At 38.8% G+C, this 117,117-nt stretch overlaps 1 protein-coding gene across 1 annotated transcript; it reads right to left on the minus strand.

Moving 5' to 3' along the window:
- Nucleotides 1-36,989: 36,989 nt before the first annotated feature.
- On the minus strand, nt 36,990-116,271 carry LOC140241546 (uncharacterized). Its single transcript, XM_072321281.1, has 10 exons — nt 116,148-116,271; nt 103,303-103,393; nt 86,851-87,013; nt 76,954-77,082; nt 75,234-75,287; nt 70,406-70,565; nt 67,250-67,308; nt 63,887-63,946; nt 37,957-38,011; nt 36,990-37,075 (listed from the first exon to the last, which is right to left on the minus strand). The coding sequence occupies exons 1-10, from the start codon at nt 116,245-116,247 to the stop codon at nt 36,990-36,992; spliced, it is 957 nt and encodes a 318-aa protein (XP_072177382.1). The 5' UTR covers nt 116,248-116,271.
- Nucleotides 116,272-117,117: the final 846 nt, after the last annotated feature.

Raw genomic sequence — 117,117 nt, forward strand, 5'->3', positions numbered from 1 at the left:
GGAACCGGTCTCTTTTTACCTAATTTGAGTATGCTGAATCCGAAAAATCCGGTTCCCAAGCGAAATTCACCGATCTTGACCATCTACTGTACGAGCTGAAATTTTCGCGAATTGCTACTTGGAGGACATTTTTGCGTGTTGTTAATTTCGCGGTTGCGAGGGTCTAACTGAACTTAGCTATTAGCGCGTTGTTATTTTCGCGGTTCAAAGGCGATTCGCGAAATTCGCGAAAATAAAACCACCGCGAAAATTTCAGCTCGTACAGTAATTTCCATAAACAAAATGGCTGCCCAGCCACAGAAATTGTCAGATTTCAGACACGCATTTTCTAGAAATTCTTTGCAAACGAGCTGGAAAAAAGTGATTTGAAATCTTTGTACAGAGAATGGAATCAGCAATGTTAGGGATAAACGTTTCTCAGGTGGTAAATAGTAATTTTTTTTTCATTATTATGCAAATCAGTACTGAAATATGCAGATAAATACAGTATATATATATATATATATATATATATATATATATTAACACTGGAAGAGTAATTTTTACTTTTTCTTTTCTTGAGAGGCAAGTTAAACACTAAATATGTACACTTTAAGGTTTTAAGGGTAGGAAAATCCGGTTTCCAAGCGAAATTCACCGATCTTGACCGATCTAATTGCATAAACAAATGGCTGCCCAGCGAGAGAAATTTTCAGTTTCAGACACTTATTTTCTAGAAATTCTTTGCAAACAAGCTGGAAAAAAAAGTGATTTGAAATCTTTGTACAGAGAATGGAATTAGCTATTTGAGGGATAAACATTTCTCAGGTGGTAAATAGTGTATATATTTTTTTCATAATCATGCAAATTAATACTGAAATATGCAGAAAAATATATATATTAACACTGAAAGAGTAATTCTTACATTTTTTTTCTTGAGAGGCAACTAAATATAATAAATGTAGACTTTAAGGTTTTGAGGTTTAGGAAAAATCCGTTCCCAAGCGAAATTCGTCGATCTTGACCACCTAATTTGCATAAACAAAATGGCTGCCCAGCCACAGAAATTGTCAGTTTCAGACACGCATTTTCTAGAAATTCTTTGCAAATGAGCTGGAAAAAGTGGTTTGAAATCTTTGTACATAAAATGGAATGAGCAATTTGAGGGTTAAACGTTTCTCAGGTGGTAAATAGTATATTTTTTTCATTATTATGCAAATTAGTACTGAAATATGCAGATAAACTAACACTGGAAGAGTAATTTTTCTTGAGAGGGAAGTTAAAAAACACTAAATATGGAGACTTTAAGGTTTTGAAGGTTAGATAAAAACCAGAATCCCTTCTCAGTGGTATCAAACTAAATGCAAATATTGTAGTTGGTATGCAAATCATATATGTAGGCTTTATGAGTTTTAATGTGCATGCGGTCCATTCAATAGCCTATATACCCCGGTGGTTTTTTTTTTAGCTCACCTGAGCCAAAGGCTCAAGTGAGCTATTGCAATCGCCCTTCGTCCGGCCTCCGTCGTGCGTCGTGCGTCGTGCGTCGTCCGTCGTCCATCGTGCGTAAACTTTTTACATTTTCATCTTCATCTTGAAAACCCCAAAACCGATTTTCATCAAACTTGGCAGGTAGCATCCCTAGGGGGTTAGGAACTCAATTTGTTAAAATGGGCACCATGCCCCACCCAGGGGGCCCCCAGGGGGGCCCAAACCCCCCAAAATTAAGGAATCTGTAAAAATCTTCTTCTCTAGAACCAGAAGTGATAGAGCTAAGTTAATACTATGATTTAGTACATTGATGACTGTAGTTTCAAGTTTGTTCATGGCAGAATCAGGGGTGCCCCCCTTGGGACCCAGGGGAGGGGGGGGGGGGTGGGGAGGGGTCCTAATGGGGCCTAAATTATACATTTTCATTTTCTTCTTGAGAACCCCATGACCAATTTTCACCAAACTTGGCAGGTAGCATCCCCAGGGGGTTAGGATCTCAATTTGTTAAAATGGGCACCATGCCCCACCCAGGGGCCCCAGGGGGGCCCAAATCCCCCAAAATGAAGGAATCTTTAAAAATCCTCTCTAGAATCAGAAGTTATAGACTGACTGACGACCCGAAAACATAATGCCTCCGGCCACTTCGTTGGCGGAGGCATAAAAAAAAGTAAAACAGTACAAAAATGCAGCAGATGTGAGGGAATGACAAAGGCCCTTGGCCTGTCAGAGGTCAAACCCTTGGTCGACTGCATCTTACAAGCTTGCATTAAAAAAAAAAAAATGCATGTAAAATGAACAAGAACGGAGAAAAGGAGAAAGAAAAGCAGGAAAATGAAAATTAAAGACATTTGTGGGAAGACAACACTGACATGGCAAGAATCAAGTGGTAGCCAAAACAAAGAATTACATTAAAATAACACAGTCATTCAAAGCTTTGTGATACTGATGACTGCTACAACAAAGATCTAGGGCCTAGTACCACAACAACATAATAAGAAAACAAAATGTAGCCAAGCAGGGTTAGGGGGAGGGGGGTAGAGGAGAGGGGTGGGGGGGGGGAGGAAGAGATCTGACACAATAGATCAACATAAACCAGCAGAGCTTGTATGGGATGAATACTTCCCATAGACTTGTGTGCATTGCCTGCATCCTCTATAGTGGAGGTCATATTTCTCATTTGACTTTTTAACATCATAAATGTGTTTTTGATGATATTTGCCCCTACATCATAATTATGGGAAATTAAACATTCAAGGGTTATAAAGCTTCTCAATGGGACACTTTTGGAAATCATACCCTTTGGGGTTTAAAAAAAAATAAATCTTGCAGTGTTGATCAGTTCTTCATAAGATGAATACATAGATGCAGGCAGTAATCCTTGATTATGGGGGTGTCATCATCACCTTATTGCCTACAAAGTACTTTAAAAGACTTTGTTTTGTCAAACAGACTATAACTTTATGAATTTTGACCTGTTTCAGTGGTAGCCAAAACAAAGAAATACATTAAAATAACACAGTCATTCAAAGTTGTGTGATACTGATGACTGCTATATACAAAGATCTATACCACAACAACATAATAAGAAAACAAATTGTAGCCAAGCAGAGGTTTGGGGGGGGGGGGGTAGAGGAGAGGGGTGGGGTAGGAAGGAGAAGGGGGGAGGGAGAATGAGATCTGACACAATAGATCAACATAAACCAGCAGAGCTTGTATGGGATGAATACTTCCGATAGACTTGTGTGCATTGCATGCATCCTCTATAGGGCTCACACCCATAAATATTTCCCCATAGGGATGTGTGTTAAAAATCAAATTTCAAAAAATTCTGTAAAATAGCTGGGAGAAATGAGGTATTTCAGCTTCACTTACCTGGATAAGTGAGATATACCCTTTCATCCATCAAATTCTCAGGGTGGATAATTCAGTTCAAATTCTGTCCAGGGGTCCGCAAAGCCAGACTACGAGTTCTTGTCACTCAAAAAATCACCTATTTTCCGTACACGTACCCAATGAAATATAGTCCCCTCAAATTCCACCAGAAAAGCTTTCATCTTCCAACCAAAATGCAGTTTGTAGAGGAATTCATACTCAATATCTACAGCTATTCAGTTTTTTGCCAAACTACATCATTGATTTTTAATCAATTTTTTCCTTCATTTATTTTGGTATCTTTGGTACGAATTTGTGAAGGGGTCTGGGACATTCCATTGTATTTACGGGTGTGAGCCCTATAAATTGATATATTATTATTATTATTGAGGACCGCCCCCAACGGCCACTTTATTTCGACACATAAATCAGTGGCAGCGGTTCGGTATTATTCAGTGCCTAGAAGAAGGAGACTATACCTTGGCTACGCTATGCTACGACCTCCTTGGTAAAACTATCCAGCAGGCACTGCTCTGCTGCGAATCGACAAGTTTCTAGAGACCTCCGACCGTAATTACGCGATATTTCCACTGATGGAAAACCTTTTTCTTCTCCGACTTTCTTCTCCGAAACTGAGTTGAACTAAGAAATATTATCAGATGAAATCCTCAAATTTCAACAACTTCACCAATCATAATGTTGGTGAAAACCGTGAGAAAGGAGTTGCGTTTCCCTTGTCACTGTGCTAGGACAACAGGAAGAATATAGTACCAATGACAGCTTTTCGTGTTAGTGACTGTTCTTATAGTTGAGGCCCTACTCATTTCCAAACCTATTCAGCAATTCTACATTATACAAACTCTGATTTGAGTTTGTGATTATTATTTATGACCAGACCATTGCGCTACATTATACTTTGACTTTGCTTAAAATAAATGTGTCAAGTTAACTGTATGTCAGTGTGTTAAGGGTCGGGTGCTCTGCTTTCTGCTCTCATTTGGAGAGGATTTTACCGACTATTTTCAGGTCCCTTACAAGAGTGTCACCAGAATACTGCCACTCAACTAATTTCAATCTCTGGAAGATGCAGGACTTGTCTTATGGACGATTATGGAGGATTCACCCTTGATTTTACTAGATAGTTGTGATTTTGTTTTTGCTGTTACTCTTCATGACACACACAAATATTTGGGGGGGGGGGGGAACGAACAACATTCACCACAGTGGTACTTTCAGTTCGTATATGAATTGAATTTAAGATTATTTTCTTTTTCGATTTATGATTGATTGATATCAAGTTTTGCTTGCAATCCAATCTTTTTGTCTCTGGGTGTCAGATTTTATGCGTAGGACATATATAACTGATCCAGTATTTCACTGTTTTTGTTTTTGTTTTTGGTTGGTTTTTTTTTTAGTCATTCTTCACAAAACTCAATAGTATTGATGAATTTCGGTGCATATAATACTATATTGTAAATTGCACAGTGGTGTATGTTTTACCACGTAAGGATTTTTAAGAGAAAGCGTTGGGTCATGGAGTCTCAGAGGTTAACGATGAGCTAAAGTTTTGAAATCATTTTTATTTTCATTGTGTATCGAAGATGGTTGGGGGGGGAGCAGAGGTTTTGGGTCATCGGATAGGATTTGGGTGCTAAGAATACATTATTGATTAGCAGTGCAGTTGTTTTTTTTTTTGTATACTGGACTTTTTTTATGGGGGAGGGACGAATACCATTCACCACAATATAGTTTGTATATACAATAATTTACCTGGTGTACATGCTCAATTTGAAATTATTTGTATTATTATTGTTATTCATTCTTCTTCTTCTTATTATTATTATTATTATTATTATTATTATCATTATTATTATTATTATTATTATCATTATTATCATTTTATGTGTGTGTTCAACTACTCCCTGAGGTGCTTCCGTAAGTTGGTTGGAGAGGCCCAAGGGTCATAGTGATTTTGATTGCTTTTTTTCCAACCCGGCAACTTAGGGAAGCTCACCATCAGGGAAAACCTGACATCTTGTATCCTTGTATTTTGTTTGTTTTGTTTGTTTATCTGTTATCACTTAAATTGTCTTGCAAAATAATGTCGAATAAATAATAATGATAACAATGACATGGTAATAATAACTTTGTGTTATGTTCACCTGTATTTTTCCTTATTATTTATTATGCAAACATCTAAGATTATAGATTAACAAATTTATGATACACAAAATATACACCAAATTAAATCCTCTGTTGGTTATGATTCACCTCTTTTCTCACCATTATGTTTCTTCAGCTGCCCCTTCTTTTCTTGCTTTTTCAAGTGATCATTTCATCTCAATTTCATGTGATCGTGCATGTCCAGAAGTGACCACCAGGTGGACCATGAGACTACATTCTATTTTGTTTTATGGACTGCCCACTATAATAGGCATATATACCACCTGGCTGGTCATGACAGAAAATTCAATCTTAACATACCGTTCGTATAATATAGGCACCTTTTGTAGAACAATTATTAACTGATTCAATCAAAGATACATGTCCAAATATGAATTCAAGACAACTCACAAGCGTTCATACATAATCAAACAAAGACAGTTTTTCTCTTTATTATTTTTATTCTATTTATTCGTTCTCTACTCGTGGGAAGAAATTGTCCTTTCAGCCAAAGTTAGGGCTGATTTTCAAAGGGATCCTTGCCGTAAAAAACAAACAAACATGTACATTCAATTTGTTTCACTGAAAACAGAATAACTTGCTTATACACACACACACACACACACGAAAAATAAATACAATGATAATATTAATAAACAAAATCAAAATAAAACCTATACCATATTGCGAAAACGGAGCCTAGTAGGCCTACTGTACGAAAAAATCCCAATCATACACTTAACAAAAAGAAGCATGAAAAGAAGGGGCAGCTAAAGAAACATACGGTGATAAAAGAGGTGAATCATCAGAGGATTTAATTTGGTGTATACTTTGTGTAGAATATGATTATACATTTTGTTAATCTAATCTTAGATGTTTGCATAATAAGAAAAAAATACAGGTAAACTTAAAACGAAGTGTAATGTAGCGCAATGGTCTGGTCATAATAATACACAAACTCAAAACAGTCTGTGTAATTATGTAGAATTGCTGAATAGGTTTGGAAATGAGTAGGGCCTACATTGAATGATTTACCAGTTCCATCCCCCCCCCCATTACCACCGTGGGTTTTGACAAAAGTCACTACCACGAAAAGCTATGATTGGATGTACATTGTACTATTCCCCCTGTTGTCCTGGTACTGTACAGTGACAAGAGAAACGCAACTCCTTTCTCACGGTTTTCACGGACATTCACGGACCAATCATAATATGATTGGTGAAGTTGTTGAAATTCGAGGGTTTCATCCGAAACTATTTTCTTGGTTCAACTCAGTTTCAGTCGGAGAAGAAAAAGGTTTCCCGCAGATGGAAATATCACACAATTACGGTCGGAAGTCTCGACAAACTTGTCGTTTCGCAACAGAGCACATCGCCACAGAAACAATATCCCAATGTCTGCTTCATGAGGGATAGTTTATTGACATGACCAGCGTGTACACGTGTACATGAGGTGCGTAGCGAAGCCAAGGTACTTAGTATACAAATCAATTATCCTGCGCGTGTTCCATTTTCAGTTGAAAATAGGATATTGAGATTTTATTCATTTTCCCGTTAGAATAGGCGACGGGAAACGGGATTTCCAAGCAATATTCGATTTTTCGTCACCAGTTTTAGACCGGTCACTGAATGGTACTTTAATACCCTGATTTATAACGTTTCTTTTTTGCAAGCACTTTTCTTGTCGCTTGTGAATTAATGTCGACTCGCCGTGATATGGAGATGTGGTCTGATCGCTGCGAATGCGAGTGAAATGTCCGCGAATATACACCCAAAAAAGATCCCACACACTAACTGGAGAAATCCGATTATATTACAATTTGTTGTCAAATGTTTCAGTTACCACAGTTCTGTCCATATTCAGGATATTTATGCAATCTATCCTCGAGCAGCAGCCACAGTCGTGCATCAGTGAATTAACTATAATGTATAGTAAGGGTACTAGGTCTCGCGCAGGGACCTAATGATCGCGCATAGCGTAACTGCGTATAGCAAGCGATATTACGCGTAGGACTAAGCGCAAAATTTGCCGATACGCCCATGGAATAAACATACCTGACTTACCGCTCAACATGAGAAGGAAGCAGGTAAGAAATTTTGATTTCCAACAAATTTTCCACTAAATTTCCAATTTTTTACCTTGTACAAACCTACCTTCCCTTAAAATCAGTTCTAAGGATGTTGTAGCCTAGACGTGTCGTCTCGCTTGTCTCGTTCGTAGTCGATAGAATTCGTAATTTATTCGATCGATCGTTTACCACGTGACGTCATCATACACAAGAACAATGTATGCTGCCAGCTAAGCTGAAATACTGTTAATAAATGTTGTTTTAAGTCAAATCTTAACACAACGATTATGATATTACAAAGGAATAAATATTTCAGTCTATCGAAGTTGAAGTGTGATTTCAATTTGAATTTGCTTGCGATTTCTTGCGCTAACTTGTGATATATTTGTGACAGGGGAGGGCCATAATGATACTGAAGAAAACAAATTAGATGAGAGTGTGACAAATGGGTGACAAAAATGAGAGGGTGACGAATGGGTAAGCACACACAAACACACACACACACACACACACAAAATATATGTTCATATTTTACTTTTTTCCATTTTATATTACGTGTATATTATTGCCTAAAGTGATTAGAAATATTGTAAGAAAACTTTATAAATGAAAATCATTAACGATTATGAAAATATCAGTGATAAAAATAATGATAATAAGAATGATAAAATGATGATGGTGGTGGAAGTGAGATAATAATAATAATGAAAATGATAATGATGATGATGATTATGATGATCGATGATGGCGGTGGTGATAATAGTAATAATGATAATAATAATAATAATAATAATAATAATAATAATAATAATAATAATAATAATAACACGTATAATAATAATAACAATAATATACACAAGTTAGGTAAAACTGCTGTTGCTTAACAGGGACAAATTTAATATCAAGTGAAAAAATATTCTATGAAAGCCGGCGGAGCACGTTACAGCTACAGCCGCAGAGGGGCAGACACTTTCACGCATGAAACTACAGAGGGCAGCTGCGCGATCTTTACATACCCCGAGAAATTGAGCGCATTAAAAAAAAGTCCGACATACAAACGGCGACAGCGCACTACTCCGTCATCGTATCATCAGGAGATTCTGGGAGGTGATTTTTCTGCATTTTCGTGATATTCATTGAGAAATTCAGGTACGATGATGGAATAACTTCTATTATAAGAGCATTTCAAATTTTCGTGCGCGATATCTAGACCCCTCAACCATACATGCATGAACGTATATATGCGTATGAAAGTTGTTGCTTCAGATGACGATTCGTCGAGGAATGAGAAAGTTCAGTGTTACAGTCAAAGGTCCCATTTCAAAGTGCTTAAGTTTGCATTATTTGTTCAAACAGATGAGCTGCTTCAAAGAACATAAGCAGTAACGAAAACACTGCCTTAATAAATGCTGTATAATTATGTTTGCCTTTTCGCGAATTCGAATTCCGCTCATCACGACGGTGCTGATGAGAATTTGAATGCGTTTCTCATGCATGCATCCTTAATTTGAACATGCTTTTAACACATTCATGTGAGAAAATCATGAAAAAAAAAGGCTGATGAAATTAGATTGAATGCAGGTATAACAATTACAAGTTAGTCTTTTGAATGCTGATCTCGATGATCATTCTGTAGAGATCTTGTTCTAATCTCCAACTCTTGGACATACAGATGACCAATACAGAAGTAATGTTGAGTTACTCATGCTGTGGCATAGCTGTTTATTCTGTAGCATTGTGCTACACGTCTGCTCATGTCTGCAGTCTGCTTGCAACTGAGTGGTCATGGTGTGTGTGTCTACACACTGCATGCATTACTACATAAGTGATGGCAATACATTAATAAGCACATGTATGCATTGATCACAATGTACTAGGTTGCTGTAGTCTTACAAATTCAGACCTACATCACTACATCTCCCTTTCCACCAAAGAAGTAGCATTGATTGATCATTGTCTACTGATCTAAAAACTTTTCTTTGTATCCGTTATTACAGTACAACTGCTTCACCATGTTCATACTGTCGCACGTGGGTAATGAGTTTTGTTGTTGCCATGCCTCATATTGTCGATAACCCTTTGTATAATTCAAAACTCTATGGAAACTTTCCAACCTCAACTAACATAACAGTAGCCAACGCATGCAACTTGGCTTGGCTTATTATGAGCCATGTTTAAATTCAACTTATCTTGTTACACTGTCAGTTCAATCAATACAAACATGCCCTTTTAAAACTGTACTCACATTAACCTTCAAAACTTCTTACACACTGTCGCTCAACTCCACAAAACTACAAAATCATAACTGATTGAACGAAATGTGCACTTGTCTATATTGATATACCGGTACAATATACACATTATGTCTGTGAAACTGCTACTTGATGTGTTTCAATTTGTACCATATCAGTAATGCTATCCAATTCTTGTCCCCCATTCACCATATACACAATACTTGCATAAAACTCCAAAAATTTGCAAACCACTGTAAAAGGCTGTGTTGTTACACTTTGTAGGCCCCTGCCTTTCCTAATAATTCAAGATAATCTACGACAGAAGTATCCGTGTACCAAAAGGAATAACACGATACAAATTAATCATGAGCTATCTCTCTGATTTACTGTTACTTTATATCATACCCATTTTTTTTTTTTAATCAAACTGTTGCCATCATAGTGTCTTTATAAAGGGGCGTAATGCTTACCATTCATACAAAACTGGCAAGTATAACAATAAACGTTTCAAAACCAAGCAAACATGCATGCATCTGCCGTATACACAGAGTACATATCTGCATGTTGACCAGATAAAAAAGAACATTCATCACTATTTTGCAAAAGACCATGAACACATCTTTCTTGTCTTCTTTTTTTTTTTTTAACACACACAAACAAACAAAAAATCAACAAAATCTCTGAAACTCTTTTCATTGTTCATTGAGTCTCATAAGATTCATAACTGTGAGTCTTTGCAGTTCATCATCATAACAGCTCAAATAAGAGGGGAGAGGTTCCAGAACATACACCCTCATCCTAGGTCTTTACCACCTAGGTTCCCTATTCTATAGCTGGTGTCATCCACCCTCAACTGGCTGGCCTTCGTGGAATAGTGCTGTATTGAATGTGTTGTCGCGAAGTCCGCTCCAGGATTGCTGGCGGTTGAATGATGTGACGTGCTCAATACAGATGAAGCATATTTCATGCTCCTTCGTCATTCACATATTATGGTACCATGTCAAATACGCTCAATACATGTATGTCACGTACATGTCACATAATCATGTAACATACACATCATGTCAAATGTTAGATTGATCTATAAAGACTCATTTGTGTACATATGCACATATCAAACGCAACTGGCTTTCTATCCAAATAATGATCCCTCAACTCTAATCATGCGACCATATTATACAAAAACATTTCCCAGACTCCTCACAATTATTGTTTCTTTCACGAAAAAACTTTCTTATTCATTTGGAACATGTCTGAAAATAAAATTCCTGTGTTAACAATTTGGGTGATGCATATCGACTCACTTCTGCACATCTTCATAAAAAAATGAAAAAACTACTCAGGAATCCATGTGTGACTTAACACATGTGGAAACACCATGTTACACATAATGCTTTGATTTCTGAATTCTGCATAGATCACCATTTCCAATCATGACATGGTTACATCATAATATGGATCACCTAGCTTAGATCCTCGCGTGAATTTTACATTTTGTAATCCTTGAACCTGGCTGGTAGACGGGTTTCACGCTGTGGGCGGGTTTGCTGTTGCCATGACGATGGTTTGTCAGCTCCTGGGGTCACAGCTGCTGGGCTGGTTGCACCATGGCGATGAGATGATGCTGCATGGCCAACTTCTGGTTGACGTTGTCTCCTCGGACTGCGAGCTGCACTCGCAGGGATCTGGTTGCCAGGCAACGGGGTACTTGCTTCTGCGCTGGGTCTGCTTATGGTCACAGGCCTGCTGTCAGTCTGGTTAGTGTAGTCTGGCCTGATATGCTGCCTGTTACGTCTGAATAATCTTCCGTTGGGACTCTGGAGAACATATGAGCGTGGTTCTTCTGCTCTGGAATGCACTGTTGCTGGCTCCCAGCATTTGTTTACTGGATGCTGTACCCTCACTGGTTGACCATTGTACAGCGGTGGGAGTCCCACTGGCCTGGCATGCTGATCGAACTGCTGTTTCTGCTCTTTCTGGCGTTGCTGGAGATGCTGCCGTATGTTGTCAGCATTGGGGTTACTGTTCACAGCTCTGGTAGGAAGGTCACATTGGAGCTTGCGACCCATTAGCAGCTCTGCTGGGCTAGGCAGGTTTTCGTTGATCGGCGTCATTCTCCAGTGTAGGAGGGCTAGAGGTAGATTGGTTGTTTTTTTCATCATGTTTTTCACTGTTCGTATCTGCCTTTCGATGAAGCCATTTCCTTGGGGGCGTCGTGGAGAAGATGTTTTGTGGTTGAAATTCCACGTCCTGGCAAACTCCTGGAACTGGTGGCTGGCATAGTGTGGTCCATTATCGCTCACTACCACACGTGGAACGCCATGTTCTGAGAATATTCCTTTCATCTTTGTTACAACCGCACTGCTTGGGGCTGGTTCAGGTAGTGTCCTGATGATAGGAAATTTGCTGTAGTAGTCTGCTACGATAAGGTACTGGGTGTTGTTGAACTCAAACAAATCAGTCGCCACGATTTCCCATGGCTTGGAGGGGATTTCATGCTGCATCAGAGGCTCAGATGTCTGCGATGCTTGATGATACTGACACTTTTCACATGACTGGACCAGTTTATCAATGTCCCTGTTGATGTTGACCCAATACACACTGTTTCTCGCGAGTAATTTAGTCTTCTGCTGACCTAGGTGACTGATGTGCAGTTTCGCTAAGATGTATGGCTGCATGTGCTTGGGAATAAGCACGCGGTTGTCCTTGAAGATAAGGCCGTCTCCCACGGTGAGATCATTACGGATGTTCCAGTACGGTCTCAGGTCCGTTGGCAGGTCCTGGATGGTGTTCGGCCATCCAGTGATGATCACTTCCATCAGGCTGCTTAGGATTAGATCCTGTCGTGTTGCTTGTTTCAGCTCGTCTGCTCTCTCTGTGGAGAATTGAACCAGGTCCACCCGCACATCTAGGTTGATGGTTTCTGCGTTCTGTTCGTTTGGCATACGTGAAAGCCCATCTGCGAGGGTGTTGTCCTGTCCTGGTTGGTATGTTACATCAAAGTTGTAGCCCTGAAGACGAATAAGCATTCGTTGGAGACGTGCTGGTGCCACTGTTAGTGGTTTCTGTGTCACTTGGATCAAGGGCTTGTGATCTGTTATGATGTGGAATCCTCGTCCATACAGGTAAGTATGAAACCTTTCCACACCGAACACTATGGCTAGCAGCTCTCTCTCAATACAGGAGTACCTTTGCTCAGTTGGTGAGAGTGTCTTGCTTGCAAAGGCAATTGGTCGTAGGTGCTGTTGATCATCGCGTTGTAGGAGTGCTGCCCCTAGACCACGCATACTAGCATCACACTGCAGATATACTGGGGCTTGGGTATCATAATACTGCAGAACTGAAGTCGTTGATACTTCATCCTTCAGGCTCTCGAAGGCTCGTTGGTGGTGAACTTCCCACAGAAAGTCTGCGTTCTTCTTCAGCAGGTCTCTTAGCTCGGCTGACTTGGTGCTGAAGTCCTTGATGAACGGCGACAGATACGTCATCATGCCTAGGAAGTGCTGGAGTTCAGTCTTGCACGTCGGTGCTGGCACGGACTGAAGATCAGAGACCTTTTCCGGGTCTGGTTTGATGCCATCCGTGGTGTACACATTACCAAAGAAGGTGACCCTATTTTGCTTGATGTTGCACTTCGACGAGTTGAATGTCAGGCCATGCTTCTTGGCTGCGTTCATGAGGTGTAGCAGGTTGCGATCATGTTCTGCTTCAGTGGCTCCGTATACCACAATGTCGTCTGCAATACACACAGTACCAGGACATCCTTCTAGGACACGGTCCATCTCAAGCTGGAAGATGTCTTGGCTTACATTGAGTCCAAATGGTAGTCTCATGAATGCATATCGTCCGAATGGTGTTTGAAAGGTCGTCAGTTTTTGACTTTCAACGTCCAACTTCACCGACCAGTACCCTGACTTCGCATCAAGTTTTGAGAATGTCTGTGCTCCGTGGAATTTGTGGTTCAGCTCCTCTAATGTTGCGTGAGGATAGTTCGGTCTGATCAGCGCCTTGTTTAGGTGTCGTGGATCAAGGCATATCCGGATTGACCCATCTTTCTTCGTCACATACGTCAAGGAGTTGACCCACTCTGTTGGCTCGGTGATCTTTCTGATTACACTTTGTGCCACCATTCTGTCGAGTTCATGCTTGACCTTGTCTGCTAGTGCGATAGGCATCTTTCTCGGAGCATCTTTATGGCTTGGGATGTTAGGGTCGACGACTAAATGTTGCTCTCCTTCGAATTCTCCTATACGGTCAAATTGCTCTGGGTAGGCTGTTTTCAATGAGTTGACATCTGCTACAGGCATATCAATGCTCACTGGGCAGTGGAGCGTGATAAGACCAAAGTGCAGTGAGGTGTGAAGGCCAAAAATCACAGGTCCGTCTGATTCTACGACATAAAATGTTGTCTCCACCCACGGTCCATTCGCATGTTGGCATGGAATTGTTGTTGTTCCATACTGTTTGATTGGGGTGCCATTGTAGGCCGTCAAATTTGATGTGCATGTGTTGAGGCATCCTAAATCTGGTGTTCCTGCAGCTGTCATTTTCTCAGGAAACATCCTGCTGAAGGTTCGTAGTGGCAAGGTGTTGACTTGTGCGCCAGTGTCAACTTTACCGTTTAGTGTGCAGCAAACTCCAGGGCGGTTGTGGAGTCTAATATTCAAGCTTGTGATGACTTCATCTCGCTTAGATGCATTTGAATTCGTCTTTGGTTTGTTGATCACGTCAAACGTCTTGTCATCAAGCTGTCGAGTATCCTGAGCAGAAGCAAATTCATCATATTCACTCATGTTATGTACTGCTTGTCCACGGCGATCATCTCGACGATCATCACGACGCACGTTGTTAGCTCCACCACGTGATGAACTACGCTTGTAATTGCCTCTGAATTTCACTTTGTTTGCAGTAGGTTTCTTTGACGACAGGCACATTTTGGCGTAATGCCCCACTTTTCCACAGCTATAACAGGTGATGTGTGCCGCTGGACAGTGTTGTTTGTCTTTAATGTGGCTACCTCCACAGTTCTTGCATGTGGTAGCTGGGACTGTTTCCCTCTGAACCTGCTTGTGTTTCAGGCCCATCGACGCAATGTTTCCTGCTGTCAGTGTTGAAGAGGCTTCAGCTTCCAGTGACTGCAATGCTTGAATATGCGCTTGTGATGCCTCATACGTGCGCCCAAGCTGCAATGCCTGGTGCAATGTGAACTGCTTGCTCTTAGTCAATAGCTCTTTTTGATATTCTGGGATTGGCGTGCTGTTAATAATCAGTTCAATCAAGCGCTCATTCATTTCAGGCTCAGCAAAGTCACACTTCGACGCAACAACTCTGCATCTATTCACAAAGTCATCCAGCTTTTCGTTCAGATTTTGCTTCAATTTCGATAATTTCAGTCTACACACACGAAAGTTCTCTTGTGGCTCAAGTTGCTCCTCAAACTTACCAAGTATGGTGTTGATGTCAGCTTGCTGCTGTTCGGATAAATTCCAGCAATTGAAGCGTTTCAAACCTTGCTCGCCAACTGATAACAGCAATGTGGGCACTCTGTCCCTTTCAGGAGTGTGTTTCACTTGAAAGTACAGTTGCAGCCTTTGTTTGAACAGTCTAAAGTTCTCTGCTACATTTGGGCCTTCCCAATCCATCCTGGGCATTTGATCAGCCATGTTTGTTAGTTGAGATCCCACTTGTTGCCACCATGTAGAGATCTTGTTCTAATCTCCAACTCTTGGACATACAGATGACCAATACAGAAGTAATGTTGAGTTACTCATGCTGTGGCATAGCTGTTTATTCTGTAGCATTGTGCTACACGTCTGCTCATGTCTGCAGTCTGCTTGCAACTGAGTGGTCATGGTGTGTGTGTCTACACACTGCATGCATTACTACATAAGTGATGGCAATACATTAATAAGCACATGTATGCATTGATCACAATGTACTAGGTTGCTGTAGTCTTACAAATTCAGACCTACATCACTACACATTCAACTTCGCTCGAACTTGAATGATCGCATCGTTAAATCGAATGCAAATCTGAAGAAATTGGGCGGGAAAACCAATGGTACATAAAGTTAAAATGCTGGTTTTTCTCTGAAAATGTTCATGGACAACGTCTACAGAGTGCATGTGAATTTTCGTTCACGCACTTTAACCCTGTTTCATACCATGTACTGTATACATAGAGACAATGAAGACGCAACACGGAGGTTCAGTAGTTTAATCTTAAGTCACGTTTTATTTCGTATAAATGTCAAGTCATTGATTTTGTAAAAGTGAATAGGATTATTTCAGAGGCATAACATGAACTTGATTGGGCACTATCACTGCGTAAGACAATTACCCTGTTAAGATATTCCATATGAAATCGATTGCCCGACAACAACAGTCATGTATTATCGTCCGCACGTATACATGTATTAACAAATGTCGCAGGGAAACAAACCGTTTGATATATCGAGACAGTTTCTGAGCTCTGAAACGGTGGCTTATTCACACGTAAATACTTAACAGGGCGCAAGTTGCAACATCCAAGGTCGTATACCCAAGCATAAATTGACTCGATACTCACAGAAAGTGGCATGTAGATGAGAAAGTCCTCACTACTATTCATGAAATATTTGTTTTACAGTATTGCTATTATACTCCCCAAAAGATCAACTTACCGAGATCCTACAGTGTTTGGATGAATATGTTACAAAAGTTGAATTAACGAGTTGCTCTATTAAAGGAAATATAGTTGCCCCGTACCGTACATGTAACTTTCAGGAACACTTTTACTCATGTACAGTTCTGTGACTGCTGTAACAAGGATTAAAGAAATGTTTAAAAGTCAAGGAAACAGACAAACAAACAAACAACACAAACTTACACAACTGCCCCGTGGGGCCTGCGCTCAACCAAACCCCAAAATTCATGGACTTGATAAAGCATTTTCTGTGGTTCTCCTCGACGGTTTGTCATGGGACTGCAATGTTATTGTACTACCATTTCAATAGACCTAATCATAGGCAAGGGGGGGGGGGGGGGGGGGACTTGCTTCCCCGTGATTTCTTCTTGGGGACCCCCCCCCCCCTTTTATAACTTAATATTCTTATTTTACTATGTATTTTGTTAGCATAGATAATGTATAGATTTTGTTGCCCCGTTTTAATTGAAAATTTTCCTAATTGTCCACTAAGTGTGTAGATCGTTAAATTTCGGTTCTAAAAATGCATGTTCCGATGTTTTGTGTGTGTGTGTTTGTGTGTGCGAGCGCGTGTGTAAGTGTATGTGCCCCCCAAAACATCCTACCCATTCGGTTCACCTTTAGGTAATAATCTCACATCGAAGATCTTTATATACAAAATACACATACACGTACCTATGTATGTACACTGTTATGTACAGGGGAAACTCGATATAACGAGAAGGTTGGGACCGAGTCGTTTTCCTCGTTATAGCCGATAGCTCGTGATATCAGTAGGCATGAAAAAAATCATAATATAACGACATTAATTAGCGCATGTGGGACTACATTTTTTTTTTCGCCAGTGAAATGAAATACATTGTATAATATACAAATGATGCACAGGATAGAGTGTGTTAGTGTAGGCGTGGTGCACTCGAGGGTATTTACAATATTGTGAAACATGCACGAGGCGAAGCCGAGTGCATGTTGCACTACATTGTAAATACCCGAGTGATCTACGCCTCCACTAACGCCACGAAATAATCCTGGGCATCATTTGTTTTATAAAATGGGTCGAAAATTCGAAAACTAACATCATTTTTCAGCGTTTTTCACGTACCTTTGTGGGTCAAGACGTCTGAAGATGTTCGTCCCAAACATTTACGCACGTCGCACTCGCGGAAGTCCCGCACATACAGTATAAGTATAATGGGGGGTTGGGTTTCAGGACACTTAAGTTCCCGCATGAAAACTTACTTATTTTACACAGAATATGCACCCTTTACCTTAAAGACTTGATATAGACTCCTCATATAGGCCTACTAGACAACATACTCTGAAAACGGCGTGAGAATTAACCTGCTAAATCGTTGGATTTGCTCTTCAAAGTGACTCCATGTACGCGTCCGGTCCCATAACGCTTGGTCTACTGTACTGTACAAAGTGTACGTATAGTAGAGTATACGTACGTACGCCACACATGTTATGCACAAGGGAAGACAGGCCGGCCCGGCCGGCCGGCAGCCCGAACTAGAAGTTGTTCACAGGATTGACAGCGCGTATGCATGCAATTCATTAAAGGAGCCGCCGCGCGCACAGACGATCGGCAATCTACCATAGGATTACAGGCAGTGCAATTGTACTGAAGTAAAGGAAGGAGGTGTGTCTCATTTCAGCGCTTCCTATTTGCTACATTCTTGAACCCATTTTATAACAGTGATTATATCAAAAATGCGCTTCTTAATGGATGTTGGAATTTGTAAATGTTTTGCGTGTAATCGTGTCGAGATCGTCTGTTGATTGGTATTGTGTGGGTATGGCAAGCGTGTGTTGTGTGTGGAAAGCTCGAACATGTTCCGCATAATGCTGTGTGTGAATGTGACACATTCTGTATTCATGTACGTTATGCCTGCGTGAGTGAAGATGGGGAATTCCCTCGTAGAAAGCCAATCACAGCATCAGATTGCCTCACACCTGCTATACGCCATGATGCATAATCATGGGCCGTACATACTCCTTGCACACTCTCTGCATGTACACTTTAATGTGATAATGTGCACACACAAACACACACACACACACGTACAACATGCTGTGCTAGGTGGAGTGCTCCAAAGAAAATACATGTGTACAAGACAGTTTTCGCCCCGTCGCATTGAGCTTTAACCTTCGAACATGATCGCACAGGCGAAGTAAAGCTTTACCAGAACAGATTTCGCATAGCAGTGTTCGTTATATCGAGTTACCATGAATCATATATCTATGTATATATACATACAATGTATACTTCTTTTTTTTGGGGGGGGGGGGGGGGGAGGGAGGATTCCTCGGCGCTCATGTCACTTGAACCATTTGAAAAAAAGTTGTATCCCGTGCCCTTGAGCATGACTCCCGCCAAGGTTGGAGAAAATCTGAACACGTCTTCTGCAAAGGGAGGAATATTTGTTCTAACCACCTTCCGGTTGCCCCCTTAGATCTCAAATCGGTCAACGACTGCCACCATCACAACCCATGGCCGGCGGAACCGGGGGGGGGGGGGGGGGGGGGGGGGGGGGGGGTGTGTGAAGCTCGGGGGCTCAGAGCGGTATATAGTGCTGAAGACCCCTTTTTTTTTTTTTTTTTTTTTGCTTTTCAGCTGAAGAATTAAACCCGGAAGTGGAAGGAGAAAGATGAGCTGAAGACCTATTTTTTTTTTTTGCTTGTTAGCTCATGAAACCCGGAAGTGCCCCCCCCCCCCCACTTTTGAAAAAGCTCCGCCGGCCCTGCAACCAACTTATTCTTTGCGTCTTAAAGTATTCAAAGGCAATAAGACTTCATCCATATCTCAACCTTAATAGATTACAATGCATTTCTTCTTCTTCTTATCTGTGCTTGAAGATCTTTAACATTAATACAGATTTGTGCGGGGTCCACTGAACCATTTACGTAATTTTTAATCCCGTGCCCTTAAGAAATTCCTCTCATCGAGGTTAGTGAAATCCTGATTATGTCTTTTGCGGGAGAGTGATGTATAGGCCTACATGCATTTTGACATTACAGGAACCACCCCATCTTGCCCACCCCCTTTGTTCTCACCACTACCACTCTCATGACCAACTTATTCTTTGTATCTGTAAGAGTCCACATGTATAAGATTCATGTTGTTTCTGGATCTGAACAAGTTTGTGTCCCTGTCCCAAAGAATTATTCTTTCTCAGTTATAGGTTGACCACGGGTTTAAAATAAGAAGGCGAAATGTGCAAAGATTACATGCAAAACTCACTTGAGCCTTGGGCTCAGGTGAGCTAAAACGAAGAGCACATATTGAAACCTGGCAGCTTGATATACCTACGGCAAGTACGATGTTAAACATGTTTCTACAGGAAAAAGACCTCAAGAAAATGTACATGCTCCAGCCTTCGAACTTACATCAACGCATGATGGTGAATGATCATTTCACATTGTAAATACGCAAATAAATTAGGCGTAACTCAAGAGATAAGACAATTTAGTGACATAAATGCTCTTCAGTTAAACCATCTGGTTGTCGTTTGTACCACCCTGTTGTTACAATAAGTGCATATTGACAAGTTGGTTATTGCAGTGGAAGACAATTAAGATCGTGGGAAAGTTCTAATCATTTTAGGCATATCCGTCTTAATAGACTGCCTTTCTAACTCGATACTCTATGACTGAGGCTACAAAATGTCAAGAAATAAACCAAATTGTTTATTGAAAGTTGTAGTAAAGTTGTAGAAATATGCTTTGACAAAATGCTAGCTCACAATTAATGTTACTAAACTAGTAAATTCTATACTGGCTCAGGGATTCCATGAAAAAGAAAAAACATCTGAATGAAAATGGCAAAATGCATTGTGACACAGCAGCAATATGGCAACTTCTGAGATGCTAGTTCATAGGTCATCCTTGGATAGTCTACCTTGGCATTCCATGGGGACCTAAAATCTCCTTTAGGCCCACTGGTCTTAATCATACAAGCATATCATGATATTTCCGCAGACCTCGGGTAAAAACATAGACAAAAGAAAAGAAAGACTATGACAGGACTGTATTAAAAAAAAAAAAATTGTCAGGAATTGACTAATTTTTAGCTGGGAAGACACTAAAACACATGAAATTCCAACGGAGGTACATCAGAACCAAAGGAATTATCACATAAAGCAGCAACACAATCCTTGAAACAGGATTACAAAAATGTTATTACCCCAATATCCGATAGAGTGTTTATTCCACTGCATTTACATACAATAAAAGCTCTTAGGGCACAGTCTCCGTTTAAGAGCATTGAATTTAATACTTAACAAAGGGAACGAGAGACAAAATGCATGACATATCACAAGAAATGTCTATGGCTGACATACGCACAGTTCAAGGGCTGCAATTGACTGGCAAGACTGAATTTATTAGCCCTACACACATGGACAAAACTAAAACTTAAACAGAGGTATGGGCAAGAAACAATCATGTGCATTTAGTAGAGGCATTAGCTATTCCTGACTTCATGTGCCCCTACGATTGGAAAGCTTCTGTTTGAACATTCCTGACCTATTTCCCCGAAATCAATGAAAGAAAAAAACAGTACATATAAGAATGGCTGATTAGACTAAAATATTCTTCACATTGTGAACGAACGACAGCATTGTGCATTGTCATGATGCACCTTCAGAAAGCACACATTTACTGTTATAAAACACCTACAAAAATTCTTGCTATTTCATTTCGTCAATTGATCGTGTGACATGCGGTAAAAAGTACACAGAACAGGTTGAGAGATCTGTGAGTTGTTTTAAAATTAATTGAGATCACTGATGATAGTCACTGTAAATTATATTGTAATGAAGCATACACATACAGGGCTCGACCCTACCTTTACTCTTTGGTGGCTCTAAACAAAATCAAACGTATCGATCCATGCTGAATCTTTGTTGCCCAATCGGGCCACCCAACGGATAACCCTTTTGAATGTCGAGCCCTCTATACATTGTCCCTATACCATTTTTAATTGAATGGCTATAGCCATGCATCCAAAGCATGCTTGTTACAAATGTCATGCGTAGTATCTTACCGTATGCACGACTGGTCTAGAATTGTCGCTATGGCGACTGGTATGCCTCCGCCATATCGCATGGTTCTCCCAATAGGTCTACAGTACGTTTTGACAATGTGAGATGACAGTTTCACATAATTGCAGATAAATTGAAATGACATGTTTGTTACAAATGCACCTAAAATTGGGTGTCTATCCTTGAGCTGTTTTTCATTTGGATGGATGGCTAAATATTGTTTAAGAGAGCAAGTGTTCAGGATTTTGAGCATTTTCACTCGACCTTTGCTCAGACCCCATGGCCCCAAATTCTTCAAATATTTACTAAGTGGTAACATCCACTTTCATGACAAAACTTTGAGCTATCTTAAAAATGTGGGGGAAAATGTACTGCAATTTTCACATTTTTACTCGACCTTTGACACTATGGCCCAAATCTTTCCCTACAAAATCAGTAGTGTAAGGCATGCATACATCTCCCGGTAATTTGTTTAAGTTTATGCACTGAGTAATCTCCAAAGTATGGAGAAAAAGTGTAACTTCAGCATTAAATAGTAGAATTTTAGCATTTAAACCTGACCTTTGACCCCCCCCCAAAAAAAAAAAAAAAAATCCCAAGATAATCATTGTCAGGCAGTATATGCTTATGTACAATGTACTAAGTTTCATGAATATACCTTCAGCCATTTCCAAGATAAGGAGAAACAAAATGAGAGTGAAATTTCAGCCTTTTCATTTGACCTTTGACCCTCATGGCCCAAATCCTTCCCTACAGAATCTTTATCTGGGTATACATGCATACACTAACAGGGTGTTCAGACGGAAAAATATATATATATCATACTAGAAAGGTATAGCTATACGTCTGAACGATAACTACCGAAACGACGTAGGCCTATATATACGGTTAGAGCATCGTTTCAAACTAGAACTCGATAACGTAATCAGCATTCCATCATGTCCATTATGCGTTTGAACGTATGGCGACCATAGAACGGTAAAACTGGGAGGGGTTTAATGGAGCGCACACGAAAGGTGACTCCATAGCTGTCACTCATGACCGTAACAGCATGCGCAGTGGGAAACTGCACAATATATACCACGTTTTCCAGAATGGTCGAGATTAGCGTCTGAACTGTCTGTATAGGTTATACGATGATTCTTTATACGTACGTCATTTCTTTATTGAGTTTTGGTATGAACTGGCTTGCGTCTGAACAGGGTTCAGTTTCAAGAAAATACCTTCGGGTATTGCAGAGAAAGGAAAAATAGCGAAATTGTAAGAAATTGACCTTGATCACTGGCACCTAAAAGTTGATTTCGTCCACTCACACATACTAGGCCAAGTTTCATTAGGATGCCTCAAATACTGTAAGATACGCTGTCCACAAATGATTAGGGCTGACGTTCACTAGAGCCCCGACAAGAGGGTTGCGGAAGCAAATTCTGTCATTTCAGCATTCTTCCCGCTTCAAAGGCGGAAAAAAACTAGAAATGTCGCTACAGCGACTGGTTATACCCCCGCCAAACAACATTTCATAAGCTTTGCTCAAAATAACATTTCATAAGCTTTGGTCAAAAAACTGAGGAAGTAGTTAAATCCGCAAGATCTTTCCTTGATCTTCTGCCGTTAATATGCCGTTACCATGGCAACGTACTTTCGGGTACTGTCGAAAAATGCGTCTTGCACATCTACAACCAAAGGCACACATCTGTACCAAGTTTCATGGAAATTGGGCAAAAACTGAGGAAGTAGTTTGCAACACAAAATTTTCCATCATTTTGGCTCATAATATGTGAGCTGTTACCATGGCAACATACTTTTTGTCACTGTCAAGAAATGTGTCATGCTGACCTATATCCTAAGACAAACATTCAATATGAATTCCATGAGAATTGGAAGAACACTGATGAAGCAGTTTTGCCATGAAGCATTTTGCCCTATATTTTACCAATAACATGCCGTTACCATGGCAACGCACTTTTTGCCACTGCGGAAATATGTGTCTTGCACATTAACATATTCAGATGAACATCTGTACCTAATTTCATAAAAATTGATCAAAAACTGTGGGAGGAGTTCGCGACGCAAGATTTGTACCCATTTTTGCCCATAATATGCCGTTACCATGGCAACGTACTTTTGGGTACTGTCAAAAAATACGTCTTGCACATCTACAACCCAAGGCACACATCTGAGCCAAGTTTTATGGGAATCGGTTGAAAACTGAGGAAGTAGTTCGCGACGCAAAATTTGCAACGGACCGACCGCCCGACTGCCCGACCGACCGCCCGACCGTCCGCTGATTCCTATATACCCCCTTCAAACTTCGTTTGGCGGGGGTATAAAAAAGTGTGCGGATCGGCCTGTCCTGGGACATTCCTCAGGAACCTCTGCGGGCTGACTGTATATTCCTATAGGGGTGTCCTAGGAATCACTCAGGAAGGGCGCGAAATGCCTCGGAATATGCCGATCGTTGCCGAACAGCACGGACACATCTACGATCACACCAGGAGTGGTAAAATCATGAACTAGGACAATCAAGATGACTTTCCGACAACATAATTTAGATATGCGGACAAAAATTATGAGAAAACTAGAAATGTCGCTTTGGCGACTGGTATGCCTCCGCCATAATGCATGATTTTCCCAATAGGTCTAGATAGTACATGTGGACACTGTGTGATTACATTTTCACAAAATTGGCAAAATATTGGAATGACAAGTTTGTCACAAATGTGTTGAATGTTCACCTTCCTCGACGTAGGTTTAATTGGATGAATAGGAGAGCATGTATCTAGGAATTTAAGGACTTTAACTTGACTTTGAACCATTCATACATTTAGGCATTGAGTAATTTTCAAGGTACAGGTGTGGAGAAAAAGTGCAATTTCTGAATTGAATAGTAAATTGTTACCATTTTCATCTGGCCCTTGACCCTAAAATTCATGAGATAATTACTTTCAGGTAGAACATGCATAATATGTACTAAGTTTCAAGGTAACTTGAGCCACTTCCGAGATATGGAGGAAAAAGTTAGTTCAGCACTTTCAATTAATCTTTGACCTTTTGACCTTTGAGGCAAAAAGAGAAAAAAAAAACTTTCCAGAGAATTTCTATTAGGTTACACACGCATACACCAAGTGTAAAAAAAATAACCCTGCTGGCATTGCATAAATATGAGGGTAATAGAAAATTTTGAAGTCTTGCACTTGACCTTTGACCCCTGACCTTTGACCCCATGAACCCTACATTCTCTAGATAATCACTTCCAGTCAGTACATGTATATACTATGTTCCATGAAGATACCTTGAACAATTTTCCAAGGTACAGAGAAAAAAAGAAGTTTTAATATTTCTACTTGACCTTTTGACCTTTGACCTTTGACCTCATGACCCAAACTTTCACCAGAGAATCTTAATTGGGTAATACATGTATACACTAAGTTCCAAGAAAATATCTTCAGGCATTCAATAGATATGGTGGAAATAGTGAAATTTTATGTATTTGACCCTGACCTTTTGACCTTTGACCTCATGACCCAAACTTTCACCAGAGAATCTTAATTGGGTAAAACATGTATACACTAAGTTTCAAGAAAATATCTTCAGGCATTCAATAGATATGGTGGAAATAGTGACATTTTATGTATTTGACCCTGACCTTTTGACCTTTGACCTTTGACCTCATGACCCAAACTTTCACCAGAGAATCTTAATTGGGTAATACATGTATACACTAAGTTTCAAGAAAATATCTTCAGGCATTCAATAGATATGGTGGAAATAGTGAAATTTTATGTATTTGACCTTGACCTTTTGACCTTTGACCTTGAGCATGTGCACCCAAAAGTTGATAGGCACAACTTCACCCCCTAATACACATACATGCCAAGTTTCATTAGGATACCTCAACAGGTTTCGATAGTTACCTTGTCCACAAAATTCATTACGGACGGACGGAAGGACGGACGGACGGACGGACGGACGGACGGACGGACGGACGGACAACCCGAAAACATAATGCCTCCGGCACCACTTCGTGGCGGAGGCATAAAAATCAAGGCTATAAATTCGGCGCCGACTTTCGATTTTCCCCATGACAGCTGGCCGTCATGGAGGACACACCATCCCAAATTCACCTTGTCTTATTGCTTCAAATACACTCATGAGAGAGATGCTCAGCTAGCACTGGTCCTGGCCCTCAATGGACCAAACTCTATCATTTTGGGTGATGGCTCAAATTTTCTACGTTTGTCGTATCTGGGAGACTAATCTTTTCTCTACCTATACTGTTAAAATCGAAACAAAACTGAAATTGAGATGTAAGTGGAATTTCTAGACAATTTATATGCATGTTTACAATATATATATTGTATATACATATACATATACATATATATATATATATTTTTTTTTTTAAAGCAAGAGATTATCAAGCACAGTAGTAAAGGTTATGAAGAGAGTTTTCTTCAATTTGTCTCCCTCTACAAATACAATTTTAAAGGTCAAGTTTACATTTGGGAGCAGTGATTGTAAAAATGTTCAAGATATCACATTTGATGCGTACGTGTAGGTCTGTTGTATCACAAAACGTCCTACCATATTATTTTTTTTGCAAGAAAGCCCAAAATATAAGGAGATATCAGTATTTTTCTCAATAAACCATAACTGTGGACGGTTTAGTCTGGATGCATTCTTATTATAAATATTAACATTTTGTGTAGTTAACAATACTTAACATCGATCAAACGGAATCCAATTTTTACTGTGGCTGTTTCTATCCCCGACTCACATCTCAGAACTATTTTAAAGTGCTAATGCTGGGTTTTAGTTTCATCTGCAAATGGTAAATTATGCCTTTAAGATCGCAACTGCTGATCTATAATTATATATCAGCAGTTGCAATCTTACAAATTTCATTTGCAGAGGGAGACAAATGGAAGAAAACTCACACCAAAATATTTTTGTTTTGATATGCGCTTCTTTCACCGTGAAATACATGTTTTCTTCGATGCTTCTGCAACATTCCAGGTGTCTTCCGCTTTCATTCGCGAAGCTGCCCGCACCGCATGCTAGGATTCTTTCAGGAGTGTTTGTGGAGGGGGGAAGGGGGGGGGGGAGGGGGAGTGTTACGGAGAGGCGGGATATCCTGACGATATCCTCACGACAAGTTGCCGAAGGTGTCAGAAAGTTCATTTCCGCGTCCAAATTTAAATCGAGATCAAAATTTGGACGCAGGATTTTTTTCTTTCTCCCGAAGGTGCAGAAATGCCCGAACATGAACGGACAGTGAATGGAAAATTCAAGAACATTCGGAGAGGTTGCCTAAAGGATGCAAAATTCGCTTTCCACTTCTTGTCCGCGCCCTAGTAGACGCCAGGTCTTAAGGGCGTGTCACATTTTTCTGGGCAAGCCTTGCGTGCGACTTGCGAAGAACAATTTTTACTACCCGGAGGTTCCCGCAGGTGACCCGCAGGTGACCCGCAGATGACAGTACCTAGCATGCATCTACACCCGTAGTCGTCCAAGGTGCGCACGCAAATCTTTTTACCTGCAACCATGTTTACGCCCTGTCACACCTTTCCGGGTAAGCTACGCGGGCTTGTTGCATGTGGGGATTTTCCAGCATACTGGACAATTTCTGAGGGCGGACAAGGATTTCGGCGAGTCAGTGCATGTGTCTTACTTGCTGGACACGTTCTACTTAAGTTCTACTTGTGGGCATACTGTGTGACCTGTGTGCCAGGAGCGTGGGGTAGCTCAGTGAAGGAATTCCTCTGAAGGAAAGGCAGAGTCTCACAGAATGCCATTATCTTGGCCGCATACGGGGACTGCAAAGTACCTGCGTGGAAGTTGCCTGCGAGGTGCTGCCGCTAAGGGCCTCCTACTGGCGTTCTGCGTGGACCTCTGCTGGCAATCCCCACGACTCACCCGGAAAAAGTTTTGGTCATGCTCAAAACTTGGCTGTGGGTAAATCGGATTTGCGTGGGCACCTCTGGGCAACTACAGGCGAGATACACGCTAGGTTCTGTCAGGTGCAGAGCAACTGCGGAGAGCTCCAGGTAGCAAATTTGTTTCCCCACAAGTCAACCCGCAAAACTACCCCAGATACGGTATGACAAGGCCTTGAGCATGCTCAAAACTTGTTCCGAACAAGTCGTGGGGGTTCGCTCGCAGAGGTACATGCAGAACACCAGTAGGAGACCCTTACCAGCAGCACCTCGCAGGTCACTCCAACCCAGGTACTTCGCAGCACCCGTAGGTTGCTCGTAACAGAAAACGGATCGGTTTCAAAGCTCTCACGCAGGTCACACAGAATACACACAAGTAGAAGGTAAGTAGCACGCGTGTAGCAAGTAAGACACAAGTGCGAAACTCGCAAACATTCTTGTCCGCCCGCGGAAAATTCTCCAGCGTGCTGGAAAATCCCTACTCGCAACAAGCCCGTGTAGCTTGCCCAGAAAGGTGTGACACGGCCTTTACGGATGGATGGACGGACGGCCCGAAAACATAACGCCTCCAGCGAAAACATAAAGGAAAAAAAAAATGCGGTTACTATGGAAACTAGTCTCAACATATTACAGTTATCTAATGCACACAGTTCCTACCGACACATTCTGTCCTGTGCCTCATTTGCATATCATGGTACGCTGTCACTGTCGAGTGTGCAATTGTTGGTGAGTAGTTTTGGATTAAGCACTCTGATGTCATCCGTAATTTACATTTACTCCTACGACAGGCTTTTTAAATCAACGCAAGGTTTTGCAGTGCATTCAAGCCCATACACTATATACTATATCCTACTTATACTGTTTAAGACACACATAGCTGTGTTTCCATGTGGCTGTGTTGCCACGCAGAAATATGCAATGACTGACATTCAGGCTGCCTTAGTCCTCCAGATATTTAGAATCGTGTGCTCAACCTTATTCTCTGGAGGATATCGAAAGATATCATTAAACCTCGGGTTTTCCACATTAAGGCAATATGACAAACACAGTTCATGATTTGTATTACTGTGGATTTACATGATATCTACAACACAAGATGAAGACATTAATATAGTGGGAGTGGAATTTGGCTGCTGTGGGAACATGACATGAAGTTAATCTAATCTTGATTTGGCTTTGAGTTACCATGAAGGTCTTCTCAACCTTCTGCAGCTTCAGTGTGAACTCTGACCACGCCTGGCCTAGACAGATGCACACTTTTACACCCCTAAGCCTGGCCATACCAAGACTGATAAGGTTGAGGCGCGGCAAGACAGTGTGGCAATATCTTATATAAGGTGCTGGCAACACTTTACCAGTGGAGATCAGGGGCTTAAAGAGTAAAAACCTAGATTAGGGGGAATCCCTAGATACACTAGATATGGCACATGAAGAATGCATCGTGGGAAAGAGCAAACACACTCTTTACATTTGACAGTAATATCACAATAGACGCACTGGAAATTATAGAATGTGTTAACTGATAAAAGCAGTCTAGTCATTTGATACTATCTAAAATAATAATTTTCAATAACTCATAGACAAAACATATGTGGCCCTGCATAACAAAAACAAACAAAAATAAACAAAAAAGAAAAGACAGACATGGATTTTTAGTTTGATTTACATGTAGATTCCGAAAGAGCAGACTCTAGGTTTCAAGTCATGTATGCCTCAATACAAATGGACTTTACTGACCTATCTAACTAATGGACAGAAAGTACATACTCTGGAAAAGTGTTTAGTGAGGGAAAAAGGTTTGGAGTTCAGGGTGTATTCAAGTGCTTAATCTCACCAAGCTGTGCTCTGTGTAATAAAATGGGACTCAAAAATAAAAGGAAAGATGCGAAACTCCACAACCACAATAAAGGGATTACACCACATATCGGGTTCGGCTGAAATTTGCACAGGCCTACTCTCTAAACACATTTCATTCATGACTAATACTAACTTTCAAAGCAGAAACATCATCTTTTCAAAAGTTCTGAGACTTGAAAGTGAAGAGTGTAAAATGTTTTCAAGAAATAAGGGGTCCCTAAAACAAACATACACTATTCTACCCCCACCTAAAAAAAAAATGTTCCAGAAAAATTGCAACATCCTCTCCCCACAAAAACACAATTAGCCATTAGTTTCTATGATCCCACATTTTAGAATTTAGTAGAATTGCTCTTTCAGAAAATACAGAAAACTATAGGTTGAAGCAATTCATTAGTTTTGAGTTTTCACATGAAATTGGGGCATGCAACTTTCTGGTTCAAATGCAAAACAATGCAATTTGGTTTTGTGATGCACGGTCACATATACTGTTGTGTTTCTGTGATTAACCTGCTATGACCTAATATCACATATAAATTGTTTACAAAGTAACAATGATACTTTGTGAGACCTGGATAAATAATTTTCATGCATGCCTAGGGGCACAGAATGTGAGTATTTTTTTCTGCATAGACATATGTAGACACAGCAAAAAAAAAAATCCCTGCAAGAATATTCCATAATAAGTGAGACTCAATCTATAGCTGATTCCCTGAAGTTGCAAGACTGAAGTAACTTCAAATGCAGTGCACCTATCTTGCTCGGGTATATCATGTGTGTCAAAATCTGGGCTGGGAGCTGTAAGCCAATAGCCAAAAGACTGTCGTGCTCTAAGACCGAGTGGAAAACAACAAATGTTGGCATAATACTGATTGAAGCATGCAGGTGAGAACATGGTCAAATGATATTCAATGGGATTAGTGAAAACTGATTACTGGCTATGCCAGATAGGTAGCAGATGCTACAGTCATATTTTCAATGTTTATCTTATCATTAGTAGCTATATAAAACATGCATGTATTACAGCAGACTGATGAAACATTTTAGCCTCTGTTTCATACTGGATTTGCAATTTTTTTTCAACATTTATTGAATTTTCTACGAACATCAGGCAAAAAGTTCTTTGTTTTGCTATGTACAATTGCATGACAGTTGAATTTCTTTCCTCAGGATCACCCAGGTGCAACAGCAGTATCACAGCAGAGGTAGATGTGAAAGGATGTATTTTTTGCACCTACATAACTTAGTCATTAAAATCCTTCCTCATTTACAAACTACACCACAAAAACATAAAAACAACACAACAAAACAAAAACAAAACAGAAAAAGCAACAACACAAAGGTAAACGATGGGCAGGTCATAACAGAACATTACCTGAACTGAACTTCAAAGGGGTGGCAATACAATAATAATAATAATAATAATAATAATAATAATAATAATAATAATAATAATAATAATAATAATAATAATAATAATAATAATAATAATAATAATAATAATAATAGTGTTCTGCCTAGACTAGACCAACACTAATGCAGTACATTGCAGTACTTCTAAAACAAATGTGGGAAGATTAAGCAGCAGAAGTAAGTGTCAGCAACTGGTTTTGTGTATCATCTCCTCCATTTCCATTGTAGCTGAGTACATGTAGAGGAACACTGCAGGCACTTTATGAATCTCTGAAGAGAGATGTGATATAAAAATACAACCTTACTCTTGTTATCTTCAGCTTGTTCATAAATTCTCACTTATACACTATAAAACTGTAATGCTGATAAGGTACAATATGAGATTGAATTCTTAAATTACTACATATACCATATCATTCAGTCTTACAAAAACTTTTCAGTGTGGAACTACTGAGCTAAGCATCAGTTTGCTTTACTTCCTTTCACACATTCTAAGGGACACCCACAGATCAATGAAACAGATGCCAATCTTCTCCACTAGTAAAAAGAACAAGAGACCCGCGGGTCTAGCGCTCACCTGAGTATCGCAAGTTCACCTTTCACGCAGTCACTAATCTAAATTATTCACAGCTCTACTAAAATTTGACCAGGCATTCTCAAGTGGAAGATGAAGATGTACAATAAGGGCCCAAATTTTTTAAGATTCCTTAATTTGGGGGGATTGGGGCCCCCTGGGGCCCTCTGGGTGGGGCATGGTGCCCATTTTGATAAATTGAGATCCTGACCCCCTAGGGATGCTACCTACCAAATTTGACGAAAATCCATAATGAGGTTTTCAGGAAGATGAAAATGTACAATTCAGGCCCCCATTTGGACCTTCCCAACCCCCCCCCCCCCTGCCCCCAAGAGGGGCACCCTTGGATCTGCTATTAACAAACTTGAAACTACAGTCATTAATGTACTCACTCATAGTATTATCTTAGCTCTATAACTTCTGATTCTAGAGAAGATTTTTAAAGATTCCTTCATTTTGGGGGTTTGGGCCCCCCTGGGGGCCCCCTGGGTGGGGCATGGTGCCCATTTTAACAAATTGAGATCCTAACCCCCTAGGGATGCTACCTGCCAAGTTTGGTGAAAATGGGTCACGGGGTTCTCAAGAAGAAGATGAAAATGTACAATTTAGGCCCCATTAGGACCCCTCCCCTGGGTCCCAAGGGGGGCACCCCTGATTCTGCCATGAACAAAATTGAAATTACAGTCATCAATGTACTAACTCATAGTATTAACTTAGCTCTATCACTTCTGGTTCTAGAGAAGAAGATTTTTACAGATTCCTTAATTTTGGGGGGTTTGGGCCCCCCTGGGGGCCCCCTGGGTGGGGCATAGTGCCCATTTAAAAAAAAAATGAGTTCCTAACCACCTAGGGATGCTACCTGCCAAGTTTGTTGAAAATCGGTCTTGGGGATTTCAAGAAGAAGATGAAAATGTAAAAAGTTTACGCACAACGGATGACGCACGACGCACGCCGGACGCCGGACGAAGGGCGATCGCAATAGCTCACTTGAGCCTTTGGCTCAGGTGAGCTAAAAAAAGAGCAAAACCTCCCATCCCCTTCCCCCCTCAAAAAAAAAACAAAACAAAACAAAAAACCCACAACAAACAAACACCTTCCTTCAAAACAACATGATTAATGACATTCAATAGATATATCCCCACTTCTAAAAACTACAAGCTACAGTCTATACAATGATATATTCACTAGAAAGCATAAGCCTCAACTGCATTTACACTCACTGGCATCAGATTATCAAATTTCTTGGAAGGTACTAGCCCTAATAGGCGAAGCACTGCAGGGGCTCTGAACAAAAAAATGTTAGAGCTGAAGCTTGCAATTGAGGCTACTTTTCCAGTCCCAATTTTCACTGAAGCAGTGTATAATCTACACCAGAACTGAAGTCTACATCTGGCTGGGACAAGAAATGGAAAATTTTGTTTTTTCTCTCATTAAAATAAAGGACAGTTTGAGAAAGAAGGCTGATACCCTGACTGAAGTACATCAAGCAATTCAAGAGTGAGACTTGGTGCAGAATACACAGGAATCCTGTTGTGACATAGAATATAGTCAGGTCCTCCCTTTTAAAGTGTAATGAGGATCCTCATGGTGTGATATCCACATCTTCTGTAACTACTGTGTCAAGAAAACAGTGAAGGTAAGTCATGAATACACCATCAGTATAGGGGTGTCATATTACTACTATACACTGTGGTTTAGGAAAACATGGAGCATGCACTCAGGTCCCTGATGGTAAAAACAATTTAAAGGGACTGTACAGTTCTGGTTGAAGTGAGGATTTAGCTTTTAACGTTTTGCGAGATATTCAGAAACCACTCTATGAGATGTCAAAGAGCATGCAATTCTAATGGGTATCAAAAGTTTATTTGATGAAAATCAGTTTTAAAATGGCTGAGATATCCCAAAACAAGGTGAAACAAAGAGATCCTAATAAAAGGCGTGGCCTGTCTCCTTTTATTATTATCACTTTTTTGGATATCTCAGCCATTTGAAAACCAATTTTCCTCAAATAAACGTTGAATCCTTCTTAAAATTACATGCTCTTTCATTTTTCATAAGAGGTTTCTCATTATCTCACTTAGGAATGTTATAAACCTGAATCCCCACCTCAACCAGTACTGTACAGTCGCTTTAACTTGTGTACCTGGAAACATACTTCATTCAAAATTGCCTATGCACAAGATTGCAAGAGACATACCAAGAAGGTAGACAGAAAAATTTTGACATGGATCAATTGTTACTGAACTCAGCTCTATTACACGTAATAATCCATGCAACATCACAAAATGAAACCAAAGTCACCCATGTCTTCAATGTGCATTGCTAGAGGATACCATTTACACAAGCACAAATGAGACATGTACACTTTCATGTACACAAGCACATATACATGTTACACCACTACAAGCCTGAACACATGCTAAGTACATGTTTATTGGATGCCTGTAACCCCAATAGGTTGGTGACCTGCAGCTTTGCTTTGACCTTTGACATGACCTGTGAGTTTTCCATTATGTTTCTCTGATTTACAAAGTTGCACTGTAACATGAAAACTAAAGTTTTCATCTCTTTAGGGGAGGGGACTGAAAAATCATGTAATGCCACAGGTAAAGGGAAAGTCTCACCTGAAATTTTATTTGTGTCAGTTGAAGCAGAAAAAGTTAAAATGAGAGGTACAGGACAGTGCACAAAAGTAAACTATGATCAAAGCTAAGAAAGTTACTTTAAATGTGATGTTATATCTGAGCTGACCTTTCATTTGTCCTCTACATGAAATTCCATGAAATCTCTCTTTTGTTCATTAATGATGACTGAATATACATTTTTCATGCAAAGGTAGTAAAGAAAAATATTTACAATGATGGCATGACAATGCATGTATGAGTGGATATTTACTTGATAGGAAAATGAAAATGTCTTCTTCTATAATACATAGCAACTGAGCAAATGATTTTCAGGGTATTTTTCCCCTTTTACACATGAAAAATATCAGTACCTACATATTCTCATCTTTAATTCTCAGCATCACCAATACCTAGGTACCATGCACAGATCAGTGTTTTAGATATATTACGGGATAGCCCAGGAGACAAACTTGCTTCGGGTTTGGCTGCATATGCACTCAGGTCACATTCCGTCTTTATCCAAGGGTATTTTTTGTTAAAGATTTCTTTGCTTTCCATCATGTGATCAGCACGCTGAAGCCTTGCAGTAGTGAACCATGACTCTAGTGACTGCAAATCAGTAAAATTTTGAAATTTAAAACTCTTTTTTAGTTAAATCCTACAGTTGTATGTGAAGAAAAAAAAGCAGCAACGAAAGTAAAGCAGACGCAAATTGTATTGAATTGCGTGGGAACTCAAGACACGAGCAAGACAACCAGAAGCAACAATGGCAACGAGGAATCCCACAGTGCATCCGTGACAGGGCATTTTAGCATGCACAGAAGTTTTCTGTGCATTGGCGATACCGAAAATTAATGCTGCGTTTACACCATGTTCCTTGCAGCCACGGCAGTCACGTTTCAGGCCACCATGGACAAAATGGGATGGACGTGAGACAACGCAGGGGGATGGGATGGGCAAATGTGACAGGCTGTGATTGCCGTGGATGCCGCGTTAGATTTTTAAACTGTCAAAAAATTTTCCATGGTAATCCTGGTGCTATTGAGAAACCTTGTAGGCCGTAATAAAATGGGGTAAATGCAACAAAACATGGCAGCACCTAAGCTGCAACAAATCTTGGAGGCTGTCCATACTGGGATGCGACAGGCAATATCATGTAGTCTACCCTAACCACATGCCATAAGAATGGCACCTGATAGCTACATGTTCATCTAAGTGAGGACTGGAACGAACAAGACTACAATACAGAGGGGGAAAATAGAAGAATATCTCGTCTATCCACAGTACAGTGCATCACGCTTTGGGCAAACGGGGCTGCCGTGGCTACCGGGAACATGTGTAAACATAGCATAAGAGAGGACTTCAGATCATAATTATTTGACCCAATAATAAAATTACATTCCCCTGTATTCAGGAACTCTGTACATAGACGGTATAGTACATTGTCTTGATGAAACATTTGCACTCATATCTACAAAATTAAATTCTGAGAATATAGTGCAAATTGTATGACAATCCATCACCATCTGTCATGTATAGTTATCCCAAACATGACACGCATCTCACTATGAAGTCATTGTAAAGGTGTATTTGGATTTATGTATCTTCAACATTGAGCATACAATAGCAGTGCTGTCTGTTGCCTCAAGGTTTTGATGGCATTAAATGGGTGCATTTGGGTATATTATCTTGTTCAGTTTCCTGTATTTTAGTTTGCAATAAGCTTGTACTGGAAGTTCATTTTGAGTAAGCATGGCATTATACTCAAGGACTGGTCAAAATTATTGTCATCTCACATTAACACTACATACTATGCCATTGCTAATTGGTCATACTTTCCTTACTGTCATTAATGATTTCTTGTCAAAGTGATAAGATGTTAAAAAAAATGATATACATTGTATAAGTAAACAAAATAAAACCACTATGATGGCAAAAGTTTACAGGGCAAAACATTAAAGAAATATGCATTGAATGTAAATGCTGTGTAGCAAGCACTCACAGTGTACCATATCATTCAGTGAGAATCTACACATACAGTTTCAAGTTATACTGATCATCAAGTTCCTGTGTGATTGTCCATTACATTAGGCAATCTCTGGAAATTCCAGGTCCTTATGTTTCTTTTGATTAACATATGCTGTCAAGTGATGGAATGCAGAAATTGAATTTAAAAAAATGAATATATCATCTTCTAAGCATGCACATACTTGAGCAAGTGTATGTTAGATTGACACATTTCACAAATTTGGATATACAGTAACATGGAATTCATGGAGATTGGATAACATTAACAAGCAAGACAAAATCTAGAAAAAATGCCACAAGATCTATGTAGTTCAAGGCACATAACAAAGAACCTGGGGCACTTTAGGAGATATTGACAGGAATGTTTACATGTACTTTCGAGACTTGTTATCAAAGTGATATCAAAATTAAAAGCAAAAAAAAAAACAAACAAACAAACAAACGAAATAAAACTAATACAAAAAAAAAAAAAAAAAAACACATTCAGCAAGTCTTTGAAAATTGCATTAGTACGCTGTATAAGAATGGTGCAAACCATCCACTCCTAAGACTTCATATTCTTTTTTGTGTGCTCACTGATGGCCATGAAAACTTTCTGCCATTCAAATGGTCACAACTGTAAGCATATTTGCTCAAGCCTCTAAACTTTCATTTCAGGGCAGTATTGAAACCTCTCTTTCAGGTGCACATTTCTCTAATGCTTTCTGTTTTTCTATTGTTTTCTTCAGAAGGGAAGTCTACCATGCACTGGGGCAATCAAATTGACTATTAAATGCAGAGAGGAATCACTGCCCAAACTTCTGGACTTCTTATCCAATTACTCCATGACATAATATCCTTTGCAGAACATTCGTTTTAAAGAGGTTGATACCTAAAACATTAGTAATTCTTCCGCATAGATGGTCTTACTAATCCTGTCATTGTACAGCTTTGGAATGCAAAATAACCAATGAACTCAACACTGACATATATATACACTATGAAAACAAAGGCGCCAAACACTGGAAGTTTCTTTCTCTACTATACAGCTGTGGTCAAATTGCGGGGGTCCTTGATATGGCCTTTTAAATACTTCATCATGCTGAATGTTCGGATCCGCCTGCGCCCTACCAGCATAGAAGGGGAAAAAGACAAGTCAGATTCACTTTTCCAAGAACAAGAATTGAAGTAGAAATGGAAAATGATAGCTTTAACACAACTGCATTAACTTCAACTCAGCTACAGGTATACATGTACTGGGATTTTGCATGGCAAAGATCTGCTAGAGGCCTGCTCTTACAAGGGTGGGGGCATGTAATTGTGGATATCATAATCCGATCTGAATTAAAAGGATGACAAGTAATTTTGCTCAACAATCACTATCCATGTGTTCCTTTCTCAACACATCACATATGATTAATGTAGGGGGAGCTAAATTTAATCATTTAAAGGCATAACTTAACTACTGACAATTTGGACATTTGGAAGTGAGGTTATGTGACAGGCACCAGGCATCTCTTCAAACATGTATAGCTGTTTTCATGAGAAGTTAATAAAGACTTCTGCTTAACATTCCCTTACATGAATGTCATGTATTCTCAAATAGGCTCACGTTGATCATAAATCTACTGACAAGTCTAAACAAATGTTATGCCATTAAACAACCTCCACAAGAGAAACTGTTAATTCCTCACTCAAAAGTCCTCTTTTTGATTATTATTATTATTATTATTTGTGTGTGTGTGTGTACAAAGCAAGAGAATACTTTTAGACTAGAGAACTGTCAGTCACATGACCCAAGATAGTTTAATAATTGAGCTTCCTGTTAAATACCACTGTTGATGGCTTACAGACACTCATGGAGTATATTCGTTTGACATACTGTATCTAAATAAAAATCTAAATACTTCAAAATAATTTTTTTTTTTTTTAATTTCTATGCTTGGAAACAAATTTTGAAATTGTTTATGACTAAATGTAAGGCAATGTATCATTTTTTTGCACTTACCAAATACTCTGAAGAGCTCATCATCGCATATATGAAACTGCTTATTTCTTGGATCCTGCAGTGCAACAATGAAAATAATATTTCAAGGCAATCTTTCTCAACTGATGTCGAAAATCATTTCTTTTGCTGACACATTAGCATGTACACTTCTCTCAATATGACATACTGTCATCTCTTAATTTCCATGAATTGATTGTACTGTTAGATGGTGGTGACATGTTTATTTTTGAGTAGTCCAGTTTATTCTGCAGCAAAAGATTGTGAACTGTTACATTTAGTCTTATTTTTCATTTTCTCATTCTCATAAACAGTTCTGTTCTGTTTGACGTACGACCTAGTGAGTTATGTTAATGTTATTTGTTGTGATTGTTACTTTGCATGTATGTGTTTACAGGGCCCCCTGGAAAACAGTATTTGATTACTGACGGGGCCACCCTGTATAAATAAAATAAAATAATAATAATAATAAACGTTTAATGACCCTCAAGCATTCTCAATGTCTGATAAGTGGTAGACAAGTGTGCACATTATGTTGGATTTTGTTTTGTTTTTGTTTTTTTGAAGTGAATGAGGTCTTGTAAAGTACTATGGCATTCAAATCTTGATGACTGCTCTTTCAGAGCATGTAAAAATGGAACTTAGTGTACATGTGCTCCCCCAACTTATTGTAGTACATTGATGTTTAACGAGATACAACATAAGTAATCACAATATCAAAGTACTATTCTGTGGCTGGTTGAAAACTGGTGATGGAAAATAAAAAAATAACGCTTCGAAATCCAGTTCCCTGTTGACTATTCTAACTCGAACTAGAACTATCACTCAATGTCATTAAAACCCCCACCTAAAACTGAGGGAGTTCAAGAAGCAATTGATACTTTTGTATGCTTTTCACTGAAAAAAAAAACAATTTTGTTACCATGGCAATGCATTGTTCAACATGAATAAAGATGTGTTTTGCTCATTTAAAAATTAGTCACATGTGTCATATCTCAAGTGCTAAAAATCTGAGTGAGTTAGATAAATAAACTGGTAATTTCTATGATTTTCATTTAAAATGTTACCATGGCAACACAATGTTCGACATAAACAAAAGATGAATTTTGCACAACCCCATTTCATAGCCATCACACGTGCCAAATTTCAATCCAAATGCTTAAAAGCTGAGGGAGTTCACTGAAAGCACAATATTTTTGTATGATTTTCATCTAAAATATGCTGTTACCATGGCAACATATTGTTTGACAAAGACCTAAGATAAAATTTGAACATCTGCATACCATAGAGGTAACATGTGCAAAATTTCAAGCTTAATGCTAAAAAGACTGAAAGAGTTAAGCTGAATCCACAGTATTTTTGTATGATATTCACTGAAATTACACTGTTACCATGACAACACATGCTTTGACAATAATGAAAGATAAAGTTTGCACATTTGCATACTATAGTAGTCACATTGTGCCCCATTTCAAGCCAAATAATCAAAAACTGAGGGAGTTAGCTGAATCCACAATGTTTGTTTGATCTTCAATCAAAGTATGCTGTTACCATGGAAACACATCGTTCAAGAATGACAAAAGCTGAAGTTTGCACATCTACGTACTAAAGCAGTCACATGTGCCAAATTTCAAGCCAAATGTTCAAAGACTGAGGGAGTTAGCTGAATCCACAGTATTTCTGTATGATTTTCATTCAAAATATTAGTCCATGGGCCAGGCCAGATATTGGTACCATCTCAGGTGGCAAAACCTTTTTGGTGTCGTTTTGTTTGTCGGGCATAGATATGCTTATCAAGCTATGATAGCATTTCCAAATGAGTAGCTTAGTCGTAGTAAATGAATTTTTAACCAATTTGTTCTCATTGTTATATCCCTATACTTCTGAATCGAAACTAACCGCTATACAAATAAGAGCACTGTCTTCTGTATGTTCCATAGAGCTGTAAAATGCAGCTCTATGGTACGTTCACAGGTGTTCTATTGTAAACGCGGTGCGCTTAGTCTTTATTCAAGGCAGCGAAGGGAATATCCAAAGGTTATGATGCCCACAGCGCTTAGTCTTTATTCTAGAAGGCGAAGGGAATATCCGAGGCGTATGATACAGTGTATATCCTTTTATCTAAAAACAACAACAACAACAAAAGCAATTCCTCGTGAATTTTACCGTATCTTTCAATTATTTATCATTTTCCCGCGAAAACGCTACGGTGAAAACGCTGATACCACGCCAATGTCGCTTTATTTCCCTCCAACAATATAAGATAACGCAAAACAATGTACCGGTACACTTCGATACATTATAATGAATGATATTGTAAATGAACAGAGTGATTTTTGTTTAAAACTGATATATTTGTTGATAGGGTAGTATAAAAACGGTATAGATAATCGTTATAAATCCCTTTTATGAGGAACTTTAGATGGCCCGTTTCACGGTTAGGCGCCACTTTTCATTTTTTTCAGTTTTCAGTCTACTACACAGAATAAGAGTAGATTCATGAAATGTTTTGATATGCATATGTTAGACCCCCATGGGGTCTACCTCCCATAGCATAACGAAAATGCAACTCCAAAGCATTTGCTCACAGTGAGGCAAGATGTGCCCAAATCGGACCCACTGTGTGTCAACCTGGCAAACATCCCTTTTTTGCAAACTTTGCCATTCTGTATCATATCTAGCTATGAGCTAAGTGAACATATCTATGTTAAGTGTATGAGTAGCCATAATGAATCATATCAGAGTTAAAAAGTTTGAACTCCTTTTTGTTACATTTTTTCCACCCCAAAATTCTCTTGGTGGATGTGACATTGTCCGTTCACATTTAATCATCTGCTTATATGGGTTGTGTAAGTAAGAAAACAAAGGCAAGTCTCAGGAAAATAATGTAAAAGTAAAGTATAGCTTTGTATGAGTGACTGTAGAAAGTTTGTTTGTGCTTCAGTTCCATCTGATGAAATGGCAGTAACTTGAAAACAAAATTTAAATGTCCGTTCACATTTTTGTCACATCCACCAAGATTTTATAAATCTATAACTTTTTAATGGTTTAGATTATTTCTAAAATTTTTGCATAAATCAATGATACACAGTTGGGTGGCTATCCCTCTGAAACAATTTAGGATTTGAAATTCAAATGCTTTTTTTATTTCACAAAACATGGTGTCCGTTCACACATGTCACATCCACCAGCCTTTCTTGTCAGAAACACATTTTGGTGTGCATCTCAGTAAATACTGGTCCAATTAACTTTAAATCTCAACACATTTTAGACTCTTTAGTAACCTTATAAATGCCACTGATTTTGAGATTACTATGAAACTAAAAATTTGAAAAACTTAAAAAATATGTGAAATGCCCTGGTGGATGTGACATTTCAAGATGTGAACGGACATTTCCGTGAATATCAAGTAAAATCTAGGGACAACCTATTTTTTTTGGGACAAAATATGTTTAGACTTAAAAAACATGTCTTTCCCAAGATATCTAGATATCAGACACCCACTTTTATACCACATTCACTATAATTTTACATTAGAATACTTGTTCACAGTGAGGATGTAGTATGATTTTGTCACTCTGACTGTGAAAACTGATGTTCTACATATTCTAATCAATTTTCCAGATAATTAATCTCAAAAAGGCAAAAGAATATAAATGTTATTTAATTACATTGATTTGACCTCTCCTGTATACTGTATTTAATAAGTTTAAAAATGATTGAATATGTGGTGGATGTGACATTTTGGGGTGTGAACGGACACACAGTATATCTCCCCAACGCACAGCATTTTTCAGCATTAGTTCCCAATGCTTCACACAGCATCAAAACTTGAACACAGTGTGAAATGATCCACAACCATTGGAATGGTTAACTTAGATTGAGGGGTGAAAAAAAAAGTTAAATTGATTTATATATCACTTTACTGCAACTGACTGAAAATTGCCCTTCAACATAAGTAAGCACCGGTTATGTAGTGTTCTAGTAGTAGCCATGAAAAAAAAATAATGGGCATTCAACTTGGGTCAGATTTAAACCAACTATCTCCTGATGTTTAGTTTCCAGTGAAGGTACAGTGAAGGTGATTCACAGAGATAATGGTATGGGTCCATCTCACTGAAGGGGTCCGTTTAACCCCACTTTCCAATGCATTTTTAGAAAGAAAGGAATTCTTGCATCAGCGTAGTTATTCAGTGTTTTAGGAGTATAACCAAATGTGTGATGAAAAAAACATGGCCATATGATACTCAAGCTGGATTAAAATCGACCATCTCCTGATTACCAGACTGGCGTCATATCCACTAGACTACCAAGCTTCCGCTACAGAGCCCGTGCTAGTTCTACAATGTACATGTATGTGATCCTGTGCAGTAGATACTGTGCATTTACCTGGTATTCAAATAAATGAATTCTTACATCAAGTTGTTTTTAAGTGGAGCTGATTGACAAATTGCCCCTTGTCGATGTACAATAAGCACCAATTATTCAGTGTTTATAGTTGTAGTCCTAATAAAAAATCATGGGCATACAACTCTGGAACCAACAAGCTCCTGATTATTAGGCAGGCATTGTAATTCATATCCACTAAACTGCCTCAACCCCAACGGCCAAACAGTGCTCCTTCCAATTCTTTTTAGCAGAGGGTAAGTCAATATTTATGCAAATAAATAAACCCTTGTATCAAGTTGTTTTTATTGCAACTGACTGACAAATTGCCCCTTGTTGACAAAAATTAGCATTATTCAGTATTTGCCATGATTAAAAAAAAAAAAAAACACTTGCTGTATGTGCTTCACAAGATTACATGTTATAGCCAGCTATCAAAAGCTCATTAGGGTTGTTCATTATTCCCAATGTTTGTTATTCTGAAACACACAAAGCCCCTTAACTTACAGGTTCGTTCAGCGAAAAAATGAGAGAGGGTTTATTTTTCTGAGGCTTTGTAAATCCAAGAATTAGATAAAGGTCATTATTCCAAAGGTTCATAAATCCAAATATGAAATAAGGCATGTTATTCTGAAGGTTTGTTCATCTGAAGGTGTAACAAGTTTTGTTAACCCTAAATTATTATTTTTTAATTTGAATACATAATGATACTCATAAAGCAAAAAGGGAAATAAAGTTTGTTATTTCCAAAAAAAAAGAAAAAATGAATGGTCTTCGATTGACAAAGAATGGCTTATCCTGGTGATGATGTACAGCTGTAGGAGAGGTGGAAGGGTGGTATATGGACGAGGAGGAGAAAATGCTTCTTTTTACAGAACACAAACTATACAAATAAAGATTTCATCTTGTCAATATGTAGGGCCTATGTATACCCTTTGCATTAACATACTAACAGTGGTGCTTCAATATCAACAAACTATGGCAAATTAGAAATGTGCTTTTTAACTGACATGATAAAGTTTATGGGTGGAATCCTGGTAGGTGACATATGCGAGAGTTATTGTAACTTTTGCCTGTGCTGTAGATTTACAATGCATAATGCACACAGGGTCATAACCACATAATCTGCATTTTTGTTATTATTATTGAGGATTGGTCTTTATACCAGGTTTTCACTTTTAAAGTTTGTCATAGGCAGAAACTATAGGTAGGACGAAAGGGAAGATTAAGACTCACAATTACTTGTAACTTGTACCTTTTCTTTTCGATACCCTGGGAAAACACTTAACTGCACATTGGGGATTTTGATCACAATAAAAATGTCACATTCACCATGTTGGATATATCATTTACTGTGAGAAAAATTGAGTGCGTAATTGCTCTATCAGAAACATTATGTATGACTTCATTGGTTAAAGAGTAAGAATGTCATTACTATGTTGATGAATTTATTGTTTTATTAATATGCAGTTCACATAAATTGAAGGTAAAAAAATGTCTGTTCACATTTGATTTTGTCACATCTGCACCAAGGGTTTCAGGCATTCATACATTGAAACTTGAGAATACAACTGTATGTGGACCCTTGTGAGCAGTGATTTGCATTCTGAAATGTGGTTTTTCTATGTGGTTCTTCCAAGTAGAATTACTGTTGCCAGTTTATGATAAAGAAAGATTAAAATTCGGAATTCTGTTCACAATTTTGGCATCACATCCCCTGTGTTGGATCCAATTTACTCTAAGAGAATTAAGTGAACTGTACAATTAACAGTGTACATGTATGTCTGCAAAAAGACCTAAAAATTGGTCATTCAGTGCATGTGAGCCAATAGAAATGTTAGTAATGATTTCAACTATTACTATTAAGTATAAATTGAAGAAGAGTAAAAATGTCCGTTCACATCTCCAATCCGTCACATCCACCACTTATAAGGAATTTCAGGCATTCACAACTTTTACAGGACATGGAACCTTGTCAGCAGTGACTTGTACTTTGAATACAGCATTCTTGATGGTACTGCATGCATTATAATCATTGGTTGCAATGCAAGGTGTGCAGGAAAACAAAATAAGGAAATTGGTGTTCCGTTCACATGTCACATCCACCCTGTTGGATATTACTGATAGCATTTATGAAGACAAAAAAAAAAAAAAAGCTTTCTTGTGAAACATAATTTGTTTCTTACTGTAAACTGACTTGTGCTGACTGTTCATTGGGTAATCACTTGGCTTATTTCTTTTGTTTATTGCTCAAGGTGTAAAATGTCCGTTTACATCTGTTTTTGTCACATCCACCACATCCTCCAGCTGAAATTTTAAATGTAAAAGTTGGACACTCACAATGTTAATATTAGGTGTGTGTATGTCCCCCAACATAAGCATTATCTCCATGAAATATTACACATCCTGAATGAGGAAGTGTAAAACAAGAGAAACTTTTTGAAGTCATTTACTCTATTTCACACCATATTTTTCCTTCAAAGCGGTACAATTTTCCAATAAATCCAAATAAGAACACAAAATCTGGCACGAAGTTTGCTTAAATATCACTTAATCATGTTACAGTATCAAATTACCTGTTGGACACATAGTGTGTCAGCTCTGTCCATGGTATCATAGTGTTATCTTTCAGCAAAGTTACCTTCATCTCCTATAGAACCATTCATAATATCAGATATTGTAATAATAATTAAGCTCTGGCATTACATTTTCCATTAAATTCACATTCTTGGGAATAAAAAATCAAGACATTCCATCTCTTAAAGAGAACTTGAAATTTTGACCCCTAGGTTGACAAAAAGTGGCGCCTAACCATGAAACGGGCCAGATATGATAACGGTACATTGGTCTAGATAAAGACTAAGCGCACCGCGTGACAGCTGTGGACATCATAACCCTTTGGATATTCCCTTCGCTGCCTTGAATAAAAACTAAGCGCACCGCGTTTACAACAGAACACATATGGACATACAGAAGGCAGTGCTCTTCTTTGTATAGCGGTTTAGTTTCGATTCAGAAGTATAGGGATATAAAAACGAGACCAAATTGGTTAAAAATTCATTTATTATGACTAAGCTACTCATTTGGAAATGCTATCATAGCTTGATAAGCATATCTATGCCCGACAAACAAACTGACACCAAAAAGGTTGTGCCACCTCAGATGGTACCAACAACTCATTTTTCGGGTCTTGGCCCATGGACTATACGCTGTTACTGTGGCAACACATTGTTCAACAATGAGGAAAGAAAAAGTTTGCACATGTACATACTATGGCAATCACATGTGTCAAATTTCAAGCCAAATGCTCAAAGACTGACAGAGTTAGCTGAATGCACAATCATCTAGTAAGCTTTTCATTGAAAAAAATGCTGTTACCATGGCAATGCATTGTTCAACATCAACAAAAATTGTGTTATGCACATCTACATACTGTAGCGGTCACATGTGCCAAAATTCAAGTCAAATACTCACAAACTAAGGGAGTAGGGTCAATCCATATTATTTTTATATGATTTCTTAACACTCTGGAAAAAGGCGTCTTGCACAACTATACATTACATTGACTGCATGTATCAAATTTCAGCTGAATTGCTCTAAAACTGAGTAGTTCAATCCACAACATGTAATTTTAACAAAAATTTGCCTTTGCCATGGCAATGCATTACGGGAAAAAAAAAAGGTGTCTTGCACATCTACCTACGATTGCAGTCACATATCGTTGCTGGGGTGACAAGACCTCGTATCTCAAAAATGTCAAAACAATTTTTTTTTAGCTTAATGGTCAAATAATGGGTCAAGTGATGTCTTGGCCAAATCCTAACTGTCTTACTCCAAAAATGAAGCCACCATGACATGTCAAAGAGAAGGCTTTCCCATTCACTATAGTGCTTTGGCCGCCATGTTTTTTCGCTCTCCTGAACATTTGACAATTTTGAGATACGAGTTTTTGTCACCCCAGCTACGATATGCCAAATTTTAGACCAATTGTCCAAAAAGTGATCTTCGAGAGTAGTTCAAGCCTCAAGATTTTGCATGATTGTTAACAAAATTTGTTGTTACCATGGTAACACATTACTCCATACAGAGAAAAAAAAAAGGTGTCTTGCACATCTACCTATGATAGCGGTCGCACATGCCAAAAATGAGAGAGTAGTTCAAGCCACAAGATTTTGCACCTACCCACCGACCGCCCAACTGCCAGGCCACTTGACCTCAGAGTGATCTGTCTATACCCCCATACACACTATGTGTGGGTGGGAGTATAACAAGGCAAGTGCCATAATGTGTCTCGCCCATTCGCGTACAAGAAATTGTAAGCGATTGGGACATAACAGATTAAAAAAAAGAGATATAACAGATAAAAAGAGATATAAAAGTGTAAAAATCTATGGCAAAAAAAAATGTGCCATAAAAACTTAACATTGGGCCCTTAAAGTTCATTGACCCCTGCCTGTGACCTTTGACCTTGTGGTGACCATCCACTCCCCAAGGGACATCTACCATCCAAGTTTGGTCACAAACGGACCTATGGATCAAAAGTTATGACCCATAATAGAAACGCGCCATAAAAACTTAACATTGGGCTCTAAAAGTTTGTTGACCCATGCTTGTGACCATTGACCTTGTGGTGATCATCCACTCCCCAAGGGACATCTACCATCCAAGTTTAGTCACAAACGGACCTATGGATCAAAAGTTATGACCCATAATAGAAACGCGCCATAAAAACTTAACATTGGGCCCTAAAGTTCATTGACCTCTGCCTGTGATCTTTGACCTTGAGGTGACCTTCATATATGGTAAAATGTGAAACTTTGTACGACTCCTCTTCCCTCAAAGTTTGATTGCAATTGAAGCCCAGAGTAATGAGTTATTTAAGTTTTTGTAGCGTTACGGACAGACGACGGACGGACGACGGACGGACGGACCACAGAACTCTTACACAATAGAAGAATCAATAACTGCCGTACTGTCGCCGTCGCTCGACTGGTTGTCACGTGACCTCCGCCATTTTACGCAGCAACACTTTTTGCGTGCAAATCCCAAACGCCATTCACTGAGCTGACCGTGCTTTTCTGACATTTCGAACTGAGCCACGCATTAAAATGCCTTCTTGTGCGGCTGTAAACTGCACAAATCGTTTGACGAGAGGATGTGGAAAAACATTTCACAGGCGAGTTTGACACCAAGCCATGATGAGAATGACAAGTAAATTAATTCCCCGACAAGTAACGTTACAGTAAGGCGGATCGTATGTCTGGCTTTCTTGGGCGCAAATCTACATGTATTCCCAGACACTGGATTCTGTGTTTGCCGTCGACATGTCGACATGTAATTTTGAGTTTAGGTGTAGAACTGGAGATATATTCTTGTCTAGACCGACTTAGAGTAGACTAATGAAGAAAGTTCAATGATAATAATACTAGGACCCTACTATTCGTCAGTATTCTACCAAATTTACTGTCAGTAGTACTAGAAGTCTATTGTCTATAGTAGATTCTAATCTAGTTTCTGGTATAAGTGGTAACCTTCATATTTACTTCTGTCTGAATTAGCTAAAACCGTAGTTATAGTCTCTTCTTACGATAAAGTTAGGGGTGATTATTGGATAGTCTCTAACAAATTAGACTTCTATAGACCCTTAAACTGCTTGCTTTGCTTTTAATCTTATCAGGAGCTTTCTAGCTTTCCACATGCAGTCATCATCATTGCATGCCATATACATGTATGTTGTAGGTACACATGTTTTTATGATTATGAATATAACTCCATGCCATGAGGTCTATACAAATCTGATATAACAATTTTCACATGTACATTTATCGTATGTTCTCCCAGCATGTTAAAAATGAGAAGAGACCACTGGACTCCAAAGCCATACTCCACTTTGTGTTCCGAACACTTCAAAGAGAAGCACTTCGATCGCACAGGCCAGACAACAAGGCTGCAGGCAGATGCTGTACCAACTTTACTCAACTTCCCACAACATCTCATGAGGGTATGTGCAGAAGAACAAATTTTGAATATGGCATACCCAAAAAAAAAGAGAAATGTCTAACAACCGCAACTTGAATTTTTCATTTTTGTTTTTGCGATAGGTTGCATCAACGTACACCCCGTGTGTCAATAAATTTTTCTTCTCCTGGTCTTACACCCTGCTCAAATATCCACTAAATTCAAGCACATTGCAAATTTTGAAATTGTGTCCACCAGGGGCTTAAAGTACTGAGACAAACAGACAAGATTGCATGCAAGCAAACTGTTCCAAATGCATGAGCCAATTAGAGAAGGAATAGTTTGTCTGTTCTTGCCGTGCTGGTGAGCAAAAGTCTTGTTTCAAGCTTCCATCATGCCCCAGCTACTTTGGATGTTTGTGTATGTTTGACTTGGTACACATTGATAATGGAAGAATATTCGAGCTGCACATGAATTTTTTTTCTAATATTATTTTTGGTCTTTACGATAGATTATACATATGTACAACTTTTGGGGAGTGGCAAAAGATAAACAAATAATACTACACTCTTACATATTTTGCTTCATTGTAACAAACATGTCACAATGCAGCACCTGTCTCAATTTTAAGGCACATATTTCTGCATACAGACATTTGAAGAGGGAAAGAGAGAGGAAATGTTGAATGGCTTGATACATGTACTCTGATACTTGAGGGCCTTTTCATGCACCCCATTATACCTTGTGTACACATACATGTATGTGCATGATTTGATGATGGCAAGTCATTACTGTGAAGCCCTTCCCATTATTGATGGTCACTGAGGCAGTGGGCATATTCATGTTTTCATTGTTATTTAATGTACCCAATATTTTGCTACTGTGATGCAGTGTCACAATATAAAATTCCCAGTGAATTTTTATCATGTAGATAATTCAGGAGTGTTTGCTGAAGAAATTTTTCATTTCAAAAGTTTGTCCAATTTAACACACACACACCTGCATTATATAAGTATGCTGGATGATATAATAGGAAGTGGACATTACAGTACATCATGGAAAGAATGACATGAAAAGAGAAGTGCAGACATGCAACGTATGCCCTGTACATCAGTTTAGAAGAAAGGTGCTATATCAGTAAAAGTTAATGTGTACTCTTTAATTTTGTTTTATTCAGTAACTTACTGATTGTATTGTTTAAAAAAAGACATTCCTGTCATTGCCCATACTCTAGGGATGCTTTAAATTCATTAAAGGATTCAGTATGCGTTATTGATGGATCATTTCAATATATCACTAATCAGAATTGTTTGTAACGAAGAAATGAATCATATAATTAGTTCGTTTGTTTTTTATTTGTCTTTTCACAGACAGTCAAACAATGCAAGGCCCCTTTCCCTCGGAACTCTGTCCAAGCAGACACACAACCCAAGCAAGAAGAAGACTCCCCCTCGTCAATGCTTGATGAGCTTTCAACCGCACCAGAAGACCCAGTTTGTGATCCACCTACAAGCAGTGCTTTTTCAACAGCAATTGGACCTGTTACAAAAGGCAACGATGAATCTGTGTTGCTTGCCCCCAGAACTCCACCTAAGCAGCGGAAATCTCATCATGATCATACTTACAGCATTCGTGACAGCCCAAGAAGTGTTAAGCGTCGGCTTGATAGGATGTATGACCACATGTCAAACATGAAGAAGCGCCTGAAGACAACTCAGACCAGAGCATGCAGACTAAAGAAAAAGGTGAAATCTCTGCAGGAGGTTGTGAGTACATTGAAAGAGAAGAACATGCTTTCAGAGAGTGGCCTTGAAATGCTGGAGAAAACCTGTAATGTACCTGGGGAAATAATGAAGAGACTCGTCAAAACGAAAGACAAAGATGCTTCCTTGAGGGAAAAGTATCCACCGGCTCTTCGTGCCTTTGCGCTGACGTTGAACTTTTACTCAGCCAAAGCATACAGATTTGTAAGAAAGACCTTCGACCTCCAGCTGCCACACCCTTCTGTTATCCGTAAATGGTACAGCAACATTGACGGGAAGCCAGGCTTCACAGCAGAAGCCTTCAGTACGCTGGAAGAGAAAGTGAGGGAGTCAAAGGAGAGAGGACAAGAACTTGTATGTGGTCTCATGCTTGACGAAATGGCCATTAAACAACATGCTCAGTGGAATGGAAAGAGGGTTCATGGGTACGTCGACATAGGAACAGAGTGTCAGGATGATACAAATCCTATTGCAACAGAAGCCCTGGTGTTCATGGTTGTTCCATTTAATTCCAACTGGAAGCTGCCAGTTGGTTACTTTCTCATTCATGGAATGTCTGGACGTGATCGTGCTAACCTCGTTCAGCAATGCCTGTTGGGGTTTGGATAGAATCCCTAACGTGTGATGGGCCATCATGTCACGTGACAATGCTGGAAACATTAGGAGCTAGCATGAAAATGCCCAACCTTGTCCCTTCCTTTCCACATCCACTCAAGCCAGATCATCTAGTGAGCGTTTTCCTAGATGTATGTCATATGCTGAAGTTGATGCGGAACACTTTGGCTGCAAACGGAATCCTCAAAGATGGAGACGGAAACAACATCAGATGGGACTACATCAAGGAACTCCACAAGCTACAAGAAGACGAAGGGATGCGACTTGGAAATAAGCTATGGAACCCACACATGCATTAGCAAAAGCAGAAAATGAAAGTAAACATTGCAGCCCCAGACCCTTAGTGCAAGTGTTGCCAATGCCTTGGAATTTCTCGAAGAGCTTAAGGTTTGCCACAATTCAAGGGATGCAGAGCTACAGTACATTTCATCCGTACAATCGACCACCTCTTTGATCTTTTGAACTCACGCGATCCCATTGCCTGCAATTCCAAAGTTGCCCTCCATCCAGAAAATGAACACAAATGGAAACCCTTCGTGGAAAGAACATACAAATACCTCGAGTCCATCACAGACGCACATGGGAAATGAATGCACGAAACGCCCCGCAAGACCCCTTTCATAGGCTTTCTTGCAGCGATCACAAGCACCAAGCATCTGTACGACAAGCTGGTGTGTGCTGTGCAGAATCTCCAAAGTTGAAGTACTTGCTCACATACAAGATGAGCCAAGATCATCTCAAGCTATTCTTTTGTGCAGTCAGGTCCTCTCTTGGATGCAACAACAATCCCACAGCTCGAGAGTTCTCCACCTTGTACAGAAAATGCTTGTCAGCCATGAGATCCAAGGCATCCGGGGGAATTGTACAGCTCAAGATAGTACAACCATTCTGCATGTGGGAATTGGAAGAAGGAAGCTCATCAATCCCAACATGGACTCAGACCAGCACCTCATTCGCAAGTATGACTTGTCAATGAGAACTCCCATGATGACAGACCATGACTACGCAGGCATACCGAACATGAATGAGCTGTCTACGTACAAGAAGGCTGTCATCCTGTACATTGCTGGTTATGCAGTTAAAATGACACAGAGAACTTTGTCGTGCAAAGAATGTGCAGCGGCCCTCACTACTGGAGAAGTCATGAATGGGAGCCTTCGAAAGAAAGACAGGGGTGGTTTGGCGAGACCCGCATGAGATGTTGTCAAAGTGTGCGAAAGAACCGAAATGTGTCTGCAGCGACTTCTGAAGGTAACCAGAGGCCATCTACCTCAGTCATCCCACCTCCCTCATGCCATATGATTATGCTCTGCAGTCCTAGGAGAAGTTGGGCAAGGTAGCATCTTCACCTCGTTCTCAGATCATATGTACGATGCCCCAGCAGACTGCAACCATGTCTTCTGTCTGATACGGAAAGTAGCCGCCCCTTACCTGACTATTAGAATGCACTACCTTGCCAAACACATGACTGAAGTTATCAGCGGACCAACTACTCGAAAGGACCTATCAAAGCTGATCCTGTTTAGACATCATTGAAAATTGAGGACTTGATAGCAGTGCAGCTTTGAGAGAGTGTACATGCCCGATTTTGCCTGCATATTCTGAAATGTTTTTTCCCTAATGATACACTTGCTGATGCACTGGCAAAATATCAAAAGTTGCTTCTATGAGTTTTGATCGGCATTTGGAATAATTGCAATGATGATGTACACCAAACTTTCTTCTCCCATGAAATTTCTTACAAGTACAAATTTGTATGCCTTACAGGTGACTATGGTTGTCAAAGTGCCAAGCTTCTGTAAAGAATAAACAAGTTTGTCACATTTATGGTGGAAAACATCACTAACTAAATGTGTCCATTAGTCATGGATTTTACACTGTGTATTGTCGCCATACTCCAGTATTGCATATTAGTTCATTATACATGCATTTGCTTTCGCATTATACAATAGTTGTCATATTTGCGATACTTGCCTTGCAGACATATTGTTGCCACATCATGCTGCCACATCATGCTTTCAAACTACGTATATTGCAGCATGTGTTGACAGTCAAATTAGGATTTCATTTTGAATGGTGCTTAATCTAACAAGAGCAAGTGCAATTGTGCACTATATGAATGTATTGCCTTTGATATCGTTGCCAAGAATGCCTTTCATATTCTTGCCAGTGTCCATTATCAATGGATTTTATGTTGTTGCCACATTGCAAATTTAATACACGTTCATTAAACATTGCTTTCACAATATGCAATAGTTGTCATACATGTATTTGCGAAACTTGTCTTGCTTACATATTGTTGCCACGTTAACATTTCATACTATACCATAGTATGTTTTCACACTCATTAGGATTTCATTTTGAATGGCCCTTGAAGCTAACAAGTGCTAGTGAAATCTTGGATTATACAGTATTGCCTTTGATATATTTTTTTTTTGATATTCTTGCCAGTGTCCATTGTTCATGGTTTTATTGTGCTGCCATATTGTATGCTAAGTGATTGTACATGCATTAGCTTTCGTGATATACAATACATGTAGTTGTCATATTTTGTGACACTTGTTTTGCCTACATGTACAGATATACATACTATGCGGTAGTATGTTTTCACACTCATAACGATTTCACTCTGAATGTCGTTTGAAGCAAACAGGTGCGTGTGAAATCTTGCACTATACAGATGTACATGTATTGCATTTCGTTGATATTGTTGCCAAGAATGCATTTAATATTCTTGCCAGACAGTGTTCATTATTTATGGAATTTATGTTGTTGCTATATTGCATGTTAGTTCGTTATACATGCATTTGCTTTCGTGATATACAATAGTTGTCATATCTGCGATACTTGTTTTGCTTACATATTGTTACCAAATTATGTTTTCATACTATGGGGTAGTTTTTGTTAAACTCATTACCAAGGATTTCATTTTGAATCATGCTGAGCTAACAAGTGTGAGTGAAATCTTGCATTTACAGATGTATTGCCTCTTATACTGTTGCCAGGAATGCCTTTGGTGTTCTTTTCAGTGTCCATAATTCATAGATTTATGTTGCCATAGTGCATGCTAGTTCATTATATATGCATTTGCTTTTGCGATGTACAACTGTTGTCAAATTTGCAATACTTGTTTTCATACTATACCATAGTATGTTTTCACACTCATTATGATATCATCTTCAATCACGCTTGAAGCTAACAAGGGCAAGTGAAATTGTGCACTATAATGATGTATTGCCTTAGATATTCTTGCCAGACAGTGTCCATTATTCATGAATTTTATGTTGTTGCCCTATTGCATGTCCATTATACATGTTCATGCATTTGCTTTTGTGATTATAATAGTTGTCACAAATTTTCGATACTGGTGGTGTTACCTATTATTTGCATAATATGTTCCCGACACATGTATTGCCTGTGATTGTAGTCACCGTATTATGTATAATAATGGTACTTCTGGCAAATGGTACGTCACTGTACTGTGGTTGATTCTCAGCAATCAACTTTGACCTTGATAACTGTCAAATAAATTGTAAAAAATCAGTAAAATTAACTCTGTTCAACTTCACTTTCTGTTTTATGTGGGAAGAAAATTTCGAAAGGTGTTCATGCTTGTGTGTGTGTGAATAAATAAACATATATATATAATACATAAATATATATATATATATATATATATATATATATATATATTGAATAAGTAGTCTACGTGTTTGTCCAGCACTATCATGATATCGAAAATAAAACAGAAACCAAGTTCATGTTGATCACCAAAAATTTATTTATGGCACACAAATTTTTGAGCGATTCGCTCTTCCTCAAGTGTTGTTGCAAATCGCTCAAAAATTGGTGTGGTGAAATAAATTGTTATGGTGATTAGCATGAACTTGATTTCTGCTTTATTTCATGTATTCAGATATACTTGCCTATATTGCTTCCTATACCAAAATGTGTGCAATTGTGATAACTACAACACACTACTAATGATAATGATAAAAAATGATAACAGCAGGAATATAGATAATTAAGGTGATAGTGTTGTCTTCAAAATCTCTAATATGCTGAGTATAATTTATGTCAGATGGGAAGACGTATTACATGTTCCATATCCACAAATCACTGATTTTTACAACTGGACCGACTGGAAAATTTAATTTGACTTGTTCAATGGGAGAAAAATCAATAGCATGAACACACACCTTCTTACAATATCATTGGAGGGAAAAAAATGCAAAACATAGGGTGGGGAGGGGTATCAGAAAAATTGCAGGACATAGACAAGGACAGGCGTCTGGAATTTTATACCAAAGCAGATCACGTCTCCGACGTCAAATAGATCTATCCGAAAGGGGAAAAAACAACTGTTTCAATACATACAATACTTTTTCCATAATGGTTTTGAAATGAGTAACGGGATATTGAAGACCACCTCCAACAGTCACCTCATTTTGATCTAGAATAATTTGCAGGTACTGTTTAGCGTCTTAATGGAGACTAACTTGGCTACGCACTGTCACCAACATGCACTGGGCCTTCATATGCCTCAACCCGTATCCGGGCAATTACCCCCAGAGGGCAATTACCCCCCGGCCAAATACTGGTTAGTGGTAAGGTTAGAGTAAAGATTAGGGTTAGGGTTAGGTTTAGGGTTAGGAGTTTGGGTTAGGGTTAGGGTTAGGTTCAGGATTAGGATTAGGATTAGGGCCAGGGGAAGGGTGCGGGGTAATTGCCCAGGGGGTAATTGCCCTAGACCCGCCTCAACCAAATAAGCAGGCCGCTCCTTGCATGAAAATTAAATAACAAAGTGCTTTTATTTACTTTTTGAGACATTGTTCCTATGTAAAGCTATGGTCACAAAGGTCCGTACAAACGATGCGTTCAGGATGAATTCAGGAGGTTGTAGAGATTCCTAGACAGGGCATAGATTCTTACAGCCTTCTTACAAAGTTCGTAATAATGCCGTTTAATTCGCATGAACTTCAAGACCTTCTTGAGAAACAAAATGATTTCTGGTTTTAATATACAATGGCCCTAAGAGTTTCTTATGTTTTTCGCAAGAATGCCTCGAGTTCTCTTTACATCATACAGCCCACTTACGTTTTTTTTTTTTGTTGTTGCAATATAGTTGTACATGCAGCTCAGGGCATTCTCAAGTCTTTCGTAAGAAGATCTAACAAATTGTTGTATATTTTGTACAGATGCAAAAAAAAGCGCTGCCGTGTGCTGTCCAAAATTCTATGGCTGTTAAAAGCTTGATACTGCCAATATGACATTGGTATCAAGGAGACTACAACTGCAGCTGCAGCTGTATCTGCAAGTAGGGGAGGAGCAGGAAGAAGATCGAGCCGTTGTAGCAGCTGCTTTAGTTCAGAAGAGACAGGAGATGCTAGTGGGTGTGACCATGGATACAGAGGAGGCTACTCTACGGACAGAACGAGAACCTGTTCGCTAAGCTTAACTTTGCGCATTTGGCTTGATACTCCCTAAAACTCAACAATTGCACAAATTGTGTACGTATTCCTCATGAGCAGCTTACAAACATTTTATGAATGCTATGACTTGTTTGTATGTGCATTGTACAAATCTTTGTTCATATAGGCTTTCTTTCGAACACTGTATAAGAGCTCTCTGTAAACAACTTTACAGTGCTTGAGGTGTTCTTACGATCATCTTAAAGGGGTCCTGAAATCCAAAGGCATGTTGATTTGTGCTGATTTATGATACCCTCAACATCATTTTTGCGGTGATACGAATATCTAGAAACATTCCATATATTTTTAACGATTTTTTTCTTCTATTTTTTTTCAGATTACTTGGGAATGCCCACAAAAATCCTTCAAAACCAATATTCCTCAGATGACCTCATCTGTCAATCATTGCTGAAGTACTGAAATGTTTAACAAAAGACATTGGAATGCACCTTCTCCTCGACTCAGCATAACTTGCATGTTTCTGTGATATGAATGTGACTAACAAAAGACTATTGCTATTTCACTCTTTTCCTATTCTTTATCCTTCTATTGTTCCTTATCTTGTTTGATGTTGCCTCCCTATTCATCTTTATCCTTCATAGGTTGCACCCCATGATCCTCAGGATCATCACTGGCCTTTCTCTGCCTTTTGTCTGTTCACCATCTTGATTTAACCCCTCCCTTACCTCTTGACTTCTAACCCAAACCTTTTGTTTTCTTTGTTCTGTGTAAAGGAACATAAAGGACTACACACAACAAGCACAGTCAGGGGAAGGCTAGGAAGCCTTCCCCTGACTGTGCTTGTTGTATGTAGTCCTTTATGTGATTGCTCTCCCTCCTTGTTTTGTCATTTTGCCTCTAACGAAGATTCTGCTAGGATCGAAAGCTTAGTCCCTCCTTTTTTTTTTTTTTTTGCTACAAAATAAAAACCCAGCAAAAACAGTGTATACAGTATTAATACCAAAAAAAAAATTAATTTCATCATGTGTCATCATTCTGGTGTTATTATTCTCAGGCGCAGAGGGGTGCATATCGCAACAATAAACCAACACAACCAATTATGTGTGTATAAATGGTAATACTATATATCATATGCTTGTGTCATATCACTTTGTACCACAACGTGATGTAACACAAACTCAGTGTCTAGAAGCACCATATTCCTCCTAAAACTGACTGTTCGCAGTTACTTGCTTTGATCATTTACCCTAGGATAATGTTTAAATAGAAAGCAGCAAAGGGCAAAGATGAGTAAATAGTAAACTACTGACAAGTAATTTCATATCTGAGTGATACTGTCAAACTCAAAACTTTACATAATATGTATAATAGTGTATCATTACTTTGCTTGTTTGTTTTCATAAATGGTAATACTATATATCATATGCTTGTGTCATATCACTTTGTACCACAATGTGATGTAACACAAACTCGGTGTCTAGAAGCACCATATTCCTCCTAAAACTGACTGTTCGCAGTTACTTGCTTTGATCATTTACCCTAGGATAATGTTTAAGTAGAAAGCAGCAAAGGGCAAAGATGAGTAAATAGTAAACTACTGCCAAGTAATTTCATATCTGAGTGATACTGTCAAACTCAAAACTTTACATAATATGTATAATAGTGTATCATTACTTTGCTTGTTTGTTTGTTTTCACACGCACAGGCACAGATTCTGTGAACTGCAATTGTCTAAAATTGCACAAATAAGAATTTTTCTTACATAATTCAAAATCTCCAAGAAATATTCTGGTTCATAAGCACTCATATTTATCAAATGTCTGGGAAAATGTACTATGTTTCAATCTAATGATCAAATTCATAGTTATAACACTCGAAATAGTAATAAATATCATTTATTTAAGGTAGTTAAGATGTATGTGATGCACACACTCAGACACACTGGATCCTCATTATGGAATTCTTCACCAGATACAGTTACAAATTCTCCAACTACAAATATTTTTGAAAAGACATTTGTTAGAAAGTTAGAGTTGTCATTATGAAATCACTATGATTATAAATAATTTTGTGGTTTTTGTTTTCTAGGGGTTTATATGACTAAACACTATCATTTAATTTTATAATGAAAATGTATTTTTTTGTGTATGTTTGTCTGTTGTTGTTGTGTTTTTTTTATATTTTCACGTGTACTATGTCTTGATTGTAAAGAAAAATTGTTTCCTATTATTTCTTTCTGTTGGGAACTACCCTGACAAGACCCCGGTCTTTAGTAGTTTCCATGTTCATTTATAGTTATTATATGTTATGTATGCATGTTCATGTACTCGTTTCCTGTCCTCAGTTTGTCACTGCACAAATGATACGTTTTTTTAATGAAACAGAATAAAGTTAAAATAAAGTTCAGTATGATGACATATGATATTTTGTGATTAAAGTGAAGGATATAAAGTGAACAATATTTAGGCCCCAATTTGAACCCCACCCCAAAAAAAGGGCCATAAAGGGGGCACTCCTGGATCTGCCATGAACAAACTTGACACTACAGTCATCAACGTACTTATTCATTGTATTAACTTAGCTCTATCACTTCTCGTCCTAGAGAAGAAGATTTTGAAAAATTCCTTACTTTTGGAAGGTTTGGAGCCCCTAGGGGCCCTTCATGGGGGCATAGTGCCCATTTTGAAAAAAAAAAAACAAAAAAAAAAAAAAACAAAACAAAACCAGATCCTATCCCCCTAGGGATGCTACCTGCCAAGTTTGGTGAAAATTCATCATGGGGGTTTGAAGAAGAAAATGAAAATATAAAAAGTTTACACACAACGTACGCCGCACAACAGATGCCGCATGATGAGTGATTGCAATAGCTCACTTGAGTCTTTTGCTCTGGCGATTTTAAAAAGAAACAGGTAACTTTTGTGAAATCTATGAACTCATGAAACAAATAAAGAAATATTGCTGTATGAAGCAACAGTGAACAAACAAGATTAAATACAGCGACTGCTAACGGGCCGGGCTTTTTTGGCTATGCTCAGACCGGGGGGGGATGGATTCCGCCCCCCGAGATCAGCGATGGGCACATCCGGTGCGATCGCGATGAAATTTTGCATGCGTGAGACCCACGTCATAATCTACAAGATTGAGTCATAAGATTTTTTGAAACAATCAATTTCTAATTTTAATTAATTAATTATGCAAATTAAGCTCAAGATCATATTTTAGCTTAATTAAAAGCATTGATAGTCTAATTTTTGATCTGTATATCTGTTTTAGCATATTCAACAATTGTACATCACAAAAAGTTCCAAAACTCATTTCAATTCTTATGTATTTTATTGTTTTCAGAATTTCTTATGTATTTCCGTGTTTTTCAATTTTTGTTTTTTCTTTGTTTTTTCATTGGAAATTGTCACTGACCACTTTTCTACCATAATTAGCACAAAATTGATAAATGAAAGTGATTAATTGTAAAAATTATCAGGTTTTTATGACTTTCATGACAGAGCACTGTTTTCCATAGGAAATGTACACAAAATCACAAAATTGTGCCCGTTTTGGGGCGACATTCCGCTACAAAAATGGGCGTGGCTTCGCAAAAGTATGCGCAGACGTTGCAAATTTGGTCTCAAAAGTTGCGCGAGACTTGAACAAACAAAGTCAAGAAGCCTCGCGACGAGGCCTTCTCGCGTTACGGAATTATAGTGCGAAACATCGAGGGGGGGCGGATTCCGCCCCCCGGCCCTTTTAGGGTTAACACCAACTGCAATAGCTACAAATTTCCTGAATTTCAATAGCATGTGCTGGTTAGAGGGGGAAATTATATCCTAACAGCAGTGGCGTATCGGGGTGGGGGGGGGGGGGCAAGGGGGGCACGTGCCCCGGGCGCCACTCCTTGGGGGCGCCAAAAACGGAAAAAACAACAACAACAACAACGAAGAAGAAGAAACTAGAAATGTCGCTATGGCGACTGGTATGCCTCCGCTATAATGCATGATTCTCCTAATAGGCCTAGATAGTACATGTGGACAATGTGTGATTACATTTTCACAAAATTGGCAAAATATTAAAATGACAAGTTTGTCACAAATGTGTTGAATGTTCACCTTCCTTGACCTAGGTTTAATTGGATGAATAGGAGAGTATGTATTTGGGATTTAAGAACTTTTTAACTTGACTTTGACCCATTCATACGTTTATGCATTGAGTAATTTTCAAGGTATGGAGAACAAAATGCAATTTCTGTATTAAATAGTAAATCTTTACCATTTTTCATCTGGCCTTTGACCCTAAAATTCATGAGATAATCACTGTCAGGCAGAACATGCATAAATACATAGTACGTTTCAAGATAACTTGAGCCACTTCCAAGATATGGAGGAAAAACTTAGTTCAGCACTTTCACTTGATCTTTGACCTTTTGACCTTTGAGGCAAAAACTTTCCAGAGAATCTCTATTAGGTTATACATGCATACACCAAGTGTAAAAAATAATCCTGCTGGCATTGCATAAACATGAGGGAAAAAGTAAAATTTTGAAGTGTTGCCCTTGACCTTTGACTCCTGACCCCATGAACCCTAAATTCTCTAGATAATCACTGCCAGTCAGTACATGTATACATGTTCCATGAAGATACCTTGAACAATTTCCAAGGTACAGAGAAAAAAGTGAAGTTTTAATATTTTTCTTGACCTTTTGACCTTTGACCTCATGACCCAAACTTTCACCAGAGAATCTTAATCAGGTAATACATGTATACACTAAGTTTCAAGAAAATATCTTCAGGCATTGCATAGATATGATGGAAATAGTGAAATTTTATGTATTTGACCTTGACCTTTTGACCTTTGACCTTGAGCATGTGCACCCAAAAGTTGATAGACACAACTTCACCCCCTAATACACATACATGCCAAGTTTCATTAGGATACCTCCAAAGGTTTTGATAGTTACCCTGTCCACAAAATTCATTACGGACGGATGGAAGGATGGACGGACGGACGGATGGACGGACGGACCGGGGGGGGGGGGGGGTTGGGGGCAGAAAACCAAATCAAACAAGATAAAAACAAAACATGATGATGACGCGGACAAAATGACAATGTTTATTGTGTTCACACAAGAATTCCATGTTTTGTAAGCTGAAATACAAAAATTTTCGGCTTGCTCGCCAAAATTTATCCAAAAAAAAAGATAAGAACAAAATGTGATGATGACGCGGAAATATACAAATTTCGGCTCACTCGCGCATACTAATTTAGAGTATTTTTTAAAGTCCTCAGTTTGTTGGCATAAATCGTTATCTATAAGGCCGTCACTATATCTTGAATGGAATTGTAAGATTTAATAAGTAAACTAGAAATGTCGCTTTGGCGACTGGTATGCCTCCGCCATAATGCATGATTTTCCCAATAGGTCTAGATAGTACATGTGGACAATGTGTGATTACATTTTCACAAAATTGGCAAAATATTGAAATGACAAGTTTGTCACAAATGTGTTGAATGTTCACCTTCCTTGACCTAGGTTTAATTGGATGAATAGGAGAGCATGTATCTAGGGATTTAAGGACTTTAACTCGACTTCGACCCATTCATACATTTAGGCATTGAGTAATTTTCAAGGTACAGGTGTGGAGAAAAAGTGCAATTTCTGAATTGAATAGTAAATTGTTACCATTTTCATCTGGCCCTTGACCCTAAAATTCATAAGATAATCACTTTCAGGTAGAACATGCATAATATGTACTAAGTTTCAAGATAACTTGAGCCACTTCCGAGATATGATCTTTGACCTTTTGACCTTTGAGGCAAAAAAAAGAAGAAAAAAAAAAAACTTTCCAGAGAATTTCTATTAGGTTACACATGTATGCATACACCAAGTATAAAAAAAAAAATAACCCTGGTGGCATTGCATGATAGGAGGGAAATAGTAAAATTTTGAAGTGTTGCACTTGACCTTTGACCCCTGACCTTTGACCCCATGAACCCTACATTCTCTAGATAATCACTTCCAGTCAGTATATGTATATACTATGTTCCATGAAGATACCTTGAACAATTTTCCAAGGTATGGAGAAAAAAAGTGAAGTTTTAATATTTTTACTTGACCTTTTGACCTTTGACCTCATGACCCAAACTTTCACCAGAGAATCTTCATTGGGTAATACATGTATACACTAAGTTTCAAGAAAATATCTTCAGGCATTCAATAGATATGGTGGAAATAGTGAAATTTTATGTATTTGACCCTGACCTTTTGACCTTTGACCTCATGACCCAAACTTTCACCAGAGAATCTTAATTGGGTAATACATGTATACACTAAGTTTCAAGAAAATATCTTCAGGCATTCAATAGATATGGTGGAAATAGTGAAATTTTATGTATTTGACCTTGACCTTTTGACCTTTGACCTTGAGCATGTGCACCCAAAAGTTGATAGGCACAACTTCACCCCCTAATACACATACATGCCAAGTTTCATTAGGATACCTCAACAGGTTTTGATAGTTACCTTGTCCACAAAATTCATTACGGACGGACGGAAGGACGGACGGACGGACGGACAACCCGAAAACATAATGCCTCCGGCACCACTTCGTGGCGGAGGCATAAAAATGACAAGAATTCCATGTTTTGTAAGCTGAAATACAAAAATTTTCGGCTCGCTTATTTTATTACATTTAAATCACCCTTGAAAAAGCATATCATGTGGGGTTGGGGTTGAACGCTTTTTCAGAAATTAGGGGCGCAATTTTCGCGATTGCCCCGTGCGCTATTTTCCCTAGATACGCCACTGCCCAACAGTAATGGGCAGATTACCTCTTGTGCAAGTGTGAAATGAAGTTACATAATACTTTGCAATCCTCCAGTATAGTAATACCAGTGTGGTGAAAATGCGGCTGAGTGCCTCTAATATGGGCAGTTCACAAGTTAAACTTTTGGACACAGTGCAAAAATCCCACAGATTCCACCCCCTGTGCCTTCCGCATGGAGAAATTGTACACAATATTTAGGTATAACCTATACTTTCATGACACAATCTGTAAAATTACAGGAGATAACATAGGTGAGTAGGGGTAAAGGCCAGAAAGTTTAGGGAAAAAGTCAAGGAATGTTTAAAGCATTGAAGCAGGGTTATATAACATTCCAATGTATTCTATGAAATGACAGGTTAAGAAGGCGAAACTATTCACGTGACTGGCTAAAAAAGGTGTAAATACAATGTATGGTGAGCTCACTGCATAATTTTTCAGTTGGGATGGGGGGCAAGTGCGGTCAAGAGCACACTCTCTCTGAAGAAACCAGATGGGATGGGGGGGGGGGGGGTAAGTGAGGTCCAGAGCACTCTATCTACAAGAGATAATGGGGGGAGGGCATTAGTTCTTATAAAGTCCATGGTAACAGAGCTCTGCAGAAAGAAAAGAGACGGCTGTATCTGCAGAAACGAGAATACAGCTGTGCTGCACTGAACCATAATTCGGCTTGTCGTTTACACACCAGCCTCTTTCTTGCCACTGCTAGTCTTGGGCACTGGACCCTGCTCAATGGGTTGTGTGGTTGAATGATAGAATGATATGCCTGGTTTTAATGCACCTTGTAAGTTGTAATATACAGACATGGAGAGTGAGAAAGGCTGAGAGAGTGCTGTGGTACTTCTGATGCATTACTCAGTATTCCCTGGAAGTACACATTATACACATATTCACATAGGGACAAGAAAAAGGCTCTCACACGGGCTATGCTACACCTCTTTCCGACATGGGATGACATACTCACCATGAGATTTCTTTCCTTGATAATTCCCCACATCCTCTTCACAACCTCGTGTCGAGACATCTAGGACAGATTGAGGGACAGAAAACAGTTGAAATCAGATTAGTATTAAATAAGAAAGAACTTATTGTTTATGAGGGCTCCATGTAGAGAAAATGTCTTCAAGACACAGCATGTCCTTGGTTGGAACTGAAAGGGGACTTCTGCTACCACTGCTGCGTCTCTTCCACTGAAGGTCAAGCCCTCTTTACAGTCCCATCTCTCTTATCCGCTCATCCGGATAAGGGATTTGGCCGGATATAGGAGACTCAAATGTTTAAAGGGACATTCCAGACGATTTTCATAATTTCACATCATGTACAGTTGCGGTGGAGCACCCCAATTTGCATCTCATTATCGCCCCGTTCTATTTGAATTTCCAACGGGCATCCACGGCTGCCCGAAACTGTGTGCATGAAAAAGTCAAATCTTTACCTTCTCCTTGTGCCGCTATGCGTGCCGCTAGTAAACTCAAACTTACCACACTATCTAAGTTTTTAAAAACCTTCCTTTTGATCAAAAAAATTATGAAATTTTCTGCACTAGAACTTGAGATATTAAAGCGTTTTGAAAATCACCTCTCGCAAAACATGCTCTCTATTTTTTCCGACTGGACTATGGCCGGGCTCCAATGTGTCCGAAATTGGCAATATAAGTTTATCAGGCCTCAATCCATATATGGTGAAAGTTTTCGCTTGGTTCCACCTGTACTTTTTGAGAAATCAACTTGTTTCTACAGGGTTTGGAATAGAAAATTGTAGTCAGTGGAACAATTGAAAATGACGTCATTTCGTTTCCCGTAATATTGGGCATGCGTGGTACGTGAGATTCAGGATTTCGTGCTCATTGTTGGTTTGCATGTGACGCAGTCAATTTTGCCGAGTGTCGCACGGCGGTGACTGCTGAGCTGCTGCCGCGCACGCTGCATGCAGCAAAGCGTTGTGTGTGCTGTGACATGCAACGCTACAGTCACGCGATTATATATACATGGGACCGACCTGTACGCTTTGCGGTCGTGTCATTTTTTACATCACCTTCTGTTTTTTTCCGACACAACCATGGCCGGGAATATTACGGTATGACATTTAAAATGCAAGCAGATAAATAAATTTCGGTGTACTTTGTTCGAATGGCGCTTTGGTTCCGCAATCACACTTCGTGAATTTTAGGATGATTTTCGAGGCATATTTTTGGTAATTTTGCTCGCATGGTTTTCGCTAAAATTTCACATTTTATCATTGTTAAATCCTTTAATATGTTATATGTGCATATTCGGACATGTTTTCAAATTCAAACTAACTCAATTTTAATCCGAAAATAGGTTTCCTTAAATTGTTATTAGCTTGAGAAGTTGTTTACTTTTTCTCAACTACGCGAGTACATGTTGTTTACTTTATGCAAATGAGGCTCGACTGCCGATGGATTTCTGCGAGATAATTGGGGTGCTCCACCGCGCCTGTGTAGTACATAAATCAACAACTCCATGTATAGATTTGTGGAATTTATTGTGGTTGTTGAGCAGAGAAACAATACTTTGAAAAACCTCAATTAAAATTACAATGAACAAGGATGATGACATAGGAGGTTCACATATTTCAGAAATGTAGCAGTGTAATTCCATTAAAATACCGCTTGCTTGCAAGTTCACCTGTGTATCATCTATGCATGCCTTCTTCTTCTGTTCTGCTTCCTTGAGCCCCAACTCGTGCATTCTTATGGCGACTCTGCCATGTCATCATCCTTGTTCATGGCTATTTGTTCTAAATTTTGAAAATATTCTTATTCTTCATCCCAATTATCACAAATTCTGAAACTCTGTCCTCAGTATAACTAATTTATAGTTGTTCAAACGTAAAAATGTGAAAATCATCTGGAGGTCTCCTTTAATACACGCAGCTGCCTACCAAGTGGTTGCTACATGTAGCCTAATGCAGGTAGCATACACTGAAACACTATGTACAGTGTCGTGCCCTGATTTAATGAAAAGTTTTCTGTCCATGTTCTTGCAGTGATTTTGGGGTAGTGACTGTCTCAATGCATGTTATTTAGATGAAAATTAGATGTGAATGTATGTTATGTTGGAAATGATGTGTAATCTATGTGAGTTTGTGTAGGAATTTTGTTTGAGTTTGACATCCCCCTTTTGCCTGTAATTATTCGCTTGAAAGAAAACACACAAAAAAACAAAACAAAACAAAACAAGCCGAGATGGCATCCGGATAAAGGGAGCCGGATAGGAGAGGTCGGACTGTAAATGATATTTAAGAACTGCATATATTACATAAACACCATGGGACAGAAAAAGCTACAATCCATGACACTGGTGCTAAACTTTTGATTTCAATACACTAAATACCTCCAGAATTTCTGCTGTCAACACTTCAGCCTTTGTCAGAGGACTGACCCATCTTCATCTCCATCGTGGGTCATAGACTTTTGGAAGTTTATAACCCCCTCCAAGGCCACAGGAAGCAAAGACAAGCACATGTATGTGGAACAGTCATATCTATAAGATAGCTCTATTATTTCAAGCATCATGATTGGTCAAAATGCATCACACGACATGTAACTTTTTAGTGCAGACAGCACAGGAGTGCAGGAGGTTCTCAATGAAATGTCATATTTCACACTCAAGCTCGCTCCAGTGTACAGAGCAGGAGGAAACCAATTTTGAAAAAAAAAATTAACTTTTGTTTATTTTGATTTTCATGTGTCAATAGTCTCTAAAACAAATGTAGAACTTGACTTTTATTCAATATTCAATTTCAATAAATACACAGTACTGCTTGCAATAAGGGAACAGAGAGCCATCAGTGGTCATCAGGTGGAAGCTCAGCAGTCTGGTGGATGTGATGCCTGTCTAGCAATCAGGTCATTTGTTCTAGTACAACCTGAGTTTGTATGCCCACGACTTTTAACATGACAACTGTTAAAACACAGACTAATCAGTGTTTATTTACATCAATGAAAGGCAACTTGTCTATCAGTAGCAAAACACTTGACCCTGTTGTGCTTGGTGTAAATACAGTGAATGCTTGTTATCTTTAGGTGGTAGGTACAGAAGCTGCACCAATGCAAATATACCTTGCATGGTACTGCAATCACACAAGTGCATGCTGGGCCATGCATTATTTCTATGGGACACCCTTTTTTTAGATTGCGCAAAACCTTTCTAATGCGAGACTGAGAATCATCATGTCTGATAATGATTGAAAGTTTGGCTCATTTTCTGCCAAAATTTTAAGTACAGATTTGTAATGTGTATACATAAAATCATGTGCAGATTCTGGTTGACAACTTCCCACAATTACAATTGTGCTTACTTACCCTATCTGTTCCCAAAATACTGGCAAGCTCTGGGGAAAGGATCATATCAGCAATATACCCTGCAAAATAGAAAGATTAGTAAAACTAATTATTGTCACTGTAGGTAAAGATGTCTTAATTGTGGAGTCTGCATGCTCATCTGAAACTACTGTAAAAAGAGGAATGTTCGCGTGCACTTTAATTTCGTGAATTTTGCGAGCGCCAAGATTCGCGAAATTAAAATGCACGCGAAAGTTCTTGTCTACACTGTGTGCATTGAATGCCAGTGGCGATTCCCAAAAGGCTGTCGGCTCCAATTCGCGAAAATTTAATTACGTAAACATGCAGGTCAATTGAATCTCTGCGAACAGGTATCTAACAGACTGCCTAAAATGTAAAACACGGGTGTGCTGTGAACAAAGCTGAATAAAATTGGAAAAAATGACAGAGGAGTTATAATGACTTCATTGGAAATTGCCAGAGGCTCTATCAAAAGAAGTCAGTTGTCAGATATTATGGTTCTTGGTTGACTGCATGTTCACTGCAATACAGTGCACTCCCGTTATAACGAACATGGTTATAACAAAATTCTGGTAACAATGCAGGGGTGGATCTAGCTTTTTATAAAGGAGGGGGTTCGGGGCGGTATGCGAGGGAGCGTAGCGAGCGAGGGGGGGGGGGGGGGAGGGTGTGGTCCCCCCTCCCACAGTAGGGAGAATTTTTGAAAATTTGTGTGTGAAAATGGCGTTTTCTTGCATCTAAAACACCACTATTTTGGGTATAGAGGTCATTGCCATAAATAGAAAAAAATAAAATTACAAGTTAAAAAAAAAAGATAAGATAAAAAAAAAATGGTCCCCGGATTTTTCTTTTTTTTTTTTTTTTTGGGGGGGGGGGGGGGGTTGCAACCCCCCCAACCCCCCCTCTAGATCCGCTTCTGCAATGAAATAAAAATCAAGCCGCAACATTATCCTCTCTATGTTTTACATTGTATATGTGTTCGTTTATAAAGAAAGAAAAATGCCAGTCCTCACGACTTTGTTATTGTCAGTAAAGGTCAACTACAATCGAGCAAGATTCTTTGGTTGCATGTGTGCTGCGTACAAAGCTGAACACAATTGAGGGATTATACGTATAAAGCCAAGTGCAATTATACAAAATTGAGATGCACATACAATGCTTGGAATCCAGCTGAGCAAACTTCGCACCAGGTTTGGACAATCTGAAACTGCAATAAATCATTCATTGTTCCCCACGAGCTTTGCACAGATACCAACTCCCTTGTCCTACTAAGGTACAAACAAGCAAATCATGTATGGCCGCACATATAACATTCATGACTGCTTGTCTTTTATTAATAGTGGATACTTCTACATTTTGAAGAGGTCAGTCACTCTTTCTGCCATTGTTTGAAAGTTTGGAGTAATTCTGCACAGATACCAACTCCCTTGTCCTACTAAGGTACAAACAAGCAAATCATGTATGGCCGCACATATAACATTCATGACTGCTTGTCTTTTATTAATAGTGGATACCAACTCCCTTGTCCTACTAAGGTACAAACAAGCAAATCATGTATGGCCGCACATATAACATTCATGACTGCTTGTCTTTTATTAATAGTGGATACTTCTACATTTTGAAGAGGTCAGTCACTCTTTCTGCTATTGTTTGAAAGTTTGGAGTAATTCTGCAGGTGTCAAAAATCAATGAGTGGTTGCATGAAGGTGTGTATTCCACTTGAAAATGTCACTTTTTTTAAGTTGATATCAAGCTGTGTGGAGATATGATTTCACTTAAGAATTTCTTGCAATACAGAAAATTCATGAGGTTGTAAAACTTCACACACTCCATTAAAGTCCACATGTGACCGGTTGCCTTGTTCTCTACAGGATAAATCAGGGACACTGAAGGGCAAAATTTGCCTGAATATTGGGAGTTTGACATTTGCTATGAAATGAAAGCTTGATGTGTTTCAACAATTTCATGCCAAATTTTTCACGACTTCAAACATTTCGAAAAAATATAATTTCTGTTGCTTTTTAAGCATGTAAATATGAGGGTTTGAATTGATCTTCAATGTTCATATGTGTCCTCTCCTGCCCTGTTGATTGTATCTGTAATGCATTGAGATTTTTTTCTCACAAAAGTGTACAATTGGTGACTGCCTTTCTCACTTTTTCTATGATATGTTTGATGAAACAAAGTGGGACAATTTAAATATCACTGCAAAGCCTGAAAAATAGATGATTCTCAAGGGCCATAATCTTGAATCAATGTGTGGTGACTTTATTAAGTTTTCATGAAAAAAAGTAACTTTTGGTTATTTATATTGCTTTTTGAATTGTTGACAAATGTTAGTCTTTTGAAACATAAAACAAATAAATTCATGATCCATGTGAATATTGTTTAGTGTCATATTTTCCTTGCAGTATCATTCTATGTAGTTCCAAGACATGCCCTCTTTTATGATTGTACTGTGGGCTTGAATCAAATGACTGAAACAAGATAGCTTAAATGCCCCCCAACGTCCAATTACATGTGACTTCTGCTGATGTGAATAAGTCTACAAATCACAAATTATGGACTGACTGAACAAAATAACCAACATAGATTTTTATCTTCAATTTTGTCTACATCACACTCAGTCTGCCCCTACAAAAACAAAATAACTTTCTTGCCTTCATAATATTATCAACACTAAAGTCAGCTGAAATAAGCATCACAATGCTCATTGTCATGCACCTTACCATTGATATGTTAATTGATTCTAATCGTTGACTTTCCTTCTGCTTGCCTTGTGGCACAAATGCATACTATCTCCAGTGGTAGGGTACATACATTTTCATAGATTGTCATGTTATCTTTCACAAAGGTAGAGCAGTTAAATTCAAATCGTGAAAAAAAAAAAATGTTAAGACCTATATTTATGCCAACATGTGATTAAACATGCTAAGGATTTTTACTTTGTTTCACAGAAATGCAGTTTCAGTGATTTCAGTGATTAAGAAAATACTGTGTTTCAATGTCATTGAACATTTGCCAACTTGTGAGTGTGGCTTAAAGAGTTTGTTGAATGTAAGCAAAACTTGAAATCTTGTGAGGGAATAATCCAATCTGGTCTACATTTTCATTGCCCTCATGAATTTTCAACAAAATTTCAGAAAGCATATGAACCTGTTTTGGCCTTGTCCTTGTTAGCACCGTTTTCCCTCTTAGAGGCAGCCTTAGAAGTAGTTTTGGTTTTCACTGGAGCTCCTTTCCTAGCTGAGGTCTTTCTTGTCCTCCGACTCTCTTCCTGATGAAGTTTCCATGCCAGCATCTCATCATTTAATGTCTGTTGCAAACAGATTTAACTTGAAAATAACATTGGAATCAAATATGTCCTGGGCCCTGTTTTATGAAGAGTTAAAATTGATTATATAGTTGATTTCAACTGTAAGTCTATGGCAGTCTGTGTGATAAGGAATTTTAAAATCGATTTTATCTTTTGATAAAACGGGGCCCTGGAAAGAGAGATGCTTACATAAATTCCCACTGCTGATACAGAAAAGTTATACTCAAATATCAAGTAAATTTGGAATGCAAAATTGGTTGTAATGAGAGACCACATGCTACTTGGTGTCTGCCACCATCTTGCGTTTATTTCCATATCACACTCCAGTACAGTAAACCTCGGATACCTCGAATTCGTCGGGACTGAAGAAAATGGTTCGACGTACGCGAATTTCGAGGTACGCGTACGTCGAATTTCGAGGTACGCGTACGTCGAATTTTCTTCGACTTATCCGACGTTTATCGATGTTCAACATGGTATCTGTTATAGTGCCTGCTGATTGTTTGCATGCTTGTCAATTGGTATTGAATCAAGTTTTATATGAATGAATTGAATGAAAATTGGAATTGAAATCAAAATTTCAGAAATAAAGATTTTGGTTGCCCGATCGCGCCACCAAAAAAAAAAAGAAAAAAAGTCGGATGTTTGCCTTTACTTTTGAAAATGAACAGCGGTAACAATCGGCTCCGTAAGATGCTAAAATAAATGTCAGATGTTTGCTTTTAATTGTGGAAATGAATAACGGTAATATTCGACTCGGTATGATACTAAAATAAATGTCGGATGTTTGCTCATACTTTTGGAAATGAATAACAATAAGACTCATATTCGTATGGTGCTAAAACTAATGTCAGATATTTGATTTTGCGTTCGGAAATGAATAAGGATAACATTCGGCTGTGGAAGACGCTGAAATAAATGTCGAATATTTGCTTTGACGTTCGGAAATGAAAAACAATAACATTCAACTCCGTACGATGGTTAAATAAATGTCGGATGTTTCCTTTTACTTTCGAAAGGAAATAGCAATAACATTCGGCTCCGGAAGATGCTAAAATAGATGTCAGATGATCGTTCGGAAGTGAACAGCAGTAATATTCTGCTCCATACGATGCTAAAATAACTGTCTGATGTTTGCTTTTAAATATCGAAATTAATAACAGTAACATTCAGCTGCGTTCAATGGTAAAATTAATGTTTGATGTTTGCTTTGACGTTCGGAAATGAGTAACAATAATATTCAACTCCTTACGATGATAAAATAAATGCTTGATGTTTGCTTTTACATTCGAAAGTAAATTGCAATAACATTTAGCTCCGGAAGATGCTAAAATAAATGTCAAATTTTTGCTTTGATGTTCTGAAATGAATAGCAATAATATTCAACTCCGTACGATGATAAAATGAATGCCGGATGTGTGCTTTTACGTTCGAAAGTAAATGTCAATTAACATTCAGCTCCGGAGGATGATAAAATACATGTCGAATGATTGCTTTTACGTTTGGCATGTTTGGAAGTGAATAGCAGTAATATTCTGCCCCATACGATGCTAAAAAAATATTGGATATTTGCTATTACATTTCGAAATGAATATCAGTAACATTCAGCTACGTTTGATGGTAAGATAAATGTCTGATGTCTGCCTTGACGTTCAAAAATGAAAAACAGTAACATTTGGCTCCGTACAATGATAAAATAGTTGTCAGATGATTCATTTCACTTTCGGAAGTGGTCAGCAGTAACAGTCGGCTCCGTACGATAATAAAATAAATGTCAGATGTTTGAAATGAATAACGGTAATATTCTGCTCTCCGTACGATGCAAAAATAGATAACAGATTGTTGCTTTTACATTTGGAAATGATTAACGGTATTAATCCGCTCAGTTAGATGCTAAAACAAATAGCGGATGTTTGCTTTCACGTTTGGAAATGGATAAGGACAGCATTCAGCTCCGTAAGATTCTAAAATGAATGTCGGTTGTTTGCTTTTACATTTAAAAATGAAGAACGGTAACTTTCGGCTTTTTACAATGCTAAAACAAATGTCGGATGCTAACAAATGTCAGCAAATGCTCCCATTTTCTCATTTCAAACGTAAGTTTTGACCTCCTAAATATATAGGCATCAACTTTTATAATAATCTCTATGCCTATTTGCCAAGTCTTAAAACACAGAATAAGATGATTGAATTTTCTATTCATTTGTTTTATATAAACATGGGCATCTGTATCACTTCAATAGTGTTTAATATCAATTTTTCTATGTTTAGTAGGACCGGTTTAGTTTTTCTAATGTTTTTCTTGATTTTTTTTTTGCGTGTCACCAGATTTTACTTTCGACCACCAAAAAAAAAAAATCAATGATATTGGTGGCCCGATAAAAGTTAGTGTGGAGCCCTGTCTATTCTATGCTCGGCCTATACAGTACTTCCAGATCATATACCACACTATTTTCATAATCGCATTGCTGGGAAAAAAAAAAAGTTTCAGTGCTTGCGTTCTCGGGGAAGAATAAATGAAACAAACTTCGTGGAAGGCAAAAAAAAAGTTTAAAAAAAGGCATTATGCAGGAGATTGAATGAATCAGATGTTTTGACAGTGGAGTGTGATTAATGCCAAAGATATAACTGTCAACACGTAAGCAGGTGCGCCACGATGGTTAAGAAATCTACGCACACGGTATGACTATCACGATCAAAAATCAGAACACAGTGGTTAAAGAAAAGAATATGATGGGGCAGAGCATAGTGCTATCGCTAGCACCCCATTGGCAAGGGTGCTATGTGCATACCGTGTACGTGTGTAGGTAGGTGTTGGGGATTTTTCTTGTCAGCTGTGTACCAGGTATTTCTTAATTCGGCGCGCGATTGTTCTGGTCTCAGAATATTTACAATCGAGTGTGAAAAGATTTGTGACATGTCTTCGCTGTCCACACGCACTTAATCGGAGATGCTGAGTGATGTTTGCAATTTTGATTCGAGCAACATGCTGGGAAAAACAATAAGTTAATTAAGATCGGGACATTAGATTTCCCTCGAGGTAACCGAACTTCAAGTTATCTTTTTCAAGCTACGTGCATTTTGATACACGGAAACTCCATAGGAACAATCGGGACTTTCATTTTGCCCCCGGGGTAAGTGATATTCGGCTTATCCGACGTCGAGGTATCCGAGTTTGACTGTATATTCAGTATTATATCCCTCACAAATTACTTCTTGTCCTCTGATTGGTCGAGAGCACTGAAAACGACAAAACATATTTCTACCATACAAATCCTTGTCCCGTCCGCATCTTACTATTCTCCCTAGGGAAATAGTACAAAAACTATATCACGCTGCCATGGAGATACTTGCTAAGCGCACGCATACCACTCGTCACAAGCGCGTAACCTGTATGAGGCATCACGTCACAGTACGGTTTTCCACCAAACACGCGACGTCTACGCTTCGAGAGATAAAGGGCATCGCGCAGTCGATGCATACACTTTCATGTTGTAATTTTGTGCGTGAAAAAAAAAAAGACTTTAGATCAGTAAACCACTCACTTTACTTTGCTGTTACTCTTAAAATTCATTGGGAGGGATATAAAGCAAATATACCAGGCCATTTTTTGAGGTTCTGGTTAAACCATGTGCCTTCGGTGACTTCAGTTGTGCTATTTTCTTCGGGGTTGCGCCCCTCAGAAAATAGCACTACTGAAGTCACCTCATGCACATAGTTTCAACCAGAACCTCTCAGGCCTTGTATATTTGTATATTATACTCATACCAAAAGCTGTATGCAGTTAGAAATCAACTGCACTTAAGTGAATCTTGTGTTCCTAGTTAAAGAAGATATCTTTTCTCAAACTTGATATATCTGGATTTCTTTTTATTAACTGCAGATACTGTTTCTTTTCCACTTGCAATCATAAGCACTGTTTGATTGAAAAAAAAGAAGAAGTACAATATAGACATAAGAGTGATATGAACATACACTGCACAGAGCAGAATGAATTTGCATACATATAACCCTAACCTAAATCCTACTCCCAACATCAAATTAAACTTTAAAACCCTATCACAATCCTATAAATCCTAAGTCCTTAGAGAAAATAAAACCGGAGCAACTGTTGCAGGAGCAAATGTTGTGTCACTACATTAGTTACCCATGATGGGTTTGTGAAAGGCATGATGAAAAAAAAACCTGGTGGTCGTTGGCATTCAAAGTTGAATGAAAAACATTTTGTCTGCAGGTAGAGCAGGGCTCGACATTACCAGTGGCCCAGGACCACTACAAATTGATGTCAGGCTACCAAATTTCCTAAAAGGCTTTTGGCGGCCTGATCGGGCATCTAAAGTTTAAAATGAATTTTCATATTTCCTTAATTTCTGGCCACATTTTTTTTTTTTTAGGCCACCAACATTTCTGATTCGAAGATTTTAGTGGTCTGAAAGGGCCACCACAGAAAAAAGTTAGTGGGTTAAAAAAAAAATAAAAAAATCCTTACTGGGAAAATCTTGTTGCATTTGTGTTTGCAAGGTTTGCCACAATATAGGTTGCACACCCTGTATGCATTCATGTGTTTCCAAGATGTAGTGGTTCTATGGCTGAGCTAATTTTTCTGAAAACGTTCAATTCATTACATTGTATATCAAAATATAAGGACAGAGGGAGCAGTGCACTAACCTGTTCTTCCTCTGAATCCTCCACACTTGCCTGGCTTTTTGGTGCTTCTTTTTTCTGTAATAGATAAAAAAAAAAAAACAGCTCAATTTCACTCAATTAAAGACACGTTTGACACTGCAAAATTCCCATGTTCAAATGCTTTTAAGTTCGTGAAATGATGACATTGTGGGCAACACTTCAGGCATTAGAAGTTTAACCCTAACTTACCTGGGCTATTTTGTGAGCTTAAAGTCCGGGGGAGGGGGGGCATGATGGCCCCCCTTATGATCTCGCCCGCGATTCGCACGTTCGTTACAAAAATTGGCACACACGTCACTCATGATGCAATCTATAGGGCTGTGTTGTTAAATTTCAATAAATCGCTTTATTTTATTTTATAGAATTCATTATGTTAATTTATGCATAAAATTAGAATTTGGCTGGAAATTATTAAATAAAGCCCCCAAACTTGAAAATTATTTGCTTGAGGACTCTTTGGTGAATTCTGATTTAATTTAGGTCAAAAAAAAATTGGTATCAATTTTAATTTCTTATGTATTTTATTGTTTTTATAATTTCTTATGTATTTCTGTTTTTTTACTTTTTGTTTTTTTTTGTTTTTTTCAATGGGAATCATTGGCAACAGTATTTCAATCATAAGAAACATAAAATTAATTGTTTTTAATCACTAAAAGTAAAAAATAATGATACAATTACAAATTTCAGATAGAAACCTGATTTGCATTGGTTTTGTACACAAAATCACGTTTTGAGCAATTTTCAGTCTCACATGCACTTACATAATGATGCGTAACTTCGAAACCGCGTACCCGGACGTCGCAAATTTGGTCTTAAAAGTTGCGCAAGGCTTCAAAGTAAATTGTCATAAATCGCCATGTGGATGCGTTCTTGCGTTGCGGAGATGTCGCGCGAAGTGTCGAGGGGGGGGGCCATAATGCCCCCCCCCCCCCCCCAGGTAAGTTAGGGTTAAACACAGCTATGCTTTCATTCTGCACTTAGTGTGCCACACTTTAAATCTACTATACATTGTAACACCTTCCAGAACATTAGTGCTATCACTTTAACATGCCATGCATCAATAAAGACAATGAAATTATAGTGAAGTCATAATCTGAACATCAATGCATTTTTGCTTGTCTTGACTTTTTCATTCAGGATTCTCCATTAAAAAGACGATATGACACAGAGAAAATATGGCTCATCTTTCCACAAAGCTTTCAGCAGATACATGTATCACTCATCACACATACCCCACATGATTGAAGATAAATGCAATTTTCAGTTCATATCTGATAATAACTGAATGCAACATCATTGGAGTTCCACGTTCCCCCATCTACAATACCTGATACTCTCATAAATGCCCCTTCTGTGAACACACATTTAAATACAACTATTTAAGTAACTTGCTCTGTAAATATGTGAAGTACTTTGCTTACTTACTTTTCATTTCTATGATGCTGAAACACTTTGGTAGCAAACAATTAGGAAAGTTCTGTCAATGTACTCTACCATAGATAGAAAAAGTACCATTTCTGTTTCAATTTTATGGCCATATCTATTGTGCACATCCTGTTTTTGTTTTTAAACAAACAAACAAAAGCTTTTGAAGCATTCATGTGGTGGCCATGAATTTGAAAAGTTCTTGTTTTGGCATGACAGAAATTATCCAAATGTTAAATATCAAGAACTAACTAATAGCCTAGAATGTAAACTTGACCTTGGCTAGTTTTGGCTCCTTCTTCTTTGGGGACTTCTCCTTCTTTGCTTTGGTTGTCTTGGTGACAGGGTCTAAGGTCTGTTTCTTTTTCTTTTTCTTCCTTTTCACAGGAGGCCCTAGGTCTTCCACCTGATGAACAAGGACAGCATGATGTCTGATTATAAATGACACAGGATGTCTACAAACACAACTTTCACCTGTTATGATAGTGTGAAGGTGTTAGAAATTGGTAAGGCATCTGATGAGACCAAAGGAAATCCAAGTGTCCACTGTGTCTAATTTATTCACAATGAAAAAACTTTCATTGATATACAAGAATATGATATTCCATATTTTCAAAAGTGTATTACAACACAGTTTCCTAGAAGGAAGACCATCAAAATAAGGGGTGTGATCTGAATAGCAGGAGCAAAGTAAATCCACAGACACAGACACATACATTAACACGAGACCCGGGGGTCTCGCACTCACCTGAGTATTGCAAGTTCACCTTTCATGCAGTCACTAATCTTAAATTACACACAGCTCCACTAAGATTTGAGTTGAGTTGAGTTTTTTAACAACATACATGTGAATATGATAACATGATAACATGAAATTCCATAGGGTAAGATACAATAACATGAAAATTTTTTTATGAGAATACAATGATTTTGTATAAGGTTCTTACAGCTATGCAAGCATATATTTTACATACTATCTTACATTAGAATACATGTGGTATAATAGATTTAGTCTCGTTGTGACACATTTATCACTGAAAAGGCAAAGAGTATGAATAAGTATGTAATGTCGAAATATGTATAGACAAAGGTTCTGAAAAAACTAGAAATGTCGCTATGGCGACTGATGCCTCCGCCATAATGCATGATTCTCCCAATAGGTGTATAGTATAATGTCTTCACAATGTGAGAAAACAGTTTCACATAACTGGCAAAATATTGAAATGACAGGTTTGCCAGAAATATCTTGAATGTTCACTTTCCTTGAACTACAATTGCTATAATTGTCTACTAAAGAGTGCAGGTACATGTATTTGGGGAATTGAGGATTTTTACTGGACTTCTGACTGACCCTTTCATAAGTTTATGCATTGAGTAATTTTCAAGGTATAAAGAAAGAGTGTAATTACAGTATAAAATAGATTTTTTTTTGCATTTGAACCTGGCCTTGACCCTTAACCTTTGACCTTTGACCTTCTGGCAGGAAATTTCCAAGAGAATCTCCATTAGGTAATACATGTATATTAAGTTTTAAAAATAATAATGCAAGCACTGCATATACTAGTATATGAGGGAAATAGTAAAATTTTGATGAGTTGACCTTGACCTTTGACCCCTGGCTATTGACCCATGACCCCTAAATTCCCTAGATAATCCCTGTATGTGTATGTACCAAGTTCCATGAAGATACATTGAACCATTTGTGAGAACAGTGAAATTGTAACATTTTCACCTAATCTTTGACCTTTTGACCTTTGACCTTATGACATGAAACTCTCTCTGGAGAATCTTTATGCAGTAATACATGTCTACACTAAGTTTCAAGAAAATACCTTTGGGCATTGCATGGATATGGGGAAATAGCAACATTTTTAGCATTTGACCTTGACCTTTTGACCTTTGACCTCTTGCCAATGTCACTAAAATCTACTCAACTAATTGCCATATTATACATCATCCTTGGACCAAGTTTGGTGAAAGCTGCTTCATCCAGTTTTGAGTTATCACGTAAAAAGATAAATTTTAGGATTTGACCTTGATCTTTGACCTTTGACCTCTGTCTGATTTCACTCAAAAATTAATCAAGTAATTGTCCCTCCATACATCATCCTTGGACAAAGTTTGGTGAAATTTGCTTGATCCAGTCTTGAGTTATCGCGTAAACAGTTACAATTTCATGATTTGATCTTGACCTTTGACCTTTAGCCGATTTCACCCAAAATCTATTCAAATAATTGCCCCATCATACTTTAGACTTGGACCAAGTTTGGTAAAATTCCAGTCAATATTACTCAAGTTATCGCGTAAACGAATGCGGACGGACGTACGGACAACCCGAAAACATAATGCCTCCGGCACCACTTCGTGGCGGAGGCATAAAAATAGAAAAACAGAAGATAATGTTGTTAAAGGGGGAACAAAAAGTAAGCACAAGTGCTAGTCGAGAATGGTTCTCCCATTATAGCTACATGTACATGTATATTTAAGCTGCTTATTGCAAGGTCTACTCTTTTAAAGTTACTGTACTATAAAAGTACATTAAACTAAACACTGAATATTCTTTTCTTCACTAAACTTCATTTAACAAGTGCTTTTTCACGTTTCTTCGAAATGAAGATCTTGTTCTTTTCTCCTGAATAACCCTCTAGTCCTGTATGCATGATTCATTGGCTCATAATATTGCGTTACAGAATGTGGTAAATGTCCCTTGTGTAGATCATATACAAAGGTTGACACTGCAAGCTCATGCAGGTCAAAAACATCTAACACTCCTAGACTGGTGAATAATGGCCTTGAACTTGTTCTTAAGGGGGAAAATGTAATTGCTCTCACGGCCATTTTTTGTGCTAAAAGTATACAATCTAGGTGGCTTCTGTAGGTACTTCCCCATACTTCAATTCCATAAAGTATATGTGATTGTATAAAGAATTTATATAAAAGCATGAGAACATGCCTTGGAACAAAGTATCTTAACTTAAAAATTAAGCCAATTTTGCGCCTAATGCATTTGTTGATACACTGAATCTGATCCTTCCACATCAAGGTCTCATCAATTTGGATTCCTACAAAAGATGCTACATGTACTCTTTCTATAACCGTTTCAGAGACTGTTAACACACCTTTAATTGCAATTGGTTGTCTTGGTCCTTTAATAATCATATAATTTGTTTTCTTCAAGTTAATAGTTAATTTATTTACTATACACCATTCCTGTACCTCATTCAATTTTCTATTTACGTCATCCATATCAATTTCTTTTGTACCTTTGGGAAATGTATGAAAAATGTTTGAATCGTCAGCGAATAGTCTGAACTGAAAATAGTTCGATGAGCTAGGTAAATCATTGATGTATAATAGGAAGTGTGGGTCCCAGCACTGATCCTTGTGGTACTCCACATGTGATCGTTCTACTACTGGATATTTCATTCTTGTAGCACAATACCTGCGATCGGTTTGAGAGGTAATGTTGAAACCACTGCAACACAATGCCTCTTATGCCATAATATTCTAATTTCACTGAAAGGATGCGATGATTGATTGTGTCAAACGCCTTTTTGAAATCTATAAATATACTGAGGGTTATTTCACCTTTATCATTTGAGTGTATTAATGTATTAACCGAATTGATTAATGATAATTTTGTACTGTATTTCTTATGAAATCCATACTGGTGTCTATACAAAATTTTAGTGGACTCTAAAAAGTCCATTAGACGACCATTGACTAATTTCTCGAAAATTTTTGCAATTACTGGCAGAACTGAAATAGGTCTGTAATTACCTGGGTCATCTTTCGAACCTTTCTTGAACAAAGGCGTCACTTTTGCAATCTTAAGTGCATCAGGGAATTGGCCCACTTCTAATGACAAATTAAAGATATGTCAATGGGGAAACAATATATGGTGCTGCGTCCTTGATCAATCTTATTGACAAATTATCATAACCATGAGACTTTGTAGCATCAAGAGCATATACAATATCCATAATTTCTTCTCTTATAGGTTTCCAAGCCAAAGACTTTGTATTTCTGGCACCCAAATAATCTTGCAAACAACTATTAGGAGGCCCATTTGGTATTCGTTCTGCCAAATTTGACCCAACAGTGACAAAGTAGTTATTGAGTTCTTGGGCTATTTCATTGTTAGAAGATACAACTTTGTCAATTCCACCTTGATTGATAGTTAACTCTTCTATATCCAAATGCTTATCTTTAACCTTTCTACCAATTAACTCATTAATGGTATCCCAGGTCTTTGTCATGTTACTTTTGTTACGATTAAAAGAATTGCAATAATACAATCTCTTTGCATTTTTAATAACTGTCACCAAAGTGTTTCGATACCTTTTATACTTGTTTCCGTATTCGTCACTAAAATTTGATGACCTGTAGTTTTTGTATAAGTTGTGCTTCTTCTTGATGGATTTAAGAATCGCTGATGAGATCCAAGGTTTCTTTGGGCTGTTCTTTTTCTGGGATACATTATATTCTATTGTAGGTGCATGCTTATCACATATTTTCTCAAACATATCATGAAAAACTTCATAAGCTGTGTTTACATTTTCGTATCTAGATACATGTGCCCAATCAATTTTCCCTACATGGTGTAGATCCTCGTGAAATGACTGGGCATCAAATGACTTGTAGGATCGGGCAAATTACCGCACAAAAGCATTCGTATTTTTATTCCTGTTTTCGAAAATGACAAAAATTGAAAAATGATCTGACACATCTGTCTCAATGACACCTGAATAAATTGTATGACTATACACATTAGTATAAATATGATCAATAACAGACGACGAGATAATCTGTTGCACTCCTGTACTCTCTACCATACTCAGATAATCATATACCTTTTGATTATTTGTTTGAGATATATCTATACTGAAATCTCCAAGAAGTACAATGCCTATTTTTTCAACCTTAAGTTCCTCTAAAACATTAAGCAAGCTATTTCGAAATTGTTCAACATCAGTATTTGGTTTTCTATAAATTATTCCTACCACAGTTTTATCAAAACAATTCTGATTTATCCTCAACCAAAGACTTTCCGTGTGTTCAACATAATAATTGAGTGTAACATAGTTCAGCGTCTTATGAATATAAGCTCCTACGCCTCCACCCCTCTCCTTTCCCCGGCGACAATTGACCTCCAAAACATAATCCTGTAATGGTAATGTGTTAACATCACATACGTACTAACGTTCCAAACTTCAGAAAGTGCAATAATATCAAATTTGAATTTAAGGCTGTGATCATACAATAATTGCAGTCCACTTATATTTCTATTTCTAAAGACCTAACATTGACATGAGTGATACTAAGAGAGTTCTCATTTATTTTATCAATTTTATTATCAAAATCACTGGGACATAATTTGTATTCATGAACTTCCAAAGTATTGACTTCATTTTCTATCATTACTTATTGGGTTGGAGTTTATTCTAATTTGGGATTAGCAAGGTCACAGGCTATACTATAAAGTGAAGTTTGAAGTCACTATAGGAAACATCATCAAAACCCAGATCAAACAGATCATCCGGGTTCTTGATGATCCTTGTCTCTCCAGTTGTTAGTTTGCAAGACACGTTCCCGTACTTGTTTGTTGTTGATTTGACATTTGGGGCCGTCTTTACCTTCATGAGGATGGAATGCCACATTGCTGTCAAGTCATCATTGATGTATACCCCCTTCATGTCGTCCTTCCCTTTAAGTCCAAAACGGGCAGCATACAAATTGTCTCTTTTCCTCCTTGCTGTGAATCGGACAACAGTTTGCCTGCTTTTCCCTCCTTCGCGCTTCTTTCCAAGTCGGTGACAAGAAGATATGTCCTCAGGGCGTATCTCCACACCAGCTTCCCTAGCCACTTTAGCAATACTTTCAGCAAGCTGGTCCTCCGTCTCCTCTTCAGCCTCAGGGATTCCAGTCAGCCGAAGGTTGTCCCTTCTCAGCTCCTGCTGAATTTCATCTTGCTGGAACTGTATTCGCAGCAAATGTGGATTGATGGCTTCCTTGATGGTGTTGAGACAGGCCTCCTTGACCACCTGCACTATTTGGGGTAGTGCAGCTTTAAGCGCTGTTTTCACTGCCTTATCTATGAGCTGAGTGATCTTACTGCCCCACCCTCACTTAGCTCTTCACACAGACCACCTAGATTAAGCTGTATGTCCCTATCGCTGGGTATGGTCTGGCCTCCCTCAGCTGCCATTCCTCTCTCCCTCTCCACCGCTTGGTCAACTCCCGGGTGGGCAATGAAAGGCCGCCTTTGAGTTGGAGTTTGGTCTTGTGGTTTAGGACTGCTACGCAAAAATTTCCCTGGCATCTTATTCTTCTTGCTTCGACCAGGCATGTTGGCAGGTACTCACAGTAAATGCTATATGTGGGACTTGAGTTCAAAATTGACACCAAGATCAGCAAAGATGTTGTCCTGAGAATGCTCCTTATCTCTTGCGACAGATAGTGCCGGTGAAATCAAACCACACCAAAACAGTCTACTTTGTGTCCAGTAGTCAAAGGTGGTAATTATTACTTGATAAGAAACTTGAAAAAGAACAAGAAGATGATAAATCCAGAGAGCCTTGTAACACGTGACACACTGCGACAAATATCATCAATTTGACCAGGCATTCTCAAGCAGAAGGTGAAAATGTACAATCAGGGCCCAAACTTGTACCCCTTCCCCCCCCCCCCCCCCCCACCCACTCACAGTATCAATTTTAGCTCTATCACTTTTGGTTCTAGAGAAGAAGATTTTTTAAGATTCCTTAATTTTGGGGATTGGGGTCCCCCTGGGTGTAGCCTTTAAACAAGGCGACTCGCTCTGCGTGCCCCTGTATAGCGCGTTTACCCCACAAACCTGTTGGCCGGCGAGTGGAGCGAGCCGCCTTTATCCACTCGTTCAGGGATGTGTACTTTTGTCGTTGTTGTTGCTTTATATTCTTTGACAAATTTGCGTACAAATTTGACGCAGAAAATACACACGGCACCAAGGCAAGCCTCGTTAATATTAAGTAACTATTCTTATTCTACATAGTTACTTAATATTAACGAGGCTTGCCTTGGTGCCGTGTGTATTTTCTGCGGGGGTCCCTGGGTGGGGCATGGTGCCCACTTTAACAAATTGAGATCCAAACCCCTTGGGGATGCTACCTGCCAAGTTTGGTGAAAATCGGTCAAGGGGTTTTCAAGAAGAAGATGAAAATGTAAAAAGTTTACGCACGGCGCACGACGGACGCTGGATGAAGAATGATCGCAATAGCTCACTTGAGCCAAAGGCTCAGGTCAGCTAATAAGACACAGGCTGTATCTCTATCAACAGTCTGATCCTGGTGTCTCAAGTTATCCTTCTTAATCTATGAGGCTTGCAATGGAAAGTAATTATTTAGTTTTTCCCAAGGTATGGAGAAAAAGTGCAATTTCTGTATTGAATAGTAAATTGTTACCATTTTCATCTGGCCTGTGACCTTAAAATTCATAAGATAATCACTGTCAGGCAGAACATGCATAAATATGTAGTAAGTTTCAAGATAACTTGAGCCACTTCCGAGATATGGAGGAAAAAGTTAGTTCAGCACTTTCACTTGATCTTTGACCTTTTGACCTTTGGGGCAAAAAAGACAAGAGACCCGCGGGTCTAGCGCTCACCTGAGTATCGCAAGTTCACCTGTCACGCAGTTACTAATCTAAATTATTCACAGCTCTACTAAAATTTGACCAGGCATTCTCAAATAGAAGATGAAAATGTACAGTAAGGGCCCAAATTTTTTAAGATTCCTTCATTTGGGGGGATTGGGGGCCCCCTGGGGCCCTCTGGGTGGGGCATGGTGCCCATTTTGATAAATTGAGATCCTGATCCCCTAGGGATGCTACCTGCCAGTTTGACGAAAATCCATCATGAGGTTTTCAGGAAGAAGATGAAAATGTACAATTCAGGCCCCCATTTGGACCTTCCCAACCCCCCCCCCCCTGCCCCCAAGAGGGGCACCCCTGGATTTGCTATGAACAAACTTGAAACTACAGTCATTAATGTACTCATTCATAGTATTATCTTAGCTCTATAACTTCTGATTCTAGAGAAGATTTTTAAAGATTCCTTCATTTTGGGGGGTTTGGCCCCCCTGGGGCCCCTGGGTGGGGCATGGTGCCCATTTTAACAAATTGAGATCCTAACCCCCTAGGGATGCTACCTGCCAAGTTTGGTGAAAATTGGTCATGGGGTTCTCAAGAAGAAGATGAAAATGTATAATTTAGGCCCCATTAGGACCCCTCCCCACCCCCCTCCCCTGGGTCCCAAGGGTGGCACCCCTGATTCTGCCATGAACAAACTTGAAACTACAGTCATCAATGTACTAACTCATAGTATCAACTTAGCTCTATCACTTCTGGTTCTAGAGAAGAAGATTTTACAGATTCCTTAATTTTGGGGGGTTTGGGCCCCCCTGGGGCCCCTGGGTGGGGCATGGTGCCCATTTTAACAAATTGAGTTCCTAACCCCCTAGGGATGCTACCTGCCAAGTTTGATGAAAATCGGTCTTGGGGTTTTCAAGAAGAAGATGAAAATGTAAAAAGTTTACGCACGACGGACGACGCACGACGGACGCCGGACGAAGGGCGATCGCAATAGCTCACTTGAGCCTTTGGCTCAGGTGAGCTAAAAAGAAAACAAAAAACTTTCCAGAGAATCTCTAATAGGTTAAACATGCATACACCAAGTGTACAAAAAGGACGGAAGGACGGACGGATGGACGGACGGACAACCTGAAAACATAATGCCTCCAGCACCACTTCGTGGCGGAGGCATAAAAATACAGTTTATATTGATTATGCCACAACAAGAGTTCACCAGAATGCCGATATACTAGTAATAAGGCCCAAAAAAGAAAAATTGTTTGTTTGCCCTTAATTGTCAAAACCCAAGAGGGTCGGTAGGTCGTTTTTTTTTTTTAAAATACCCTTTTTTCCGTGTCAATGCACTCAAAACTCCAAGGGATTCATTCAAATTTACGTCTTGCCAGGGCCCGGTACGCGAGGCAGAAACAACACTCACTGACAAACACCTATAACGTTCATCTTTGTTATATTTTGCAAACAGCTCCAAAAAAGTACCTTCCAGTGAGATGCTGGCAACTGAACTCCAAACAGTTTTGGTGCCATGACGGCTGGTAACGGATGCTGCAAAAGTAGCCATCTTGGCAGCCGCGCTGCGCTGCGCCACGGCCGTTACGGTAGCTAGCTAGCTAGCGCACTACCTATGCGCATATGCATGCATTGATTGGACTTCGTGCGCATGCATGCACTTGAGCCAAAAAGCTAGCTAGCATGCAACTTATTAAAACGTAGCCTGCGGCCCCGCGCGGCCCGAACACAATTACGACGGGTCGATGAGATGAAAAAAAAACAACAAACATTTTTAGACTTTTTTTTTTTTCATTCTTTCTTTAGCTTAAAATTGATAATTTTGGGTTTAAAACCGTTCACAAATTTGCAGAAGATGAAATTTGTGGAAAAAATACACTTGAAAGAGAGAAAAAAAAAAATGTGACCCAAAATTTCCGTGATTTTCGGTCGGTCGCAAAGGGCAAACAAACCATTTTTTTTTTTGGCCAAATTAAAATGCAATTATACAGGAATGATTAGCTAGCCCAGAATAAATTTGGTGTGTTACTTACAAATAACAAGTTTGCTTAAACAATCTCTAAAATGAATAAATGGAAGAAGCTGATCTAATTGAATAATCCAGCCTGTTCCATTCAAGTAAAAAGATACGATTGGGCTGCACTTGTGACAATCAGAGCGAAATCTTATCACACGTAGACTTCCACTGTCTATTAGCCTTGTGTGATGTTCATGTATATCACTAGGCTGGAATAACTAAGTGTACCTGAATGTAAGACGGTGTTAAGTTATGAACGCATTTATATATCATATAATGCGACTGAACTCAAAAACGTTTGTCTAGTGTCATCCATTTAAGACTTTTGAATAAATCAGCTGACGGTGTGTCATATGTTTTGTCCAATATTATTCATGCTGCCCTCTTCTGAATTTTTTGTTGCTTAGTTGTATGGGATTGAAATCTGTTTGACCAAACAACAGAACAGTAATCAAATTGTGGTAACACTAGACTGTTATAGAGTAATTTTTAACTCTTTCAATTTCGTTTGTTTTGTTTTACCTCATCTGATGATGAAAGCATCTTGGCAGCCTCCTCCTCTTCATGAATCACAGGGCTGGGGTGGGACTGTACTTCCCTTGTTGTCTCCTTTTCTTCTTCTTTGGCATGAGCTGTGTGGCTCTTTGCAATGAGAGCCATAAGAATCTGATCAATTTCCTTTTTTCTGCAAAGTTAAGGGAAAGCAATAGTCAAAATCTAGGTTTATGACATGGAAAACCAAATATCCTGATGGAGGATTCTTGAGACAACAAACTCAAATAGATTCATAGGAATGTCTGATGCATCAAAACTGGTTTAAATTTGCATTAGAAGACTAATGGTATTTGAAATAAAACATGAAAAACTAAATAAGGAGCACTGTTCATTACATTGCCATTGGACAATAATCTTAGTCAGTCTCTTTGTTTTCTTTAAGGTGTGTGAACATAGTTTCTTACTGTTCTCTGGGTATCTTGTCATGTTGGCAAATTATGAAGCCTCAGTTGTATTATTCTTTGTCTTCTCTTTCTTTTCTAATGAACACTATCTAGATTAATATTAATGATTTCATACAATTTTTATAAAACAGTAAAATTAGTTATAGCAGTATTATCTCTAGGAATGGTATTTTAATCCTTTACTTACATCACCCCAACAACCCTTCTGTTAAAACGCTCTCGCTGTAACATTCCTTTGATACACTCAACACACATGCCCAATAGTCCAAACAGAATGACACAACTCTTGCTGATCACGTGCATGGCTTCTAATCACACCCATTCGCGCATGAGCGGGTAGGTTGTTATGAAAACCAACCTGGAGAAGGTTTTCGGTGTGTGTCTCTTAAAACAGTACCCTTGGCTCTCTCATGCGGTTTTATTGCTCAAGGCAAGGAATTTTTTTTCTGTGGACATCGTCCCAACATTGTCGAGGTAAGGTCTGTTAAAACAAGATTTTAGTGTCTAGCAGATGTCAATCATATCATTGTAACTCATTGTGCAAATGACATCAATTACCACACAAACATCCTTTTTTGTATATATTGTGCAAAAGCAAACAACAGCTAATTCAAATGGTCCTATCTATTAGAGTTCCAAATATAGGCTAATCAAATGGCTTGCTCCTGCTCAGAAAAAAAAACCAAATGCATCTTGACTATTTACATATAAACATACGCTGTATGTGTACTCTTCCATAATGCAAACAAGGCAAGTGCCGTAATGTGTCTCGCCCACAATCGTACAATACCCTTTTTTTGTTGTTCACAAATGGACCTATGGATCAAAAGTTAGGAGTCATATTCAAATGCACAGTACATTGGGTCCTAAAAGTTCATTGACCCCTGCCTGTGACCATTGACCTTGTGGTGACCACCGATGGTAGAAAAGACTGTGGTCTTGCGACCTAAGACACCCTGGCTAACTGATGTTATATTAGAAAAGAAACGTAGAAAGAGGAAAGCTGAGAAACGTTGGTTGAAGTCAAGATCTGAGAAAGACTGGAAAGAGTATGTGTCACTTCGAAACTCTTACAGTTTCTCCTTGTTTGAGGCACGCAAAACTCACAACAAAGACCTCGTGTCTGAACACAAAGAAAACACCAAAGCACTGTTTAATGTTGTGAAGGGTCTTGTGAATATGTCAAACAAGCAACCAGTGATTCCATGTAATACGGATAGAACAGCTTTTGTCAATGACTTAGGCAATTATTTCTTGGATAAAGTGAAGAAAATTCATAATGACATATATAGAATCAAAACTCATTAATGTGAACAAATTTGTTATTGATGAAGCCCCATTTGATCAAAAGATCGTAGATTTCAAAGTTTTTAAAGAATTGTCTGAGAATGATGTTGAGAAATTGATTATGAAACTTAGTAAGAAGTCTTGTCCATTGGACCCATTACCCACAAAGTTATTGATGAAACATCTAGATGTATTATTGCCTGTCATAACATCAATGATCAATGTATCTCTGTCAACAGGGCAATTCCCTGCTCTGTGGAAGGTTGCTGTTGTTAAACCACTGTTGAAGAAGTCCGGTGTTGAAACAGAATTCAGTAATCTGAGGCCTGTTAGTAATCTTCAATACATTTCAAAGTTAGTAGAAGGCGCTGCTACCCAACAAATCCTTGAACACCTTGAGTCTAACTCACTTCTTCCATTCAATCAATCTGCTTACCGAAATTTTTATAGCACTGAGACAGCACTCGTTCGAATTAAAAATGATCTCCTGATGGCAATGGATGACCAGAAGATCAACTTATTGCTCTTACTTGATCTCAGTGGCGCTTTTGACACTATTGATCATTTCTGCCTATCAAAAACTCTGAAAACCCATTTTTGGATTGACGGTAAAGTTTTGGAGTGGATTAACTCTTATTTGTCTGGCAGAAAACAGACAGTTGAAATGGAAGACATTGTCTCTGATGTGTTCACGGTACCTTTTGGTGTCCCACAGGGGTCACGTTTAGGTCCCCTACTGTTTACACTGTACACAAGTAGACTCCTCACAAATATTGAAAAGGAGTTTCCTGCTATCACTTGTCACTGTTACGCAGATGACACACAAATATACTTGTCATTCCGCCCTAATACACCAAATGAAGACTGCTGCATAACTGTGTTAGAATCATGTATTGAGTACATTAGAATCTGGACATTACAAAACAAAATGATGTTAAATGATAAGAAAACGGAATTGTTAGTCATTGGCACTCCACGGCAAGTTTCTAAATTTGAATCAAATGGTATATCACTCGCTGATACTGTTATAAAACCATCCAATAATGTGAGAAACTTGGGGGTGTTTTTTGATACCCATTTGAATATGGAATCTCAGGTTACTAGTGTATGTAAATCAGCATATTATATGATATATAATTTGAGACGCATCCGTAAATATTTTGATCAGGAAAGCATGAAGACGATTGTCCACGCATGTGTTATAAGTAAATTAGATTATTGCAACAGTCTGTTGTACGGATTACCGGATTCACAGATAGTTAAGTTGCAGCGGGTTCAAAACACGTGTGCAAGATTGATTTGTAATCTCCCAAGATTTGCTCATGTTACACCACTTCTAAAGGAATTGCACTGGCTGCCCATTCGCCAAAGAATTGATTTCAAGATATTGATGCTGGTTTATAAAGCTCTTAATGGTCAGGCACCTGGTTATATCAGTGAATTATTGAACTTTAAATCTCAGACTCATAGTCATAATCTCCGCAGTACAAATGATAGATTGACATTGCAGATACCCCAAATCAAAACAAAAGTTACCTTAGGTGACCGATCATTTTCTTGTGCAGCCCCTAGGTTGTGGAATAGATTACCATTAGACATCCGGAAATGTCAGACTTTAAATAGTTTTAAATCAAAAGTGAAAACTTTTTTGTTTTAGCATGGGCTTATTTCTTTTTGTACTTCCCATGCAGCATTGTGCAACATAGGAACTTAAGAGCTCTTGAAGCGCAGTAGAATATATAGACATAGTTTCTGCGCTTAATAAATGATGTATTATTATTATTATTATCTACTCCCCAAGGTACATCTACCATCCAAGTTTGGTCACAAATAGACTTACGGATCAAAAGTTATGACCCATAATCAAAACGCGTCCTAAAAACTTAACATTGGGCCCTAAAAGTTCATTGACCCCTGTCTGTGACCTTTGACCCTGTGGTAACCATGAACTCCCCGAGACATCTACCACCCAAGTTTAGTCACAAACAGACTTATGGATCAAAAGTTATGACCCATAATCGAAACATTCCCTAAAAACATATCATTGGGCCCTAAAAGTTCATTGACCCCTGCCTGTGACCTTTGACTCTGTGGTGACCATCAACTCCCCGAGGGACATCGACCACCCAAGTTTAGTCACAAACAGACTTATGGATCAAAAGTTATGACCCATAATCGAAACGTGCCCTAAAAACTTAACATTGGGCCCTAAAAGTTCATTGACCCCGGTCTGTGACGTTTGACCTTGTGGTGACCATTAACTCCCCTAAAAACTCAACATTGGGCCCTAAAAGTTCATTGACCCCGGTCTGTGACCTTTGACCTTGTGGTGACCATTAACTCTCAAAGGTACATCTACCATCGAAGTTTGGTCACAAATAGACTTACGGATCAAAAGTTATGGTCCATAATCAAAACGCGCCCTAAAAACTTAACATTGGGCCCTAAAAGTTCATTGACCCCTGTCTGTGACCCTTGACCTTGTGGTGACCATCAACTCCCCAAGGTACATCTAACATCCAAGTTTGGTCACAAACAGACTTATGGATCAAAAGTTATGACCCATAATCGAAACGTGCCCTAAAAACTTAACACTGGGCCCTAAAAGTTCATTGAATCCGGTCTGTGACATTTGACCTTGTGGTGACCATTAACTCCCCATGGTACATCTACCATCCAAGTTTGGTCACAAATAGACTTATGGATCAAAAGTTATGGTCCATAATCAAAACGTGCCCTAAAAGTTCATTGACCCCTGCCTGTGACCATTGACCTTGTGGTTACCATCAACTTCCCAAGGTACATCTACCACCCAAGTTTAGTCACAAACGGACTTATGGATCAAAAGTTATGACCCATAATCGAAACGCGCCCTAAAAACTTAACATTGGGCCCTAAAAGTTCATTGACCCCTGCCTGTGACCTTTGACCTTGTGGTGACCATCAACTCCCCAAGGTACATCTAACATCCAACTTTGGTCACAAACAGACTTATGGATCAAAAGTTATGACCCATAATCGAAACGTTCCCTAAAAACATATCATTGGGCCCTAAAAGTTCATTGACCCCTGCCTGTGACCTTTGACCCTGTGGTGACCATCAACTCCCCGAGGGACATCTACCACCCAAGTTTAGTCACAAACAGACTTATGGATCAAAAGTTATGACCCATAATCAAAACGTGCCCTAAAAACTTAACATTGGGCCCTAACAGTTCATTGACCCCGGTCTGCGACGTTTGACCTTGTGGTGACCATTAACTCCCCAAGGTACATCTACCATCCAAGTTAAGTCACAAACGGACTTATGGATCAAAAGTTATGGTCCATAATCAAAACGTGCCCTAAAAACTTAACATTGGGCCCTAAAAGTTCATTGACCCCTGCCTGTGACCTTTAACCTTGAGGTGACCTTCATACTTGGTAAAAGGTAAAACTTTGTATGACCACTCTTCCCTCCAAGTTTGATTCAAATTGAAGCCCAGAGTACAAAGTTATTCAAGTTTTTGTAGCGTTACGGACAGATGACGGACGGACAGATGCCGCAGGCGATCCCTTAAGCTGGTATCTCACTGAGCGGTGAATGTTTGCGAACGTAGCGAATTTGAGATTCGCCAACTTTTCTGACGAATGTTTGCGAAAAATCAAGGTTCGCTTCTGCCATTGGCGACAGTTAGCGACTTTCAGCGACAATTAACAACACTTGAGCGAATGTTTGCGAAAGTGTTTGCGAAACACAGGTGGCGACTGTTAGCAAATGTTAGCGACAGTTTTGCAAATATTAGCAACTGTCTGCAAATCCCTTGCGACAATTTGCGAATGTTTTGGGACCTGGAAAAGTACCAGCCGATTTTGTACAGTCAGACCCATAAAACGAACGTACAACCTTCCACTGCATTCAGATCTCTTGTGACCACCGTTCAAGATGGATTTCCAGAATATGGAAGTGAATTTTTGCCAAGAAGAGGCTCAACGTGCTGTTAGGCCTTGAAGAGCTGCTTTTTCTGGCTGCTGCTACACAGCTATCGTGCAGCTTAAGAGAGAGAAGATGAAGAAAAACAAGAAAGGAAGAAGAAAAGAAAGACTGTTTGGGTGAGAGAGTGGTTATTGCAGAGGACAGAGTTTGGTCGATATGAAAAGCTTTTGCAGCAATTACATGATGGAGATGTCAAGAGCTTCAAGAACTTTCTTAGAGTGGAACCTTGCCTGTTGCAGGAGCTTTTATATAGGAACGATATGGTTACTTGTTTGCTAGCAGTGGCGAATCAAATAAAAATGTCAGCGACACCGTATAACGACCGTTTGTGAATTCTTACGAGTGTTTTGCGAATGATTGCAACTGTTAGTGAAAATACAAATCCGCAAAGAAATTTTGAACATGTTCAAAATTTCTTTGCGACAAGAAAAACTGCTTGCGACAATAAAAACCGTTTGCGAACTTTCTTGCAATCGTTAACGAACCTTTTGCAACCCATTATGAACCCTGGCGAAATCCCAAATTTGCTAGGTTCGCAAACGTTCACCGCTCAGTGAGATACCCCCTTACGTCTCCCCTCACCTCCGGTGGGCTTGACAAAAACTGGATACATTAGGACAAATCCATTGACTTGTCAAAGGATAATGCTAAAGTTGCATATAATGCAATTTGTGGACATTTGTCTGAAGGAATTCTTTTTCTACCTCCGCCAAGGGGGGAAGTTATGTTTTCGTTACCGTTGGTTTGTTTGTTAGTTCGTTCGTTCGTTTGTCTGTGTGCAAAATAACTCAAAAAGTAGTCAACGGATTGAGATGAAACTTGCAGGAAAGGTTGAGAATGACACAAGTAACAAACGATTAAATTTTGGTAGTGATCCAAGAATTTTGGGGAAATTTATGAAGGATTTTTGATATTTTGGCAGGTAGGGTCAATGGGCTTGGGAGTTCAGGCTGCGCGTATTTGAGGTTTGCATGCACGCACTAAAGTGCGTGCTCTAGTTTCTGCTAGGGCGAGGCGCGCAGTGCAGATGAGGGTTTATGACGTAACAAAGGCTTCTATATTGGGAAATCGGGCGGCTTTCAGCACACAATGCAGTACGTATGGGTGGAAATCACTGATTTCTGTGGAAGAACAAGATCAGTGCGGGTGGAAATGGGCTGCATGCTTGGCGGAGGTCTGCGCTCTCAGAGTGCTTCTCTAGTTTTTTACATGCAACATACATACTTCATGAATTGATGGGAACATTTCCCAATTTTCCTCACTTCCTCTTCACCAGTCCCTTCCCCTTTAAACTTTACATAATGCAGTCTTTCAAGTGGGATAATGTAAAAAAGGAGGAATAAAGTAGGAACAGAATCAATGAAAAAGTAGGACATGAGAGGGAAAAAGTAGGGCATTACAGAAAAAAGTAGGAATAAATCAGGACATGTGCAGGCTTTTTGGAGTAGTTTTTGTCAATACTCACCAGAACTCTTGATGGTACATATAAATCTTAATTTGTACTCACAACCCTGCTGCCTCAGCCTCACTTTTGCTCCTGGAAGAGCCTGAAAAATACAACAAACACAGACATTTTTTAGAACAATGTCAGGAAGCACACACAAATGCATGTTTGACAGTACAGGCAATACGAATCAGTGGCAGATCCAGAGGGGGCACATCGAGCGCACCCCCTCTCTTTATTTTTGGTTAAAACAAAAGAAATAAAAAGAAAAAGTGGGGAGGGGTGCGTGCGCCCCCTTTAATTTTGCAAAGGTGCGCCTCCCCTTTATGGAATTCTTGGATCAGCCCCTGCGAATCTTGATCACTTAATACAATACTTGCATAGAAAAGACATCATTCTGTGATTGGCATATACAGGTCTATCATATATCATCCCACAAAACATGACATAATCATTCCATGCTGTGTAAGCTATACACTAATGCCAGATGTACATTACACACTTCCATCTAAAAGATGACATCTTTTATTTACATTCATTTGAATGTTTTGAAGTTGAGAAGATATGTGTTTCATTTCAAAATGTGAAAAAGATTGGTAATAAGGATGTATTTGACAAAAGCTATTCAAAAAAGATGACATTTTATCTACATTCACTTGAAGTTGTGAAGATATGTGCTTCATTTTTAAGTGTGAAGAAGACTGGATATAAGGATGTTTGACAAAGCTATTCAAGTGATGCTCAAGACAAGGCTAGTATACTTTCAAGTTCCAGCTGAATGACCATGAGATAAGTAATAAACTAACTTTGCGAAAGACCTTCAATTTCAAATACATGTAAGCACTCAACATGTGTTCAAACATTTCAAAATAACAGGATTAAACTAATGAAGTGCTCAGTATTACTCTCTGAGAGCACATGTTATACACATATTACATTTGTACTTTATCACTTGTACAGGCAAAGACATGCATGAAGAATGGGTTTTCTCATGACAGTGAGGCCTTACAAAGTGAAATTATGCTACCAAATGCATTATCATCTTTATCTTGCAAATCCTGGCCCACTACAAATCTACATACTCAAATCCTGTGAGTTTACGGCACAGTATCCACCACTGAATTTCCAGTGATATACAGTCAACTTCGGATACCTCGACGTCGGATAAGCCGAATATCACTTACCTCGGAGGCAAAATGAAAGTCCCGATTGTTCCTATGGAGTTTCCGTGTATCAAAATTCGCGTAGCTCGAAGAAAATAACTCAAAGTTCGGTTACCTCGAAGTGAAATCTACTGTTCCAATCTTAATTAACTTATTGTTTTTCCCAGCATGTAGCTCCAATCAAAATTGCAAACATCACTCAGCATCTCCGATTAAGCGCGCGTGGACAGTGAAGAAGACATGTCACAAATCTTTTCACATTCGACCGTAAATATTCCCGACCAGAACAATCGCACGCCCAAAGAAATACCTGGTACACAGCTGACAAGAAAAATCCCCAACACCTACCTACATACATACACGGTATGCACATAGCACCCTTGCCAATGGAGTGCTTACGAAAGCACTACGCTCTGCCCCATCATCTTCTTTTCTTTAACCACTGTGTTTTAATTCTTGATCATGATAGTCATACCGTGCGCATAGATTTCTTAACCGTCGTGGCGCACCTGCGTAGGTGTTGACATTTATATCTTTGGCATTAATCACGGTCCACTGTCCAAACATCAATCTCCTGCGTAGTGCCTTTTTTTAACTTTTTTTTTTTGCCTTTCACAAAGTTTTGTTTCATTTATTCTTCCCCGAGAACGCAAGCACTGATTTTTTTAATTTTTTTTTTCAGCAATGCGATTATGAAAATATTGTGGAATATGATGTAGAAGTATAGGCCGAGCATAATAAAGAATAGAATAGACAGGGCTCCACACTAACTTTTATCGGGCCACCAGTATCACTGATTTTTATTTTTTGGTGGTCGAATTTCCTCGAAATTAAAATCTGGCGACACACAAAAAAAAAATGGGGAAAAACATTAGAAAAACTAAATCGGTCCTACTAAACATAGAAAAATGAATATTAAGCATTAATTATTAAAGTGATACAGATGCCCATGTTTAAAACAAATGAATAGAAAATCCAATCATCTTATTTTGTGTTTTGAGATTTAGCAAATAGGCGTATAGACTATTATAAAAGTTGATGCCTATATATTTAGGAGGTCAAAACTTACGTTTGAAATGAAAAAGTGGGAGCATTTGCCGACATTTGTTAGCATCCGACATTTGTTGGTTTTTGTTTTTTTGCACTGTAAAGAGTAGAAAGTTACTGTTATTCATTTCTTATTGTAAAAGCAATCATCCAACATTTATTAGTCTGTTAGCACCTTACCGAGCCGAATATTACTGTTAATCATTTTTAAATGTAAAAGCAAACAACCGACATTCATTTTAGCATCTTACGGAGCCAAATCCATTTCCAAACGTGAAAGCAAACATCCGACATTTGTTTCCGCATCTAACTGAGCGGATTAATACCGTAAATGTAAAAGCAACAATCTGTCATTTATTTTTGCATCATACGAAGCAGAATATTACCATTATTCATTTCAAACATACGACATTTATTTTATCATCGTACGGAGCCGAATGTTACTGCCGTCCACTTCCAAAAGTGAAATGAATCATCTGACAATTATTTTATCATCGTACAGAGCCGAATGTTACTGTTTTTCATTTTTGAACGTCGAAGCTGACATCAGACGTTTATTTTACCATCAAACGTAGCTGAATGTTACTGTTATTCATTTCGAAATGTAATTAGCAAATATCCAATATTTTTTTAGCATCATATGGGGCAGAATGTTACTGCTATTCACTTCCAAACATGCCAAACGTAAAAGCAATCTTTCGAGATGTATTTTAGCATCTTCCGGAGTTGAATGTTTGCCATTTACTTTCGAACGTAAAAGCAAACATCCAGCATTTATTTTATCATCGTAAGGAGCTGAATGTTATTGTTACTCATTTCCGAACGTCAAAGCAAACATCAAACATTAATTTTACCATTGAACGCAGCTGAATGTTACTGTTATTCATTTTGAAATTTAAAAGCAAACATCAGTTATTTTAGCATCGTATGGAGCAGAATATTACTGCAACTTCCGAACATAAAAGCGATCATCTGACATTTATTTTAGCATCTTCCGGAGCCGAATGTTATTGCTATTTCTTTTCAAAAGTATACGGAAACATCTGACACTTATCTAACTAACCATCGTATATACGGAGTTGAATATTGTTTTTCATTCCGAACGTCAAATCAAATATTCGACATTTATTTCAGTGTCTTCCGGAGCCGAATGTTATCCTTACTCATTTCCGAACGCAAAATCAAATATCTGACATTAGTTTTAGCACCATACAGAGCTGAGTCTTGTCGTTTTTTCATTTCCAAGAGTATGAGCAAACATCCGACATTTATTTTAGTATCTTACGGAGCCGATTGTTATCGCTGTTCATTTTCAAAAGTAAAGGCAAACATCCGACTTTTTTTGGTGGCGCGATAGGGCCACCAAAATCTTCATTTCTAAAATTTTGATTTCAATTCCGATTTTCATTCAATTCATTCATATAAAAGTCGATTCAATTCCAATTGACAAGCATGCAAACAATCGGTAGGCACTATAACAGATACCATGTTGAACATCGTAAAAACGTCGGATAAATCGAAGAAAATTCGACGTACGTACACGTACCTCGAATTTCGCGTACCTCAAACCATTTTCTTCAGTCCCGACGAATTCGAGGTATCCGAAGTTGACTGTAGATTATCTTGGTATAATCACATGATATACATGGAAACATAAAGGCAAGCTCAATTTGAAACACTTTAACCAATAGAACATAGAACATCCAAAGAGAGAGAGAAAAAAAGCAAATACTTTACATTTCAGTATCAATCAGGGAAATGTAGTATTGTCACATGTAGAGTAACAGAAGACTAATATAACCAAATGACTGCACTTCACAAGACTTGAGGAGTATATATGTACTTCTGCTTTTTGTTTCTTATTGTCTGTAGTCTTACTGGCTTTATAGGCAGTGCAAAATGACTATTTTTCGATAATTTTCTGTAGATAACTGTTACGGCATCACGGTTCCAAAGGCGCCCTCTCCGGTAACCTTGGAAAGGGTAACCTAATTACCGGTAGCAATTCGTGCAGCTGATTGTCTGTAAAGGGAACATGACATGAAGTTTGTAACCACTGAGTTCCGGATATGCAGACAGTCAGTGAGTAATAAAGGATACATATGAGAAATGAATGATACGCGGTTTATTTGATGGAAGTCACTTCCGTAAATGATATGTTGGTTTGATATACTGACAGTTTGTTCATAAGCTTGTAAGCTGTAAAGTTAACATGATGAGCAGTGAACAATAAGCGTATACACTTCTATGTACAAGCGCGTACAAGCGCAGAGGTTATGATGCGAGGCATTGTACGTTCTGACATACGCAATGTCAAAGGAGCTTTGATTGTTATACGTACGTGTTTAGGATAACTGCTGTGTAATGCACAGGCAGAGTGTTATGTTATAAGAACGATATAGTGCTGACTGACGGAAATATGTTGTGTGTGTTGTGTTGCAAAGGAGGCAATCACAGTTCAGAAAGGGGAGAAATTAGGTCAGATTGAGACATGAATGCTACGGTGTGAGCATGGATGACTGGTTGAGTTGAAGCATCACATAGGGGTATAGTTCGCGATGTAAATACACATACAACCCATAATTGCCTATAACACAACTGAAGTTCAAGTTTATGTTATCACAAAGAAGGCTAGCATGGGTATAAGGTACTACACTTGCAGGTGGTTAATAAATAGACTCACCGTTGTTGTTTTATCTGCTTTATAGTTATTGCTTGTTCATGCACAGGACTATTGTAAATGATAAGTGGTAATTACACACTGTACATTGTAGCAGATTTAAGGGCCTATTAGCTTGGATGGCTGCATTTGTGTACTGGTAGATTGATGATGGCAGATAACTGCATGATTGTCACATGATTGTCATGTGATCATAGTGTTTGGTATAATGTCAAGTAGGCCTACACTAGTGCATATTGGATAACCAACATTAATATAATGCTGTTATGGTTACCTTCCACACACACACACTCACAGTTGCCTTAAGGCAGGTTAAGACAGGAATTCATGCACTCATACTCTCACATGAAATCAATTTATTGTGTATCAGAGTATTAAACTCACATAAAGATCGTTATTATAGACAATTGTATATGTGCATACTGTGCATCTGTATCGATATGCAAAGGGTTTGTTTCAAGTGTTATTCTGACAAGTTGTGTATCATTATTTTGATCATTTCAGTGAACCACTGTTTGGGGAGAACCCAGTGAATAAACAGAAAGGAAAGTTCAACAAAGGCTGTTGTTCAAATGTCTCCTTATTTGGTGCGTTTACAATAACAAATAAATCAGTTTTCATTTTTTTGGTGTTCTGTAGATGCTAGATTCCATGTATTCTTGAATCAACTTACATTTGTATTAACTAATTTAGAAAGAGTTGTAGAAAATTATCATTCTGTACATTCCAATGATTTTCTACTGTTTGCAATTTTTGCCAAATTTACTGGAGACAGCTAATAAATTACATTCAACTTGACCCTTTTAGTGGAATACACATACAGCTTTTTGATCTTTTCAGGAAGTTTCTCCATTTTGCAATTATTCCAGGCACTTTAAAGCCCATTCAATACTCCTGAAATCAAACTTCTTCATATAATTTTGAGAATACCTCCTCCAGCCTTTGAAATTTTACATGGTTGAGATTCTGCTTTTCATTTTCCAGATATTTTACTGGTTCAGTATTTCAGCTTGTCAACTTTATAAACTACTCTCTGCAAAATCTTGGGAATAAACAGTGACTGTAATTATTATTTAAGTCCTAGCTAGCTTCCCTGATTTCTCAGCAAATTCCAATTAACAAACTCTTTTTCTTTTTCTTTCTTTTTTTTTAAGAGCAAACACACTCTAGATGATCTGTATACTTGTCATGCAGTTCCTATGTTTTCTTAAATACACTGTATTTGCCTCAAATGCCCTTTCAATTTTGATACTCTCCATTGTTCTTTTGGTTTTTCACCTTAAACTTACAGTTTTGTATGTTGATCACAATTAGCATACATGTCCATCCACTCACTTTTTTCTTTTTTAAGAAGTTTCTCTGTCTCACAGTTTTCCATCTCTTTCAAATGGTTCAATATTTTGGGTATGTCACTTCAAATGATCCATTAGATTTAAACCACTGTCATTAAGAGATTTCTTTTCTACCATTTTCCCACATCTTGTTCAAACTAGCCAGGTAATAAAAAGATGTTCAGCTTTATTTACTAAAATTTGCCAGATCTGTGGAATAACAAGACAGCATGGCTTCTAATTTTTCAGCAAGTTGTTTCCTCCAAACTTAACTAACTGTTCTTGGCAGTTCAACTTTACACTTTCACACACTTGCTCTTACTTGTGGAATATGCATTCACTATCTTTCCCGAATGTTTGGGTTTTTTCAGGTATGCTTTAGATGGCTTTTATTTATATCATATTCTTGATAATTCTGTAGGTGTCTTCAGGAAGTGGACTTCAACGTCTCATGGTTTCAACTTCAATCAATCTTAAATCAATATCAGAGGCGGATTCAGGAATTTCGTAAAGAGGGGGTGTGTTTACAAAAATAAAGGGGGGGTGCACGCACCCCTCCCCCCATTTTTTCCTTTTTATTTCTTTTGTTTCAACAAAAAATAAAGGGGGGGCGTGCGCCGTTTGTGGTCCTCCCTGGATCCGCCCCTGAATATTGAAATATTGTTTTTGTGTTTGTTTTCCATCAGGTTCCTCCATTTCCTACCTTCTTCTAAGTTCTTTGAGGTAATGTATGTCTTACCTATGATACAATTCAAACTCTTAAGATCGTCCATAAAGAGGTTCCTGCTCTCCTACTAGCCTTTATCTTTCAAGATGGCTAAGTAATTACTGTTGTTCTCACTCCTTGTTAAAGATTTGTGGGATCTGCTGATTAAAAATTTCTTCTTGTTCATCTGATTTTTCGGCAACTAACAGATGAATTAAAGGAAGATTTCTATTAGTTGTACATGTATCTACCACCTACCCATGATTCAAATGGATATCACAAGTCATATGTCTCATGTCAAACCTCATAAGTCTTGAAAGATTTAACTTTTGACAAAATTGGCAACTTACATGTTCTTTTCTTGCACTCCTGCCAAAAGATCAAACTACTGTAACCTGAGTGCTTTTGATTTAGCCTCAGTAATATGCAAGTTTCATGCAAATGGGTTCCTACCAATCCACGCTTTCTTGGGCATTACTCATCCTCACATCAACCAGATCTAGTTTCTGTGGTGAATAACTAACTTTCATATTAAATTTGTCATATCGCAATCATTGCTAATTAGTATCAAAACAGGCCTCGAATTAACCGACGGCCACCGACGGCCATGGCCGTCGGTGCCCCTCTCGTTGGCCGCAATGCCTTTTGTTTTTTGATCAAAGTTACGGCCAAAAAAAAATGTGCCCTTTTTCTTGGGGCCGTGGTGCCCTTTTAGAACGAAAGTTATTATTTATGACGTATAATATGCCCTTTCTCAAAGTCTACACTTTAATAAGCTTGAACAACTTTCCTGATCTCAAATATCATACCTTCAGTTCACTCGCGTCCCAATATATCTGATTCAAACTCAAAGTATCTTTCCGAGATACGAGACGACGTGTACGTACATGTACGCCCGACCGGCTTTTACCATCCCGACTGTCTCCGCAGCGCAGCGGCCATAGAGTTACTAGCTAGGCAGCGCATATTCAGATAGAGTAGTAAAGAGTGAACACCAAGTTCACCAAGAAAAAAGAAAAATCCCACGATGCCAAGGTGCCAGACTGTGGAATGGGGCAGGGTGGAGAGAGAGAGACCAATCAACAGAAGAAACCGCACACGCGCGCGCAAATTCCTTTGCCTTGTGGTTTTGCCAGCCAGCTGTCGGAATGTGCTTTGAAGTTACATGGCAGCCTGGCCTGGCTGGCCTGAAAGGGTGTCGAGTTTCAATCAATACCTACTGTTGTTTTATTCATGTTTTAAAAAATGTTGTTTCACCTGATAGAAACGCGGAAATCAGGAATGTGTTACAGCTGTAGGGAAGAGGTTTTTGTTGTGTGTTGCACTGTGTGTGTGTGTGTGTGTGTGTGTGTGTGTGTGTTTGTTTGTTTTTCTCGGGTTTTTTTCTTCTTTCTTTTTTTCATAAACACCCAAGATGCCCTTTCCAATGTGGCCTTGGTGCCCCTCTGACTGACCTAAGTGCCCTGGCCGCTTGGAAAAAGTGCCCTTTTCTAAATGGCCTTGCCCCTCCAAAATCCTATTTCGAGGCCTGTCAAAATATACATTACTGAAGAATTTCAGGCGAAGGGGATCTGAAGGTGTTCCTGTTTCTGAGGATTTGCATGCCAGCACATGCACGAGACACAATATGCTTGAACTTTTCATCCACTAAAACTGGCTGTAGGTGGCATTTTTTCCCTCAGTTGTATTCTTTGGAAGTCACATGTCAAATTTTACTTTTAATTGTATGGCAAGCTTACCTGGTATTTTCGAGCGATGATGAGAGCTGGTTGAGCACTATTCCAGGTCCTAGCCTAGGCTGCAATATCAGTGGGATCAATCACATCTGCACAGGAGCACAAGCTGAGGCTGGCAGCAGTCTTGTGGTTGACTGCTCTGTGTTATCCCTCTTTTATGCTGATCAATGTGATCAATTTTATGTGATCAATCACATCTGCACAGGAGCACAAGCTGAGGCTGGCAGCAGTCTTGTGGTTGATTGCTCTGTGTTATCCCTCTTTTATGCTGAAGAGGCTCTCCCCACCAGGAAGAATCTGCAACTAGAGTCTACTCATCATTTCTGAATATCAACTATTCAAGTAGCCTTGCACATTTCTTTTTGGGTTTTTTTTTTGGTGGGGTTTTTAACAAAAAAAGTAGGAAAAAGTAGGATTTTAAGCAAAAAAGCAGGAAAAGTAGGGACAGCAGTTAAAAAAGTAGGAAAAAGTAGGAAAAGTAGGATCACTTGATGGATAATGACAAAGGGATAGAGGAAAGGGAAAAATCACTGTGTATGTACTCTACCTACCATGCACTGGAATTACAAGTTCTATCACTGAAAGCTTGTTGATCTGGATCTTGGACAAATAACACACAGTAGTCATCATATCTGTTTGGTTTACCTATCTGTGAGCTCCAATTGGAATGTATCTTGTAACTTCATTCTCACTTTCTTGGAAGACAAGGTAGCAAGATTAGCTCCCTGAAGGATACCTGCAGACATAAAAGGAAGTAGAACAAATGATTTTAAAAACTAAATCACATGTGGTATTTGAGAGTGTAATGACAATGCAGTAATTCTCAAGTCAATTGAAAGGCACAGATTCGGTGTCTTGAAACAAAATGTAACAGCAACTTTCTAAGTTCTTCATCAGATTTACTGACATGAACAGCCAAAGAATGAGTAACAAACATGTATACAAATATACATTAAAGATTCACAAGTGTAACTAATGCCTTTGTTTGAACTCCATTAGTCTGAAGATGTGCATGTGGTTGTGAGATATGGTGTTCTCATCAATAAAGAAAATAACAACAGAAAGAAAATAAAAACAAAAGTGTGTAGTGTACAAAATGCACTTTCTCAAATCTCATTTCCTTTCAAGTTATGTCTGTGCGTGTGTGTGTGTGTGTGAGTGAATCTAATCTATTCACAACTGTGACGAAATGTGACCGTGCATCACAAAAAGTCGCACCCTTTGATTTTACGCGAGGACTCAAAAAAGGTGAAATGGGTCAGCTGAGTCAATCTTGAGTTTTTCATATTTTCTGAAAGAGCTATCGTTCTTGTACATTATTCTTTAGTTCGGGATCATAACATGAATGGGAAAGTGTGTTTTCAGCAGTTTTTCTACAACCCTTTTTGGGGAGAATAGAGTGATGAGGTACTGTATGTCTTAGAGTCCCCTTTTAATTTCTTGAAATCCTTTACCCAGCCATCACTTTCAAGTCTAATAACTTTTAAAAGGATAACTCTACTGCTTTGAAAATTGGCATTAATCATGGACAGAATGTGTTGATAGAACATGCTCAATTTCAGCTTAATCTGATAATCCCTTCATTGTTGTTGCTCCAATGGTTTACATCCTGTGTTTTGTCCCTTGGTAAAGATTAAGTGCTTGAATAGACCATGTACTTCAGAGCCTTTTTTCTCAGTTCACACTTTTAATGGGTGTGTGCGTTCTTTTTAGCATTAAAGGGGAAGTCCGGACGATTATCAGCCGTTTCCCGTGTAAAGAACAATATTTCATGAACCTATTACCCTTTTCCCGACAAGAAAAGACCATCAGATATATTTACTATGATTTAAAAAAAAAAAATAAGGTAATTCTTAATGTTCGAATCCGTCGCGAGCAGCCCTTCGTACTATCTGTCCCAGTATGCAATGCGCGTGACGTCACAGACTCACTTTCCTCAGCAGAGCACCGCGAGCGCAGCCCAGCTACGCATCAATCTCCCATTGCACTGCTGACTGCGGCGCAGTATCTGCATGCCTGCCGAGGTCTGCCTAGTTGGCGCTACCGCAGGAGTCCGTACACTGGTCGAGAAGAACCTTGGAGAGCTACACTGAATTACTGACGGCCAGCACAGGCGCACACACAAAGAGACATCTCTTTGCGCACACATCACACGCGCACAATCAAATCCATTGACGACTGGCTCTCCCAGGCTCCTCTCGACCGAGTCACATTAAGTCATTAATACGAACAGAAAGGGACTATTTGCAGAACCAAGCGTTGCCTAAAGCCTGTTGTCAATACTTCAACTTCACTGGTAAGTCTTCAAATTGAATAAATTTTTCGATTTTAAGTTGATATTTATCCGCGATACTACCTTATCATGATCCTGAATGCTACAGTGCGCAGCCCCATTACGCTATGCGTATGGGGCTGCTGGTTGCAGTTACGCCGCCGCTGGGGAGTATGACGAGGCTGCATCGAGTAGTATTTGTAAGTTTTGACGACAAACTTGTCAATTAAAATATTGGAGAGCCATCTTGCGCACCTTTCCCGCTCATTTTCTGGGTTCGGAATGGCAAAAACAAACTTTTCTTCTGGCCATCGCCCGGTTTAGTAGAACACCCAAACGCTTCACACATCGGCATTTTCAAAGTGAAGCAATAGATCATGCCGCGTGCTTCCGCTGTGTGGCCGGAACCATGCGGAACGCTACCGCTTGCTCGGCCCGTATCGCCGTTGCTCAAGCAGGGCTCCCCGAGCCAGCTGACGCTCCAAACAAAAAGCAATGTGATGCTAATACGTCACGAAGTCACGTGATCTTTCTCGCAGGCGTACAGAAATTGAACAGTTACGATTCAAAACAAGGAAAAGTAGAAATTACGCGGTGCGTAATATATGTCCCCGCCGGAAGTAGCATTTTGTAGCAAAATGTGCAATATAGGTAAAAAATCAAGGTCAAAGGTCAAAGAAGTCAAAGGTCAAAATTCTGTGTAAAAGTTTTGAAGCCCTCACCTAGTGCCATCACATAAAGCAAACGGAATCAAAATCGGGTTAGAAATGGCGAAGGAGTAGCATTTTATAGCCAATGTACAATACAGGTCAAAGGTCAAAGAAGGCAAAGGTCAAAATTCTGTGTAGAAGTTTTGAAGCCCTCACCTAGTGCCATCACATAAAGAAACGGAATCGAAATCGGGTTAGAAATGGCGAAGGAGTAGCATTTTGTAGCAAATTGTACAATATAGGTCAAAAATCAAGGTCAAAGGTCAAAGAAGGCAAAGGTCAAAATTCTGTGTAGGAGTTTTGAAGCCCTCACCTAGTGCCATCACATAAAGCAAACGGAATCGAAATCGGGTTAGAAATGGCGAAGGAGTAGCATGTTGTAGCAAAATGTACAATATAGGTCAAAAATCAAGGTCAAAGGTCAAAGAAGGCAAAGGTCAAAATTCTGTGTAGAAGTTTTGAAGCCCTCACCTAGTGCCATCACATAAAGCAAACTGAATCGAAATCGGGTTAGAAATGGCGAAGGAGTAGCATTTTGTAGCAAAATGTACAATATAGGTCAAAAATCAAGGTCAAAGGTCAAAGAAGTCAAAGGTCAAAATTCTGTGTAGAAGTTTTGAAGCCCTCACCTAGTGCCATCATATAAAGCAAACGGAATCAAAATCGGGTTAGAAATGGCGAAGGAGTAGCATTTTGTAGCAAAATGTACAATATAGGTCAAAGGTCAAGGTCAAAGGTCACGACTGAAATTCTGTGTAGAAGTTTTAAAGCTCCCATGTAGTGCTATCATATAAAGCAAACAGAATCAAAATTGGCTCATAAATGACAGAGAAGTAGCAAATTGAAGATTTTGATCACACACGGACGCACACACGGACGCACGGACGGACACACGGACGGACGCACGGACGGACGGACACACGGACACACACACGTACGGAGCCCGTTTCATAGTCCCCTGCTCGAACTCGTTCGGCGGGGACAATTAGTGATGCTAAAAAATCAATTGTGACGAGTTGGGAGGGTATTTTTCAATGAAACTTAGTCATTATGGTCCTTGATTTATGTAGATTATGGTGAAATTTATTCAAAATCGTCCGGACTTCTACTTTAAGATAGGTTAGGGGAGTCTGTTTGAATTTAGTTATACATCATTTTAAAGCTTAGAGTCTGCTCTTTAAGAATCTGCTCTTAACTAAGAATTGATGTCTGGCGACTTTTTGTTGGTTTTGTGCTGCAGGGTCACAAATAGAAATCATGTCTGAAATTAAACAGGCATTAACAATGCATTTTCAAGAACTGGGGGGGGGGCATCATTTGAACAAAAGAAGATCCTATCACCCAAGGGATGCTACCTGCCAACTTGAATGAAAATTTGTCACAGGGTTTTCAAGAAACTTAAATTGTGAAAATTGGGATCCAATTTGGTCCCCCCAGCCCCAAGAAGGGAGGGGGGAGGGGGGGGGGGGCACCCAACATCCTCTGCCATGAAGAAAACTTGAACTACAGTAACCAATGTATTTACTCATAGCACTAACTTACCCCTATCATGTCTAGTTCTAGAGAAGATCTTTAAATATTCACCAATTTGAAGGCTTTAGGTCCCCCTGCCATTCCCTCTACTGTTGAAAAATTTGTTGTGCACAACTTTAAACCGAGCTCAACAAATGTGCCCAAATTTCAGTTGAATTGCTTGAAAACTGGTGAAGTTGATTTGATCTGCAACATTTGCATCAATCAGACCAACAACTCACCAGATCGCCTGACCAACCACATGCCCATTCCTATAAGAGAGATCTGAAGGGTTAACACAGAGACCCTTATATTTTATACAGGTTTACAAGCTTTGAAAAAAAAAGAATAGTTTCAAATTCTTTAATGTACATGTGATTGATTTTTGTTGTTGTTGGAGTTATTCATCTATGAATAACATTACTTTTACATTTTCACAGCAACAGAATCTAATTTTTGCCAGTCTTTTGTACATAGATATCAATGGAAAATGGAAGGAGAAAAGATACTACTCTGCGTAAATCAGCTCCGCTGCTGTATCAATTTTCGCGAATTTCGCGAATCACTCGACTCTTGGAGCGCGAATTTAACAATACGCGAAAATGTCGCCATGCGCTAGGGTAACAGTACACTTACAATAACATAGGTTTCCATTTGATTCACGAACTCAACATCTTGCGAAAATGTCAGAGAACTCCTCAAATATCTGTACGCTAAGTAACAGCTTATAGTTATACAGTATTTTTCCTAAACCTCCTGAGAATTATGCAGCTGTCATTTGTATGACGCACCTCTTGACCCCCGGGAAAGGTGCGTCATGGCCGTGTCAAGTACCACCAATTTGATGACGAGTGGTACCGTCATGGGAGCAAAATGTCTGTCACAATACTGACCCATATGTGCGTCATAGTCGGTCATTTAACCAGAGTGTGTCAAAAGGTTCGTTAATAGGACCGTCATATAATTTTGCGAGGCTTCTTGCATGGTATCCCTCCGTAACAGAATAAAAAAAACTCGCGATCGCGAACCGGCTGAATTCACCAGCTCCTGAAAACGCGAAAATGACACAATTTTCATTCAGTTTTATTATAACATACTGATACTCACTTCATTCTCGCATGTCTTCTTTTTCTATCTGATGTCAGACTGAAGGTCTTTTCAGAAAGTTTGAGCACAAATTTGCTCCAAAACCACACTACCAAACACGATTTGTGATTAAAATCATCACATACACGCCCGCGGCATCGCGAAGCTCGCTATCCTTCAATCGCTCTCACTGTAGTGTAGCATCGACCGTCGACCGTGGAATCTGCAGCAAAACCACGTGCGTGATGTGGACCATGTGGTACATGTATACAGTACAGGTGTACATATGTATACGTATACAGAAGACGAGGCATGGCAGAGGCCAGGCCACGATTATTTTTTCCGTAACCTTAACCTGCCGATCGACACATACAAACGATTATGGAACTACTGAGAGTCTATTAAAACCTATGTTAACTTAAAATAGTAAATTCTATTTAAGCACCAGCCATATAAACCATGTACCTAACCTAGGGTTTAATAAGGTTCGTGTTTAAATAGGCAGGGGCTTCAATCAAGCTGTTTTCGAATCGGGGAAGGGGAGGCGGGAGGTTACGGAAAAAAAATTACTGTGGCCAGGCCGTAGTTTCGCGAAACTAGATAGTTCGAGGACATGCAATAGCAACGTGTATATCAAAACACGCGTTTCTATGGGATGTCCATGAACTAGGGAACGGTTTTGAGAAATTCGAAGTCATTCGAAGTTGAAGTGTTTTTTTCCTATGCATTTTTATTTTTGTTGTTGTTCATATCTCAAAAATTTGATTTCTTAATTTTTTCAACTAGTATTTGGGAATCTTGTAATATATTTAAAATGTTGATAGAAATTTCTGAATATATTCAGAAAGTACACCTAGGCGCCTAGGCCTAGTGTTTGGATATTTAAATATTTACAATTACCTTGTATCTTTATTAAAATACTTTATGTATTTTATTTCTCATATGTTTTGCATTTTCTTAATATAAATATTCTTTGATATTAATACTTTGTATTCATATTATATTTCATTGCTATTTCTCCTACGCATTTTTGTTCATATCTCATAAATTTGATTTCTTATTGTCAACTAGTCAGGGGCATATAGATAGCAGGGGGGATGGGGGATGCATCCCCCAGAATTTTAGCTGGGGGGATGGTGTGTACATTCACCCCCCCCCCCCCCCAGATCGAAAGATCGAACAAAAACTATATTAAATAGTAATATTGCATGCCAGTTCAAAAATCAAACAAAAGTATTTAAATGATTATAAAAATTATTATAAAAATTACAATATGACCGAGTTTATATATATATAATTATATATATACATAGTAGATATACGACTCAGCTATAGGGAAATCAACCCCCCCCCCCCCCCTTGAAGGACCTGTCTACGCCACTGCAACTAGTATTAATTTATCTTGTATTTATAAATAAATGTTGATACAAATTTCTGAATAATATTCAGAAAGTAGGCCTACTGTTTGGACATTTAAATATTTACAATTACCTTGTATCTTTAATATTCTTAATACTTTATGCATTTTATTTCCCATGTTTTGCATTTTATTCTTTGATGGGCAAGTCCAAGATAATGTCCCCTCAGATGCTCAAAATTCATCTTGATTTTATCAAAAAGTTATTGATATCATCTTGTAGCCAAAGAGTTAAATCATATGTTTCCAGCAAAGAAAATATTGAATTATGCAAATTTATGCAAGAAATATGGCCTTGATTTGCATAAATCAAAAACAAACCTTACGTATGGGACAAATTATAAATATTCATCTAAAATCAGTTGAATTTGTCCTTGACCTAGTTCCTTTATGGACATGACCCCTGTATGAGTTAGTATAATCTGCAATTGGTAAGACAAGGTCAGCACATTAATTATGCAAATTATGCACTTTCCCAGAACATAGTGTCCCATACGTAAGGATTTGAGTATGTTTTTTTAAGTTTTTTCTGAAGATTTGTAACATTGACCAATCATACTTTAGGAAGTTCTAATTTATTCATTTCAACTCCAGATTAGCAAAACTAAATGAGGAAATTTAATTAGTCCTTCATCTTATAACTAATTAAAGTTTGCTTACGTATGGGACAAATGCCTTACGTATGGGACATTACATGCAAAGTGAATGGGAAAACCGCCTTTTGACATGGATGCTATATGTCCTTACATTTGTTTGGTTAATGGTTATCTTTGCACCTACTCTGAAGAATATGTCTATATATCTGCCTCTCCTACTCAGATGACCTCAGGGAGAGTGTAAGAACAGCATTATTGAGTCATTCTATGATTAAGAAAGGAAAATAAAGAATATTCATTTGTACTTGTAATTTCTTATTTTCATTACAGGCTGTGCAGCTGGTCTTGAATTAACATTCCCCGTTAACATTTTGATATTGGACATTTTCTTAATTCAGTTATCATTTTCAACTTTACCTCTCTACAAAATGACTTTGAGTGTCATTTTAGGTGCAGTACACTGTTCAGCATGTACCACAGGTTGTACAGCCTCAAAAGCGAAATCAAAACAATTGTGCTTATGGCGCGCATCAATGACAACATTATAGGTCTTACTGACAAGAAAAATCACTTAAGGTGTGAGCAGGTAACTTTGTCATTACTTGAGTTGATAGCAAAGGAAAAACCCTATGAGAGTACACTTGTACTTTTTATTTTGATATGATTGTTAATATTTCAACTGTTCACCCTCAGAATATGTCATGACTTATCAAGGTCATGAACATGATTTCTGAAAATCCTGTAAAATGAAGACTATAGTTTACATTTGCTATAAACCACAATATCAATACTGGTTCTGTGGTTGGAGTGCTAAAAACACAAATTACACAAACAAATAGGAAATTCAATTTTCTTTTCTATTTTGTGTTTGAAGAGACAGATGTGCTCTGAGACACCTTCATCAACTCATACTTACTTTGTACCCCACATCTACACAATTATCAACATACACTGCAATCTGGTAGTGTATGATCAAATGAGGTTATTAGAATTTATTCAAAATTGTAATTTGCAGATCAGTGAGTTACTTAAGTGTTTCAAATCTAGATTTGAATGTGCAAATGATAATCTTTCCTGTATCACTACACAAGCATGTATGTATGTACAAAGTAGCACAAATTTTGTCGTCTTTGGTTTCATAGACACGAAGCCAAGCAATTTGAAAAAAAAAAAAACAGAAACAGCATTGGTACATACATTCTTCTATCTCCTTAAAATCTAAAACTTTCATTAAAATTTGATTGATTTTGCAGTTCAGCTAAAATTCACATGGCAAAACATGATGATTACAGAGCAAAATGAAGTACTCTTGTTGTTGTGTTTTGTGCTGCATTTCAAACAATTATAAAGCTTTATAAAAACTTAGACAACTTGCAAGGTAAGCCTAGAGCTACTGAAAGTACCCACTTCAAACTGTATCTGCAAATACATTGTACATGACATTTGATTCTAAAGTTGAAATTATCAAGACTACAAATTAGTTATTGTACATGTACATGTATGCTATATCAAGGTCACAAGCTAGAATTTGCTCATTTTTTTTTTTTCATTTGATGAAAAAATATTGACTAGAGTAATTACAAATGGGCTAGAAATAGAGTGTCAGTATACTATATCTGCATGTGTAGACATCATGAGGACAGTGTTAATGCATGACGGAATCCAAACTAAGACATTTAATTGTAAATTGGTAATTACTTTTATTTGTTTTATTTTAGCTTTTGCTGGGTACCTGAACCGGGAAAGTACCCACTTAGAAGTCTATTTCATTTGTTACATGTTGTAGCATGATTTGTGGAACTGAATATGACACTATGGGGAAATTTAAAGTCATTCCCATGAATGCATTTGTGCACTAAAGACAAATGTCCCATACGTAAGTTGAGCCATGTCCCATACGTAAGGTGTACTTTCGTTAATTAAACCAACTTCATGAAAATATGCTTTATTCTTTTGCAGTGAAACTTTGCTGAAAGATACTTCAGTATTGTACCTTTCTTCACTTCCAAACAGAACTTGATCAGTAAGGTACTTTCAGAGAATTTTCAGTTCAAACTTTATTTTGAAAAATCCAGTTTTTCTCTGGTCCCATACGTAAGTTGGCATATTTTTCTTAATAAAATAATCAACCCAAGGTCAAATGACACCAAACTTAAACACAATATTCTTCTCAAGGATACCAGTCCTCCTGATGATAAACAATAAAATCCAAGTGCTCCTTCATTACTTTTCAGAGGTTTGAAATCTCTGAATGTCCCATACGTAAGGTGCGCGATATCTTGGACTTGCCCATATATTATTTTGTATTCATATACGTATATTCTATTTAATTGCTTTTTTTTAAATGCATACACGCGGCCCCATTGTAATTCAGCCACGTATCTAAAATGAGCTTTTACCGTGCTTAAATAAATATGAATAAATACGAATGAAATCAAATTTCAATCTTTAATCCACGCCTACAGGCAACAGAACAAACAGGAGTAAACAAACAAACACACATCAACAAACAAACAAAAAAGCCCGCAAACGTACACGCCATGAAGCGAGTCATATACTCTAGGCTAGGGTGCTTGTATTTATAAATAAATTATATATATACATAGTAGATATACGACTCTGCTATAGGGAAATCACCCCCCCCCCCCCCCCCCCCGGTGAAGGACCTGTCTACGCCACTGCAACTAGTATTAATTTATCTTGTATTTATAAATAAATGTTGATACAAATTTTTGAATAATATTCAGAAAGTAGGCCTACTGTTTGGACATTTAAATATTTACAATTACCTTGTATCTTTAATATTCTTAATACTTTATGCATTTTATTTCCCATGTTTTGCATTTTATTCTTTGATATTATTTTGTATGAATTCATATATGTATATTCTATTTAATTGCTTTTTTTTTAATGCATACACGCGGCCCCATTGTAATTCAGCCACGTATCTAAAATGAGCTTTTACCGTGCTTAAATAAATATGAATAAATACGAATGAAATCAAATTTCAATCTTTAATCCACGCCTACAGGCAACAGAACAAACAGGAGTAAACAAACAAACACACATCAACAAACAAACAAAAAAGCCCGCAAACGTACACGCCATGAAGCGAGTCATATACTCTAGGCTAGGGTGCAAAACGAAAACTAGCCGTCGGGAAGCGCGCCATACCCTAGGTTTAATGAAATATAGCGCTCGCATGCAAAACGAAAACTAGCCGTCGGGAAGCGCGCCAGGCTACAGCGCTCGCGTACAAAACGAAAACTAGCCACTGCACTGGGACATGATCATTCAGAGCTCTGCAGCATTCCAGTCTGGTACGTACCGCGAATAACATGTGCATCAAGGGTCAGTCATTTTCACGAAGTGGTGCGTCACCATTTTGCATGGTTAATGTGTCAATGTCTCATAGAGGTGTGTCACTTTTTGTGACGGAGGGTACGTTATGGTACCTAAAAGGTATGACGCACATTGGTACTTTGACGCACCTATCCCGGGGGTCAAGAGGTGCGTCATACAAATGACAGCTGCATTATTGGTGGGGGGGGGGGGGCATGGCAAGGGGGAGGGCAAGGCAAAATGATGTTTGCCGGGAAGGGGAACAGGATTCCCACCCACCCTAGGAACACGAATGCTACTATTATTACAAGAATTACAAGTAGAAATCTAGATCTCAGTCCGGGAAACCCGCTCATGAGGCCTGCCCCCCATACGAGCACTGCCCCAACTCACGAGGCCCCCCAAAAGGCCTCATGAGGCCTCCCGGGGGGAGCCTCAAGAAGCTCCCCATTCACTTTTTATTCATCTCACATCTGACATATAAATTGTCGCAACTTTGCACGGTGATTTTTTGTTACACACATGTCCACTCTCCATGATGAAAAGAAGAAAAAATTCTGTTTTTTTTTCCTCAAAAATCGAGTTTTAATCAACCGATGCAGAGCAACCCATCAAAACATGGGCGCCAGCGTGTTCACACAATGCAAGACTGCTGCACCTAGCCGCCTGATCCAACTAAATATTTTCGGTGATGTTTTCTGCGGCTCTCACCTCTCCGCGCATGAATCAGCCTCGTGAAGCTGAAGTCTGACATCTTTTTACAAAAATTCTTCAAGAGAAAAATAAAATCAGTACTAATCTGATCTTGTGCATCTATTCCAAATCACTATTCCATGCTGATAGAGGTAGGTGGGTACTCCAGTTTGTTAGCAAACTAATCACTTTGTAGGTATGCTATGCTGTCCGCTAAACTTTGGGCGCTTTTTCTGGAATCCCGCGACGCGACGTCACATCACATCAGCATCCCCATACAGACAGTGCACAAGCTGTGAGATTTTCAATGCACAAGATGAGAGCCGCAGAAAAAAGCACCAAAAATATTTAGTCGGATCAGGCCGCTAGGTGCGGCAGTCTTGCATTGTGGGTCGCTCTGCATCGGTTGATTAAAACTCAATTTTTGAAAAAAAAACAAAAACAGACAGAATTTGTTCTTCTTTTCATCATGGATAGTGGACATGTGTGTGTAACAAAAAATCACTGTGCAAAGTTGCGACAATTTATACGTCAGATGTGAGATGAATAATAAAGTGAATGGGGAGCTTCTTGAGGCTCCCCCCGGCTCAGGAGGCCTCATGAGGCCTTCCGGGGGGGGGGCCTCCTGAGGCGGGGCAGTGCTCGTACGGGGGAGCAGGCCTCGTAAGCGGGTTTCCCGGACTGATCTAGGTCCTAACAGTTAGATTATTTCTAACTAGATCAAAGATGGTCTACCCGTCTATCATTAGTAGATTCTACACAGCACAGCCCTGACGCTGTACAGAAAGTCACTGCTGCGCTGCGCACGTCCCGTCGCCGTGCTTTTGCCTTCACATGGTAAGGCGTCTGGTCGCCGTGGTCGGGCCGACGTACAGACAATACGTCTTATACTCAGCATAGGCAAGGTCTAAATGGTTCAAACATTTGAAAATAATTTCTCATAGGTAGCCTCGCCGACCTAGGCTTCCTACACATCAAAACAAACAACAACGCGTCAACGGTGAATCGCAGATCTCTTCTGTAGCCAGTGTAGGCATGATGTACAGTGAGGTGCCCGCACCTCGTCAGGGGCCCGAATACCGTCACCCCGCTTAAAATTGTTTTGAGCGCACTAAACAAAAATTCATGCCCGGGACTGTCTTCAGTACGCTTGAAACTTGGCAGGGCTACCACAACCAAGCAAATTGTGGTGAAAACCGAACAGTTTTTCGCGAAAATCTGAAATTTTAATTGGGCTATAGGAATACGTGTTATAAGTCACCCGCACGCATCCTTTACGTGTATGTCTATGGGAACATCACGGTCACCCGCACACGTCTTTCACGTGCTAAGTCTATGGGAGAGCGGGTGACGAGTTGCGGGCCCCTTCCTTAGCGCGCAACTTTTTTGCATCGTTCGCGTTTGACGACGATAGCTGCAAATTTTCAATATCGATCAGTGAACTTGTGATTCCATTGGAATTTTCAGCATTTTTCCTGTATATGAGTTGGATTTCAAAGAATTTCAGTGGCGAAATGTGATTCAAATACGGGCAAACATTAACTATGACGAGGTGCGGGTCACCCAAGTATACTACAGTAGGTTGCCCACTAGATTGTTGGGAAAAGTCTAGTAGACATCTAACGTTAGGTCTAACGTTAACGTTAAACTATTTAACGTTACATACAGTTGCAAGCTGAGCTGACATGACGTCTACTGTCTGACCCGACATGCACAACAATACAATTAAATTTACAATGCAATATGCAATAACCTGCCAGAACGGCAAGACATACACATGTGTAAATTAATGTAAGCTTCATGCAATTACCGCTAGACAGCGACGAACATCCTGGTTACGTTACTGGATACGGCATACTTACGAGCAATTTCATGCCTCAACTCTTTCTTTGAAGGACGGGTCATGTTTGGTCGACGTTTGGTTGGATAGCTTCGATACGATGACAGGCACATCCACCGCATTAACTAGCTCACTGATGTAGAAGTCAAGGGATGGGACCGTGCCGTATTATAGCATAATGGTGCAGACAGTATAGCTGCGTATATAATACTCCGGCCACCTCCGCTCCGCGCGTAAACATGGTGTACTGCCGTGTTATGTTGATCGATCATGAGCCTGGCCTTGCCTGCAATGCGACTTGCCCGCGCTTCGACGCGGTAACCCCCCCCCCCCCCCCCCTGGCCCTACGGCGTTTTTTTTTAAAGACGGCACAGATTGGGGCATGGCGTGTATTTAAACCTATGGGAAAAACGTTGGGTTAGGGTTTATGGTTAGGGTTAGGGTTAGGTTTAGGGTTGGGGTTAGGGTTAGGGTTAGGGTTAGGGTTAGGGTTTGATGGTTAGGGTTAGGATTAGGATTAGGGGGCAAAGTCGTGAACGGTTTAGGGATAGGGTCCCCAATCTGTGCCGTCTAAAAAAAACACGCGGCCTGGCCCGGCCATCCCCGGGGTATTCAATTCCATCGACCATTATCGATTACAAACTTTGAACAGTCCTCCATTGAATGGAATACAACATAGGCCCTATTAACATGTTTTCAATTCATTTCATGAAAATGCAATCAATATTGCAACAAAATATATACTAAATGTCATCAGACGTTCTGTGTATGTAATGCGATCGACTCTAACTTTTTCTCTTCTGGTAAATCTTTGCATAAATTTGAAATATTTGTAGTCCGGAAAGAAATAGGTGTAATCACCTCTAATAGATTATTTGTACAGAGGGCAGACAAAATTGTAGAAATCTCATACCTCTACCATCTACTGCTTTCCGGGCAGGGTGGCAAGATGAACTTCGGCGAGCTCCGAAATTCCGACATTGTGTTTAACC

This window comes from Diadema setosum, chromosome 18 (genome assembly GCF_964275005.1).
Source record: "Diadema setosum chromosome 18, eeDiaSeto1, whole genome shotgun sequence".
In the NCBI taxonomy this organism is placed as follows: Eukaryota; Metazoa; Echinodermata; class Echinoidea; order Diadematoida; family Diadematidae; genus Diadema; species Diadema setosum.

Bases quoted from the DNA above. Each gene is read 5' to 3' on its own strand.
- LOC140241546 (XM_072321281.1), bottom strand. From the start codon at position 116,247: ATGCGGTGGATGTGCCTGTCATCGTATCGAAGCTATCCAACCAAACGT. The intron at 77,083-86,850 runs GTAAAACAAAAC...CTTGTTCATCAG, and splicing joins TGCTTTCATCATCAGATGAG to GTGGAAGACCTAGGGCCTCC. The intron at 38,012-63,886 runs GTGAGTATGTCA...GTTGCACTGCAG, and splicing joins TCAAGGAAAGAAATCTCATG to GATCCAAGAAATAAGCAGTT.